Source organism: Adiantum capillus-veneris, chromosome 9 (assembly GCF_014529385.1).
Source record: "Adiantum capillus-veneris isolate H3 chromosome 9, ASM1452938v2, whole genome shotgun sequence".
Lineage (NCBI taxonomy): Eukaryota > Viridiplantae > Streptophyta > Polypodiopsida > Polypodiales > Pteridaceae > Adiantum > Adiantum capillus-veneris.
The window spans coordinates 146069919-146214097 of record NC_140939.1 but is presented as its reverse complement, the minus strand read 5'-3'; the positions used below and the strand labels follow the sequence as shown (position 1 = coordinate 146214097).

General features: G+C 42.9%; 2 protein-coding genes across 5 annotated transcripts; both read right to left on the bottom strand.

The window, feature by feature from the left end:
* Positions 1 to 37578: 37578 nt before the first annotated feature.
* LOC147451319 (ultraviolet-B receptor UVR8-like) lies at positions 37579 to 105167 on the bottom strand. Of its 4 annotated transcripts, none has more exons than XM_086520288.1 (12): positions 104644 to 105159; positions 103029 to 103173; positions 101672 to 101749; positions 101566 to 101598; positions 101429 to 101489; positions 101200 to 101315; positions 100820 to 100905; positions 100531 to 100732; positions 100381 to 100434; positions 38172 to 38282; positions 37975 to 38031; positions 37579 to 37885 (listed from the first exon to the last, which is right to left on the bottom strand). In XM_086520288.1, the coding sequence occupies exons 1-12, from the start codon at positions 104670 to 104672 to the stop codon at positions 37649 to 37651; spliced, it is 1209 nt and encodes a 402-aa protein (XP_086376414.1). In that variant the 5' UTR covers positions 104673 to 105159; the 3' UTR covers positions 37579 to 37648. The 4 variants fall into 4 exon arrangements, with proteins under 4 accessions (XP_086376414.1, XP_086376415.1, XP_086376416.1 ...); XM_086520292.1 differs by having other exon boundaries at positions 37780 to 37899; positions 104644 to 105163; XM_086520289.1 differs by lacking the exon at positions 103029 to 103173 and having other exon boundaries at positions 101677 to 101749; positions 104644 to 105167.
* LOC147451320 (uncharacterized) lies at positions 86020 to 88897 on the bottom strand. The gene is made up of 2 exons (XM_086520969.1): positions 88658 to 88897; positions 86020 to 88604 (listed from the first exon to the last, which is right to left on the bottom strand). Exons 1-2 carry the CDS (start codon positions 88895 to 88897, stop codon positions 86565 to 86567), a joined length of 2280 nt encoding a protein of 759 aa, XP_086377095.1. The 3' UTR covers positions 86020 to 86564.
* Positions 105168 to 144179: the final 39012 nt, after the last annotated feature.

Sequence of the window (144179 nt, the reverse complement as noted above, 5' to 3'; positions counted from 1 at the left end):
GATTTAAGCCTTTGTTTGAATGGAAGCCATAATGTTGGCTATCATATTGTAACCGAATTTGGCTTGAGACCTATTGATGATTAAACCAGTAATCAACTTTCTTGGCATTAATGGTCTCACATGTGCAATGTGTAGTGTCACGTGCGCAATGTTTTTAAAGTTCTTCAAGTTGAAGTTTTAAAGTATTTCAAGTTAGATCGCTCAATTCTTTAAACCATCTCTCTTTTTCAAGTGCTAAAACTTGTCTCACTAAAGTTTATTATTTTTCATTTCAGTTATGGAAGATATTGCTCCCAACCAGAACGCACAACAGCCTAATGATCCTTTGCTTAATCATGCATTGGATCAACAAATTTACAAAGAGGAAGAGATTTGGGTGGCTCAAGGCGATCTCAGTGCTTTGGCTGCAACCCAACAAGACGAATTAGAGCTTCAAGGGGAGCCACTGAATTACAGGCAATGCAGACAGTTATGCCCGAATCACTTCGTATGCAACACATTATTCCGAGTCAGTGGAAATGCTAAGGCTACTGCTCCCTTGAAGGTTTCAGATATGCAACACACTGTCCTCACACGGAATATCCTTGTAAGATTTATCCAAGTGTATAGATCGCCACCAAAAAAATAATCAAGTGGCAATTTAATTTGTGCAACAATGTTATTGCTACTATGTATTGCTGCTCAAAGTTGATTGGAACGATCATCCCACTACAGGAGGTGTTGGGAAAGGGCGCCCAGCTGAGAAGATTCATGCACGGGAAGCTAATCAAGAAGACCCTCCTCGCAAGAGAGGTTACACATATTTTCCCGAAGAAACTGCAGTTATCGAGCAGCTTGCAACCCAAGGCGTGGATTTGGCAAGTCAAGGAGAGACCCCAGCCATGTTGCGCGCTCGTATAGCTGAGCTAGAAAGAAAGTTGGCATGGTACGAGGCAAGGTATGGGCCTGTGCCCAAAGAAGAGATGAGTAGTGCCGACGCAAGTGATAATTGTAAGTTGTGCAATTGTGTTGTTACAATGAGAGAGAGAGAGAGAGAGAGAGAGAAGGTATGGATTGTAAAGCTAAACTCCACATAATTTCCTCATTGCAAAATTAATTGAGAATATAGTACAAACTTTACAGCTCATCCGTCCCCTCAATCACAGGCACCATGTCATCAATTTCTTCGACATCTGAACATTCCAGATCAATATCTTCCGGGTTCCATTCCATTTCATCATCAAAGTTGAGCTCATTTGCAACTACTTCGTGTGTTTGGAAGCGCCCAAAACTTTATTCTGTGGCACCTGTGGCTAACTTCGCAGGCTTATCCATAAGTCACATGTTACAAAAGACATACACCAAGTCCAGAGCTTGTTTAGGACTTAATCGATTTCATTTTTTAGTATGCACGAAATCAAATGAAGACCAATTTCTTTCACAGATACCACTTGAGGCGGCAACTGACAGTACTCTCACAGCCACATGTTGAAGTTCCACTTTTTCTCCACCGTACTCTTTCCACCAAACTCATCATCTTGATAGCATCTATATGCCAAGGATCCCCAAACGTTCCCTCTCTACTAGTGTATGCCGTCTTCTGTGTGTATGCCACTTGTCCATCCACATTGCCTAATAGTTGAGCACACACTTTCTTGAAATCACTGATCACTTCATTGTTTGGAGATTGCTCATGCATCTGGAACTTGGGATCCAAGACAAAACCTGCTCCATGTAAAGGAGTATGCAACTGCTCCCAGCATCTTTTGACAAATGTCATCATCAGGGCTTTCTCTTTTCCTGCATAAGATGTACTATCTTTTAACTTGCGAGTGGCTTCATGCATGTATCAGTAAACCCGTCCAAAGATAGAGGCTTCTTTGTCCACTAATCGTATCAGATGAGTGAAAGGTTCTGTGACAGTAAATATTTTGTCTACATTTCTCCAAAAAACATGAGAGTTTACAAGCTGATAGCATTTGGAAGTAGCAGGTTCATACTTGGGATATTTATCAAGCCAAATGTCCCATCTTCTATCTGCCACTGCTTCAACAAGGGCTGCTTTTACCTGCTGCGGTGTGGAGAGAACGTAATATGCTGTCGCAAAGCGGGTCACACAAAAAATCTGTAAAGTTTTTGTTGGCGACTTTGTTCTAAACAAAGCGTAAGAAAATGAATGCTCTCTGATAAACTTCACCAAGTGGTTTGCATCTAGAAGAGTTTGCTTAATAGAAGGAACTTTTCCAAAGTCATTTAAGAGAAAATTCAAAGTGTGAGCATCACATGGAACCCATGTAATCTCTGGATACTTTGCTTCAATTGCTTTTCCAACTGCTTTGTAGTTAGATGCATTATCTGTGACAATAGCTGTTACATATTTAGGTCCCCCTGCTCTTCTAATCGAACGCTCATAAACACCAGGAAGATATCCACTAGTTTTTTCTTTTAGGGATGTATCGATCGCTTCAAGAAATATGGCACCTCTTGGACAAATCAACATCACATTAATCAATGGTTTTTTCTGGCAATTTTTCCAACCATCTAGAGCAATTGTGCATCCATACGCCAGCACAAAATCAAGAGTTATGCGCTGTAAAATATTCTCTGATGTTTTTTTTACTTTATCTAAATATTCTGTACGCATCTTATTATAATCAGGAACCACAAAACCCTTCTTCGTCGTGCTCATTAAAGCATCTTGAAGATAGGATTTTGAATGACATTAGAAGGAATTCCACATGCAACAAATGCTTGAGTCCACTTAAGATGGAGTTCAAGCAGCCATTGTTTCCCAAATGCTTGTTGCAAAGTAGGATCACTTGGTGCAAATTCTCCTCCAGTCCATGCTTCACTTTGGCTTATGTTAGGAGTTGAGCTTCCGGTAGGATTAGAGCTACAATTCCCAGCAAAGGATGAATGGCACCCTCCTTGACTTGTTCCTTGACCTGTAGTAGGGGTCGAGTGAGGGTTTTGATCATTCTCGAGCGTCATCTCGATGTCCCTAGCCATAGATGGAGCCATCATTTTGGGAACTCTCTTTTTTTTGCCCTCAAGAATTCTCTTTGCCTTGAGTGCCCACTCGGGAAATTTTTCAGCAATACCTTTTGGGAGGTATTTGCAAGCTAACACGTTTCCAGGGATTTTGAAAACATGTTTAGTTGATGAATGGCAGGAGCAGAGAGAACTAGTGGCTAAAATCACAGCACATTTAGCCAAGAAGTTGTCAGAGCAGCTAGAAAGTTCTAATGTTCGGGTCATTCAGAAGATACCAGCCCAGTCTTCGGCACAACCAGATCAGTTGGGGTCTGGGATTCCTGAGACCATGTTGGCTGCAGTTCAAGGACTAGGGAATGATAAATCAAAAATAGCGGCAACCGAAAACACTGAAGGAAGCGCTATAGGTACCAAAGCAGAGGAATGGCACTGTGCAGATAAAGATGATCAAGTGCCGGTGATCCAGGTGGACTAGAAGATTAGGAAACATTGGGAGCCACTATCTGGTGTCATACTGGATAGGGGAGTAGGAGTAAATATCCTGGGGGCACACCTTCAGCAAAGAATGGATCTTACAAACCTAAAACCAACACCTTTCAAAGTGCGAATGGTGGATCATCAAGCTGTGCAGGCAATTGGGATGCTAGAGGGTATGCAGATAATAGTAGGCAAGGAAAATTTCAAGGCTAGTTTCCTAGTACTGGATGTACAAGGCACATATGGGATGCTACTGGGGCGCCCATGGTTGCGAACGGCACAAGCTATTCACAACTATGCCAATCAGACTCTGACTATACAAGGTGCCAACAGCAAAATTCAGATTCAAACGAACAACACTAGGAGCTGGAGGAAGGAACTACGACCAGAAGAGCTTTGCCAGAAGTATAAGGTGAAGAAAATTGAGAGGATGCTGGTGGCAATGAATATTTTTCCGTTAGCTGAAATAGATCTCAATGTGGTATTATTGGACAAAGATAAGACTGAAAAGCAAAAGAAGCAGTTTTCAGATCAGTTCACTGAACTGGATTCTGGGGAACGATTAGTTCAGTTAACTGGAAGGTCGGAAATCAGCGGATTCTCGTATGTCTGCAATTTCTAAAGAAGTTACTGGGAGTCAGAATAGCAATTTAGAATCCAGAGGACCGTCTTGGGATTACGCTGAGGAATCAACCAAACAAAAGGGTGGTGGGCCTAATAGGTTGCTTCCAGATGATCAAGAAATAGAGGAATGAAATCTAGGCTCTGAGGAGAATCCTAGGATGATCAAAGTCAACAAACATCTGAGTCCAATCATGAAAGAGAAAGCCCGACACATATTCAGCAGTATGAATATGTGTTCTCATGGGAACATACTGATCTCAAGGGAGTGGATCCAAAGGTATGTCAACATTGAATACCATTAAAACCAGATGCCAGACCTGTGAGGTTGCAAAGATACAAAATTTATCCTAATTATGCTAAGAAGGTTAAGGAAGAGATCGATAACCTTCTGAAAGTTGGGTTCATTACTGAGGTTGACAGTAGTGACTGGTTATTTCCTATTGTGGTGGTGCCCAAGAAGAATGGAAAGTTTAGAGTCATATTTATGGATGACTTCACCATATATTCAATAGAGGATAAGCATTTACTTTTTTTGAAAATGGTTTTCTAGCACTATCAGGAAAAGAGGATTTTTTTTAATCCATTCAAATCTATTTTCTTGGTCTGGAAAGGACAACTTCTGGGACATGGAGTGTCCAGAAATGGTATTGAAATGGCCAATGAGAAGATTCAATGTGTCCAATAGGCCAAAGCGCCACACAATGCATCTGAATTAAGTTCTTTCTTGGGATATTCTAACTTTTATAGAAGGTTTGTGCATCAGTTTGCCTCTCATGCATTACCTTTGTACGAGCTCACAAAGAAGAACAACAAGTTTATTTGGACTACTGAATGTGATGAGAGCTTTCAAAGTTTGAAGAATGCCATTATCAATAAACTAGTACTTCGACAACCAAATTGGGATGTCACTTTTCATGTACATGTAGATGCCTCAGGACTAGCGATGGGGGCAATCTTAGCTTAGCATGATGGGAAGACTGATTATCCAGTCTATTTTTCCAGTTGAAGATTCAGTCAGGCAGAACAAGGGTATACCACTACTAAAAGAGAAGCCTTGGGAATGGTTTTCAATGCTACTGAGTTTTGACACTATTTGTTGGGCAAGATTTTTTGTTTTTATGTAGATCATCAGGCATTATTATTCCTAATTAACAAGGTCACTATTCAAGGGAGATTGATAAGATGGATGATGTTCCTGATGGAATTTGAGTTTCTATTTTCCATAAGACCGATAAAACCCACTGTGGTGTTGATTTCTTGTCTAGAAGTATGGATGGCTACTTTGAGAGATGAGCCAGTGGATGCATAACTATTTCAGATGACAGCTGAGGAAATGACTGATCCAGAATTAATGATGTGTATCAGTTCCCTTCTAAAGGAGGATTTCCAGATAACTGGACTCAGAATCAGAAGAATTCCTTGATCATTAAGAGTCTGAAGTTCACCATCATTGGAGAGTCACTCTATAGACTGGGAGTGGATGGGGTTCTTTGCAAATGTGTGCCTATGGAAGGCAGAATGCAAGTTATTTCAGAAGCACATAATGGGGATTATGGAGGAAATTTCTCCCTGATATTACGTATAAGAAGATTCTACAGGCTAGTTTATAGTGGCAAACTTTAATAGTTGATGTCAGAAGCTTTTGTAAAACGTGTGATATATGCCAGAGCATGGGTAGACCCACAGCAGCAGATATGACTCCTCTAACTCCAGTCCAGCCCACTGGGAGTGTTTATGAAATGAGGTCTGGATTTCATGGGTCCACTCAAGAAAATTACACCAAGGAAGAATAGGTATATAGTGATGGCCACCTATCATGTCACCAAATGGGTGGAAGTCAAGGCTCTTCTAGACAACACAGCAAAGTCCACTGTTGTATTCTTATTTGAAAATATTATATGCCGTTATGGATGTCCTGTGGAGATTGTATTTGATCGAGAAACACACTTCATAAATGATACTATGGACTTTCTAATGGAAATCTCTCAGTAAAGCATCGGAAATCAACTCCGTATTATCCCTGACGCAATGGGAAAACAGAGAGTAGTAACAAAATTGTGAAGACCATTCTCACCAAAATTGTGCAATAGGAACCACACCAGTGGGATTTGAAACTCCAGACTGCTCTCTGGGCATATAGGACAGCCTATAAGGTCACCACTAGACTAACACCATTTAGAATGGTGTACATCACTGAAGCTATAGTGCCTATGGAATTTGTTATTGCCAGTCTCAGAATGGCAGTAGAATATGGATTGGATTTTAATCACAATCTTAAACAGAGACTAGAGGAGTTAACGTAGCTGGATGAGTTGAGACAGAGGGCTATGATGGAACAAGAAATTGTTCAGTAAACAAGGAAACATTGGCACAATCAAGATCCAGGAATTCCAGAAAGGAGATTTGGTTCTTCTCCGTCAATCTAAAATGGGTCCTAAGAAACCAAACTTAAAAATAGCTTGGGCAAGTCCATACGAGGTGGATTGGGTGTTTTCTAATGGCACAGTAAGACTGAAAGACTTATCTGGAATACTTCTGCCAGGGAGGGGTATATGATGGGGCCAAAATCAAGCTCTATTATTCAGAAGACAGAGAGACTTCCAGGGATAAGGATACTGGGAGTCAGAGAATTGAAGACCAGGAAATTCCAAAATCAACTATTTTAAGCCTTTTTCATGTACAGCCAGTTCCAGAGCTAGTCAAAAGGTCAGAAAAGTCTCAGTACGACAAAAACATGTCAGTACCAGAATCAGTAAAGTGTTAGAACCAGTATCATTTTTTATGGGAAAAAGGGTGAGTCAGACTATCTGTGATAATCATTTCAAAGAAGATGGAGAGTATTAGCCAATGCATGTATGCCATGTCATTAGCAGTGCACAAAACTCTAGGAACGGTAAGTAGTGGAACTTTTATGGCTGGTAAGGGTATAACAGTAAGGCGAGTAGGCATTTTTTCTCGTAAATCTCCTGCGGACGCCTGCCTACTATTATCCATTCGCCATTGTCGAGCTCTGAAGTTTCATCACTGCAACCACAAACTTCTTCGTCTGAGCAAACTGTATTGCTGTCTATCTTTACCAGCCAAACCAGGATATCGGTTTGAAGATTCAAGTAAGTCCTCTTCTTCTTCTACTACTGATTCAAGTAAGTCCTCTTCTTCGTCTACTACTGATTCATCGTCTTCACGGTGTATGGGTAGGAAGAAAATGTCGAAAAAGATGCAAGAAACTATAGAGGAAACCCAAGCACTTATTATTGCTGCAAAAGCCTCTCTTCCACTTATTTTTCACAATAAGATACAGAGGTATGTGTTTACTGAGCAAGCCGAGGCATTACTCCGACTGTTGGATTTGCATGTGGTTGTGCAAGCCACAAGAATTGAGTTTGACACAGCTATCATTAGATAGGTTCTTGATTCCTTCAATGTTGATAAAGGAAGTGCTATGGTATACGGTAGGAAAGTGTCGATAACTCCGGAAATATTACTTTTGCATTCAAGATGCCAAATGAGCCAAAGCCAACTGTGGCAACAACAGAACAGATTAGTGCAGCTCTGAAAGAAGATGATGCTGCCAAGAAGAAACACAAAGCCAGTGTGCAAGGGGTTCCAGTAGCAGGTCTGGACATTCCCGCTACTTACTGCTTTGTGGTCGAAGCTGTGAGTCTCAAAAACAACCCGACTTATGTGTCAGAAAAGTTGTTTGCTATGCTACTGGCAAATAGATTAGATGCCACAGTTTCAATTAATCTATGTCATATTCTGTCACATAATGTGCTTCAATTAATCTATGTCATATTCTGTCACATAATGTGCTTCAATAGACTGCTAAGTTGAAGTCCTAGACTGTTTTCAAAGCCTGGTATGCTTGGCAGTTCCTTTACTAGGAAACTTCTCCGGAAACTCATGACTAGGTAAGGATGGCTTGGAGCCAGAAGCCCTTCCCAAAAACTAACAATGTGGATTTATCATCAGATGAAGAAGCCCCAAATAACCAGTTAGCTCTCACTGGACAGAAGAGGAAGGCCACGCAAAAGGAAGCTGGTAGTTCTAAGAGGCAGAAGACTACATTAGCCAAGAGCAATGCTTTCCTAAAGCAGCTCAAAAGTCAATTCAAAACTGCGTCTACTGAAAAATCTCCAGTAGACCAAGCTTCATCTAGCCAGACAGACCAGCCTCCAGTCCAGACCACTGGTGGAACCAGCTAGCAAGCAGGGCAAAGATCAATGACCACCAGTGCAGGAAAAGACCAGCTAGACAGGACCATTGCTTAGCAGCAGGTGGTGCAGACTGATAAGGGAAAAGGACCAGCACCTTCAAGTCCAATTGGTAAAGTTTCCATCCCTTATAGTGAATTGGCCTTGACTTTAACCAAGAAGGACCGGTTATAACAGCTACAGACTCATCCGCTCAGAGGACGATTAGTCCTGCATAAACTTGATTCTACCACATTACCCTATGCGGCTCCTATCACAGTTTATGAGCCAGTTTCTTGTGACCCAGCAACAGTGAATGATGGTTGTTCAGTACTTATTCGATCGTCCTGGAACACAATTGTTAATGTTGTAGGACAAATTTTGGATGCTTAGTGCCTAATGACGAATTGACCACGTTAAAGGCCGAACTGAGGGATACTAAGCAGCAAGCTGAGAAGTTGGAGCAGGATAGAGGAGCACAGTCCTTGTGGCACAGTATCCTTGAAAATCAGTCAGCTAGGACCATTCAGACTTTATAAGTTGTCAAAGATGGATTCTAAGATGAGGGTGCTACAAGAAGAAGAGGCAGAGGCTCAGAGAGCTGCTGATAGATTTGAAACCATGCTGCAAATGAAGAGAGTTGATTTCAATTCATTGCTAACTAGCCACACTGCATTGAAAGCCACTTTAACTAAAAGATATATTTATAACAATTTGGCTGATATATTGAATCCAGAGGGAAATGTTGTTTTCATGAGGGCGCTCATGGAAACAATGCAGAGTGATTTACATGATAACTTTTTGAATACAATAGTACTTTGGCAAATCAGGCCATCCTAGACTATATTGAGCAGCAAAATAACCTTGACGAGGATGATGATAAAGCAGCAGAGAAGGAAGAGAAGGAGGATGAACCAGCAGAAAGCCATGATGATGACGACTCTCTTCCATCTCTGTCTTCAGGATCTAGTGATGGTGGATCAATTGCAATAGGGGGCAATCAGTACAATACAGACGAGCCAGACCAGTATAGGGGTCAGCAGTCGAGAGATCAGCAGGTTGGAGATCAACAACCCAACAACACTGGAGATTCACCAGTACACCACAGCACAGTTTGGATGTGAAGGGGAAAGGTAAAGCTGTGACTAAGATTCTGAAAGGTGATGAGAAACATTCGTTACAGCTTATCACACTGAACAAGAGGCTAATACATCAGCAAGCTCCTATAACTAGGATATATCTGGAGGATGATGTTCTTCTTTTTTATCTTAAATGATTTCAGCGACTATATGTCAGTGCCAGAGAAATGATCCAGCATTGGAAATCAACCGCTTTTCATGATTAGGAATTGTGCCAGTTACCTGAACAACCTAGCAAAATTCAGCTGCTAGAGAGAGTACCTGAATGGCCACTACCTCTGCTGATGATAAACTGGCTAATCCACACTAGTAGCGGCAGTCTACTGTAGACTGTCGTTCCCTATCCATCGAATCATTAGGAAGGGAATGGGGTCTAGGAGGGCCTTTTAAATTTCCACAAGGTTATAAAAAGGATTAGGGAATGTACAAATGGAAGGTTGACATGTGTCCCAAAATAGTGGGTATGGCAGAGGGTTTAAAAAGACTCCAAGAGGAGTTTTTTCTGGAAAGATATGGACATCCATTTTATTTATGGAGTGGGGAAACCACTGGATGTTTTGAAGGGCCATCATAGCTTTATTAAAGTGAGTGTGAATGTAGTTCAAATTTGGCCATTGGATGGTGATGGGATCAAGGGTTGAGGTCCAAGATCCTCAATCCAAGAGAGGGGACAATCTGCACCCTTGGATCTTTGCCTAGATCAAGGGACCTTGTGAAAAGGTTCTTTTCTCTTGAAGGGTTTACTCCCAGCCCTTGGATCTTTGCCTAGATCAAGGGCTCTCAATCACAGGCGCCCTCCCACATGCCCCCACTTGCTTCCAGATCCCCCCAATATCTATATTTTATTCAAAAGTCCATCATGGCTTGTTAGTATTCCCCTCTACCTTTCCATGTAATGATTGATGTCCCCCTCAAATTTCCACATCTCGTGCAGCTCTCCAAGAAATTCTTGTAAGAGCCCTCATTTAAAAATACTTTCCATTTGAACCTTTAAAGAGGAAAACCATCCTTTTTTAATATATCAAGTTTAAAACCACTCAAACTACAACATTGACTTGTAGAAAACCATGGAAAGGCCCTTATTTTTCTTTTTATTCTCACCTCTTGGTTTTAAAGAGGTATTTCAAATTACTATTAAGAAAAAATTAGCCATTCCTTAAACTGCCAAATAAAGAGGCCCTCCTAGACCCCATTCTCTTCCTAATGTAGAGCTCCTGCTGGGGAACAGGCCAACATATAAATGTATGAAAGAGGTCAAAAGTCAATTGAAAGAAGTCTTACTACAAAAGCAAATTGCCATGGGAGTTCTGGATCAGAGGGTACAAGCTACTATTGAAGATCAGACTTCCACCAGTAAGGGGCCTCCAACTCAAATGACAGTAGGAGAATAGGCAATTGCTCTCCGAAGACTGTTTCAGTTGGAGAACCAGGCTATCCTCAACTTTCTAGAGTTTGTACCCGATTCCCCAGTCCTCTTGTATGCTTTACCAGCTAGAGAAACTGAGCTGCCTAGGTTTTTCCCAGCACTGTATCCTCCACATCCAGAACCAGTAGATCGGCTCACATACTATAATATCATTGATGATCTTCAGGATTGGTATGAGCGATCCACTGTAGAATGGAAAACCTGGCAGAGACTGATTGATGATGCTCTGCAAACTGGATGATGTATTGGAACTGTAAGAAGAAATGCAGAGAATCAAGTTATGTACGGACCAATGGAAGATCTAGCTCATAGGACTCACCAAGATCACAAATCAACTGCTTCAACTTATTGTGGAGTCCTCTAAGATCCCTGAAAAGGATATTACGGCTAAACCAGGTTTAGGCCCACAGTACAGGGAAATGACTGAAATACTCTTTGAAGCTAGGATTAAAACAAATCAGCCTCTCCCTGAAGGATAGCTCCATACGGCTTTGCATTGTCATAAGTTGGTGAGATGCCATCTGACAAAGAGAAGATGTACACTGTATGATCCCGACACTAAAACATATAATCCTCTCACGCCTTATGAATTGGAGATGTCCACGGCAAGGCGGGATCACCTAGAGTAGGAGGCCATTTATCGACTTATCCAGAAGGACAATGTTGGCACTGGAACTTCTAAAGCAACAGCACCAAAGAAGGGCAAGCGGAAGCGAGTTCAGTGGAAGGATACTAGGTAGTTCCATCTCAGAACCAGACGGTGGATTTTCTTAGTAAGGCGCTCGAATTTCTTTGGCAGAACACCCTTGGAATTACGATTATAGGGGTGTCAAGCACTCAACAAGCATGAAATATGGCATAAAGCTAGCAATACCAGGAGAGCTAGTGACTCCAGAGAAGTACTATCATGACGAACATAGGCCAACTCAAGAGGAACATCGGCCGACTCAGGAAACAGACATATGGGTTTAGGGTTTAGGGTTTGGACCTCAACCACAAATCCAGACGAGTTCCTCAACACTAATTCAAAATCAGCTCGTGAATTTTTCAAAAAATTTGGAGTCATACCAAAATTCAAGAAAGGAGGGAAGGATGTAGAAGGCGAAGACAGTCTCAGCATGTGGGAACTGTCTCCTGGAAACCGAACAGTGGATCAGTCAGTAATTACCACGGTAGTTACCACAGTAACTTCAAGAAGCCTATAAATAGGACCCGTTACATTGTAATTGGGCTACTTAATTCTTTCTTCTTACTTCAGAGTTCTATTGGCTTAACCTTTGAGCAATTTCCTAGCAGCAAACTATTCGTCTGTAATCCTGTTATCCTTAGCACTGTAATTATTCAAGCTTCAAACCATTCCATCTTGTACTGATTATCCTGAATATGAATCTGAAACTACAATCACTTTTCTAGTTGTCCAGTCTGTCTATCCTTTTAGTTGGCTAATTCAGTTCAGATAACCATTACAGTTTAGTTCCGGTCTCTATTCCAGTTTTACTGACTGAACTAACGACTTACCATTAGCTCTAAATCCTAACACTGGAATTAGCTATCTGAAAAGATCAACTCCAATTCCAATGACTAATTCAATTTCACATATGATGAATAAGGTTTTAGGTGACCATATGTCAAATCACAATGCCATTTGTTGATGTGCCTATCAAAGGATGTGAAGAAAAAAACAAAGATGAAGCTATGGATTTGAGGGGGTTTTGTAAGTTTTTTTCAAACCATATTGAAGATGAGTTGAAGATTGTGAGAAGATTTTTTTAGCGTTGGAAGAAGTCTATCTTACTTATCATGACAAAAGCCTATATTTGCATTCAATGAAGTGTTGATTTTGGGTCATATGTGTAATCCTTATGGTAGAAGGCATTGTCCAAAAAGGTGGGAAAACATGAAAGAAACATGTACAACAATAACTAAAGTGCAAAGATTTTTGGTTGCACGTGTCTTTTTTCTTATTTGGATACCACATTATGCACATGCAAAAAAATCCTCTTTATCGGTTATTGAGAAAGAATCAAAAGTTTCGATGGGAAGAAGAGCATACAAATCCTTGAGAAAGTGAAAGAATTTACTCCTTTCATCACCAACCTTGAGGAAGGTATACTATTCATGTTAAAGACTTGTGATTGTTATAGTGGATGCAATTCGCATAGGGATGGGATGGGCAATAGGACAAGATGATGAAGAAGAAAATAGATATGTGGTGAGATTTGGGGATAAGGTTATGTTTTCTTGCCAACACAATTATTCATAGGTAAAGAGGAAATTGTGGGGACTTGTTACAACATTGAAGTGTGACAAGGAGTACTTGATAGGTGTAATGTCATTAAAAAATTTTATTATTTACCTCTTTTGAGACTACTTATTTACAACTTATTGGGTGTTACTTGGGTACTTTAGAAAGACAAGAAGATTTTTTTGAACATGAATTTAAAGGGATAAGAAGAAAGTCATATGGGTACTTTTTAAAGAATGGATACTTATGGAAGCATCCAAAAAAAGGGGTGGATTTCCATAGAGGGTACTATGTGAGAAGGACACTCGAATGGATCTTATCAAGGAGTTTGTAAGAGTGTATGGGCTGGTCACCGAGGTATATGAGCTACCTTTGCCAAACTTAAAGAAAGTTATTGGTGGAAAGGAACAAAGATGTATCTCAATAAGAGGAGTCTTGTGTCACATGTCAAATGTATTCAAATGTAAGGCATCATGATGTTTGCAACTACTTACCCATTAACCATGCATTACAAATAGGTGGAAGATGTGGTAACTATGCCTTTCATATCATGTAGAATGAGATATATAATTATTGCCAAAAAAAATCTATCCAAGTGGAGGTCATGCATTAAAAACAAAAACTATAAAATCATTATGCGAGTACCTTTTTTGGAAGATGTAATCTACTGCCATTAGGGTTGTACTATGAAAAAGGAGCATATGGGGTGGATGTTGACAAAGCCACCAGTTTTTGTCCATGTTGGGTATCAAACTTTCTCTCACTATTGCTAACAATCCTGAAGGGAATGATACATTTGATCATTGGCATTCACCTATCATCAAAGCTTTGGTGAAGTCTTGCAAAGGTAAATTTGGAGAGTGTCTAAGGTTATTGCCTTATGCTTTATGGGCTGACAGAGATCGTTACCAAGACGTTCACAACACTGCGCTAGGAAACTGTTGCACCTCTTATTGTGAGAGCTCGCATGCAAATCAAGAAAATTTTAGATGATGAAAAAATTACAATCATAAAAGGTTCAATTTTAAAAAAAGAAAACTAAGATCAACTCAGAACTCTTGTGTGTATGGTGTTTTCATGTAGCCTCAACCCCAACAGCACAAATACAGTGCTCATTTGCCCTGTAAAAAGCCCTAATTTTCCACTTTGTTGAACACTTCATTAAAAAATACTACATGCTTATTTGATGAGAGAAAACCCTAATTGGTGGCCTTTTTATGGTGAAGAAACATCATTTTTTAGCTAAAAATGGTTAAAAATGACCCAACGTAGTAAAAATGGCCCAAATGCTACATCAACAATGGTGCCATCATTTCTGAAGGTGGGAGAGGGGGGGGGCGGGGGGGGGGGGGTGCTTGCAGAGCCAAAAACCTGCACTTTTGACAATCTAAGGCATCATATATATTCTCTCATCAAGAAAAAAATCCACTTGAGAATTGACTTGAAGGGACTTGTGTGTGTTTGGGAGAAAGAGTTTTAAAGAACCCTTAAAGAACAAGTGTAGATTGTGCAGCTTAAGAAATAATAAAGACCTAATAGAAAAAATTGTCCTAGAATTTCTAGATCTAGAGCTTTAACACAAAAAAAAAGTAGTGGATATATTAGAGGAGCCACTGACAGAGGCTGAAGCTAGTACCATGGCCATGATTACTACCTTGAGAATTGTGTTTGAAAAGGAATCACAACAAGCAATACTAAAGAAAGAACATGGGCAATGGATGGAAGCAATGGAATGGGAGTATAGAGTGTCACATTCCATCAATGTCACATTGATTACTCCTAAATAGATAGAACACTCTTGGCACCAAATCTTGCTTCCCTTTTGAGTAATAATTTTTTAGTACCTTGAAGTGAAGGAGAAGGTATTGAAGGATCTACAAGAGTAGAAAATGAAGCATGAAGATCCTACAGAAGACATAAGAATCCAGATGGAGAGAGAGATGAATTCAGAAGTATCCAAGATACTATATCTTGCTTACAAATGCTTCTAAAGAGATCAAACATGATCCACTCTTTTGTCCAACCCCAAGAGTTTGAAACTAGGCTTCACACCCAAGATTGATCAATACACGAACCCCCTGATTGAATCACCCTTGATTGCAGAAACCTAAAGATGGGGCCTTGTGATTATATGGTGAAAACCCTAGTTGACGCCATACAAACCTACAAAAGGATCACTAATTTTGGTTGCACCATGTTCGTAAAAATAGCATGAAATCCCATATCCTTGGCCACTGGCTCACCATTTGAGCACATGTCAAGGGATGACATGACCTAGGAGGGGAGGCATGTTGGAAGCAAGCTAACAAGTACATCCTAGCAGATTATCAAGAGGCATGTAACATTCCATGTATTTTTCACATTATTTTATGATGCCAATAGTTGTTCATTTTTCCACCATTTGACTTATGTAATTCTTATTATTGTGTATGTAATCACAAACCATTAAAAATCAAGGTCGGGGCTACAAGCTTCTAGATTGTTATTCTCACCTCTAATGTTTGAGTCATTTGTAAGCCCTTTTGGCCATGGACCAAATTCTTAAACTTTGACCCAAGTACAAAGTAACCATTTTGGATAATCTTTTATTGATGAGAAAATTGTGTTGAGCACACAATGCTTGTTTTTGTGTATCTACAAACTCTATTTTCTCCTTACTCCATCATTGGTTGCCGCATTTCAATTCTGATTACTTGTACATGTTGAGCAAGATGGAAACACACAGAATGCCTCTATAATGACCTGACACACACTCTTGGGATGATATACACACACTCTATGGGGCACCACTCGGCTTATACGACCCACCTGGCCGAGACAGGGAACACACCGATGGAGTGAGAGGAGAGAGACTACCCTTTTACCCACTCCACATAGAGAGAGAGAGAGAGAGACACACACACACACACACACCCAAAAACACAGCTCAAAAGAGGATAACTTTTTATGTCTAGATACAAATGAGCTTGGGCCAACACCAATGGAGCAAACAGCTCACATAATATGGGTAAAATATGCCAGATACAATCGCAAACTACAACAGAAGCTTCGCTCATAGGAGAAACTTACACAGCCAAAACAGTAGAAAAATGGTGAGGAATTTGGCCAAATGGACAGTGCCATCGCGTCTGGAATGGCCCAAAACCCCAATCTACAATGTCAAAGTGCTCAAATTCGAGCTCAGATGAGCAGTTTACGGCCAAAACAGGCTCCAAAATGGGCAAAAACACAGTTGCAGTTGTTCCTCCTCTTCTCTCCACGTTTTCTCTAGTCTTCTCTCAGTTTTTTCCCTTCCCACACTTATCTTTATTACTTGGGCACCCTTGGCCTTTTAGACGACTTCAAACAGACCCCGAACAGGCCAAAAACTGACCTCGCAGTGCATAGTTGTCACCCTGCTGCATCCATCCGCACACCTGGCACTCAGCTTTTTCCAATAATTCATTCTGCCACCACGTGAAGTGGCCCCAAAATATGTTCCTCATGATGACCTTTCTGCATAATTATCGCAAGAAAACACCCACGTTGTGTCCTTACGTATCCACGTGCAACTATTGACCCCATTCGACATCCTGACGCCACTAGATGCCATCTTACGCACCTGCTTACCTCATGCAATCGGCCCATGGATAGCTTCCTCGAGAATTTTTACGCGCTACTAACTCCTCATTATTATAGAGAAAACACATTGGTACTGGTAATAGTGAAAATGGATGCACTATGTACACCCTGTCCTACCTGTACACATGTGGGCCCCACGTAACCACCTGGCTCTGGAAAATGGGAAATCCTTTATTCGATGCACCATGCATGTGTATGTACATATGCACAATCCCTTGCTCCAAAAAACTCCTGACATAATTTGCCCATCCCCTAGCTTGCTAGATCATTCATGATCAGCAGCAGCAAAAAGAGATATGAGACTCGCCGCATCACAAGTCTCCTCATCCTTCACCAAAATTGCTTGATCCACAGACACCTCATCTTGCTCCACCATCATCAATCAAGCATGATACAATTTAAGACGCAATCCATTTACCCTTGACTTATGTAGAATCCCATCCAAGTTAGCCAACTGATATGTACCATTCGGAAAACACTCCACTACCTTGAAAGGGCCTTCCCACTTAACTTGAAACTTCTTTTGGAAGGTGTTGTCCAGCTTACTGTTGTAGCACAAAACCAGGTCATGCTTCTTGATACCCTTACTTTTGACCTTTTCATTTATCTTTGCCAAATCCCTATCCTGTATCTGCCCATAATGTTCCAATGCACTCATCCTATCCAGTTGAACCTCTTGTAATTGTAAGAGCCTCTCTTTGAATGCATCACTAGACTGCCCAAGCAACTTCTCTAGCATCTTTACTGCATGCAACTCTACCTCCACAGGCAATAGTGCTTCCTTTCCATATACCAAATGAAATGGAGTAAACCCTGTATTTGTCTTCACCGAAGTACGGTAAGCCCATAATGCACTAGGCAATTCCAAATCCCAATTCTTTCCTTGGTGCTCTGTCACTTTTGAAAGAATTTGTACCAACTCACCATTGAATCTTTCATTTAAGCCATTACATTGCGGGTAATAAGGAGTAGTATACTGGTGCCTAATCTTCATCTTTGCGCATAAAAAGTCTAGCAGTTTAGCTCTAAATCCTGGCCCCTTATCTGAAAGTAGCTCTAATGGCACCCCAAACTTGCAACATATTTCATCATACACAAATTTTGCCACATCCTTTGCAGTGATCTGTTTTACTGCTATAGCCTCTGCCCATCTAGAGAGATAGTCCACGGTAGTCAAAATATAGCTTTTGCCCCTGCTTGTGATAGGTAACGGGCCTATTGCATCAATCCCCCACTTTTCAAACACATCAAATGCCATAATGGTCTCTGGCTTCAACACTCTCTTCCCAAATCTTGACACCTATTGCATGAACTACACCAATGGTGAACATCCTTGTGCAAACTAGGCCATACATACCCCTCTTGCAAGGTTATGCAAGGTGATCTTTAGAGCAAAATGGCCGCCACATGCGCCTTCATGATTCTCTTCCAACACTCTGTAAAGCTCCTCCCGCCAAGGTACACATCTCAACACAAGATCAGCCCCTTTCATGTATAAGACATCACCAATCAATTTGTACATGTATGCTCTACGAACAAAGCCACTTCTTAGACTTCTGCATGTCCTTTGGAATGATTCCTGTTAGCAAAAACTCCTCTTCTTGAGCCAAACTTTCCTAGCAATGATAAAGAGGTAAATTGGTCCTCAACACAAATAGCTCCCCAATCATGCTTTGAGCTGCTTCATGTGCCTGTCCATTTAGAGAATGTTCAATGTGTCGGATGCTCCATGCTTCAAACTTTTTTAACAGGCCTTTAATTCTGAAGCACATTTCCTTCAATGAGGTGTTCTTGCTCTTCCACACACCCAACACTTGCTTCACCACTAACAAGGCATCACCTTTTATGCTCAGCCTTCTAACCCCATGCTTCAAACAAATATGTAATCCAGCTTCCAATGTAGCATATTCAGCCTCATTGTTACTATGTGCATCCAATTTGAACCCTCTCTTGCATACTAGCTTCCCCTCTGGATCATAAAGTGCTATACCCCCTGAAGCTGCATCATGGCTCTTTCTGTATGAGCCATCAAAGAACAAAACATGTACATTGCTGATCTGTGGCACTTCTTCAACTACCTTCCTCACCGCCTCTTCCTTAACAAGGAGGGGATTCTCCTTATAAGTCAACAAATCAGCTAGGGTAGCCCTTGTAATGTCTTCCACTAGAAAAGAGAACTCAAACTCTTGCAGCTCAATTACCCATTTCTTCACCACATTTGACATGTTAGTGCCATTAATTAGCTGTGGCAAAAAAGCATAGCTCGTCAATAAAAAAAAAGGTCTTGGTAGCAAGTAATGACGAAATCGGCAAGCAAATATTACACTAGCCATCACTAGCTCTACTTCTGAGAATTTTCTCTCTGCTACCAACTTCACTCGGCTTGCACAATACACTGGCCGCATATAATGGCTGCCCTTCCCCTTCTGCAATAGCATGACTCCAATGGCATCATCCCCTACTGATGGATTTACATAAAAAATTTGCTCCCAATCAGGAGTCTACATGGCTGACAGACCCCCTAACACCTCTTTCACCTCTTGAAACACTTCTTCACACTTTTCATCCCATTGCAATGGATCATGCTTTGCCACTTGTTGTAATGGATAAAGGAGCTGTAAAGACAATGGAATAAACCACGCCATATACTTCACTTTGTGTATAAAGGTTGCCAATTGCTTAGTACTCGTAGGTGATTGAAGGAGAATAATAGACTTCACCTTGTTTGGATCAGCCTCAATGCCGTTTTCTGACACGATGTGGCCCAATAACTTCACCCTTGGTTGTGCTAGATGACATTTCTTTGGATTTAGTTGTCCTCCACATTCATCATATCGAGCCAATACCATCTGCAACTTCTCATGGTGTTCAGCCCTACTGCTGTAGACATAGAAGTCGTCCATAAAAGCTTTAACACAAGTACCAATGAATGGTTCCAACACCCAATTTTCTCTCTCTTGATAGAAAGATGGTCCATTTGACAATCCAAATGGCAATACCGTGTAGCAATAGCAGCCCCATGGCATAATAAAAGTTGTCTTTGTACGGTCTTTAAGAGCAATCTTCAATTGAAAATAGCCTGAAAACCATCACACACACTGTACCTCTCATAACCTGCAATTGAATCCAAGATCTGATCGATGAATGGAATAGGATATGGGTTCTTCTTAGTGACTGTGTTTAACACTAGGTTGGTAACCTAACAGGACATAAAAGTGTCCTTTCAGGGTTTTGAAAAAAACCTCCAAAACCATAGTAGATCCACTCATTTTGTAAAATCCTTTCATGAGGTTATAGTTCAAGGCCTACTACACATGGAAAAAATAAGAAACTTGTAAAATTTCTCATCTTTTGGTCACATCAAGCCTCCAAAGTTGATGGACCAGTACATTTTCATCAAAACAGTCATTTCTTACGTTTTGTTGCATAAAAATAAGATTAGGGATTTTTGTAGGGCTTGAGATAAATTCCCTAGTTAACTTCAATGGGTTGGTGATCAGAACATATGATTCCTTCTCACTCACTATTTTTTTTTTTGCCAAAAGAAATAGGTACAAAAAAGTTGAATTTTTACCATTCTGCAAAACTATCATCAAAGTTTCTATAGCCACACTCAATACAAATAATATATGCATGTTTTCTTAGTTCCGTATTGTCCTTTAGGTTCATAAGGAGCCATGGAGCATGTCAAAAGAATAATACATCTCTTACCAAGGGGAATCTTGGGGACAAAGATGAAGTGCTAAATATAGCAAACATGAAAAAACTGGGTTGAACATTATGAGTTGTAGAATCCCATAGAAAGTATTCAGTATCTAGCCAAATTTGATCCTTATGAGTAGATATGGTTACTAACTACAAAATGCATGTAGTTGTCACAAGAAACTAACAATATTGAAAAAGCTATACTTGATATACTAGAATGTTTCGTTTTCTTCTATAATTGGAAAAATCAGCCATCGTTGTCTACTATGCAAAATAGGGTATTAGGTGCCCCAAAACTCAAGGAATATTAGCTTTATGTTACAATATGCGACATAGAAAATCAAAACTGCATTTGGATATCATGAAAGCCACCAAAAAAATCATAGAAGAGCTAAAATTGGCTAAGAAACAAGATTTGACAATTTTTGTAATTTGGTCATAACTTACAACTTTAACATTTATTTCTCCCTAGAAGCATCAGGACATGTTGAGGACTACTAAAGATAGTTCTCTAGCATTATAGACCTCACAAACATGAATTATAGAGTGGTATAGTTGCAAAAAGTTGAAAAAAGCAAAAAACAGGACCCGTTTTTTCACACAGTTTAGGTTGTGAAATGTTGTGCAAGGACAAGGTTGAAGATGGAATTGATATTCCAAAAAAATGTCGAGTTTTTTTCAGCTCATGAGACAACTTTCTAGACAGATATATAGCACCTCAAAATCCATTTTGAAACTCTTGACATAATTCAAGGAAAATGGTCACTTAACAGGACATAAAAGTGTCCCAGGACATAAAAGTGTCCCATTACCAACCTAGTGTTAATTAAGGGTTTAAAATCTACACAAATCCTCCACTTCCCATCCTTCTTTGGACTGACTACTACTGGACTCACCCATTCTGTGGTCTCCACAGGGACTATGAACCCTGCCTTCAATAACTTGTCCACCTCTTCCCGCAAGGCTTCCATTTTCTCTTGACCCATCCTTATTAGCCTTTGTCGCACTGGCTTAGCACCTTCTTTCAGCTCTATATGCATCTCTTCGCCCTTGAACCCTCTGATCTCTTCATATGAAGTAATGAACAAATCAGGAAAAACTAGCCAGCATGTGCAAATATATCTCCTTCTCCAGAGCTGAGAGGTCTTCACTGATCATTTGTGTCATCAACTCTTGCTTCTTTGACAATTCAACCTTGGTTTGCATCAGCCCTTCAATCACTTCATAAGGCCCTTCACTTTCATCTTCAACCTCATTTGCAAACGCAACTAAACCAGACTCCTGGGTTTCTTTGTCCATCAAGAGAAATGCAACATCGGCATCCTCATCGTTGCTGGTAGTACTATCACTGTTCCCGTCAGTCATCACTGTGGAATAGTTTTCATCACTAGACTCATCCTCATCTTCATAAAGCTCCTCCAATCGTTTCCTTGTGTCCATATTGTATAGCTTCTTGGTACATGTCTTTCCATAGAGGCTAATCGTAGCACGTCTCCAATCTTGAACAGCTCCCACTGCACGTAACCATGGTCTGCCTAGTATAATAGGATAAGCTCCTAACCCCGCTGGCATCGCATAAAAATCAACCACTGCCTTTGCATCATATGCCTCCACTTCTAAGCTCTTTACAACACCCAAACATTTTACTTTTTGATGGTTGGCCAATCTGATCCGGAAGCCTGACACCCCAGTCACTGTAAGACCCATCTTCTCAATGCATGAGTGTGTTATGACACATATTTGGGCTCCGCCATCAACATAGCTTTGTCCCAAATTTTTTCTTTTGTGCCACACATCTACTATTGGACAAATTTCTGGTAGCTCATCCATCTCCAACACCTTTACTGAACCTCTCTCTGGATCTTTCTCCATTGGGTTAACCATCCTCTTCCATCGTCTCTTTAGCTTAGGCACCATCTCTATAAGCTGTCCAAAAGTAACATCTGCCTTCCTGCTTGTCAGATCCTCCTTCAAGTCATAGCTTAATTGCCCATCCCCTAGTGGAAAATCTGAAACCTGAAACTTGCGACGAGCCCTCCTTTTCCTTTTGGCCTTGACATCCTAGCTTCATGGCTCTTTCCCTTCTTCTTACTAGGACCTCGGTACTTCTTCCTTCCTTGTCCTCTGTGGTCCTCTTCCCAATAGGCATCACTAATGTATCCCCTAGCTTTGATGCCTTCTCCAAGGTGACTACACTTATCACTTTTGTCTTTCCCTTTTCCTCCTGGGTTAATTCCCTGGTTCCTTCTTCTCCTTTAATTTCGATGCCATAATCATTTGACCTAGTTAGCACCTTTCTTGGCAATGGATACATGTCGCCCCCCATCCTTGGTGGCTTATCACATTGCGGGCTGATGTGACCCAACTGTCCGCAATTATAACATGTGGGTGTCTGCCTCCAGAACCTACCATTACTTTGTCCAGCACCATTCTTGGGTCTTTCTTCACCTCCTGGATGATTTGCAAACCTCCCTCCACCTCGATTATTTTCCACTTGACCTAGCATGTTTAGGCTGAGATTCTTGCCTTAGCCCCTCATGTCTTGCCTTAGCCCATCATCTTGCACTGTTGTAGTGACTACTGCTGGCATAACCTGAGGAGTAACAGGAACCACTCGTTCATGACAAACCCTTGGCATGTGACCTTGCAAAGAATCCCTAGGCTGAAATTCAGACCTCATGGGCAAATACACTACTCCTAGCTGGCTCATTTTCCTCAGCTTCCACTCTTTGTTCTTTAGCTCCACTCTCCAACGTATATTCTCCCAAAGACCAGCCAAGAACCTGTCCTTCTTCATCATGTCAGGCGGGGGTACTTGTGGTGCTAAGGCCTTGCACATCCTCTCCCATGCCAATGAAAACTTTCGTATGTACGCATCTACTGGCTCACCTTCCTTTTGCACTAAAGCCTGTACTTCTTGCCACACTTTGTCGGGATCTTCCGTCTTCACAAAATCCACTTCCAATCCATTCCTTAGATTGTTCCAACTCAATCTTACAAGTCGATCAGCCGTACGCAACTCCTCTTCAAATGCTTTGGACCAAACTCGTGCATCACTCTTCAAACAAATCTAGAGAAGACGTAACATCTGCGTCGGGTCATGAATCTGGTTGCTAATGTAGGCAACCTCCATCTTTTCCAAAAAGTCTTCCACATCTTCATCACTTATTCCATGAAACTCCGGATAAGAGAAAGCCATGGCTACCCAAGCTACGATGCTTTGAGAACCCCTTCGAACACACGTGCAAGAACCCAAAACTTTTGACTGACTTAATCCCTAGAAACTTCAATGGAGCTTCTCTTTAGCTGAGGAAAGCCAACCATGAAGCTCCCAAGAAGGCACACCTGACTTATCCTCTGCTTTTGCCAGAATTTCAGAAGCATAATAGCATAAATGGCTTAAAAGACAAAAAAACCAGCCATCATAACTTGAAAAATTTCTGACAGAGTTTTCCCAGAAGTAGAGTAGTGTGAACCCAAAATATAGACTATATATGTATGCATAAACTGCCAACAATAGAACCCGAGCATCAATTAGGAATCACTAGTACATAGCCTATGGCAAGGTCACGAAAAGGGTGCTCCAGCTACCTATATCCACATTTGAGAATCCCCTAGCTCAATAAAATCTCACGCTATTGACCCTCTCATGAAGGCTTATGCAAATCTCGTATAGTCAAGCTCAGAAATGACTATCTTCCAGACCAAGTCTCAAAAATGACTGGGACTTCCAAATAAAACCAAGTATGGCTCCACAAAGGCGTACAATGGCAGTTTCCACAAGTAATGTACAGTACCAACAGACAATGCGCTCAAAAAGGCGCCAAATGATGCATACCCACGGCAACTGCAAGTGACACCACTGCTAGTATATCACTGTACTCTAGCTACCTGTACCTGTGTGAATCACCTATACCTATACTTGTCCCTGTAACCTGTAACCTGTAGTCTCCAATTTGAAATCTCTACTCTCGAAGCTGAAGATACTCGCAGAAGATCCTCCGTGGGATGCCAAAAGAATGTAAGCGGGATGGAAACACACAGAACGCCTCTATAATGACCCGACACACACTCTTGGGATGATATGCACACACACTATGGGGCACCACTCAGCTTATACAACCCACCTGGCCGAGACAGGGAACACACTCATGGAGTGAGAGGAGAGAGACTACCCTTCTACCCACTCCACATAGAGAGAGAGAGAGACACACACACACACCCAAAAACACAGCTCAAAAGAGGAGAATTTCTGATGTTTATATACAAATGAGCTTGGGCCAACACCAATGGGGCAAACAGCTCACACAATATGGGTAAAATATGCCAGATACAATCACAAACTACAGCAGAAGCTTCGCTCATAGGAGAAACTTACACAGCCAAAACAGCAAAAAAACGGTGAGGAATTTTGTGAAATGGACAGCTCCATCGCGGCCGAATTGGCCCAAAACCATAGTCTACAATGTCAAAGTGCTCAAATCCGACCTCGGATGAGCAGTTTACGGCCAAAACAGGCTCCAAAATGGGCAAAAACACAGTTGCGGATGTTCCTCCTCTTCTCTCCACGTTTTTTCTAGTCTTCTCTTAGTTTTTTCAGTTCCCACACTTAGCTTTATTACTTGGACACCCTTGGTCTTTTAGATGACTTCAAATGGACCCCGAACAGGCCAAAAACTGACCTCGCAGTGCATAGTTGTCACCCTGCTGCATCCATCTGCACACCTGGCACTCAGCTTTTTCCAATAATGCATCCCGCCACCACGTGAAGTGACCCCAAAAGATGGTCCTCATGATGACCGTTCTGCATAATTATCGCAAGAAAACACCCACGTTGTGTCCGTACGTATCCACATGCAACTATTGACCCCATTCGACATCCTTACGCCACTAGATGTCATCTTACGCACCTGTTTGTCATAATAATCAATATCTAATTCTCCTAAATGATTTTCTCATATTAAACTGATCATTTAATGTGGGAAAGTGCCAAGGGAGAAAAAGCTAGAATATTGGTTAAGTTAAGCAGACCGGCCACAGTAGGGATCCAAAGGAGGGAAAATAGGGATCCAAAGGGGGGGCCATCTGCAAAAGAGCCATGTGAAACAACGGGCTAAAAAGACCCTAAGGTTCAGCCCATTAAGACTTCCAAAATTCTAAGGTTCCAAAATTCAAAGGTTGTGTCCAAAGGTCAACCTTAGGGAAAATTGGATGCTTAGTGTGTGCCCAAAAAGTCTTTCTACATCCCTACATGGGAGGGGGCGAGCCCCAAAGCTAGAGGATGAGAGAGAAAGCCACACACACACACACAGGCTCCCTTTACACAAAGGGAATGAGGGACACATGTCAGCTCCCTAGGCCAGATGCCCACAAGGTATGCCCAATTCCTATTGGAAGACCCTTGAAGTGGACCAATGAGAATTAGGCTAGAGTAAATCTAGTTTAATTAATTTAAAAACATTTAATAAAAGAAACCAATAAGAATTAAGTGTCCTAGAAGACTATTGGGCAGTCTCCCAAGGGGTCCAATGAGCATTCAGGAGCCCCATGGCTTGCCTGATTCCTATTGGCCAGGAGGCAAAGGGGTCCAATGAGAGTTTAGTTTAATTATTTAATTATCTAAAGCTCTCACAAAAGGGGAAAGGGGGACACATGTCAGAAGGCTATCACTTATGCTGCTTAATCCCTATTGGCTTGACCTTGGGAGGTCCAATGAGGCAAAAGCCAGACTAACTTAGCAGCTAGGGCTCGCCCAAGAGAGAGAGGGGGCTGATTTTTGCTTGGCATTGACACACACACTCTCACACTTGACCATGTGTGAAGGGAAAATACTCTATCTCCTCCCAAGCTTTAATGGAGAGCTCATCACCTACTCCAAGCTTGTGAGATAGAAGCCTACATCAACACTCTCTTGGCATGTGGATGCAAATCCAACCAAGAGCCAAGCTTCAATGCATGTTCATCTTCTCTACCAAGCTAATTACTAAGCTAAGCTATGCTAATATGAGTGATTATGTGAGGAGATGTACTTCTTTCTCGTAAGATACTTCTTTTTCCTCTCAATCTACTCTCATACCCTGCTAGCTCTCACCATCTTCGAAGGTGTGTGAGGTCTTGGGTCTGAGAACGGGGATAATTCAAGTTGTGTTTGATTAAGTGTTTTGCTTGGTGTATGAAGCTTCCATCTTCATTGCACTAGCTCGTCTTGAAGGAACACAAAGAATTGTATTGTACAATGTCTCTCTTGATGGGAGAAACCATAATACAAAGCCTTTTGGAGGGGGGACCGGCTCCATGCAAATCCGGTCCTCAACTGTTGTCAATAGCTTAATTGATCTCTCTTTTGAAAGTATTGTCGATGCTATCTAACTAGGTGTTATGCTTTTTGTTGCTCTCTCCACCCAAGCACTCTTGTAATTCTCATTAGGAATCAACTCTAATGAAATGCTCACTATGTTCATGCTAATTTCCGCTACACATGAGATTTTAGGCCATTAAATGTTACATTGGTATCAGAGCTCAAGGTTTCTCTTTTCTTGCTCAAGAAGGGAGGTCCTCAAGCTAGCTACAAATGGTTGGTATTATTAATTGCCTGTGAGTAAGTAGAATAGGGATTTTTCAGCCTTGCAGTGCGCCTGCCTTTGTGCAGTTAACGGGGCATCACCGTCGAGAGCTATGGTCTTAATAGTGGAGTCCTACGGGGCTTGCCTACGGCTTAACCACTATTGAGCTATTAGAAGCTTGACAGGAGCCGGTGTTGTTTTGGTGGCGAAAGACCCTCTCTTCTATTCCTTGCAATTAATGGTATTCGAGCCGCGGGTACAGTAGCTTGAGTGCTTTTTCTAAAGGGGTAAAGAGGAGTAGCAACTAGGGCTTGAAGTGCCAAAGTACACCTAAAAAGTTTACACCTAAAAGTTGTTAGAATGGCTGACAATATTAAAGAGAGTGAAATTAATGTTGATAACTTTGATTTTGCTCATGAGCAAGCTACTAATGATGCTTCAATGCTTGTTAATTATCTTGTTTCTAGGCTTCAACAAGCCATGGGCAATCCATCTCTCCAAAGTGAAGTGCAACGGCAGCTCTGTGCTCACGGGATTCTCCAAGCTCATCACCATGACGAGAGAACACCTAGGAAGCCTCCTTGTGAGACTACCAAAAGAGGTCTCTCTCCGATTCGGGAAGAAGAAGAGAATCCATATGAAGGGCTCAAGAACTTACTTCTTGATGATGCATCTCCTTCCCAAAGGAGAACTCAAGAGCCTCCACCGAAGGAACGAGAAAGAAGCGAGTCTCCCGCCACCTCGGCGGAGATGGCTCCACGAAGACGGCGGGCTAAACGCTCTCCATCACCACCAAAGCGGAGAAGACCATCACACTCTTCTCCACGCCACAATTCAAAGAGGGATGATAAAAAGCAAGAGAAGAAAAAGGCGAGAAAGAGGACACCCTCTTCTCCATCTTCTTTATCCTCTTCCTCTTATGAAAGCTATGGTGAAGACGACAAAGATCAAGACAAGAAAAAGGCGAGAAAGAGGTCACCCTCTTCTCCACCTTCTTCAAATTCTTCATCTTCTGAAGAAAGTGATGGTGCAACTTTTGAACCATCAAAAAGAAGAGGCCATAGGAAATCCTATGCCGCATGGAAGAGGTCGTCCAAGCTGAAGAAATTCAAAGAGGGAGGGAAGAGCATCTCTTTCCTCACCTATGATGGCACCTTCGGTGCTAAAGACAAAGTTTTGGCCTTTATCCAGCAATTCGATGCGGCGTTTGGAGATGAGGGCTTCACGGAGTCCTCTAAGCTACGCCATGTAGCTATGCACTTTCAAAAGTCCGCCAGACAATGGTGGTCTAGCCTACGAGCCAACGGTGAAGCTCCACGAACATGGAAGGCTTTAAGAGCTTCCATTATGAAGCAGTTTTTGGCCACCGATGCCAAAGACAAAGTACTCACCGAATGGCGAAGCTTAAAGCTCTCTCCCAATGAATCCATCCACAAATATGTAGACAAGTTTTGGGACCTACAACTCAAAGCCACTGTCTTCAAAAAGTTGGATTTTGGAGAGCAAAAGCAACAATTTTGTGCGGGCTTAACCGAAGAAATGGCGGAGTATGTCAACTCCCAAAGGCCACGTACCATATCGGCAGTAATACACCATACTATGGTGGCCTCGCGAATCAATTTCCAAACGGGGGGTAAAAGAAATAATAAGCCCCCGGAAAACAAAGGTTCCACTGAGCCTAAGGGGAAGGACAATGTCCAAAAGTCTCCTAAGGGCAATTCCAACAAAGCTAAAGAGAAGGGAGTTTACAAAGGAAAGAATAAACTCTCTCCTGAAGAGCTTGAGCGTTATCGTAAAGATAACCGGTGTTTCAAGTGCGGCGAACAAGGGCATGCGTACCGCGCTTGTCCCCAAAAGAACAACCGCCAAGATCCTCCTAGAGCTTCTTTGGTTGAAATCCAAGAGGAGGAGATTCACCAAACTCACCACAAAGGATCTCCTCTATGCCATGCTTGGGGAAAGGTAAGAGAACATGATGCTTTTATTCTCTTTGACCCTGGTTCTACTCACAATTTCATATCTATGGAGTTAGCCACCAAGCTAGGCATACAATCCTACGAGATGGGAGATATCCTACCCGCAGACAGTGCCTTCAAGGGGCAAGAAGCTTCAGTCACTCCCTTAATCGGGAAATTGAGGCTTCATGTCCAAGGCTATGTGGACAAAGAGGATTTCTTTATCTCTCCTCTCAAGCATGAGGATGTAATCCTAGGGGCACCATGGTTTGACCGTCTGGCTGCCCATGTTAAATTTCCTGAAAGGAGAATCTCCTTTAAGTTCAGGGAAAAGGACATGTATATAGATGCTAGGGAGATGGGTAACACCATCCCCATTGTACATACACCAGCTTTCAACAAGTCAATAAAGAGCTCTATTTCCGTGTACATGATTTTTGTTAAAGATTCTCAAAATGAACCTAATGCTTTAGCAAAAGAAAATAAAAGCAACCAAAAGGAATTAGAGTTATCCAATTTTCTCAAGGGGTTTCAAGATGTCTTTATTGACGACATCCCTTCTGAGCTACCTCCTAAACGAGGTAATGACGACCATGCAATTGAACTTCTTCCAGGAAGTTCACCGCCTAACAAACCTCCTTATAGAGTTTCTCAAGCTCAACAAGAGGAGATTATGCGGCAAGTGCATGAGTTAATTGAGAAGGGCATGGTTAGGCCTAGCTCATCTCCATTTTGCTCACCTGTGCTATTAGTGCAAAAGAAAGACGGCACATATCGTATGTGTGTCGACTATAGAGCACTAAATAGGATCACTATCAAGAATAGGTTTCCCGTTCCACGGGTAGAAGACCTATTTGATAAGCTACAAGGATCGACCTACTTCAGTAGGATTGACCTAAAAAGTGGCTATCATCAAATAAGGATAGTTGATCAAGACATTGTAAAGACCGCATTTCGTACTACATTTGGTCTTTACGAATACATTGTCATGCCTTTTGGCTTGACTAATGCACCAGCCACATTTAACCGCTTGATGGAGAAGCTGTTCAGACCTCATCGAACCTTCACTGGAGTGTTCTTTGATGATATTATCATCTACTCTAATTCATTAGAGGAACATAAGCAACACCTCCAGGTAATATTTCAAGTTTTAAGAGAGAATAAACTTTATGTTAATCGAAAGAAAAGTGAATTTTTCTTGCAAGAGATTCAATATTTAGGTCACATTATCTCTCAAGATGGAATCCAAATGGATCCATCCAAGTTAGAGGTAATAAAAGGATGGCCTAAACCAGAAATCTTCATGAACTAAGAAGCTTTATAGGTATGTGTGCATACTATAGACGCTTCATAGAAAAGTTCTCACAAATTGCGGGACCATTACATGACCTAACAAAGAAAAATGTTAGGTATACGTGGTCTGCTAAGGAGAACAATGCTTTCGAAAAGCTTAAAGAAAAGCTTATCTCTCAACCTGTGCTTACACTACCGGATCTCTCAAAACCATTTGAGGTCCAATGTGATGCTTGTGGTGATTGCCTTGGGGCTGTTTTGCTCCAAGAAGGGCACGCCATAGGCTATGAGAGTCGAAGGCTCGACCCTGTTGAGCAAGCTCTAGGCATATACGAAAAAGAACTCCTTGCAGTTCTACATGCCTTAGACTCATGGAAGCACTATTTATTGGGGACTCCTTTCATTCTGCGAACGGATCACCAAAGTCTTAAGTACTTCATGACGCAGACCAAGCTCTCCGACAAACAAATGAGGTGGGCAAATTTCCTTTCGCAATTTCATTTTCATATTGCTCACATTGCTGGCAAGCATAATCAAGTAGCCGATGCACTCTCAAGACGACCGAGAGTGAATGCGGTTTCCATAGCAACTCACAATGATCTATCTTTAATGATAGATGAGTATGCTATTGATCCCGATTTTAGAGATGTGATTTCAGCCCTTGCCTTAGGGAAGAAAGAAGAACCATTTACTTTACAAGATGGTTATCTTCTCTATGGCAATAGACTATGCGTTACTAACTCACTACGTGAGAAAGTAATGTATGAATCTCATGCTCCCCCATGTGCGGGGCATAGAGGGATTCAGTCTACCCTAAAGGGAATTGAAACATATTTCTATTGGCCTACCATGAAAGTGAACATACATGAGTATGTTTCCAAATGTGTGGTATGTCAAAAGACAAAATTTGATAGAGGGAAGCACTTGGATTGCTTCAACCCTTGCCAATCCCTAATTCACCATGGGAGAGCATATCCATGGATTTTATCTTTGGATTGCCTAAGTCTATCCATGGGAATACGGGAATATGGACGATAGTAGACAGGTTCAGTAAACAAGCTCATTTTATACCTGTCAAAAAGACTATCAAAGCCCATCAAATGGCAACCCTCTTCATTTCACAAATTTTCAAGTACCATGGCTTGCCAATGTCCATAGTGTCAGATAGAGATCCTAGAATGACCAGTAATTTCTGGAAGGGTCTCTTTGAGAATTTAGGAACAAGGCTAAACTTCTCTTCGGCCTATCATCCACAAACTGATGCCAAAGTGAAATAGCTAACCTAACTATTCTCGATCTACTAAAAGCTTATGTAACGGAAGTAGATCAAAGATCCCAATGGGAGAAGTACTTACCCTTAGTAGAGTATGCTTACAATAACACTGTACATACTTCTACAGGAAAAGCACCTTTCGAGGTAATTGAGGGAAGATCAAAAAGTCCCTTGCTACTTAAGGTACATGGGAAGATCTTCGCTGCAGATGAGTATAGCCGAGACCTACAAGAATCTTTCCAAAAGATTAAGGATGCTATCTCTATCTCACAGCAAAGGCAAAAGGCTACTGCTGACAAGCACAGAAGAGCCCAAGCCTTTAAAGAAAACGATTGGGTCTTGTTAAAGTTTCCCAAGGCTCGATTAAGGCACACGACGGGCAAGAATCCTACGGGCCACCAAAAGTACTATGCTAAACTAGCAAAAAGGTACTATGGTCCCTTCCAGATTCTTAGGCCAATCAATGAGATGGCCTATCAACTTAAGTTGCCCAATCATTGGCTCATACACAATGCTTTTCATGTGAGCCTCTTAAAGCCTTACAAAGGAGAGCCACCTCAAGAACCAACTATTGAAGACCCACCGGAGATCGAGGACCACGAGGAGGTGCTGCAGCCCGAGTCCATTCTCCGACATGAAGACAAGGTATTAAGAGGCGGTAAGACTATCCGACGATATCTTATTAAGTTTAAGAATTATCCTTTTGAAGATGCTAGATGGATGCAAGGCATACAATTAAAGGATAACCTAAACCTTGTCAATGCTTACAATGCTTCCCAAGAGTAAGCAAATGTACAAAATGTTAAAAATGAACAAAATTTTTTGTCTTATAAGACTCTCTTTTTCTTTATTTGTGCACAAAAATGAAGTAGTATGCATGCTTAGATCAAGTTTGCGGAGACGACGTCTCCCGAACACCAAGTAGAGCTTGTCACTCTACTATGGAAGACTGATAGGACTAATGTGCAGACATGCTTGCGGCAGCCTCAGGCTCTCAAGCGCCAAATGGACTAGTCATCCATTATGGAATGATGTCGTAGGGTAACATAGGGATCCTCTACCCGCTAAGAAAAGGACTCATGCATATGCTTTATCTTCTCTACACCATAGTCGAGGACGACTATGATTTCAAGAGAGAGGTAATGTCATAATAATCAATATCTAATTCTCCTAAATGATTTTCTCATATTAAACTGATCATTTAATGTGGGGAAGTGCCAAGGGAGAAAAAGCTAGAATATTGGTTAAGTTAAGCAGACCGGCCACAGTAGGGATCCAAAGGAGGGAAAATAGGGATCCAAAGGGGAGGCCATCTGCAAAAGAGCCATGTGAAACAACGGGCTAAAAAGACCCTAAGGTTCAGCCCATTAAGACTTCCAAAATGCTAAGGTTCCAAAATTCAAAGGTTGTGTCCAAAGGTCAACCTTAGGGAAAATTGGATGCTTAGTGTGTGCCCAAAAAGTCTTTCTACATCCCTACATGGGAGGGGGCGAGCCCCAAAGCTAGGGGATGAGAGAGAAAGCCACACACACACACATAGGCTCCCTTTACACAAAGGGAATGAGGGACACATGTCAGCTCCCTAGGCCAGATGCCCACAAGGTATGCCCAATTCCTATTGGAAGACCCTTGAAGTGGACCAATGAGAATTAGGCTAGAGTAAATCTAGTTTAATTAATTTAAAAACATTTAATAAAAGAAACCAATAAGAATTAAGTGTCCTAGAAGACTATTGGGCAGTCTCCCAAGGGGTCCAATGAGCATTCAGGAGCCCCATGGCTTGCCTGATTCCTATTGGCCAGGAGGCAAAGGGGTCCAATGAGAGTTTAGTTTAATTATTTAATTATCTAAAGCTCTCACAAAAGGGGAAAGGGGGACACATGTCAGAAGGCTATCACTTATGCTGCTTAATCCCTATTGGCTTGACCTGGGGAGGTCCAATGAGGCAAAAGCCAGACTAACTTAGCAGCTAGGGCTCGCCCAAGAGAGAGAGGGGGCTGGTTTTTGCTTGGCATTGACACACACACTCTCACACTTGACCATGTGTGAAGGGAAAATACTCTATCTCCTCCCAAGCTTTAATGGAGAGCTCATCACCTACTCCAAGCTTGTGAGATAGAAGCCTACATCAACACTCTCTTGGCATGTGGATGCAAATCCAACCAAGAGCCAAGCTTCAATGCATGCTCATCTTCTCTACCAAGCTAATTACTAAGCTAAGCTATGCTAATATGAGTGATTATGTGAGGAGATGTACTTCTTTCTCGTAAGATACTTCTTTTTCCTCTCAATCTACTCTCATACCCTACTAGCTCTCACCATCTTCGAAGGTGTGTGAGGTCTTGGGTCTGAGAACGGGGATAATTCAAGTTGTGTTTGATTAAGTGTTTTGCTTGGTGTATGAAGCTTCCATCTTCATTGCACTAGCTCGTCTTGAAGGAACACAAAGAATTGTATTGTACAATGTCTCTCTTGATGGGAGAAACCATAATACAAAGCCTTTTGGAGGGGGGACCGGCTCCATGCAAATCCGGTCCTCAACTGTTGTCAATAGCTTAATTGATCTCTCTTTTGAAAGTATTGTCAATGCTATCTAACTAGGTGTTATGCTTTTTGTTGCTCTCTCCACCCAAGCACTCTTGTAATTCTCATTAGGAATCAACTCTAATGAAATGCTCACTATGTTCATGCTAATTTCCGCTACACATGAGATTTTAGGCCATTAAATGTTACATGTTTACCTTATGTTGTCGGCCCGTGGATAGCTTCCTCAAGAAGTTTTACGCGCTATCAACTACTCATTATTATAGAGAAAACACACTGGTACTGGTAATAGTGAAAATCGATGCACTATGTACACCCTGTCCTACCTGGACACATGTGGGCCCCACGTAACCACCTGGCTCTGGAAAATGGGCAATCCTTTATTCGATGCACCATGCTTGTGTATGCACATATGCACAATCCCTTGCTCCAAAAAACTCCTGACAACGTTGTCGGTGAATGCTCTTTGTTTTAATGTAAGTCGCCTTGAGTCAAATCAATGAGTTCGTAGTTGTAAGGAAGATGACCCACCGTACTTAGAACACAATGTCTGCTCCTTCCTAGAATGGAATATTGTCAATGCAAATCTTAACTTGATGCAACAAGAAGGTACATTCTTGTGTGCAAGAGGAGACAATGTGTGTGCACAATCTATGGCACACTTGTTATTATGCACAACAACCTACTTAGCAAGCAAGATTCATAAGGAAACTTGATTAACTACTTCAAAAATACACTACACAATGCAAAATAAAGGAAAAATTATTAGCATTATTACATAAGTCCAATTACCATGCAAAAGGGAGCATACAGGAGTCGAGAAGTACAAATAGAGTGAAGCCAATGAGAGGATGTGGAAGCTATGAGTTCCTTGGTGTTAATAAAGCTCTCAAGCTCTTAATGTGATTAGCTTTCCAAAATTAGGAATCTTCAAAACGACTCAAAAAGAGCTATTCATGATGGGCTTATAAGCAGGGGTCCATACATGACGGCCAAATGTACTTTAAAATGGTTTGGCTTCCTAGTTTAGGATTCTATGAACACCACATATTTACATCAAAAGATTCTTGATCCTCTTTCAGGTCCAAAAAAAAAATAGACATGGGATGCCATTATAAAGAGCTCAAGTTGTCACAACCTTGGGAAAAGTAGTCGGTTTATTTTCTATGCTTAGAATTCAATTACAATTTCTATTCAATCCTTGAATGGCATTATATCTTCTTACCCAAGAGAGGTGATAATGGGGTACAAATTCGCTCCAAACTAGATCGATAAATAGATCCCTTTTTTTAAAAAAAAAATCGAGCTCGCTTCCCAACACAAGAAGATTTAGAAATTTTCTCATGTAGTTTTCTAGTGTTTTCCATACAATGAATAACATCATGAGCTTCTGCTCGAGAGGCATCGCATACCTAGCTAGGTACGATTGGGGGCAAGGGACCCCGCCCCCACCCCCCCCCCCCCACCACCACCGGGCCGACGGTCCCCTGCCCCCAATCGTACCTAGCTAGGTATGCGGCGCCTCCCTCAGAGAAGCTCATGATGTTGAGGTAAGTGGCAATGTGGGAATTATTGTGAGAATTTGTCCAAAACTTCTTGTGCATTAAGTCTTCAATTATGCCCCCATTGATTGACATTCTTTTGACTTCGTTTAAGTTCTACTAAAATTTGAGTTTTTCACCCCCAAAATAAAGCAAGTGAAAATTAGTTTATATCACCATACCAGATGATTGGCTTTTGTCTATGCTTCTTGGTCAATATATTTGGGGATCTAGCATACCTATCATGGATGAAATTTTAAACAAGGTTGTGGAGAATGTGGTATTATATATTTGGATATTTAAACTTAAAATTGCAGAGGATCATGATGCTATAGGTCATCTTTCCAATTGTTGAACAATATCAAGCTCCAAAGTTGGAGATATAAGGTATTGGAACCACAAAATTGCAAAGGATCACAAAACCATCGTCATCACGTGGTGCTATAGGTCATATTTTCAATTGTTGAACAATATCAACCACCATTTGTTAACAAGTCTATGTATAGAGAGAGTTCCACAACCGTTTAAAAAGCTTAGATACTTGGCAGAGATTCTATGCTAGCTTAGTATATGCGTTATTTGCTAAAAGCTAAAACAATAAGAGTTCCATCCCCTTACACAAGGATTGGGCAAGATGTACATGGGAACATCGACGGGAACCTATCCATGTTAGATAAGTGATCATGATATTGGTGTGATGACAAAAGGAGCAATCATGTATGAGACAAGCACATTTTGTGAACAAACAAATGACATACGAAGCTAGGGTGCATCGCGAAGCAATATTGTGTAAACAAAGGAATGACTTACAAGGGAAACTTTGGTTGAAGTTAAGAAGCATTATCTAATGTTTGAGCCATTTTTGGTTTTGGTACCATGTAGCTTGTTGCCTCGAACTTTGATATATCCTAGCTTTACAATATTTCCATATGAGCCTCGAAGAGAGAGAGAGAGAGAGAGAGAGAGAGAGAGAGAGATATTAAACGTCTTCAAAAGGCTAAAATGACCCATGAGACCAAAAGTTGCATCCCAATAGAATCCAAGACTCTGTCAAGAAAGCTATGAAAATAGAAAATGAACAAAAAATCCAAAATCTACATTGATGGGTAGGCATGAGGGGTAACAGAGTAAACATGGTGATTAGGGTTTGGCTGATATGTTCAATAATGACATGAATTTATTAAAAAAAAGGGACAAAAGATACAAAACCAACGTCAACAAATGATAGTGCTCTCATATGTAGGAAGATTCAAGTCATACATTAATAGATAAAATCTGTAGAGGAACATTGTTCCAAGCCTCCCTATGCATGATGAGCTTTGGGATGTCGAGAGCATCCGCTATTTGCACGAGGCCTTTCAAGAGGAGCATCAGTGAAGGAACAATGGGTTATGTCTCTCTGAATGTTTTAACCATGGAAAAGGTGGTTTGGAAGACAAGAAGTGGATTTGAATACAAAGTAATGAAGCCTAGTATGCAAGGTTGTATATGGGGCTTGAAGAATGTAATGAAGGCAATTGAATAAGCATATGATCAAAGGCGATGTTATATTGATAATGAGTAAGTGCAAGGCAAATGGAAGGTCGATAAGAGAAGATGAGATGAATAAGGTGCAGATGGGGTGAAGTGTAAACCACAATGTACATGGTTAACAAACAATGACCTCCCCTTTTTCCTCTCCACTCACCGAGTGAAGGATACTTTGGCAATCAACAAACGGTCCACATATCGTCTACTAACCCCTTGTTAATTCCTGGCTATGATGTCTTGGAATATAGTTATGTTCATCAAACGATTGGGACAAGATGATTGGCATTAGGCTAGTCTCTATTGCATTCATCAAATCAGCCATCTCATAGACCAGCTTTTCTGAGCCTTATTTATCTTCCAGCTTTGCTACTGTAGGGTGGGTCTCTGTGTGTTTGTGTGTGTGTGTGTGTGTGTGTGTGTGTGTGTGTGTGTGTGTGTGTGTGAGAGAGAGAGAGAGAGAGAGAGAGAGAGTTGGGTGGTCCAAATTTGTTGTGGATTAGGTTAAACACACAATATTATTTGTAATGGATTACAAAGGCCTGTCTCTTATGTTGCAGTATTGATTTCATGCAGCCGGGAAGTAGCCAGAGCCAATGTATGGCGGCCACCACAAGCGATGTACTTTACTGACCATGAATTGAGCTCCTCGTCACTCAAAGAGGAGTCTCCATTGGCAGCATGTGCCCTGTTCTCCTTGTGCGGGAGAATGATAGGCAATTCCACTGCATCTCCGGTTGTGACAGCATTAGGATAGCCTAGGCGGCCATGGTCAGCTCTACCAAACTGTATCACAGAGTCTCACGACTCAGTAGACTTAGGCCACTCTCAAAAGACAGGAAAATATCACATACGAAAACATTATGCAAACTTACAGAGAACATGCGGCCATCAGCTGTGAGCGCAACGGAATGTGTCCCCCCACACGAGACCTGCTACATCAAAATGTCGGTGAATGAAGCGCTACAGCCGTTTTCCTTCACCTTGCTCAAGCCAAGCCTTTCACGATCGGAGTGTACAACACCTTGATTGATCAACAGCCAAAAAGTATACCTTCAAAAACAAGTTATACCTGGATGATGGTCTCTCCTGCAAGCTGCTCAATCTTTTGAGGGACCATCTTGCTGGCCTTGTCATCACCAAAGCCAAGTCTACCATGTTCCCCCCTCCCCCAAGCATACACCTGTGACCCCCACCATTAGCATGATTGTTGTTGCAAATAAAAATAAAGCGTGCTATGAGTGCACCGCACATACTGCTAAACAGCCAACCCCCAAAAGTGAATGCGACAGTTTTACTGACTGCAAAATCTCTTGTCCACCTGGTCAATGCCAATTAGTTTGTCTATGGAAGACTAAGGTAATGAGTCCTCATTGACTATCCTTGTATCAAACATAGCATACAGCGCAGCACAAGAACAGGTAGCCGACTGACAGGGAATCAGAACTTTTCTATGAGAAATGCCAAATGAGTACTAGGGAGTTGGATAACATGCAACTGAAGGAAGAGAAACAGACATGGTCAAGACTAACAGTAAGCGATGATAAAGCACGTGAAGCTTATGTCAAACAAAGGTAAGAGACAAAAACAGGAGGCTACGACGAGTTGTGAGCCTCAAACACTCTCAGCAGCAGGCAGAGGCCCGAATGTGGCTAGATGTGTAACTGTTCAAGTAAACACTCCCACTTTGCCACTTTGGTTGGAGCTAGTCTAGAATCAAAGTCATGACTAGTTTGACCTCCATTGAAAGTACCTGCAAAATTACACAAGGTTTATTACGCACGCACATGCTCACACACATCATGCTCTGTGATTCAAGCTGTTTATGCGACAGCAACCACATTACTACCAGTTCTAGGCTACTTGTCAACGTTCATCGGGTGCCGGCAAACTGCTCAGTCAACAGATTACACAAATCATGTATGAAAAGAGAACTAGTTAGGAAGGGGTTAACCAAATTAATGGAATTGCAAGTCCTATGAATAAGCTCACAAAATTGCCAATGCACCCTCCCCTATCTTTTTTCTTTGGGAAAATTACCAAAATACCCCTCTAATTTGTTGAAATTCCCAAAATACCCCTCAAATTTCAAAAATTTCCCAAACTATTTCGGTTGGATTGTTCAAGATTTTCTAATCTTTATTCCTTTTTTACAATTGAGATCCGTTTTGCGTGCTTACATAACCAACTCAAATTCTAGATTTGGCATCTTGTATTCATAGACAATCAGTCTTCTTATGAAGAGCTACAAATTTATTTATCTTTGGAGAAATTTAATCTCACAACCAGGGGTATTTTGGGAAATTTGGAAAATTTGAAGGACATTTGGGGAATTTCTGACAAAATATTGGGGGTACTTTGGGAATTTCCACAAATTAGAGGGGTATTTTGGTAATTTTCCCTTTTTTCTTTTTGCAATAGAACAGGGCCATATGACTAAGTATTGATGGTCCCAAAGGATGCTCAAGTCAGCCTCTCCCCAAGAACCTGTAAATAATAGGGTGGATGTTTGCATCACTAGGAAAAAAAAATTTCCCAGTCTTTTTGTTTGGCGTTGAGAGGCTAAGAGAGATACTTACATCCCCTGGTCCCATCATACTCCCTATATTGGACTACACTATATCCTTTAATGTGAACATATTCATCCTATTGTGAGTTCCTTTCATGAATCATAGGGACTTCTATGGGTCAATCCGCCCACTTGCTAAGCAATCGGTGCACATCATAGCTATAGCACAAAGATAAGATTCCAAAGCATCATCAGGGAGCTACTAGAACCTTGTCGCCTTGTTGAAATCAATGCTTCTGTGAACCCATCCACTGCATGCTCAGAAGCATTGATTTCAACAAGGCGATGAGGTCCTAATAGCTCTTTGATGATGCTTTGGAACCTTATTTTTGTGCTAGCTATGATGTGCACCTATTGCCTAACGAGTGGGCGGATTACCCATACAAGTCCCTATGATTCATGAAAGGAACTCACAATACGATGAGTATGTGCACATTAAAGAATATGTTTAGTCCAATAGGATGGGCCCAATCATTTTTAATGTGTAAATAGACAGAATCTTGAGAAGATGCCAGAGAAGTTTCAGAGGGGAGTGAGAAAGGGGCAAGGCGATCCACGTGGAGGCCATGCTTGGGCATCTCTCTCTCTCTCTCTCTCTCTCTCTCTCTCTCTCTCTCTCTCTCCCCAATTTGGGATCTCTCGCCCCCCCAAGGCAGCAGAGGCCTCTCTCTCTCTCTCTCTCTCTCTCTCTCTCTCTCTCTCTCTCTCTCTCTCTCTCTCTCTCTCTCTCTCTCTCTCTCTCTCTCATATACACACACCAGCGGTACTCTCATTGACCGAACTATAGAGTTGGGGAGACCGAGACGACCACAACCGAAGAGGGGAGCCACGCAGCACCGACGGAGATTGCAGAAGAGGATCCACAGGATTCTAGCACGACACCCAGAGTGTCGATCAAGATAGGCTTCATGCTACTGCTCGGTTCCCACCCATACGCACACCAGCGGTGTCGGAATGTGTGCGGTCTAGCTGGGAAGGTGCAAAACCTCTGGCTGTGAGAGTTCGTGATGAGAGTCACAAACACTTTGTGAAAAAGCGTTTGTGGAGAATCACCAACCCTCTTTCTAAGGGTGACAGAAAGTCTAAGAGCGTTCGTGAAGTCACAAACCCTCTTTCCTATCGTGCTTGGGGTCTACTTGTTTTCATAGTCGAGATTATGATGAGAGGATCACCAAATCACATTCAATTTCACTTTACAGGACCATTTAAAAACACTAAAGTTTCGGCTATGAAACCTCAATGCTCATACAAGCACAGTTCTCAATCAAAACCCAAACCTCTTTCATGGTATCATGTAGCCTCGCCCCCAATTACATAGTCGTAACATCAAACAGTTGAAAGGAATGCTCGAGCTTCCACCTTCACGACGACAATTTTCTAATTTTGCAGAGATTTAAAAGCTTCTAAAGTGAAGCCCACACACTATTTTGATAAGGGGAAACCCTAATTCACTCCCTCACTAGCTCAGTTACAAGATTTCGAAGAGACGGGATTGCCCTACACATAGATTGAGCAACCATGGAAGCAATTACAGAGTAAAGTAAAATTGCTGGTTTTTTCTGTAAAAAGCCCCCTTCTCTCTCTTCCCCACGGCAATATGAGCTGATATATCAATTTTTGGGCCATTTTTCCACTTCGACCAAAACTAGGCCATTTTCAGGTCATTTTTGACCCAAAAAATGTCATTTTTGATACGAAAAATCCCAAACGGAGTCAAGAAAATCCCTAAATTTGTGGGAGCACTCGCATATGCATAAAAAGCATAGATAAGCATCATTTTTCATCAATATACCATTTTGGGTCACTTTCCATGCAATTCTGCAACGGTGCCTGTTAGCTGCTATTTATGGCAGTTTTTGCCCGCATCAGTCTTTGTAGGCGAGGCGAGATGAGTGTGCCATCATGAAACACTTGGACTATGTACATTGTCAAACCAAATTAGGCATCTTATTAAGTGAAAAAGCACACAAATGAGCCACATCCAAGGCCACGACTCCCCGGATAGGTATGTACATGCTAGCGACCGCAGTAGCCGCTTTAGCATATATCACGATATGTACATTATTGCTTTTCTTTCCATGCATTGATAAGTGTCAAAAGTGAGGTGAATGTTTTTATTTCACACTATGTACGTGCCACGGCACGACATCGACCCCCTCTGAACATGCACATCCTCCGACATGAATCAACATTTTCCCTATATAGGTTTAATCTTCATTAAGATCCACAAATATTTGGATGTCATTTTCATCTTCTGCAAAGTTTAGAAAATCATCCTCTACTTCTTCATCCTCATATGTAGCAATGTCATTAGGTTCTTCATCACCATCTTGTTGTGAATCAAAAGGATCATTATCATGTCTCCTCTTGAACATCTTGATTCTTTTGTCCGCTATGGGAATTTTAAGCTCTATTCCATCGAGCTCCCTCAAAGTATATGTAGCATTTCCATGCACATGTTTGACAACATAGGGACCAAACCACCTTTTTGCAAGTTTTCTTTGTGTGGTGTGTTGGTTGTCAAGGCTACTGTCGTACATTAGGACCCAATCACCCTCTTCAATAGGCTTTGGTCAAAGCCTATGTCTTTTATCAAACCTATCTTTATTCTTTAGTCTTGCATCTTCAATCGAGCTTTAGCAATGTCTATGTCTTCTTGTCTTCTTTCCAATTGCCTTATGCGCAAAGCAAGTAGATTTTTCCTACTTACACCATCTTCCCAAGGTAACATGTTCCAAGTAGAAACTACATCCTCAATTGGCATGACTGACTTCTGACCATACATCAATTGAGTAGGCATGTAACCACTCACTGAGCTATGAGTTGTACCATCATCCCACAAAGCATATGGTAGCAACCTTGGCCACTCACGCATTCTACCTTTGCATGCCTTAGCCAAAGCTTTGACAATAGGAGGACGTCCTCTTTCACTTTTCCCATTTCCCTCTGGATTATAAGCACAAGTCAGGGCTAGCTTGATACCAATTCTCGTAAAGAAATCCCTTGCTTCATCTGCATCTAACTCACCTCTATCAGTAACTATCTTTCCCACACAACCATAGCGGCAAATTATATCTTCAAGAAAAAAATTACAAACAACTTCTGTAGTTTTTGTCCTCAATGCACGCCCTTCCACTTGGTTTGTCAAGTCTTCTCGTACAAGTACCAAGTATCTCATTTGCCAAAGCCCTAAAGGCATTGTGACTAGATCAACAACCCATTTATAGTGCATGGCTAATAGGTATGTAGGATGCAATCCATCACGGTAACGTACATTGGAATACATTTGGCATGTGACACAAGACTCCACAAAATCCGCTACATCCTTATACATGCCTTTCCACCAATATCTCTCTTTCACTTTGAAAAAAGTAGCCCATACACCTCGATGTCCAGCATATAGGCTTTCATGAAGCTCTTTGATAACTTTGAGCTGAGTAGGCTTATCACATACTACTCGTAATGGAGTCCCATCTCTTCTTTTGGGATGTTTGCATAAGTAGCCATCCCTCAAGAAGAATCCATATGCTTTCTTTCTGATCCTTTTGAATTCTGATTCACTTCAATCATCTTGCTTTTGTAAAGTACTCAAGTAGCGACCTATGAGCAACCATTCATCCTCATAGAACTCCTCTGAAAAAGACTCAAGTGAAGATACAATGCATATATCATCACACTTTGCATGAGAAACTGTGTAGAATTTTGTGCCCACATCTCTTTCCTCATCAATCATATCATCCTCATCTTCATACCTTGCCCTTGAAAGCATATCTGCCATTGCATTATCTTTTCCTGCAATGTGATTCAATTCCGGGTTCAAGGACTTTATATAAGAAATCCACCTAAGCATAGCAATATCAGGAGTAGAGCAGCTTGCAATCATCCCTAGAAGTGGTAAACAATCAGTCTCCACAACTACAGATGCTCCAATGAAGTACTCTTTGTCACACTTGAATGATGTAACCACCCCCCATAACTCCCTTTTTACCTGTGGATATGTTCTTTGGCGAGAGCTTAGAACCTTGGCCCCAAACCTCACCACATACATGTGTTTCTCTTCATCGTCTTGTCCTACTGTCCATCCAATTTCTGTTGGACTAGTATCCACTGTCACAATCACCGTTCTTCCACACTCATAGTCAATCTTCGTCAAAGTTGGTGAAGACAGCAACAATTGCTTCAACTTCCTCATAGCTTTTACATGTACATCATTCTTCCTTAGCAATTGATAAAGAGGATCTGCAACATGTGCATAATGTGGAATCCATATGAGATAGAAGACACATGCACCTCGAAACCTTCTCACCTCCGTGATATTTACGCATACTTCCTTCAGATAATGTAAGGTTCACTTCTTCTAGCCTTGTTAAAATTCTATCACAATCATTGATGTGGTTTGCTACATATTTACGGCACCCCCTCGAATCCAGAGCCTCATCTTTTTTAGCTAAGTCGCATCCTTTGATTGGAACGTCATCAAGAAAAGGCATTGTAATTTGAGGTATGAAGTCACGAAGGACTTTGTTCATACCGCTCATCATGTGCGCAACCGAGTTGGTTGCTCCCTGCGGTAAGGTGCACATCCTTACCAAACCCAAGGGTGTTCTCATGGTAGTCAAGTCCCTGCTTTCCATTGCTAGTTGGAACTGATCATACCCTGAGTACAAATCCCCCATAGAATATATTGCCCTTCCTACAAATGCTTCTGCAAACTCATCTACAATTGGCCCTTTACCCATATTCTTGATTGTGACTTTGTTGACACGCTGCATGTCTTGAATGAAGCGTAGAGCTCCATTTTTCTTTGGTACTGTGAACCATCTGCTTGAGTAGGGGGCACATGAAGGTTCCAAAATCCCCATCTTTATCTTTTCATTGAGTAAATCTATAAGCTTTGGCAAGAGTGCTTTTGGCATTGGAATTGGTCGTAGATTCCAAGGCACATGAGATATAGTGAATATTACCATTGGCTCGACTATAGATGGATCCACACACCCTATCTCATGCGGCTCAAATGCAAAAGCTTTTCCATGTTTGGAGAGTGTCTGTTCAAAGCATTTTCTTTCAATATCTGTCAAGGAGTAATTGCCTCCAACTTTTAACATCTTCAATGACTCTTTCGTAAACTTGTGTCCAATTCTTTTTGGATCTTGGAGACTAGGTTGCAAAGAAGCTTGATCCATCGTTTCCTTGCAATCTGTAGGCAAAGGCAATGCCACTGGTTTCACCTTCTTTGCTATAGTTTTGTACTTCGTCTCCACTCGCACTTCTAGATCTTTTTGCACATTGAAGAACTCCTCGTCTTTGAAAGACTCAATGATTCTATACATGTCCATAGAAGCTACTTTTACAAGTTCATTTCCTTGTTGAAAACTAGAACTTGTTATAGCATTGAGATCACCCATAGCATCTACAAAAGAAACCTCCTCAAAAACACCTGAAATGTACTCGTCTTCGTCTAACAAATTATGGTTTTTGTATTTTCTCTGTACACTATTTACATATTGTTTTTGTCCTTTCTTTAAATCTCCAAGCGTTGTGAAAGATACTAATCCATCCTTTGCTACTAGGGCACCTGTAGAAAAAGCTTCGTCTCCCTTCGGATCAAGCGAGAACCTTTTTCTTTCTGTACCACTACACTCCCGCTTTACAATGGTACTCGGCCAAAACCCCTCATCTCCCTTTGATCTCGAAACTCCTTGCTTGGTTTTGGTAGAGAATGGTCCCTTAAGCTGTCACGATTTCGCTCATGATCAACGCAGACTGTCAAGAATTGAACAGCTCGTTTTCCATCTTTGCTTTTGACCCTGGCATAGGCAGATCCATCATCCAACACTTTTGTCTCCATTCGCACTGCGGTGATGTATTGGTTGTCCAAGGATTAGAGGATAGCTTGACATCTCTTGAACAAAGAAATTTTGCTCACCTTTCACATCCCCTATGGTTACATTAACATTTGGACAAGCACCATAGAGATCCCCGGATGAGTTGTTTGCAACCCTAATCATCAACCCATGGTCAGTATCAATTGGCCACTTTCCCTTCATATAGAGACTCTTGGACATGAGGTTAATCTCCGAACCATGGTCTATCAAGGCCACATAAGGCTCCTCAAGATCTCCCACCTTAACCAAGGTTTCTTTTGTAGCCCTTACCCAATGGTTTCTTGAATAGTGGCTCTTATGAGTGGCTTCGTCTTCATCTTCATCTTCAAATTTAACATGCCTATTTCTACCGCTCGAAGACTGGTAGCAGCTTACAAAATTCTCATCTTCATCTATTTGTTGTATTTGTATCACATGTGTCTTTGAAGCACTCTCTTCGGCCTCTGATTGGATAGACACCGTTAAAGCTTGTCGCTTCCTTCTTATGATATCAATGATTTCCTCGTGGAACTCTCTTTTTGCAATGCCAAGGACTCCTCCCAATGTAAACTTCACCTTGCTATTTAAGATCCTTTCCTCTAAAACTTTTTTAAATCTGTAAAGCTTCAATATCTGATTGTAGCTTGTATGATGGGCTTTTTCCCTTGCTCTTTTCTTTATCTTGCTTCTCCTTTGATGCAGCATCTCTCATTGGTACTTCTCGTGATGAAGGCTCCCTTGCCATGGGCTCTTGAGATGGACTCGGATCCTTTCTCCCTCCACCTCTAGTAGCCCTCTTTGAGGGGCCTTCATCCCCATTTTCTCTCTTGCGTTTTTCTTCAACAAGTGCCTTGTTTCTTCCACACTTTGTAATGTAGGCATGCACTGACAAGGCATCTACAGGTTCATTCCACCCAGTCTCAAGACGGATACAATCTCCTGCTTCATGTAAGACTTCTTTAGTCAACTTTCCCTTCATAGCTAACTCCATCGCAGATGGCCAGACATCTTCACCATCCTCACTCACGTCTTCAATAGATTTTGACCCTTTGAGCATGACTTGACCAACCTTTAAGCCAAATGCTGCTGCTTTAACCATTGAGATAGCATGACTGGTTTCCATGTCCTCAACTAGCTTTTTCATCCCTCCTTTGCCAAAGTTGGTCGCCAAGGGCTTCCCTGTTTCACTAAGATGTATCTTCCCTTCTTTAAAGAAGACAAGATCTTTACCCAAGGCATCTTTGAAGCTTTCACAGTCCCTTCTTGGATGGTCTGGGCTATCACACCAGATGCACCTATTTACAAATCCCTCTCTGTTCTGAGGTCTTTGACTTGATGACTGTCCAGATGTTTGCCCCTTTTCTTCAAGCCTTGCTAGCTTTAATTTCAGCTCGCGTATGCCCTTCACAAGTTCTTCAAGCATAGACCCATCATCCTTAGAAGCTACAATAGCAAGTTTTGGCTGCTTCTCAGTAATAACAGGAACCAGAGCACCATTATTCACCACCATCTTGTCTCTTCTGCGTTGTCTTTTTGCCAACAGGGAGACTGTACATCATTCCACCTTGTCTTCAAACCTTGCTCTGTATCTTTGTCTTCCAAGAGAAGTTCTAACTTTTCTTCAATTTCTTTGCCCGCTGCTTGTAGGAAAAGTTCTACCTTCTCCCTATCCAAGGAAGCTTGTTCAGTTTGTGATAGTTGAGCATAGCATCGCTCAAACTCTCTGAGAAGCTCTATAGAAGAAATCCCTTCTTTAGGCTTTGCAACCCAATCTAAGAAAGTTCTTTTGGTCACCCTCTCAGAGTCCTCCATAAAGTAGTCTTCTTTTATAGCAAGCTTGAATTCCTCCCAATTTCTTCCATGAGCATTTTGAATTGCCCTAATACGATCTCTGATCTCTGGGACACAAACTAGCTCAAAACTTCGAACCATGTCTTCCTCACACACTCGGTTCAACTCCATTTCCTTCATATAATCTCGTAGATACTTTGTGATGTCCTTGCCATCAAACTGGTCAATTCTCTTCACAATGGACTGTAGTGCTTTTGTGGTTGAAATCTGGCTTCTTTCCGCTGCTTGTTGTTGCTGCATGTACATGGCAAACGCTTGAAACATCTGCATGACTGCAGGATCAAAGTGCATCCCATGTGTCTCTTGATTTTCATCCATGGCTAACAAAGTGTCTAGATGAATTCACAAACTCCCACCCCAGCAATTTCGCATCGGGTTCACCAAAAATGTCGGAATGTGTGCGGTTTAGCTGGGAAGGTGCAAAACCTTTGGCTATGAGAGTTAGTGATGAGAGTCACAAACACTTTGTGAAAAAGCGTTTGTGGAAAATCACCAACCCTCTTTCTAAGGGCGACAAAAAGTCTAAGAGCGTTCGTGACAGCAAAGTCACAAACCCTCTTTCCTATCGTGCTTGGAGTCTGCTTGTTTTCGTAGTCGAGATTATGATGAGAGGATCATCAAATCACATTCAATTTCACTTTACAGGACCGTTTAAAAACACTAAAGTTTCGGCCATGAAACTTCAATGCTCATACACAGTAGAGCAAAATTGCTGGTTTTTTTTGTAAAAAGCCCCCTTCTCTCCCTTCCCCACGGCAATACGACCTGATGTGTCAATTTTTGGGCCATTTTGCCACTTTGGACAAAAACTAGGCCATTTTCAGGTCATTTTTGACCCAAAAAATGTCATTTTTTATATGAAAAATCCTAAACGGAGTCGGGAAAAATCCCTAAATTTGTGGGATCACTCGCATAAGCATAAAAAGCATAGATAAGCATCATTTTTCATCAATATACCATTTTGGGTCACTTTCGATGCAATTCTGCAACGATGTCTGTTAGCTGCTATTTATGGCAGTTTTTGCCCGCATGAGTCTTTGTAGGCGAAATGAGTGTGCCACCATGAAACACTTGGACTATGTACATTATCAAACCAAATTAGCCATCTTATTAAGTGAAAAAGCACGCAAATGAGCCACATCCAGAGCCACGACTCCCGGGATAGGTATGTACATGATAGCGACCGCAGTAGCCGCTTTAGCATATATCACGATATGTACATTATTGCTTTTCTTTCCATGCATTGATAGGTGTCAAAAGTGAGGTGAATGTTTTTATTTCACACTATGTACGTGCCACGGCACGACAACGGTACTTTCATTGACCGAACTATAGAGTTGGGAAGATCTAGACGACCACGACTGAGGAGGGGAGCCACGCAGCACCGACGGAGATTGCAGCAGAGGATCCACAGGATTCTAGCACGACACCCAGAGTGTCGATCAGGATAGGCTTCATGCTACTTCTATATTGTATCATGGTGACACTTAACCCCACTTTGTACCTTTGTGACATTATACCATTGCTCAGCTTACCAGCCACCCACAAGAGTCGATAGCACTCCTATCTCAGTTTCTAGTTTGTAGTTTTCTTTGTTTGTACCCAGACTTGGTACTAGACTCACCATTGTAATCAGTTTGGTCTCATAGGTCATTTTGGCCTTTTGTAGACGTTAATATATCATTTCATTTCATCTCTCTCTCTCTCTCTCTCTCTCTCTCTCTCTCTCTCTCTCTCTCTCTCTCTCTCTCTCTCTCTCTCTCTCTCTCTCTCTCTCTCTCTCTCTCTCTCTCTCTCTCTCTCTGTGTGTGTGTGTGTGTGTGTGTGTGTGTGTGTGTGTGTGTGTGTGTGTGTGTGTGTGTGTGTGGACACACGCTGAAGGGCCGAAGGCTCTGAAAGTGCGCGTCTGTGAGTGGTAGGAGGAAGTGTAGCTATAGGCGGAGGTTTGTGAGCAGTAGGGGAGGCAGAGGTGCAGCCTGTAGGCTGGCAGGGAAGGATCGCAAGGACGTGCGAAGGGAGAGAGACGCCATTCATGCTCGTTGTCATTAATCTAGACATGGAGGTGATGAATCCGTTGGCAGCCTCATACTCACCACAACCATTAGTGGCCGCCAATGTATGTGTCCGAATCATTGATGTCAAACATCGCAAGCATGATCGTCCTCTGTGATCGCCACAACTTGGTTTGCAAGCTCTTTAAACCTATTACTTACTCAGAAACGACAAGGAATATTCCAGCTTATTGATACATTTTAATTGTTGTGAAGCCAGTAGGCACGTGCAATAAGTATGATGGGATCAAGGGATGTAAGTATCTCTCTTAACCTCTCAACACCAAACAGAAGGACTAATCCCTATCAGAAAAAAATCTTCCTACCGACACAAACATCCACTCTAATGTTTTGAAAAAACTCGAAATTGTAGAAGTTGTGGTTATTCATGGATAGAAGCATTACATATACCAATTACAAAACCTCATGAGGCATGTTGTTGAAGTGTACTCACCAATCATTAGACTTTGGTGGAGCCATCGTCAGCCTTATATAGCTTATAAGCTTGCATAGCGACCTTGCTCACCACTTTGAGTCTTTTAGCCAAATAGCACCTGGAGATATTCGCCGTATATGCCCTTGTGGAGGTATTGCACACTGCTGACGTGGAGCTCTCCTTCTTCAAATTTGTTGATCCCTGACTTTGATAGTGCTTTGACCACCCGTAATAGAGGAGGCTCCTTTGGTGGTGCCTTTACACTTGAGACAAAGCACTCAGCACAATGGTGTGATCTAGGAACTTGATGGTAACAAGATTTCTCCTTGACTAAGGAGGGATGAGCAAAATTGACACGTTTTACCCCCATGCATGCCGTTTGTCGATAGGCTTGCTTCCTTCTGCGAGCTTCAATTGATGGCTATAGAGGGAGCCTTGGGGCTAGGTTACCTTGAAAAACGTTTGATGAGGACTCCCCAAAGGTTTGAAGAACCACTCTTGTTGGTTAAATCTTGCTTCATAGAAGAGATAGAGCTTTCTTTAAGATCTCCTCAATGGGGGCACCATTCAATGAGGGGCAATTTTCAAGCAAGGTCGTCTCTACACGATGCTTGCCTTGCTCCTTTGTGCAAAAGTCGGGGTGAACACTCAACCTAAAAGGAAAGTGACAAGATGGAAGGTGCAAGTGATGCAACTCCTTGTATAAAGAGAGGCTTGAAAGGGTGCCTATTCAACACCTCTCTTGACTAACTCCCCTTATGGTTGCACGGGGGTGCACGAGAGAGAACATTTGTGTGTGTGTGTGTGTGTGTGTGTGTGTGTGTGTGTGAGAGAGAGAGAGAGAGAGAGAGAGAGAGAGAGAGAGAGAGAGAGAGAGTTTTAGACAAGAAGAGGGGAAGAAGGAGAAGCAAGGGGAAATTGCAAGAGGCAAAGAGCACCTTGAATCAAGCTCAATACTCACAAAACTCAATGCACTCACCCATTGCTTGTAGGACAACTAGGCAAGCACTCGAGCGACTTAAACGTAACTACGAGCTTCTCAAAATGAAGAGGAAGAGAATATCTATCCCACTCCAAAGAAAAGGCACATTGCATTCATAGAAAATACACATCCATAACTGAAATTAACCTAGCAACAAAATGTAGAGCATAACCTTTCTTCACGAAATACAAACTAGTGGTAGTCTAATGTTGCACCAAGTGCATGATTGGGGCAAGCTACAACGTGGAGGTGAGGGAGTGAGTTGCATCCATGGGCTGAGCTTGAGGCTCTTTATATAGCCCTCCATATATGGTTAGAATTAGGAAACCTTGTGATTAGGGAAGCTAATACAGGGAGACAAATGAAGATGCTTTGGAAGCCACCACCTTGACCATTGGAATGCTCATCTTCCTCTTCACCTACCCTAGTGATGTAGGAAATCCACCTCTTTGGTTGCTTGAGATGGCCTTTTAGCTTGCCTTCATCCTAACGATTTGTCCTTGTTTTGCACCATTGGTGGGTGAAAGATATAGAGAATGTAAAGGGAAGTAGAAATTTATATGGAGAAAGTGTGAAAGAGAGTGAGTGAGGCTGTTTGTGGGGGATGGAAAAACTATAGAATTACTGATTTTTTGAAGGATTTTAGTGATATGGATGACATATGGGTGGTATTGGATGGAATTGAGGGAAAGATTATAGAACTTCAAACTTTTTGAAGGATTTTAGTGATATGGATGACATATAAGTGGTATTGGATGGAATTGAGGGGAAACCCTTATTAATGTAGGGATTTCCATGATCATATACCCTCAAATGTGGGTGTATTTGTGAAAAGATTCTAAGTGGAGAGGATGAAGTGCAGCCATGGAAGCTTTCGATATCTGATTAGGAGAGGGAAATAGAGGAGAATTCATTGAGAAAGTGTGTGTGTGCGTGTGTGTGTGTGTGTGTGTGTGTGTGTGTGTGTGTGTGTGTCAATGAGGATGGTGAATAGGGTTGATGGATGAAGGCGGAGAGAGAGAGAGAGAGAGAGAGAGAGAGAGAGAGAGGGACCAAACAAGGCAATTTTGCTCTCAAAACACTCTAAAGTGGGCCCCAATGAGTTCTCTACGACTTTGGTTGATCAAGGACAAAGGAAAGTCATGGAAAGAGGTTTAAAAGGACCTATGGGTGATGGGATACTCATTTCCCTTCAAAGAATGGAGAAAAATTATGAAAAGTGAGTTGCTCTTTTCTCTTTTCCTTATGAGTCAAAAGGAGGATGTCCAACATCACATGCACCTTTAGCAAGGTATAGCACCCCTCCCCATGTGGAGGTCACATATGTATCGGAAGTTGTAACAAAATCAACCCACATCCCTTGGAGAAAACCAACACCCAAGTCTTATTGTTTTTCCTGAACTTTGTTGGGCAGTTGATCCTCGTACTCCAAATGCATGACCAAAACTGCCGCTAAAAAGCTGGAGATATAAGTTGATCTCACCATACCTCTACGTGGACGGTGAGGAGGCCGTCGTGTCCTCGGGATGATCCTCCTCCCAAGGGATACAATGTACTCAAAAAAGGAGCCCATCAGTCTCTAAAGAAGGCCACTACCACTCACCTAGATCCCAATCTAACTTAGCCAGTGGTCTCCCCTGCCAGATCCACAACCTCCAAAGCGGTGCCTCCTTTGCTATGATAACGAGGTCAACACAAGAGTGCCTTCCCAAAGAGCCCACCACCTGAACACGGTGCCAATGAGCATACAGGCGACGAGCGCTCATCAAGAACCACCTTACTACCCTAAGAAACAAATCTGATGTGATAACCATGATTGGTCAGTCTCTACAATGCCAAACACTTGTGTTTCATGCATAGTAGCCATGAAGTTTCAAAACATTTTGTATGAAACGAGTTCCAACAGTTTTGAAACGGTTTCGTTAGACTATGAAACACCACTTTATAAGTTTCACCACGAACCATAAGTAACAAAACCATGAACATATAAGTATAGAGCTTACACATACTCCCCATAGGCACACAAACCCATCATGAAGGACTAATTGTCAGGTGCAGCAGAAGAGTTTAAGAATTTAGCTCGGCTCTAGTACTCCGCACAAACACAAGGTTACTTTACTTCACTTGAAAGAGAGAAACTGAACTGAAGACAATAAAGGAGAGAGACGCAAAAAGAGAGAAAAGAGAGAGGACACGGCATATCAAGTCCCAACCACCCTCAAGGGCCCCCTTAATCTGTTGCCAGAGCAAGTACTTTCTTTATTCCTTGCACAAATGCGGATACAATGATCCTAGTTGCTGAGATGCTGATGGGAACTTGATGCATGTGCTTGGTACTGATGGTACTAGATACTAATGCTTGGTACTTGCTGCGGGTACTTGGTACTGCTGAGGTGCTGATGGGTACTGCTAGACATGCTTGGTACTGCGATGACGATGAGGTGTACTTCGATGACAATACTTGGTAGAGATGCTTGTACTACCAGGCTATGGGCTGAATGCTGAAAACGCTTAGGGTTCTAACGGAGATCTGCAAAACTCGGAGACTGCCACGTAAGCCTTTCTCCGCAATTTTCGGATCCTGCCAACCGGGGTGTGTGTGTATATATGGGTTGCCACGTCACTGGTTTTTGACATACCTCCCTCTTGAAAGCATTGTAATTGCCCTCGATTATGCCTGCAAAACAGACAGAGGCCATAAACTGTCTTAGCAGACACTGATTGTTAGTATCGACGCACTAGGAACACACATCTAAAACATGTACCAATCGACAGTCACATCACAGGACATCGCAAGACGTCACTTGACATCACAGGACATCACATGACAAATCACATTCAAAATTCATTTGGATCTCAGACCATGATTAATCGGCAACGTATTTAGCAATCGCATCTAGATCCAGTCGGGACCTCATAGATGCCTGATTAACTAATCTTTATTGCAATCACGTCTATCGAGATCTTTCAGACCGAAATGTTGCAGTCATTTCGTCTATCAGTTCCTACACTTAAACAAGTGAAGAACAAGTCAGTATCATATTATCGGGAATTCCAATTCATAAAGTCATTACAGCAGAATACTATCAGCTCACAGTATCCCTGAAACTCAAAGAGTCATCAGTGACTTTAGTATCAAAAATCGAGGCAATCTGTTGACAAAGGAGCAGAGCAACTCCCCTCTTATGCATACCCGCTGCACCAGATTCCGCCTAAGCTGAGTTCGGGGTTCCATTTAGAATAGACTATGCTAAACCAAATGCTTCAAGGTAAAGATTCACAGTCTGAGGAGTATTTGCTAGGTCCTCCTCCTCCATTCACTTCGCATCCAATGCGGAGTAGGTCTTGAATTTAACCAAGAACCATCTTATCGCTATACCTTCTATCTTTCTGTGCCAATATCTGTTCTGGAAAGAGTATCTGCTCATTTTCCTCCACTTTGGGTTGCTCACCTGGCTCCCTATCATCGGGCACATAGCCTTCAAAAGGCTTCAAGAGACTCACATGAAAAACATTGTGAATTCTCCAAGTATCGGGCAGCTTCAGTCCAAAGGAGACATCATATATCTTTTCAAAAAATCTGGAAAGGTCCATAGTATCTCATGCTAAGCTTTCGAAAAAGCCGCTCCTTTCCCTTTTTCTTTTTCAAGCGTGCCTTCTCAGAATGTAAGAGCACCCAATCATTCTCCTTCAATTTCAAATCGTGAGGATGTCGATCTGCTGCCTTTTTTTGAGATTTCTCCAAAGCCTTCCGGACCAAAGTCCAAGTCCCTCGTGAACTGGTCGGCTTCAAAGAAAAATCTCATCTTTCATGCTAAGGAAGGGTGGAACCTTCGTAGCAAATTCAATAATCTCAAATGGCACCTTCCCCATCAAAGAGTTAATCGTGTTTCTGTAGGCATATTCCACCAAAGGTAAAAACCTTTTCCCATGAAGTCTTCAGATTCAAAGAAGAAGACTTCAACAAATCCAATACCACTGAATTAGCAATTTTTGATTACCCGTTAGTCTGCGGGTGGAACGATGATGAGAATTGCAACCGCGTGCCAATGTTCTCCCAAATAGCCTTCCAAAACAAACTCGTGAATCTGGGGTCTCTGTAGCAGACAATCGTCTCAGGCGTGCCATGTAATTTGAAGATCTGGGCAATAAACAATCATGCCCACGCTGTGTTTTTGGGAGATCAAAAATGAAATCCATTGCAATACTTTTCTGAAGGCGGGTGGGTATGGAAGGCTATAACAATCACTGTGCTTTATGCTTGTCAAAACTTGACCTCTGGCATACCAAGCAATTGTGTACAAAATCGTCCACGTCCCTCTTAAGTCTCGGCCAAAAAGTATCACTCACCTTTCAAGGTGGTAACAATGAGCGATAACCCGTAAAAGGTGGACAGTAGCATTTAGTTAGAACCTTTTTCCCTCAACGGCTGTGTAACGCACAACATCGTTTTCTTCATCAAGTAGCCATCCCGAATGGAATATCCCGCTACTACCTCCCCATTTCATATCCGAGTGAAAATATCTGCAAAATCTGTATCTGTGGCATACTGATTGACCATATCCTCAAAGCTCCTATGATGTATCGCGGAAAATAGCCAAAACCAACGGCTTTCGGGACAACGCATCTGCCACCAATTGCTTTTGTCCCTGTACATGGATAATCCGGAAGTAAAACTGTGACAAGATGTTTGCCCATCGCATCTGCTTTTCCGATAGTTGCCTCTGTGACAAGAAGTAGCGTAAACTCTAACGGTCTGTGAAGACAGTAAAATCCGCTCCCAATAGGTAATGTCGCCACTGAGTAAGAGCATGGATAACCGCCAAAAGCTCTCTCTCATAAGTCAGTGTTGTCAATTCTGGCCTTGAAAACAATCGGCTCTCATAGGCAATGACGTGGCCTTCTTGCATTAAGACCGCACCCAAACTACGACCACAAGCATCACAATATACTTCAAATGACTTCTGCAAGTCCGGGAAAGTCAAAATTGATCCTGTCGTCAACATATGCAAAGGGGAAGCAACCTCTGCAAACTTTCCAATGAACCGCTTGTAGTACGAACACAATCCCAAGAAGCTTCTAACTTCATGGACGTTCTTCAAATTGGGCCAATCACGAATAGTCTCTATCTTGGCCGGGTCCATCTGCACTCTTGTTGCTGAGACAGTGTCCCAAAAAGTGTATCTCTAGTAGGAAAAATTCACTTTTCTTCGCATTAATCACCAATTTGTGATCTCGTAATGCTTGAAAGACCTGTAGCAGATGTTCTCTATGTTCTACCTCATCCCTGGAGAAAACAATGATGTCGTCAAAGAAAGTGCCAACAAATAGTCTTTACTCTCGAAAAATCATGTCCATCATCCGGTTAAATGTCGCAGGAGCATTAGTTAGGCCAAAAGGCATCACCATAAACTCAAATAACCCAAAAGTCGTCTGAAAAGCTGTCTTGTAGACATCTCCCGGCGCGATTCGGATCTGATGATATCCGCTCTTCAAATCGATCCTGCTGAAACAAGAGGATCCCTGTAGTCGGTCTAGAATATCATCGATCCTAAGAATCGAAAATCTGTTCTTGATGGTGATTTTGTTGAGAGCTATGTAGTCAATGCACATTCTCCAAGATCCCTCTTTCTTCAAAACCAACAACACCGGAGAGCAATAAGGTGAAGTACTCGGCTGGAAAAGACCCTTTTTCAAGAGGTCTTTCACTTGGTTCATAATTTCTTCATTCTGAGTTCGGCTCACACGATAAGGTGGCCGGTTCGGTGGTCTGCTTCTAGCTATCAGATCAATGGTATGATTGTCACAAGACGGGCACCACGTGCCAATAGAAAAGAACAAACTTTTAGCACTTCATTAGCAATTGATCTGAGAGAGAGAGAGAGAGAGAGACGACACGCGACACGGAGTGGCGGGATTCCACCCCAGAGAGTATTGGCCCCAAACCTTGGCGCCCCTTTCGGTATTTCTTTATATTGCATCAACAGAGTACAAGCCGATACTCCAGACTCTGCACCTTCTTCAAGAAGCATGCCAGAGAATGAGCCCTAACCTCATATTTAAAGGCCCTTGGCCTATAAAGCAATTACAATGAAAAGCCTTCAAACTCAAAAGCATCTGGTCCAAAAGCAAAGCCAAAAAGCTGCCAGCGCAATTTACAAAAATCCGTACAACCTGCCACATCATCAGTCAACGCAAAATGCGGAAATCCGTACAACTTGCCACATCATCATGCTATCACAATTTTTGAAAATCTGCCACATCATTAGTTTTTGCGTGTGTGCGGGTCTTGCTTTATTTTCATCCTTTATGTCACTTGGGCCCCATCGGACGGGGTCCCCATAAGTTGGTAGGACTTCTTCTTCTGTTACTTGTTCTTCTTAGGGTTCAGCCCCTCGGCCGACATCTATAAGTTGGCTCCATTCTTCACGGCTTTGACACGTCATCAATTTGTGACATCTCCCCTTCTTGAAATAGACTAATCGTCCGCGATTACAGCATATCTGCAAAACAACTCAAGTTAGCTCAAAAAATTCCGAGGGTCATTCGGAGGGACAATCAGTTTTCTCTTTTTGTTAAGGAGCTAGCTTCTCCTTTCGGCTCTTATGATCAAGGAGTTAGCTTCTCCTCTCGTCCAGATCGGAACTCTTGATATTCCCACATAGTAAAATTAGCCATCACACCTAGACCGTACTGATCTGCCACGCGTGTCTTGATGCCGTAAGATTACATACCCAAGCAATCTCATCCAATTAGGAATATTCAGTGGTTGGCACATCACAATGCAGCACAAATGCTCACATATGCATGTTATAAGACATAGAAACATAAAGCCCCCGATGAACACTCCCCCCACATAACCTAACAAGGTCCGGGCCGGGAGATATTCAACGACTGCCTCATCACTCCTCCCGCATAACCTAAAAAGGTCCAGGCCGGGAGATATAGAGGCCTTTAACAACCAAACGTCCCCCAGACCGCAGCTTGCGTCTTTTGGAGGTGTTGAGAGTAACCACTGCTCAGACTTCTTAATACTCCTCCCGCGTAGCCATCCAAGTCCGGGCCGGGAGTCACAACAACAATTATTTTACAAGCATACAACCAGACCCTCCCCAGACATCCGGTCTGCGTCGTTCGGAGGTTCAAACAATAGCAAAACAACATTTCTCACTGCTCCACCCGGGAGTAAAATCACCAATCATTGAAACCAGTATTAAAACAAGAGTCAAACAATTCAAATCGGCACCAAGACAGGTTCAAAACAGATACCGTCCATTTCAAACAAATTCCAAACAGGATCACCAAACAAGTTCTCAAACAGATTTCAAACTTAAAAAGCAACCTTGACATCAATCGAGCTCGAAAAGTCGATTGACTTTCCATCCTGAAACCTGCACCAAAAAAATTAGGGCTAGGTTCATTCCATAGGGTCGTAGCCGAGCACAGCATGGTCTATCAGCTCTTGGACAAACAGTGTTTCTTTGGCGGCGATGGTAGTCCCAAGATAGCAATCGCACTCGACCTCCAAGGTCATCTGATCGTGAAGAGACATCTACTGGGAGATGTCGAGAAACTTCAAGTTATAATCTGCTAGGGTTTCCATGGCAAGCATTTCAGGATACCCCACTCTACCAGAAGTTGCACTCCGAAGGAAGATGTCAGAAACCATATAACTTCGGGCAAAAAAAATTCTTGAAAGCTTGCCAAGTCCTTGGAAGTGTGCGGCTTGGTAGCTATAGCCATCTGCATGGTACTGTCTAAGAAAAACAACAGCTCGAAACAAATCTTGGATCCTTCTCTTGCAAGTGATCTTGATGGCTTATGCCCTGTAAGACATGAGCGGTAAAGACGATGAAGTAAGGGTGGGAGTGGCTAATAAGTCCGGGTTGGAGGGCGACGATACCTCAAATAAAATTCCAATAGCTCTGTCTGCTCTTTTGTAGGACCGGTATGCTTTCAGAAAAGCACACGCCTGATGCTCTGATACCATTGTCACAAGACGGGCACCACGTACAAACTGAACAGACTTTTAGCACTTCATTAACAATTAATCTGAGAGAGAGAGAGAGAGAGAGAGAGACGACACGCGACACGGAGTGGCGGAATTCCACCCCAAAGAGTATTGGCCCCAAACCTTGGCGCCCCTTTCGGTATTTCTTTATATTGCATCAACAGAGTACAAGCCGGTACTCCAGACTCTGCACCTTCTCCAGGAAGCATGCCAGAGAATGAGCCCTAACCTCATATTTAAAGGCCCTTGGCCTAAAAAGCAATTACAGTGAAAAGCCTTCAAACTCAAAAGCATCTGGTCCAAAAGCAAAGCCGAAAAGCTGCCACGACATCATGCCAACGCAATTTTCAAAAATCTGCCACGTCATCAGTTTTTGCATGTGTGCGGGTCCAGCTTTATTTTCATCCTTTACGTCACTTGGGGCCCCATTGGACAGGGTCCCCATAAGTTGGTAGGAATTCTTCTACTCTTACTTGTTCTTCTTAGGGTTTAGGCCCCTTGGCCGGCATCTATAAGTTGGTTCCATTCTTCAGGGCTTTGATACATCAACAGTTTGTGACAATGATCCTCAGAACGAGCTGGTGGCAACTTGCCTGGCAAGCCCTCTGAAAAGTAATCGACATGAGTGTGGAGAAAATCTTGGCGTTCTTTTTCTATGTCAAAACATATTCGACCTTCAAGCATCATTCAGTCCTCTCCAGAAAATCGAGGAAAGATGTTGAATTTCATCAAGTACAATCTCTGTGCCCTATATTTGTCAAAGTCGCTTTCTCAGTCCAAGAGTCAACCACGGCATTATTCGTACGGTACCAAGGGTACCACGGCATTATTCGTATGGTACCGGAGCTTCCTTTTTCAATAGAAGAGTGTTCACCATCATGTTCGAGCATCACGGAACCCAGAAAAGGATTCAAATTGACTGTCCACCTTCTTTAAATTCTTTGACCTTCTTGCTTTTATCTTCGAGGAAGTGATATTGGTTGGCTTTATAAAAAATGTTTCTTCTTTGCATAATACATGTGATCGTCGGAGTCCTAAGTATCTGAGAATGAGTCCTCGGTAGAACTGGCAAAAACTGGGCGCAATCTAGGCTTCTTTGCCTTTTCTTGCCCTTTCTGAAGCTTTGCTTGTCCATGTCTTTCTGCGAGTATAGGTTCTGCTTTTCTACACTCGTCTGTCTTTTCGGCTTTACTCCCTTCCTGAGAGTAAAAGCAATGGCCACACGCCATCTCGAGTAAATCGTATCAATCGGGTAATTCTTCAGGTGTATTACCAATCTCGGGTTCCTAGAATACTTAATCAATATGTTCACACATATGCCAATCTGCAGTTGAGGTTTGTACTCCTTTTTTGGCAAACTTGTCCGAAATATTTTTTTTGCCCAAATCTTCATTCTTTTCTTCAATTCCCGCGCCGGATCTTCAACTTTTCTTTGCCTTCCCACTGAGAGGTGTCATCTCTGTCAGATTCTTCACCAAAACCCATGTGTAATCTGGGATTTTTAATGGCTTTATGCCCTGTAAGATAGAGCGATGAAGACAGGAGCACCTGATGCGCGACGTATGAAGGGTGGGAGTGGCTAAAACGTTCGGGGTCGGGACACGAAGATTCTTTCCCAAAAGCTGTCTGCGCTTTAAAAAGGATCGGATCCTCCGTAGAAGAAGAATCTTTTTGCGCTCTGATACCACTGTAGAAAACTTGGACATTCCAAGTCAAGATTCTTCCGTGACACAACAGAGATTCACTTCAAAACAGTTCACAATTTTTGATTCGACACGGCTTGGTGGAGTTCCGTGCCTAGAGATATTGGCCCCAAAGACTGGCGCCCCTTTCGGTATTTCTTTTTATATTAATCTCAGTTCTAAGTACAAGGGAGTGGGAGGGGTCTCACTCTCAAACTCTGCGTCCAAATGCTCTGCAGAGTGGGAGCCCTGCCCACTTATTTATAAGTTTACAAGGGTTGCCAAAAGCAGAGTCCCCCAAAAGCAATCAATTTTAAAAGCCTTTTTAAATAAAGCAAATAGCCCAAAGCTTCAAAACTGCCAAATTCAGCATTGCGTAGAAAAAGCATTGCATAGAAAAATCAGCCCACGCAAAAGCAGCTTCCGTGCAGCCTACCGCTTTTCCCGCCGCAATTTACGGGTCCGTACACTGCTACCACGTCGGTAGTTCCGCGTGAAATCCGAGAGACTGCCACGTCAGTCTTTCTCCGCAATTTTTGGATCCTGCCAGCCGGGGTGTAAGTGTGTGTATACGGGCTGCCACGTCACTGGTTTGTGACAACGACCTTATAAAATTATGCTAAATGTCATTTATTATTAATGCTTAAGAGGCGGTTCACACGCTCACATGCATAAATGCCGACCGATTGTACTGTGCAAGAGAGGGTATGCAACTATGACATGCCTGATCATGCACGCCTGCTAGAGGCTCACAAAGTGCCAGGCTAGATCCGAAGCTAAACTAAGACTGACCAAGAGCTGTAGCAGAAGCTTGTCCACGTGGCTCAACTGCAGTGCGCACGTGACATCCCCCTGTAGCAGGGCTACAGTGTCACTTCACAAGGCAGACAGTTGGACAGTTGGCTACACTGGGTCTGGTTCACACTGGACGGACCTCTGGTCTAGGGAGTGACACGTGGCAGGGTACCTACTGACGGTGGTCTAGTGGACCTCGTGGCAGGTCACCACATGGCTGACATTATGAGCCGTTGGTGGTTCTTTATGGTGGTACATATGAGTAGTAGCGGTTGGTGATGTGATTATCTTCTTCACCTTTGATCTTGTACGTAGTCGTCTAGAGTGAGTCTTACACAGAGCACTGTTTCACCATCCCTGCACATCTGAGCCTCGACACCCCATTTGTACCTGTGAGTCCTGGGCTGGAGCTGAGTGCGCTGCCATGCCAGAGTCTGTACATGGTTCTTTGAGCTAGTCGAGTCCACTTGTTCTGGTCCACTGTTGTGTCTCTGTTGTTATCCATTGTTTCTATGTTCCATTTTGTTTGAGAGAGTTTCCATTTGTTTGAGTGAGATTGTCACGCACATTGCACTAAGGGGCACCCACACTGTAGAGAGCACGACACATTATCCGCGCTATAGGTGCTCTCATTTTGGCGATCACGGTGGGACCTTGTAACAGACTTGGACACTCCAAGTCAAGAATCAACCGCGACAGCACCAAATAACCACTTCAAAACAAATCACAGATCACAATAGATTTGCACTGGCCCGGAGAAGTTCCGTGCCTAGAGATATTGGCCCCAAAGACTGGCGTCCCTTTCGGTATTTCTTTTTATATTAATCAATCATCAAAGTACAAAAAAGCGGTTAGGGTTTCACTCTCAGACTCTGCGTCCAGATGCCCTGAGAAGTGAGGCCCTCACCACTAATTTAAAGGTTACAAGGGATGCCCAAAAGCAAAGCCCCAAAAGCTTTTAAAATCAAAAGCATCAGTTCTCTCTCTCTCTTGAGAGTCTTTTCTCTTTTTTTTATTAAAAAAAGCAAAAGCAAAATTCGCGTCGCTCATCATTTTCCAAAAAATGAAAAAATAATAATAATAATAATAATAATAATCCGCCTCCGCGATTTCCGGAATTTAGGGTTTTTGGCAAAAATTAGGGTTTACAGGAATTTTAGGGTTTCTGGCAGAAATTAGGGTTTCTGTTGTCCGCCACGTCATCACTTTGTGACATACCCCCCTCTTGAAAGCATTGTAATCGACCGCGATTACGCCTGCAAAACCGACAAAAGCCATAAACCGTCTTAGCAGACACTGACTGTTAGTACCTACGTACTAGGAACACACATCTAGCACATGTACAAAATCGACAGTCACATCACATGACATCACAGGACATCACCAGACATCACAGGACATCACATGACATTCAACATTCATTCGAATCTTAGACCATGATTTATCGGCAATGTAGCTAGCAATCACATCTAGGTCCAATCGGGACCTCATCGATGTCCGATTGACTAACCCCTATTGCAACCATGTCTATTCAAGATCAATCAGACCAAAATGCTGCAGTCATTTCGGCTATCAGTTCCTGCACTCACAAGAAGTCAAGAACAAATCAATATCATAATCAGGAATTCCATTTCATAAAGTCATCCAGCAGAATACTGTCAGCTCTCAGTATCCCTGAAGCTCAAAGAGACATCAGTGACTTTAGTATCAAAATCGAGGCATCTGTTGACAAAGGAGTGGAGTGACTCCCCTCTTGTGCATCCCACTGCACCAAATCTCCGGCCAAGCTGAATTCTGGGTTCCGTTTGGAGTAGAGTATGCTAAACCAAAACATCGAGGTAAAGTTTCACAATCCGAGGAGTATCTGCTAGGTCCTCCTCCTCCATCCACTTCGCATCAAATGCAGGAAAGTTCTTGAACTTAACCAAGAACCGCCTTCGGACTTTACCTTTCTTCGTATCATTATGTGCCAAAATCTGTTCAGGAACAAGGATCTCCTCGTTTTCTTCCACTTTGGGTTGCTCATCAGGCTCCCCATCATCAGGCACATCACCCTTAACAGGTTTCAAGAGACTCACATGCAATGCATTATGAATCCTCCAAGTATCGGGCAGTTCCAATCGGAAGGAGACATCATTTATCTTGTCAGTAATCTAGAAAGGTCCGTAGTATCACATACTAAGCTTTGGAAAAAGCCTCTCCTTTCCCTTTTTCTTTCTTAGGCGTGCCTTCTCAAAAGTAAGAGCACCCAATCATCCTCCTTCAGTTTCCAGTCGCGACGATGGCGATCCACTGCCTTTTTCTGTCTTTCTTGAGACTTCTGTAAAGTCTCGCGAACCTTGGCAAAAGCCGTATCTAAATCTCGCGAATATTCATCCGCTTCAAATTTCTAATCTTTCGTGCTCAGGAAGGATGGAACCTTCGCAGCAGTTTCAACAATCTCTCATGGCGTCTTCCCCATCGAAGAGTGTATCATGTTATTGTAGGCAAATTCCACCAAAGGTAAGTTCTTTTCCCATTGAGTCTTCTGATGCGAGATACAAGACTTCAATAAATCTAAAATCACTGAATTGGCAATCTCAAATTGCCCGTCAGTCTGCAAGTGGAACGATGACGAGAACTGCAACTACGTGCCAATGTTCTCCCAAATTGCCGTCCAAAACCAACTCATAAATCTGGGGTCTATGTCGGAGAGAATCGTCTCAGACGTGCCATGTAATCGGAAAATCATCGTGATCATTCTGTATTCTCGGGAGATCAAAAAAAATGAAATCCATTTCAATATTTTCCCAGGGGCGGGTGGGTATGGGTAAAGGCTGTAACAATCCCTGTGCCTTATGCCTGTCAAACTTGACCTTCTAGCATACCAAGCAACTGCGCACAAACTCTTCCACATCCTTCTTCAGTCTCCGCCAAAAGAAATCTCTCTCTACCCCTTTCATGGTGGTAGCAATGCTGCGGTGACCCGTAAAAGGTGGACAGTGGCAATCAGTCATAACCTTTTCCCTCAACGGCTGTGTAACGCACAACATAGTCTTTTTCATCAAGTAGCCTTCCCGAAGGGAGTATCCAGCTACTGTCTCCCCATCCCGTATCCGTGTGAAAATATCTGCAAAATCTGTATCTGTGGCACACTGATCGACCATATCCTCGAAGCTCCTATGATGTATCGCGGAAATAGCCAGAACCAACGGTTTCCGAGACAAGCATCTGCCACCACATTCTTATGTCCCTGCACATGGACAATCTGGAAGTGGAACTGTGACAAGATGTTCGCCCACCGCATCTGCTTTTTCGAAAGCTGCTTCTGTGACAAGAAGTAGCGCAAACTCTGATGGTCTGTAAAGACAGTAAAATCCGCTCCGAGTAGGTAATGCCGCCACTGAGTAAGAGCATGGATAACCGCCAAAAGCTCTTTCTCATAGATCTGTGTTGTCATCTCTGGCCTAGAGAACAAACGGCTCTCGTAAGCTATGACATGGCCTTCTTGCAGCAAGACCGCACCCAGACTACGACCACAAGCATCACAATATACTTCAAATGACTTCTGCAATTCCGGCAAAGTCAAAATAGGTCTCGTAGTCAATTTCTCTTTCAATGTCCGAAAGGCAATCACCTCTGTGGGTCCCCACGAAAAAGGTACTCCTTTCTGTGTCAAGGTATGCAAAGGGGAAGCAACCTCTGCAAACTTTCGTATAAACCGCCTGTAGTACGAACACAGTCCCAAGAAGCTTCTAACTTCATGGACATTCCTCAAATCGGGCCAATCACGGATAGTCTCTATCTTGGCCGGGTTCATTTGCACTCCTGCTGTTGACACAATGTGTCCCAAAAAATGTATCTCTCGTAGGAAAAATTCACTTTTCGTAGCATTAATCACTAATGTGTGATCTCGTAATGCCTGAAAGACTTGAAGCAGATGATCTCTGTGTTCTGCCTCATTCTTGGAGAAAACAATGATGTCGTCAAAGAAAGTGCCAACAAATAGCCTGTACTCTCGAAAAATCCTGTCCATCATCCGGTTAAATGTCGCAGGAGCATTGGTTAAGCCAAAAGGCATCACCAAAAACTCAAATAACCCAAAAGTCGTCCGAAAAGCTGTCTTGTAGACATCTCCTGGTGCTATCCTAATCTGATGATATCCACTCTTCAAGTCAATCCTGCTAAAGCACGAGGATCCCTGTAACCTGTCGAGTATATCATCGATCCTAGGAATCGGAAATCTGTTCTTGATGGAGATTTCATTGAGAGTGCTATAATCGATGCACATTCTCCAAGATCCGTCTTTCTTCAAAACCAACAACACTGGAAAGCAATACGGTGAAGTACTAAGCTGAACAAGACCCTTTTCCAAGAGGTCTTTCACTGGGTTCATAATCTTTTCATTCTGTACTCGACTCACACGATAAGGTGGCCTATTCGGTGGCGTGCTTCCAAATATCAGATCAATGGTATGATCTTCAGGCCCTCTCAAAAGCAATGGGCATGAGCGTGGAGAAAAAAAAAATCTTAGCGTTCCTTTCTTCAGGTCAAAACATTTTCAACTTTTATTTATCGTTCAGTTCTCCCAAAAGAATGAGTAAGAAAACTGAAGTTCATCAAGTACAATCTCTAAGCCCTTCATTTATCAAAGTCGCTTTCTCGGCCCGGTAGTCAACCACGGCGTAGTTCTTGTGGTACCAAGGGATCCCGAGTAGAACGTCACTCACGTGCCCTGAACACCCCTGTTGCAAACGAAGTTTGCCAATGCTCGGTGTAATGGCAACATCCCATCCGGGTGCCAGTCGAACTACCTCCGCCTGTGGCCGCCTGTGGCGTCAGTCTGCCGGGCGTAGTTCCAAATCGAGCCGCCAATTCCAAGTGAAAAGAAGTTGGCCTTGGCTCCTTCAAAAGAGCTTCCTGATCCTTCGCTTTGCCCCGAAAGCGGCAAAGTTTGTACTTTCATTCATTAGATTCGGTGCAGGTCCCACGCCATGTGGTACCAGTTCTGCTTTTCTATCTGCCTTTTCTGCCACATTCCTCAGCTGCTCTCGAACTCTCAGACCTGTCGTCGTCTTTATCATTCTGTTCTTTCTGTGCCTTATCAGGGCACTTTGCGGAAATATGTCCATGTTCCCCGCATCCAAAGCACATCCCCTCTCTGATGAAGGGAGCTCTCTCCTCAGGATTAAGCTTGGGTCGTGCATCCTTTTTTTTCTCTGGGTTGCTCTTTTTCATTCTACTTTCATTCCCAGAAGGCTGTTCGGCTCGTTGTGTCATGGCCTCATCTGTGGGGTAGGTCAGACTGCCAGAGTGAATGGCAAAGCCCCGCTTCGCATGACTCATCAACTTCTGAATAGAAGCTGACTTCTGTTCCAAGCAGTGATCTCGGATCACTGTAGGCAGACCCAAGGTAAACCGCTCAATCTGTTCTCTGAACGAGATCTTCTTGAATGAAGAGGTGGGTAGAAAAGAGCTCCAGAATCTTTCACAATAAGAATTCACTATATCTTTCTTGGTCATCCGAAGATGGTTCCAAGCAGCTCGTACATCTCGTTCATATTCTTGCGTCAACCAAGAAGAAATAAAAAGCCTTTTAATTTCAGCCATGTAACTGGCACAGTCTTGCTTAATAGAAGCGTGGACCACCAAGTACGAGCATTCCCCTTAAAGTAAGAGGCAGCTCTCCGAATCTTGGAGTGCTCTGAATAGCGTCCTCCCGCGAAAGCGATGTCAAACTGCTGTATAAAAGACAAAGCCTTCGAAGCATCTGAGTATCCTGAAAAGTATCAAACTTGATCGAGTGGCCACCTTCCTTAAACTCTCGGACTTTCTTGCTTTTATCTTCGAGAAAGTCATAATGGTTGGCTTTGTAAAAATTCTTCTTGTTCGCATAAAACTTTCCGTCATCGGAATCTGAGCTGTCTGTAGACGAGTCCTCAGTAGAACTGTCAGTCTCTGGGCGAGATGTAGCCTTCTTTGCCTTTTTCTTACCCTTTTCGAAGCTTTGTTCCTTGCTTCGCTTTTTGTTTTTTCTGTCTTCTTCGCTCGAATCCGAGGAGCTAGAAGAACTGTCAGAAGAAGAAGAAGAAGAACTGGGTAGGTCTTCAAACTTGACGCGCTTCTTCAATTTCTTTGCCTTGTCAAATGTCGACCGGCGACCTAAATATCCCGGGAAGTCAGTGCCTTTCTTTTGCTTTTTGCCGTGCTTTTTGGCTTTCTTTTGCGTGTCAAAAAGCTGAGCAATCCGTGCATCAACTACATTCTCTAGTTCCTTCTCCGTATATTTCTTGGAGGCAGAAGGTTTTTTGAGAGCGGGTTTCGGGAGTGGTGTTGTGGTTCTCTGCCACTCCCTCTGTACCTCTTCCAAAGAGGTCTGGTTCATATATTTTGCCATCTTCGGGTCCTTGGCAAAATTGAGCATCATCTTTGTTGCATCGCCGATCAACTGGCGACGCTCTATCTCTCGCCGCTCCGCCTAAGTAGGCCAAGGCGGGCCATACTCTTTGCCTGAATCTTCGTTGTGATCCCAGCCCACATCTCCAGATGCAGAGGGAGTCGATTGATCATTGCCTGAAGCCATAGGTGCCGCGGAAAAAAATTCGGGGATCGGATTTCCCGTAGAAGAGAAATCGGCCGTGCTCTGATACCACTGTAACAGACTTGGACACTCCAAGTCAAGAATCAACCGCGACAGCACCAAATAACCACTTCAAAACAAATCACAGATCACAATAGATTTGCACTGGCCCGGCGAAGTTCCGTGCCTAGAGATATTGGCCCCAAAGACTGGCGCCCCTTTCGGTATTTCTTTTTATATTAATCAATCATCAAAGTACAAGAGAGCGGTTAGGGTTTCACTCTCAAACTCTGCGTCCAGATGCCCTGAGAAGTGAGGCCCTCACCACTAATTTAAAGGTTACAAGGGATGCCCAAAAGCAGAGCCCCAAAAGCTTTTAAAATCAAAAGCATCAGTTCTCTCTCTCTCTTGAGAGTCTTTTCTCTTTTTTTTTATAAAAAAAAGCAAAAGCAAAATTCGCGTCACTCATCATTTTCCAAAAAAAAAAAATTTAAAATAATCCGCCTCCGCGATTTCCGGAATTTAGGGTTTTTGGCAAAAATTAGGGTTTGCAGGAATTTTAGGGTTTCTGGCAGAAATTAGGGTTTCTGTTGTCCGCCACGTCATCACTTTGTGACAGACCTCAACTGAAGTCTCACTCTGTTGAATAGCTGGTTTCCTGTGCAGCCTGTTGGTTTGGTCCAGTTTCACCCTTGACAGCTTAATCTAGCTGGTCTAGTCTCTCGCCTGGTTGGTCTGGTCCTCTCTCGCCCTGGTCCACCGAGTCCTAGTCCTGGTCTAGTCCTTCTCGTCCCTAGTCTAGTCCCTCCTCGTCCTCGTCCAGGCCAGGTGGTCTAGTCACTCGCCCTGGTCTAGTAGAGTCTAGACCAATGTTCAGCCGAGTGAAGGTTGTCTTGCCCAAGTGAAGGTCTTCTTGCCCAAAGCTTGGTGGGGTTGGCGATTACTGCATGGCACATACAAGGAGGTCTTTGGAGCGTCAAAGTGCACTACTGAGTCCTCTGAAGTACTACCACAGACGGCATCAACCCTTGGTGCCCAGTAGAAGCATATTAACCCCATCACCCATACTTACTCATACGGATACCTCCTTTCCTTCAACCCGTTCTACATCCTCCAGGTCACCTTCTCCGGTAAGGCTCTCCCCCATTTTGTTACAGCAAGCTAGTGAGCAACAGACTCAGGAGCAAGAGGCCATGGAGGAGCGCACAATTGTTCTAGCAAAGGTGAACATCAAGTTCCCTACCTTTAAAGGTCTCTCCGCAGAAGATGCAGACGACCATGCTCGGAGGTTTCTCTCTCTTTGCAGAGGTCGTGGCCTCAACAGAGAAGACGCATACCTGGTGCTCTTCCCTTCCACCTTGGATGGTCTTGCAGATAAATGGTACAGTCGGTTTGCTGAAAACCACTTTACTACTTGGACCATGTTAAGACAACAATTCTGTGAAGCTTTCCGACCAGGGGATTATCAAGAGAAGATTCTAGATGAGTTGGCCAAGGGGATTATCAAGAGAAGATTCTAGATGAGTTGGCCAACCTGTTGCTCCAGCCCAAGGAGACATTTGCAGAGCTCATGACTAGAACAAAGTCCCCGGTCACCAAGCTGCCTCAGCAACCAGGGGAATTCATGGTGAAGAAGTGGGTAGAGAAGGCTCTGCCTAAGACTTCTCAACAAAAGCTCAGAGAAAGTCTCCGTCCTGAAGCCAGTCTGGAGGACTTTGTTGCTACTGCTACTAGAATAGAGGGAGCAAGAAGGCAATTCACTGACTCTCTTCAGTTAGATACTGCCCCTGTACTCATGGACAGTCCATCAGACCCCTTGACTGCTTTAAGAAGGGAACTGGAAGCCCTAAAGTTACAACGGGCCCTTCACGAAGAGAGATCCTTCTCTCTCAGACAGGAGAAGCCTCCACATCAAGAGGCTCATGATCAACTTAAAAGAGAGTTAGAAGAGCTCAGGTCTCAGCAAGAGACTAAGGCTATGGTATGGTGTAGTTCATGCCGCTCTCCAAGACACCCTCCACAAGACTGTCCCCTTTGCTCTTATTGCCACTTCTGCGAAAAATCGGGTCATGAAGATAAGGATTGCTACTATATAAAGGGATTGCACAAAATACAGCAAAGTCTTGGTCCTACTCTCCAACAGGGGTTAGCACCGGCATCCAACATGGCTTCCCACTACAACCATCCCAACTACATGCCACCTTTGCTCAATACCCTTGCTATCCAAGGTATGTCAAGTACTTTCCCGACTCAAAGTTTTTATAATGCTAATGCCACCTCAACCCCTCAGAGCTTCTACACTTCAGCCTCCAACTCCATGCAGCAACCACCTCGTCCCCCGTTTCGCCCTTTGAATCGGCCCATTTTGTGCTACAGATGCGGGGAATATGGGCATTATCAAAGCAAATGCCCCCTGCCAAAAGGGTCCTCTCCTTGCCGTCATTGCCCTAAAACGAAGGATCACTACAGTAAGGACTGCCCTAAACTTCGTGCATCCATGGCTTCGAACTCAAGTCAAAGCCAGAATGAGTTTGCCTTTCCCAAGCTCAATCTGATAGCAGTGAGCACCGTTTCTCAGCCGCCCCCTTCTACCCACGTGGTTACCCCTCAAAATAAGCCGTCGCAGTTGGCAAAGGAGCCATCAGGCGTCCTCACCCGGGCCCAGAGAGACGCTCTCGGTCTTAGCATTCCATCAAGTTCAACTCCCCTACACATCGTCACACCAGTGGATACCCTGCCTGCAGTTGTTAACAAGCCATCCCCTAGTGCCATGAAAGAATCCAAATCTTTGCTCTCAGATATTGATGAAGCTTTCTTGGAAGCAGTTTCCGATCTACACAAGATCAAAGTACCAGAGGAACAACAACAGGTAGAAAAAGCGAAGCATACAGCAGAGACAGTCTTGAAGAACACTTTCCAACAAGTGTCCCTTTATGACATGTTGCGGCTAGATGCGAGTTTCAGAAGTGACACCCTTGCAGTTATTCAGTCACTTTACCCTGGAGCAGATCCTAGTGGCGGGCACCTCCCAATGCGACCGTCAGAGTCCTATATGATATCCAATCCTGCTGCTCCACTCACTGATTATAGAAGCCCTCGCCTGACAGTGTCCATTTTGGGTCGACAATTCTCAGGAGTGATAGTGGATGGTGGATCTGGCATCAACCTGATGCCCGAGTTCACTATGTTAGCTCTAGGTCTACAACCTACTCGCCCTGCTCCCTTCACAGTTACATTGGCCGACCAGCGGACAGTCTACCCAGTGGGCATAGTGGACAATGTGCCTCTGCAGGTACAAGACTTTACTTTTAACTTGGATTTTGTTGTGGTTCGTCTTCCCCAGGTTGAGGGCGGATTTCCTTTGCTCATTGGAAGACCATGGCTGCGACACACTAAAGCACTTCATGATTGGGGAAACGACGCAATGTGGATACATACTTCTGGCTCCTCGATGCAACCCATTCTCTTAGAAGGTGGTATGGATCCCGTGGTGCAGCAAGTTTCTTTGTCAATGGAAACCAAACCTGAACAAGAACAGCCTACTACACCTGAAGAGTCAGATGAAGATCTGTTGGAGTGGTTAGAGGCTACCAAATCTATGCCTTGTTATGGAGTCTCTATTCATTCTTTGCATGAAGGTACACCCTCTTCAAATGGTGCCACAGTAACTACACCAAATGAGCCACCTGAGCCTATGAAGAAGTATAGAAGCAATAAGAAATCTCCTCTACAAAACACCTTTGGTGTCTGCTTCTCCGACCAGAACAAAGCTATCCTTTGTGTATAGCAAACTCCCTTCACAGAGCCCGTCCTGCAAGATGAATTCTAAGATCATGATCGCTGTATTGCTCATGGTAGCTGCGTGCTCATTATTTGCACCTATCTACCCTATCCCCCTCTTCCCCTCACTACCCCTCGCCTTACCCTCCCCCTCGCCCTAGTCCCTCACCCTCCCTCCCCCCTCTCCCCCTCGCCCTCGTCCTACCCTCCCCCTCGCCTAGTCCCCCTCACTACCCTCGCCCTAAGTCCCTCCCCCTCGCCCCTACCCCTCGCCCTAGTCCCTCACCCTCCCTCTCCCCCTCGCCCTCGCCCTCGCCCTACCCCTACCCCTACCCTCACCTCCTCGCCCTTCCCTCCCCTTGCCCCCTCGCCCCTAGCCCCTCACCCTCCCTTCCCCCTCTCTCCCTCGCCCTACCCTCCTTCTCACCCCCTCGCCCTCGCCCCTAGTCCCTCCCCCTCATCCCCTCACCCTCCCTTCCCCCTCTCGCCCTCGCCCTACCCTCCCCCTCACCCCCTCGCCCTCGCCCCTAGTCCCTCTCCCTCATCCCCTCACCCTCCCCCTACCCACCCCCTCTCGCCCCTAACCACTCACCCTCGCCCCTACCCACCCCAGCTCACCCTCTCCCCTACCCACCCCCTCACTCCCTCTCGCCCCTACCCGCCCCTACCCACCCCTTCCTACCCTCGCCCCTACCCACCCCCTCTCGCCCCTACCCACCCCTCCCTACCCTCGCCCCTACCCACCCCTCACTCCCTCTCGCCCCTACCCAGCCCCCCTCGCCCCTCGCCCCTACCTATCCCCTCTCCCTAATGGGATACTTTCTCCAAAATAATGCACAGCCCAAACAAGCAACCTAGAAGCAATGTATTTTGTGTTCATTCCCTGCATTGAGAGAGCACTTGTAGGTAGGTAGATAGGAGTGAAATTCACACCTACATATCTTCAGTCAGCGAGACTAGATGTAAAAGTTTTGGCAGTTCGTGCTCTACTTGCTTCCATCTGTTTTCATGCATATCAGCAGGTCTCATACATGATTTTGCAGAGGGTTTCACCTCAAACTCAATTAGTAGGCAATTGCGTGAAGCGACTGGTGGTCATTGTTACCTCTGTTCTCTTCTTCACGACCCCTGTTTCCCCATCAATGGCATAGGCACTGGTATTGCTTTGGCTGGAGTCTTTGCGTACTCACGGGTGAAGCAGCAAAGAAGACGCATGAAAAGTCTGAGTTGTCAAACAAAACTTGAAGTTGACTTAGGACAATGCTTAAGGCACACTTCATTTGTCAGAGCTAAGCATTTGATATCGATTGGTTACGATTGGTTGAAGAGCTACCGGTCACTTACTTCCTGCTGTGGAGCTTTATTATGTTTTGCCAATTGGGATTCTTGGATTATGAAATCATACTGTGTCCCGCTTCTCCAAAGGATTAAAAATTTGCAAGCAGTGCAGTGTGTTTAAACTCCATTTTTGGGCCTAGAACCTGCGTCAAGAAGGATGTACATATGCAGTACCTAATGGTTTTCTTTCACAGTTTTTTCAGTATTTCCTCTCACCGAGACGGTGAGCAGTCTTGTGGCGGGCAACCTGTAGCAAGGCTACAGTGTCACTTCACAAGGCAGACAGTTGGACAGTTGGCTACATTGGGTCTGGTTCACACTGGACGGACCCCCTGGACGGACCTCTGGTCTAGGGAGTGACACGTGGCAGGGTACCTACCGACGGTGGTCTAGTGGACCTCGTGGCCAGGTCACCACATGGCTGACATTATGAGCCGTTGGTGGTTCTTTATGGTGGTACATATGAGTAGTAGCGGTTGGTGATGTGATCATCTTCTTCACCTTTGATCTTGTACGTAGTCGTCTAGAGTGAGTCTTACACAGAGCACTGTTTCACCATCCCTGCACATCTGAGCCTCGACACCCCATTTGTACCTGTGAGTCCTGGGCTGGAGCTGAGTGCGCTGCCATGCCAGAGTCTGTACATGGTTCTTTGAGCTAGTCGAGTCCACTTGTTCTGGTCCACTGTTGTGTCTCTGTTGTTATCCATTGTTTCTGTGTTCCATTCTGTTTGAGAGAGTTTCCATTTGTTTGAGTGAGATTGTCACGCACATTGCACTGAGGGGCACCCACACTGTAGAGAGCACGACACATTATCCGCGCTATAGGTGCTCTATTAAAGGTGAGACACAACTGTTGAACTTCTACCTCTGGATACCTTCTGTACTTTTGATGTTGAATGCTTCTGCTTGTGGATGCATAAGCCAATGGAAACTCCTCCATACTCGTGGATACTGCGGAGGTAGGTACTGTTGCGATGTAACCACCGACCGTACGAGTTACTAGGTAGCCTTACTATTGTCGCAGAATACCAGCCTTGAAGCTGACTCTACCTTGCGAGCAAGTACTATGTAACTAGAACGGGCACTACATGCCAACAGAAAAGAGCAAACTAAACAACTTTAAGCACTTCAAAACAACTGGAAAAGAGAGAGAAGACTGCACGACGCGGCGGAGTCCCGAACCAAGACACGTTGGTCCCAAAGACTGGCCCACCTTTCGGTATTTCTTTATTATTACTGATTCACAAAGTACAACAGCCAAGGGGCACATCCTCTGCAATCTGCGTGCTGAAGAGTGCCAGAGAAGGCCCCCAAGGCTCATATTTAAAAGCCCAAAGCCTAAAAGCATCAAATACGAAAAGCTGACCTCAAAAAAACACTTTCCTAAAATTTTGGCATTTTCCTAAAGATCTGCCACGAATTCCGAGATGTCCGTACAGGTGCCACATCATCATAGTTTGAGGTTATAAACTTGTTTCACTTCATTTCGGCCACTTTCGAGTGCTTTAAACAAGTTTTCTTTGACTTTAGTGTTTTTAGGCTCCTCGGTGGTTGGTCAGGGATTCCTTCTTATTCTTCTTCTTCTTCTAGGTTTTAGGCCCCTCGGCCGAGATCTATTCTATTGGTCGAAACTTGGTGGAAACTCTTCCATAAAAATAGGTCACTCGGCAAGACTTTATAGGTTGGTAAAACATCTTTTGCTGCTTCTGCTGCTTCTTCTTAGGGTTTAGGCCCCTCATTCGGGATCTGTAGGTTGGCTCTGTTCTTCATCGGTGACTTGACACGTCAGCAATTTGTGACATCCCCCCTCCTTGAAAGAAAGTAATCGTCCACGATTACAGCATATCTACAAAACAACACAAGTTAGCTCAAAAAAATTTGAGGGACATTCTGAGGGACAATCAATTTTCTCATTCCAAATCGGAGTCCTCGGTCGTTGGCTTCCCAGAAGAATCTCATTTGAGGAGTATATCCTCATTCCAGGTTGGAGCTCTTGATTTCCCGGATGTTGGCTTCCCAGAGAACCTCATCCAATAAGGAATATATTCAGTGGTTCGATCGGACACGAAGCTGCTTTCATAAATTTTTTCGTAAAATCTGGAAGTGCCATCTTGCTCTGTTTGCTCTTTGATAGGGCCAGTATTCCACACGGCCGAAGCTCATAACGGGAACGGACACCACATGCCAAGAGAAAAGAACAGACTGAACAACTTTAAGCATTTCAAAACAACTGAAAAAGAGAGAGAAGAGGACACGGCGCGATGGAATTCTGAGCCAAGATGCAATGGCCCCAAAAACTGGTGCCCCTTTTCGTATTTCTTTATTATTGTTGATTCGCAAGTACAACAGCTGGGGACACCTCCTATGCAATCTGCGCGGTGAAGAGTGCTAGAGAGGGCTCCCAAGGCATTTTTCTCAAAGGTAGTGTCAGAAAGTGGTGGATATCTATAGCTGCCAAGCTGCACACTCCAAGGACTTGGCAAGCTTTTAAGAAATTTTTTGCCCGAAGTTATATGCCTTTAGAGATCTTTCTTCGGAGTGCAGCTTCTAGCAAAGTGGGGTATCCTGAAATGCTTGCCACGGAAACCCTAGCAGATTACAACTTGAAATTTCTTGACATCTCTCAGTAGGTGTCACTTCTCGAGCTGATAACTTTGGAGGTTCGGTGTGAGTGCTATGTCTTGGGACTACCATCGCCGCCAAAGGAACATTGTCTGTCCAAGAGCTTATGGACCGTGCAGCAGTGACGCGGTCGACTCTCGAGCTTGACTAATGTCGAGAATGCTTTATCAGTTTGATTTAGCAGTTATTTTGAATTTGTTTGAGAAATTGTTTGATTATCCTGTTTGGAATTTGTTTGAAATGGATGGTATCTGTTTTGAACCTGTCTTTGTGCCGATTTGAATTGTTTGAATCTAGTAAATACTAGTTTCAATGATTGGTGATTTACTCTTGGGTGGAGTAGTGAGAAATGATGTTTTTGTATTGTCTGAACCTCGGAACGACGCATACCGGATGTTTGGGGAGCGTTTCGTTGTATGCTTGAAAACCTCGAAACGACACAGATGAGATGTCTGGGGAGCGTTTCGTAGTATGCTGGAAAATCTCCGACTGACATAGACGGGATGCTTGGGGAGCGTTTGGTTGTATGCTTGAACCTCCAAGCGACACAGGCTGCGGTCTGCGGAGTGTTTGGTTGTATTAGTCCTTTGATCTCATGGCCCGTACTTTTTTAGGTTATTTGCGGGGGGAGTGACGAGGTAGTCGTTGAGTAGATTCATACCTCGTTGAGTAGATTCATACCGCAGACCGTTTGTTTCGAGGGAGTGTTTAGCGGCGCTGCTCGTTGTGTCTTGTAACATGCATATGTGAGCATTTGTGTTGCATTGTGATGTGCACCGGACTTACTCGCCACTCCCACCCTTACTCCATCGCGCATTGGGTGTGCTCCCATCTCCATCACTCTATCTTTCAGGGCATAAGTCATAAAGATCACTTGCAAGAGAAGGATCAAAGATCTTTTTCTAGTCGTCGACGCAATCGGATTCCCGGGTGGGCAGATGTGCAAGAGTTTCACCCGAAACTTAGCCCTTGGTCAAATTATTTAATAAATCATTTTTATGATTTATTTTGTTGGGTCTGGTGGGCAGTTTGCCTACCTAAGCCTTAGTAAATTTATAAGCCAAAACCTTGCCTATAAAGGAAGCCTGGCAGCCCATCGAGATTTGCGTAGCGCTAGCCAGAGGAAGCAAAGGAGCACAGCGTTTTTCAAGTCTTAGATCAGCCTAGCATTTTTTGGCAGAGATCCACCAGCGTTTTCAGATTTCAGCCCACCACCACTCTCAACCATTGCAGATCAGCCAATGTTTTCGGTTTTCAGCCCCTCCCTCGCCAAATCGGCTCGGATCTGCAATCGCTAGCCATCCTTGCAGTTCGGTACTTCGGCAGCCCATTGAACCTCATCTCGGCCATTCCCTCGCCGGCATTGACTGCTCCATTGTTGTCCACCATTGGCATCATCAAGATCTGTGTTTTTGCAGCCAGCTTTCAGCCCTTTATTCACATCGAAAGTGCAATTCAGCCCCAGATCTTCCCCTTGGTGGCCATCCGGAATCTCACATCAAGAAGAATCCAAAGGTCGGAGGTGCCTCGTCTTGAGGAGTTACCGCGGCGACAGTCATCATTCAAGTCAGTAGAGTCTACACTTGAGGTATTGCCCGTGTGTACATTCAATTACGCAATCAAAAGCAAATACCACATCGGCAAAGGTGTGGGGGCCCTTGAGAGGACCCCATCGGGTGTTCTTCTTCTCTTCCCTCTCTCTCTCTCTCTCCCTCTACACATCCCTACCGCACTCTCTCATTCCCTCTCTCAGGAAAGGTAAAAGGAACCATCGTTCAAGCTAAAAGGAATCACTAACGCAAGAAAAGAAGTAAAGGATTGTAGAAGTGTAAAACTAGATCTTCGCCGTTTCAATTCCGTTGCACCTGACAGTTTCGTTCATTCAATCAAGCAACCAAGAAAGTGTTCTAGTCTCTTGAGTCTAATTTCAACTTTCAGTCTTAATCACACAGATTAAGTAGTTTGAAACACTAAGTAGGACTAGAATCTTTACAGTGGTATCAAAGCAAACTTTTCCCATGTTTGTGGGGTTGTGAGCCTCTCACCCTTGCCACTACCCTCTCCCTTTCTTGAATTTGTATAAGAGCAGCAAAACAATGGTCATCAATGGCTATAAGTAATCCACTCCGTTGACACTTTTGTGTCCCTGTCCCGATGGTTCATAGAGAGAAGACAGGGTTTCCCCTACCTAGCAGGTGATGGAGCCACCATTGCAATTGCAGGTGTCCTCTCTCGTGACATGCCGTGGTAGCCTCTCTTTCATGCCTCCACACGCCCTAGTTCGCCTTGGCTCAATTCCCCTCTCCCAGCTGAATTTCGCGTAGCAAGGCCAGCAGCGCTGCCGCTTCTCCCTGGCAATGGCTGCCCGTGTTTGCAGTTTTACGCCACTGTATTATTCAACCTGGAATATTTTTATACAAGAGACTTATTAACCTTGGCCCAATTAAAAGAGCAATGTGGACATCCAAAGATTAATTTTCTGTAAAAAGAACACTAAGACAAAATGGAACTGCGTCGCAATTGGCAAGCAGCGTGTGGAAAAGTGAAGGCCCTTTTGCACTATGCTGGCACTCTCTGCGCCTCTCGCTGCCATGAACGAGAATGCCTTCGACATGTCCATGCCTTACCTATCCCATGTAAACGAAGGAATTTCTCTCGAAGAATCCTCTTCCCGCACGCCTGTAGAGAATTTTCCCCCCTATTCCAGCTCCAGAGTTGGCTCCCGCGAAGGACCACCCTGGACGAAAGCATCTGTTTCTTCTTTGTCGTTCACCGAAGCAACTGATGAATGTGTTGGAGAAGACTGACGTTGGGACAAGGAGGAAGTGTGTAATTGCATATGGTCCAAGCTAGATGTCATTGAGGCTAGGCTTGTCGAGAAGGCTTGTTGAAGAGCCTCCATCTCCTCCAGAGGATCTGCATTTTGTTTGTCGCCCTCTGGTGAGTTTGGCAAGATGGAAACTCAAACTGAGTAGCGAGGCAAAATTGGCAAGACTTTTGTAATTTTCTGGGACAAGTATTGGCTCGACGAGTTCTGGGACGGAGATAACAAATCTACTGCTTTCAAGCATGCAAATGCAAATTTCCATGCCCGGTCCTCTCTCCACCGCCTAAGCCAAACTGGCTCCTTGGTCACGTACATCTCTAAGTTCCAAGAATTGACTCTGCACATGGAGACTCTCAGCCGCTCCGATAAACTTCACACTTTCGTTGGCGAGCCGATAAACTTCACAATTTCGTTGGCGAGCTTGAGCCAAACCTAAGGGATGATGTTTATAAATGCGACCTTGCCACCTTGGATGATGCCATTGCCTATATCGGGCATCTTGGCGATAATCGACTTCTTGACAAGAACCTCATCTGGTGAGCATTATTCTAACAGTTCCCACTCTTCTCAGCATGATCGTAGAGGAAGATTTAAACAATCCTTTATATTAATCTTCTGAGCAATAAGCTTCGGGATAAAATTCCTTTCGGCCAAGCAACAACTTCTCACACAAGATCTTCTATCGGATAGTCCTCCAGCAATCATTAGAATCGAGAAAGGTCTCGACCAAATTGCCAAAGAAATGATTATCATGATTTCGGTGCAAATTGTAATGCTCCGTTTAGGCAACAAGCCTCTTCATCACCCCTCTCCACCCCCCAATCCAACCATCCTGGACTGTGTAGAATTTGTCCTTGCCCGCACAAAAGATCACTCTAATCGACTTTACCATGATCATCGTGAAGTAGAACTTTGTGGCATTTTCAATGCAAAGCCTATCACAGTGGTGTTTGCTTCACAAGTTAAGCGCTTAGTACATAAGACTAATTGTGCCACTGCATTGGTCATGTTGTGTGAAGTTGAAGCAAAAACAGAAGAGAACTACAGATCCTTGTCATCCACTACTACCTACTTGCAACAACCCTTCTTTCAATTCTTTCTAGACTTGTTTCCCAATGAACTTCCAACCACACTGCCTCCTCCTCGTCCCGTCGATCACCCCATTGATTTGATTTCAGTAAAACCTCCACCGGTTCGACGGTCTTATTTTGAATCTCAAGAATTACAATGCCAGTTGGAAGACATATTGGATAAGGGTCACATTCGTCTTAGCAAAAGTCTTTTTTAGGCTCCAATATTGCTGGTCAAATCGTGTTCTCAATAAGATGACAATGAAAAACAAGTTCGTTGATTAATCAATTATTGGGTGCTAAGATGTTTTCAAAGACTGATTTGAAGTCCGGATATCACTAAATTCACATTCGCCTTGGTGATAAGTACAAGGCAGCTTTTCGTACAAAATGCAGCCATTAGAAGTTTCTGATCATACCTTTTTGTGTTAACCAATGCCCCAACCACTCTAAATTTTTGGCCCTCATCTGGATAATTTGTAAACATCCTCGTCTTCAATAAAACTATTGCAGATCACAAAGAACATTCGTAGATTGTCTTTGAAATTTTGCGTACCAATGTGTTTTACATCAACTAAAAGAAAAGCTAATTTTTCCAAGGCCCTTGTGGAGTACCTTGGTCATGTGATTTTTGCTATAGAAATTGCAATGGATCCCACAACGATTCAGGTCATTGTGGATTGGCCTTCACCTCTCACCATTTCAAAAGTGCACTCTTTCTTGGCACTTGTAATGGAATTGGCCTATTTAACTTGAGAGTAGCGGAAATTAATGAGAGTACTTTTGAGAAATAACTTTGTGGACATAACGGGTGAACATAATTGAAGATATCAACATAATCATAGCAATTAGTTAACTTGGCATGAACAATACTTTTGCAAGAGAGAGAATTTAGAGAACATGACAACAGTTGAGGACCGGATTTAGGTGGAGCCGGTCCCCCCTCCAATAGGCATTTGTATTATGATTTCTCCCATTAAGAGAGACTTGTTACAATACAGTCTTTGTGTTCCTTGTGACCTAGGTGATGCAATGAAGATGGAAAGCTTCATGCATCACAAACATTAACATAAACTTGAAGAAAGCTTTAACTATCCCAAGCCTCAGTCCCAAGACCTCAAACACCTTCGAAGGTGGAGAGAGCTAGCAGGGAATGAGGGTAGGGAAGAGGAAGAAGAAACATTTCGTAGGAGAAAGAATTAGTTCCTCACTTATCATACTCTTGTTGCTAGCATACATAATAGCATAGTAATGAAGAAGAAGGAGATGGCAAGCTTAAGCATTGAAGCATGGCTCTTGGTTGGATTTGCACTCCATAGCCAAGAGTGTTGGTGTAGGCTCTCAACCTCTACTTGCTTGAAGAGGGAGCTCTTGCACTTTGCATAGCACACACTGAGAGTGTTTGTGAGTGTGTGTGGGTGACTATACCCCCTAAGCAACCCCCTAGCTTGCTTGGGTCGACCCCCCCTTGTAGCTCATGCTTGAAGCTCATTGGACCCCTCCAGGCCTAGCCAATCATGAGCAGGAGGCATTACAAGCAGTAGGGGTAGCCTTGAGACAAGTGTCCCCCTTTCCCCTTTGAGAGAGAGGGCTAGATAAATGCTAAATCAATTAATTAAATCTCCTAAATTACTATTGGACCCCTTGGGTGGCCAACCAATAGGTTTCAGGCATCTCATGAAGGTAACATAGGTAGGGGCCTGACATGTGTCCTTGTTGCCTCTTCAAGCTTGGGCCTTCCTTGTGTGAGTGTGTGTTCTCTCTAGCCCCTAGGAAAAGGGCTCGCCCCCCTCTTTGTAGAGATCCTTTTGACTTTTGGTGCTCAAGCACCTTAGTCATCAAGCATGACTAAGCACTTGGACTAGGAGGTATTCCCACAAGCATCTCAGGCAAGCTTGTCAAAGCACCTCAAGTACCTTAATCATGTAGCAAGTCAAGCACCTCAAGCATGTAGCACATCAAGCACCTCAAGCACCTTAATCAAGCACCTCAAGCACGACAAGCACCTCGAGCTTGGGCCGGGTTCCCGCCTCAAGCTCATCCCTAGCTTACCTAAGGTCAAAGGACTTTTACACACATTATTGGAGGTCTTTAATGAAGCTAACCCTAAGGTCTTATGCTCCATTGGTTAGCCTTGCTCTTTGATAGACCATCTCTCATTTGGGCCCCTTTACCATTGGCCCCGTGTTGAGATAGATCTATAAGCACATATCTATATCTTAACACTTGTTCCCGTTTATTCTCCCACATTAAGTGATCAATTTAATATGAGAAAATCATTTGGGTTGGTTAGATATTAGATTTTATGACATTACCTCTCTCTTGAAATCATAGTCGTCCTCGACTATGAGGTAGAAGAGATAAAGCCTTAGTCATTAGTCAATCTTACTTAACGGGTAGAGGATCCCTTTTCACCCTACGACATCTTTCCAAGATGGATGACTAATCCATTTGGTGCTTGGTAGACATGGCTGCCGCAAGCATGTCTGCTATTTAGTCCATTTCATTTTCCCAAAGTAGAGTGACAAATTCTACTTGGTGTTTGAGAGACGTCGTCATCACAAACATGATTCCGCATGCATACTAGTTAAATTTGTGCACAATTAAAAAGAGGACTAGTCTTATAAGACAAAATCATGAGTCATTTAAAAGAAATTTGTACGTTTGCTTACTCTAATGTAGCATTGTAAGCATTGACAAAGTTCATACTATCCTTAAGTTGTACTCCTTGCATCCATCTAGCATCTTCAAAAGGATAATTTTTTAACTTAATAAGATACTGTCGGATAATCTTACCATGTCGTAGTACCTTGTCTGCATGCCGAAGGACAGCTTCGGGTTGTAGCACCTCTTCTTGGTCTTCAACTTCGGGAGGGTCTTCAATAATTGGTTCAGTTGGTGGCTCTCCTTTGTAGGGCTTAAGTAGGCTTACATGAAAGGCATTGTGTATGAGCCAATGGTTGGGCAACTTGAGTTGATAAGCCGTCTCATTGATAGGCTTCAAGATTTGGAAAGGACCATAGTATCTTTTTGCTAGTTTAGCATAATACTTTTGATGGCCCGTAGGATTTTTGCCCCTCGTTTGCCTTAATCGAGCCTTAGGAAACTTGAGTAAGACCCAATCATTTTCTTTGAACATTAAGGCTCTTCTGTGCTTATCAGCAGCAGCTTTTTGCCTTTGTTGAGAGATGGATATAGCCTCCCTAATCTTTTGAAAAGATTCTTGTAGGTCACGGCTATACTCATCGGCGGCGAAGATCTTCCCATGTACTTCGAGTAGCAAGGGACTTTTAGGTCTTCCCTCAATGATCTCAAAAGGTGCTTTTCCCGTAGAAGTATGTACAGTATTATTGTAGGCATACTCTACAAGAGGTAAGTACTTTTCCCATTGTGAGCGTTGATCTACTTCGGTAACATAAGTCTTGAGTAGATCGAGTATCGTAAGACTGGCTATCTCACTTTGGCCATCCGTTTGTGGGTGATAGGCCGAAGAGAAATTCAATCTTGTTTCTAGATTTTCGAAAATTCAATCTTGTTCCTAAATTTTCAAAGAGACCTTTCCAGAAATTACTGGTCATTCTAGGATCTCTATCTGACACGATGGATGTGGGTAATCCATGGTGCTTGAAAATCTGAGATATGAAGAGAGTTGCCATTTGATGTGCCTTAATAGTCTTTTTGACAGGAATAAAATGTGCTTGCTTGCTAAACCTGTCGACTATTGTCCATATTCTTGTATTCCCATGGATAGACTTGGGTAATCCAAAGATGAAATCCATGGATATACTCTCCCATGGTGAATTTGGAATAGGCAATGGCTGGAGTAATCCAGGTTGCTTCCCTCTATCATACTTGGTTTTTTGGCATACTACACATTTTGAAACATACTCTTGTATGTCCACTTTCATGGTAGGCCAATAGAAGTACGTCTCCACTCCTTGGAGAGTAGGTTGAATACCTCTATGCCCCGCATATGGAGGAGCATGGGATTCATACATAACTTTCTCACGAAGAGAATGGATAACACATAGCCTATTGCCGTGGAGAAGATAACCATCCTGCAAGGTGAATGGTTCCTCTTTCTTCCCCAAAGCAAGGGCTGACATTATGTCTCTAAAGTCAGGGTCAGTAGCATACTCATCTATCATAGAGGATAGATCATTGTGAGTAGCTATAGACACCGCATTAACTTGTGGTCGTCGTGAAAGTGCATCAGCAACTTGATTGTGCTTACCAGCTATGTGAGCAATATGGAAATTAAATTGCGAAAGAAAATTTGCCCACCTCATTTGTTTGTCGGAAAGCTTGGTTTGTGTAAGGATTCTAATCGCTAATCCTTAATTAAGTACTTAAACTCATGATTAAGACTTAAGAAACTAAAACTGAACTCAGAACAAGACTTAGAAGACTCTGTGTTTGATTGATTGAAAGTGTGATACAAGGGTTCCTTTTATAGGAATTGAGTAGTCATCAGTGAAGAGGCATGTCTCTTTGTGAAGAGACATGACTTTAGGCGAAAAGACACATCCTTTCGGCGAAGAGCTGCAACCATTGGGTGAAGAGTCGCATCCGTAAGGTGAAGGGATGTGACCAGTCGTCGAAGGAGTGTGGCTTTTGGCGAAGAGGTATGTCTTTTGGGCGAAGGGGTGTGACCATTCGAGAACAGGAGTCCTCCTTGGTTAGTCACACTTCGCATCTGCATCTGTAATGAATCAAGAAGAGTGTAACTAGTCACAATCGTGACATTCCCTCCCATTTACAATAAAACCCCGTGTTCAGATGAAAGTCTTCCGCTTTTCAAAGAATTCTTGAAGGAGGTTTGGGTACGGCTGCATATCTTCATCCGTCTGCCAAGTTGAGTCTGACTCATCAAGATCCATCCACTTGACAAGAAATTATGTTGTGATCTTTCTTCTTGTTTCTTTTTGTCTTACATAAAGAATCTTTTCTGGAACAAGAATTATATGTTCATCTTCAATTTCTGGCACATAAGAAGATAAGTCTAGAATTGGCGAATCTCCTTGTATATATTGTTTGAGCCAAGAAATGTGGAAAGTTGGATGAAGTTTTCCCCATGAGAGTGGAAGTTACAACTTGTAACTGACAACTGAGTACTTCTTGATTATTTTGAAAGGTCCATAGAAGCGAGGGCGCAACTTTGGAAAGACCGATTTCACCGTTTTGTAGTGATGAGGTGCTACATATAATAAAACCAAATCTCCCTCTTGGAAATCTGCATGTCGTCGATGCTTATTGGCTTGTTTCTGGTACTTTTGTTGGACATGAACCAACTTGTCACGTACTTGAATAAGTACATCTTGCATTTCTTGAACCAACTGATTTGCTAGAGCTACTTTGTATTGAAGAACAAAGTTTGTCGGTATAAGAGGAGTATGCCCATAAGCTGCTTGAAATGGAGTCATGCCAGTTACTGAATGGATAGAGTTATTGTATGCGAACTCTACAAGTGGCAAATACTCTTCCCATGATCCCAATCGAATTTGTGTGTAATGTCGAAGCATTTCTTCCAAAATTTGATTCACTCTTTCTGTCCGCCCATCAGTTTGAGGATGGTATGTTGAGCTGAATAACAAATTGGTACCAAGGGATTTGAAAAGGGATGTCCAAAAATGCCTTGTGAATTTTGGATCTTTGTCTGAAATAATAGACTTTGGTAATCCATGTAATCTGAAAATGTGTTGCACAAATAATTGCGCAACGTCGGGTGCCGAGGCAGCTTTCTTGCAAGGAATAAAGTGTGCCATCTTTGAAAACCGATCCACCACTACGAGAATCTGTGCATTGCCTTTTTGAGAACGAGGCAATGTAGTGATAAAATCCATGCTGATACTTTCCCATCTTTCTTGAGGTACGGGCAAAGGATGAAGTAACCCTTGAGGAAGTTGTCGAGAGGCCTTCATTGTTTGACAGGAATGATAAGCTTTGACAAACTTGATAACATCTTGCTGCATTTGTGGCCAAAAATATGTTGCAGATAACAATCTGTATGTCTTGTTGATGCCTGGATGAGCAGCAAAAGGGACTTCATGATGTTCTTGGATCAAAATTTTCCGCAATGGTGTATTGTGTGGAACACAAATGCGATCAATGTAATACAGCAAGTCATTGACAATGGTGTAAGCAGCGAACATATTCATCTCTGCAGGAGTCGGAGTAGAGAATTTAAGGGCTTGAAATGCATCCCCAAAATCTCGATCTGTCAAATACTCATGCTTGAAACAAGCAGGTATCTCCATCTGCACACCGAAAATGGCAAAATTGATGGCTCGAGGAAGACTGCTTAAGACATCTGCAACTGAATTTGCAAGGCCTGGCACGTATTGAATTTGCCAAGAACTCAACCCATCGTCCTTGACGAGGATTCATCACCGGTTGAGTAAAAATGTATGTCAATGATTGATGATCTGTCTATACCACGGAATCTGCGCCAAGAAGATAATGTTTCCAAGTGCGGTAAGCATGAACAATGGCTAAAAATTCCTTGTCATAAATTGGGTATCTCATTTGTATGGCTGAAAATTTGCGACTGTCAAAAGCAATGACACACTCATTCTGCATAAGAACGCCTCCAAAAGCACGATCTGATGCATCGGTCATGACCTGAAAAGGTTGGGTAGGATCTGCAATAGCCAAAACTAGAGTTGTCGTCGAGGCATGTTTAAGGGCTTTGAACGATTGTTCTGCTTCTTCAGTCCATTGAAGTTTATCCTACTTGGTAAGCTCAGTCAAAGGAGTTGCAATGTCGAAGAATTTGTGGACCTTGGTATGATAAAAGTTTGCAAGTCCCAAGAAGGAGCGCACATCTAAGATGGTGAGCGGTAAAGGCCAATCCACTATGACCTGTATTTTCTTGGGATCGACTGCAACGCCACTGGCAGAAATAATGTGACCAAGGTATTCCACCTGATTCTTGAAGAAATCACTTTTCTTCTTATTGATGTATAGCACATTGGTTCGCAAAACTTGGAAGACAAGCTTCAAATGTTCCTTGTGATCAGCCATCGTTCAACTGAAAACTACAATGTCATCCAAATACACAATCACAAACTTGTCCAAGTATGGTCCGAATATTTCGTTCATCAGCGTCATGAAAGAGGCCGGGGCATTGGTTAACCCGAATGGTAATACCAGAAATTCATAGTGACCGTACTTTGTGCGAAAAGTTGTTTTGTACTCATCACCAATGCGAATGCGAATTTGGTGATACCCTGATTTTAGATCAATTTTGGAGTAGATTTTTGCTCCCAATAACTGATCAAATAACTCGTCAATGCGAGGCAGGGGAAACTTGTTTTTTATCGTCAACTTATTCAAAGCACGATAGTCGATGCAAAGACGCATAGATCCATCCTTCTTTTTGACCAACAGAACAGGAGCTCCAAAGGGACTTTTGCTTGGGCGGATATGACCTTTATCCAACAAATCTTCTAGCTGCCGATGTATCTCTTGAGACTCTGAGTATGAAACTCGATAAGGGGCTTGAATTGGTGGAGGTTGGCCGGGGATCAAATCAATGGGATGATCCATGGGACGCCGAGGAGGCAAAGTTGTTGGTAGCTCGTCGGGAAACAAGTCCAAATGTGGTTGAAAGAAGGGTTGCTGCAAATAGGCAATTTTTGAGGAGGATTGAACTTCTGCTTCTTCTGCACCGGGTTTAACATCTCTTAACATGATTAAGGCAATAGCACAATCACGTTTTCGAACCAGCCGTTTGACTTGTAAAGCAGAAACCAATAGAATGGGTTTGGCACTGAAAAGACCACGAAGCTCTATTTCCTGTTGCTTGTGAAAGAGCCGAATTGAGTGATCTCTGAAACTGATTATTGGATCATACTGAAATAACCAAGATTGGCCAAGGATCAAGTCGTAATGTGACAAGGGCATAACTGAAAAACCAAGCTGATCTTGGTAATCCTGTATCTGAAAATCCAGCTTTTCAATCCTTTTGTTGCACTCGAGAAAAGAACCATCAGCAAGTTCTACTTGGTAACCTGCCTCACTAGGTTGAGTTTGAAGGCACAATTTAGTAATCAAAGATGTGCTGACGAAATTAGTAGAACACCCACTGTCCACAAGAACGTTGATTGGCTGCTTGCCAACAAAGCCAAGGAGGCTGAGAACCTGATTCGAAAGATCCACTGGAGCAGTAACGTGATTCCGAGCATTCATCATTAAGGCACTTACAACCTTGGAAACTCGAACACACCGTGCTGCCTGTTTGCCTTTGTCTGGGACAGGAGGTTGGCTATGGATAGGTTCTGCAATTGTGGTCTCCATGTGAGAATTCTGGCGAGGATTTGAAGGATTTGGTTTCTTGGGGCATTCATACCATCTGTGATCTCCATGACAAATTGTACATAATCCTGTACGGTTGGAGTTGGAGGTTGAAGGAGCTGATGAAGAGAATTGTTGTCCAGAGGACGTATTCGGCCGAAAATCACGACGACCATTCCTTCTCTGATTGGGACAATTGTTTCGTCGATTCTGATTGTTTGCCGAAGAGGAGGCTCTAGAAATGGCTGCTTGGCCAGAAGATTGGGGTCGGAAAGAAGTTTGTCCAACAGAGTAATGTCTCGAAGAGTGAGCTCCTGAGAAAGAACGCTGGTTCTGACCATCTTGTCCTTGGTAATTACGCTGTGAAGAGCTTGCAGAATTGGAAACTCGATCACCAGGAAGGAAACTTCTGAGTGGGCGTCGATTGTCACCAAGTCGCTCAACATAAGCGATTGCAGCATCCAGTGTGACAGGGTTAAATTTATGGACATCATCTCGCAGGGAAGGCTCAAGTCCGTCAACAAAACTGTGGAGTTTGTCGGAAGGACTGAGTGTCTCTATCTCAAGAGTTAATTTCTGAAACTCTGAGATGTACGCGGCCAAGGAGCCAGTTTGGCTCAGGCAGCGGAGAGAAGACCGGGCGTGGAAATCGGCATTTGCAGGCTCAAAAGCCTTGCAAAGAACGCGCCGGAATTTGTCCCAAGTAGCGGTGATTTTTCCATCTTTGATGCGGGACGCCACCAAAGGAATGCAGTATCCTTCAGTAGAGAGCTAGCCAAAGCAACTTTCTTGCTTTCAATGAGATCAGTATTTGAAAAGTAAACCTCCATTTTGAAAAGCCAATGGTCCAGCACACGCTTATCGCGGCGACCGTTGTATGGCTCGGGCAACTTTGCATCTATCTTCTTTTTTTGTGCTGTGTTTGTTATCTTAACAAGATATTTCAATTCAGGATTGTCTACCTCTGGTTCCGGAGTGTCGACTTGCTCAGGAACCGACTCTGCTACCGAAGAAACTGAATGGGTAGGGCTACGTCCTTGAAGAAGAAAAGGCTTGCAGGACATCCAAACGAGCGGTCATCGATGCAAGACCGGTGGAGAAGGCCTCCTGGAGGACGGACATTTGTTCTCTGAGTATGGCTATCGGATCGTCTGGTGCAGCACTGCCTGTCTCTGACATTCTGACGGCTCAGAGGGAGTATCTCGGAGAAGCTGCTGCTGATACTGCGTCCCACTCCTCTAAGAAATCTGGTCCAAGATCCGAATCCTCGATATCTTCCACCTCGTCGATAGGAGGTGTGTCGTCTGGTGTCAAAGGCGTGTAGTCCAGAAGCTGTAACTCGCTGTGAACCCGAACTAAAGGCTGTTGGGAAATGATGTTGTTTACTGAATCCACGTGACACTCCGTCAGAGAATAAGCCAAGTGGAGGTACCGGCTCAGTATGTGCTCATAGTGTGGCAAATGAAGAGGCTCGCATGTGACGATGATATGCCACACCACCCAGCCCTGTGAACGCGAGGCATGCCGATGAGTGACATAAACCAGGTAATTTTGGAGCAACACTGCCGGCTGTAATGCAGGTACAGGAGCAGGCTCGTGTGTCGGAATGAAGTCGGGAACCTGTCTTTCTTCTAGAACTGGAACTGGAGACGGGGAATCCGAAATGAGAATGACTTCCGGTTCGAATGCGAGTTCCGGTTCGGGTACGGGTTCTGCTTCGGGGGTATCTAGTATAATTATCACTTCGGGAGCCGGAAGAGGATTTTCTGGCAATATTTCTTCGGGTACCTCGTCTATGTACGAGAGGAAATTGACGGGAACATTGAAGGCATCATCGTCCATGACTCTGAACAAGCCCGCGTGCACGTCTGTTGATGGCCAGAATTGGTGGCGCGGGGAATTAGCAGAAGAGGGTGCGCTGATTTTCTCTTACGCTGGCTGTGATTTGTCATTGCGCTGGCTGCAGTTGGCTTCTTGTCCCTTTTTTTTTTTTTGTTTAATTATGGGGTGCCCAAAGGTGCCCACTTAAAAGTGAGGTTGGGCGGCCGGCCAAATCTTTTAATGTAAAAGGATGGCCTTGCTAAAAAAATAAAAATCCAGCGCTGGCTTTTATTGAAACGCTGCGTTGCTGATTTTTTAAACGCGTAAGCTGCTGCCTTTTCATAAACAGCTTGCGCTGCTAGCGTTTTCAGCCTGTGGGGAGGTGCTTGATGAAGGATTGGCCTGGAATCACCGGCGTGCGTCACTTGCACAAGAAGGAGAGGGTAGCACTCTTCCCATCCTCGCGAAGAGTTGTGAAGTGAAACCGGTATGCCGCCACAGCACTCTGTCTGCCATCTTCTGCTTAGCTTTGTGTATGTGTTTGAGAAAAAAGTCACCTCATGCTGACATGGGTCCTGACCATCTTTCTTCTGCTTCCATACAACTCCGGGAAGGGGGAGAGTAGCGGTGAGGGTGAGAGGCTCACAACCTTCGGGTCCCGGGAAAAATTTTCTCTGATACCACTGTAAGGATTCTAATCGCTAATCCTTAATTAAGTACTTAAACTCATGATTAAGACTTTAAAAACTGAAACTGAACTCAGAACAAGACTTAGATGACTCTGTGTTTGATTGATTGAAAGTGTGATACAAGGGTTCCTTTTATAGGAATTGAATAGTCATCAGTGAAGAGGCATGTCTCTTTGTGAAGAGACATGACTTTAGGCGAAAAGACACATCCTTTCGGCGAAGAGCTGCAACCATTGGGTGAAGAGTCACATCCGTAAGGTGAAGGGATGTGACCATGCGTCGAAGGAGTGTGGCTTTTGGCGAAGAGGTATGTCTTTTGGGCGAAGGGGTGTGACCATTCGAGAACAAGAGTCCTCCTTGGTTAGTCACACTTCGCATCTGCATCTGTAATGAATCAAGAAGAGTGTAACTAGTCACAATCGTGACAGTTTGCGTCATGAAATACTTGAGACTTTGGTGGTCGGTTCGTAGGATAAATGGAGTCCCCAATAGGTAGTGCTTCCATGTGTCTAGGGCATGTAGAACAGCTAAAAGCTCTTTCTCATAAATGTCCAAGACTCGTTCATCAATATTGAGCCTTCGGCTCTCATATGCTATGGCATGCCCTTCTTGAAGCAAAACTGCTCCAAAGCAATCACCACAAGCATCACATTGGACCTCAAATGGCTTTGAGAGATCCGGAAGCACGAGGACTGGTTGGGAAGTAAGTTTCTCTTTGAGCTTTTCAAAAGCATTTTGCTCCTTAGCAGTCCATACAAACTTACCGTTCTTCTTAGTTAAGTCGTGTAGTGGTCCTGCTACTTGAGAGAATTTTGCTATGAAGCGTCTATAGTATGCGCACATACCAATAAAGCTTCTTAGCTCATGTAGATTTCTTGGGTTAGGCCATGCTTTTATTACCTCTAACTTTGATGGATCCATTTGGATACCATCTTTAGAGATAATATGACCTAAGTATTGAATCTCTTGTAGGAAGAATTCGCTTTTCTTTTGGTTGAGAAAAAGCTTGTTCTCCCTCAATGCTTGAAAAATCATTTGGAGATGTTGCTTATGTTCCTCCAAAGACTTGGAGTAGATGATGATATCATCAAAGAACACTCCAGTGAATTTACGATATGGTCTAAAAATTTTCTCCATCAAACGATTGAACGTAGCTGGTGCATTAGTCAAGCCAAAAGGCATGACTAGATATTCATAAAGACCAAACGTTGTGCGAAACGCGGTCTTTAAGATATCTTCATCCACTATCCTTATTTGATGATAGCCACTCTTAAGGTCAATCCTACTGAAGTAGGTAGAGCCTTGTAGCTTATCAAACAGATCTTCTACCCGAGGTACGGGAAATCTGTTTTTGATAGTGATACGGTTTAGTGCTCGATAGTCCACACACATACAGTATGTACCATCTTTCTTTTGCACTAAAAGGACTGGAGAACAAAAGGGAGAGCAACTAGGCCTCACCATCCCTTTGTCTACCAGTTCTTGTACTTGCCTCATGATCTCCTCTTGTTGAGCTTGTGAGACTCGATAAGAAGGCTTGTTAGGTGGTGAGCTTCCAGGAAGGAGCTCAATGCGATGGTCATCATCCCCTCGTTTTGGAGGTAAGTCAATATCATCAATGAACACATCTTGGAATCCTTTTAAAAAATTAGACAAGTCTAACTCTTCTTGATTCCCATTATTTACATTTGATGAAACATTGGTAGCTTTTAGAGACGCTTTGACAAAAATCATGTACGCAGAAACTGAGCTCTTCATTGACTTATCAAAAGCAAGAGGATTTACAAGTGGAATAGTGCGACCACGCTCAATAGCATCTATATACATGTTCTTTCCCCTGTAGGTGAAGTAGATTCTCCTTTCAGGGAACTTCATGTTGGCAGCCATGCGATCAAACCATAGTGCCCCTAGAATAACATCCTGATGTTGGAGAGGAGAGATGAAGAAGTCTTCTTTGTCGACATAGCTTTGGACATGAAGCCTCAACTTCCCAATCAAGGGAGTAATGGAGGCTTGTTGTCCCTTGAAAGCTGCATCAGCCACAACTATATCTCCCATCTCAAAAGCTTGAATGCCCAACTTGGTGGCCAACTCTATTGATATGAAGTTGAGAGTAGAGCCAGGGTCAAACAAGATAAAGGCATCATGCTCTCTTACCTTTCCCCAAGCATAGGAAAGTGATGATCCTTTGCAATGAGCATCCTCTTTTGGAGCTTCGATGGTGGAAGCCCTAGGAGTCTCATTGCGAGTATTCTTCTTGGGGCAAGAACGATAGCCATGTCCTTGCTCCCCACACTTGAAACACTTATGGTCTTTGCGAAAAGCTTCAAGCTCTTCAGGAGAGAGTTTGTTTTTACCTTTGTAAACTCCCTTATCCTTGGACCGATTGTTGTTGTGGTGGTTGTTGTTGGAAGTGACTTGGGAATTATTTTGAGCATTGGTTTTTCCCTTTGCATCATTTTTGTCTTTGTTTTCCATGGGCTTGACATTACGTCTAGCCCCTTGATGGAAATTCATGCGTGAAGCAACCATGGTGTGATAGATTACTTCGGTAATCGTAGCAGGCCGTTGAGAGTTGATGTATTCGGCCATCTCTTCAGGTAATCCCGCACAGAATTGCTGCCTTTGCTCGGCAAAGTCTATCTTTTGAAAGACAGTAGCCTTGAGATGTAAATCCCAAAACTTGTCTACATATTTGTGGATAGACTCATGGGAGAGGAGCTTTAAGCTGCGCCATTCGGTAAGCACTTTGTCCTTTGCATCGCTTGCAAGGAATTGCTTCATGATGGAAACTCGTAGAGTTTTCCATGTCTTTGGGGCTTCACCATTTCCACGAAGGCTAGCCCACCATTGACGAGCTGATTTTTGGAAGTGCATAGCTACATGGCGTAGCTTAGAGGACTCTGTGAAGCCCTCATCTCCAAAGGCCGCATCAAATTGCTGGATGAAGGCCAATTCGAGAGGAGGAATCCAAAGAGCAAGAAAGCAATGAAAGTTTAAGTTCCTCTGAAGATGTGGCTCCACGAAGACGGCGGCCTAAACGATCGCCTACTCCTCCCAAGAGGAAAAGATCAACACATAGTCCTTCTCCTCATCATTCTGAAAGGCAAGAGAGGAAACAAAGGAAGAAAAGGGCTAGGAAGAGGTCACCCTCTTCTCCTTCTTCTTCACCTTCCTCCTCTTCCGATGAAAGTTATGGCTATTCACCTAGAGAATACAAGAGGGGAGGACATCGCAAATCATTTCCTGCATGGCGAAGGTCAAAAAAGCCAAAGAAGTTCAAGGAGGGAGGAAAGAATATCTCTTTTCTCACCTATGATGGCACCTTCTGTGCTACCGACGAGAGTCTTCTTTTGGGGGTCTCTTCAAGAGGCCTCCTAAGCTCTCTCTCCTCTTGGAGAGGAAGGGAAATTCCATAAGCACGAAGTTGTTGAGTAACTTCGGCTTGCAAAGCAGGGTTGCCCATAGCTTGCTGCAACCTAGTGACGAGATAATTCACAAACATGGGAGCATCATCACTAGCACCTTCATGTGCAAAATCAAAGCTATCAATGTTCATTCTACTCTCTTGATTATTGTCAGCCATGTTAACAAAATTTATGTATGTACTTAGTGTATGCTTTGGCAATTCAAAACCTTAGTTGCCACTCCTCTTAGCCTTTGAAAATCGGCTCTTAAGTATCTACACCCACGGCTCGAAGTGGTTAATTATAGAGAGTAGAGGAGTAGGTCTATCATAGCAGAGTTGCCAAGGGCTAGCTCCTTTCGGACTTCTTATGGCTCAATAATGGTAAAGCCGTAGGCAAATCTAAAAAGAATCCATCATTAAGTCCAAAGCTCCCGAGGTGTGCACCATCCCCCACATAGTGGGCTCAACAAAACCGATAATAGATCCCAGTTCCACTTACCCTAATATAATTAACAACATCAACCATTTATAGGCTACTTAAGGACCTCTCTTCTTAAGCAAGAAAAGAGAAACCAAATGCTCTGATACCAATGTAATGGAATTGGCCTATGTGACGCCCCAGTTTCTGGGCGCGTCGAGGAGGGGGCCCGGCGGGGATTTATACCCGCGCGCGGCGGTTGGGACTTCTGTCTTCAAGGGGCCCGACGGGGATTTATACCCGCGCGCGGCCGAGGGGACTTCTACCTTCAAGGGCCCGGCGGGGATTTATACCCGCGCGCGGCCGAGGGACAAGGTGTTGCTTCAAGGGGTCCTGGCGCGGACGGCACCGGCTCGGACGGGACCGAGCTCGGGCGTGGTTGCGTTCCATGGGTCGACGGCCGTTTGCATTTCGCAGGTCTTCGCGGGTCTTGCGTTTCGGGTCCCTAGCCCCACGTAGCCTCAGGCTCCGCCGCACCGCCGACGGGTCATAGCGTGCCCCGAGGAACCTTGCGTGGAGTCCCCACGGTGCGCGAGTGCGTGGAGTGAGGCTACAGTGTCTAGGTGGGGGGTCCCCTCCCGTGGCCGGTCTTCGGGAGGCTCATACCCCTTATATACACCCCCGTTTGAAGAGAGTTCGACGACCGCGTCGAACGTGGGAAGAGAGTGCTCGGCTATGCATGAGGCCGTGGGGACAAAGGGGTGCATATAAGTGCAAAGTGATCAAAACTGTTCCCAAATGCAAGTAAGTAGGCATGCTTTGTTTTTGTACTTTTGAGAATAAAGTGAGTGTGTGTATTTTTGGGGTTTTGGCAGAAGGCTGAAAATGTATGCTTTGAACACCCAAGTAGAATTCCCCGTACTTGAGCGTTCCCCGAATAGGTAACCCAGTGTGCGCGGAGCCACCTGCTGCGTTGGCCCACGCGGAGGCTTCTTGAAAGCCGAATCTGAAAGAGCGTTCCGTCGCAATGCAGCACTTGCGAGTTGGTCCCTGTTTGGACGTCGTTTGGAGGGCATAGCTCGGGGCCCTGTGGTCTCTTTGTAGACTTGAATGGGTCTTCAGCTCAGCATGGGCCACCTAAGTGGCCGGGGCGCGACGACCACCGTTGGCTTGGTTCGTCGCGTTTTTGGTCTTTCTCTGTTTTTGTCATAAAGAGCCCTGTCTGGCTCGCATCTGCCTTTTCTTCATGTAGGGAGCCCTGTCTGGCTCGAATCTTTGCTTTTTGTGTCATGGAGGTGCCCGGCTCGGATCGGGGCCGGCGCGGGTCACGAGTGACGGCCCGGTGTTCAGGGAACGCGTCACGGGGCGAAGGGCGTGTGGTTGCTTTCTGGAGCTCTCTTCACCAAGATTTTGACGACCCGGGCCATTGCGGTTGGAGTCGTCGTGAGGATCGTGCGCGTCGGGCACGTCGGTCTTCGGCTCGTTTCCAGGAGCTCGTTCTGGAGCTCTGATACCAAGTGTGACGCCCCAGTTTCTGGGTGCATCGGGGAGGGGGCCCGGCGGGGATTTATACCCGCGCGCGGCGGTTGGGACTTCTGTCTTCAAGGGGCCCGACGGGGATTTATACCCGCGCGCGGCCGAGGAGACTTCTACCTTCAAGGGCCCGGCGGGGATTTATACCCGCGCGCGGCCGAGGGACAAGGTGTTGCTTCAAGGGGTCCTGGCGCGGACGGCACCGGCTCAGGAGGGCCCGGCTCGGACGGGACCGGCTCGGGCGTGGTTGCGTTCCATGGGTCGACGGCCGTTTGCGTTTCGCGGGTCTTCGCGGGTCTTGCGTTTCGGGTCCCTAGCCCCACGTAGCCTCAGGCTCCGCCGCACCGCCGACGGGTCATAGCGTGCCCCGGGGAACCTTGCGTGGAGTCCCCACGGTGCGCAAGTGCGTGGAGTGAGGCTACAGTGTCTAGGTGGGGGGTCCCCTCCCGTGGCCGGTCTTCGGGAGGCTCATACCCCTTATAGCCTATTTAACTTGGGAGTAGCGGAAATTAATGAGTACTTTTGAGAAATAACTTTGTGAGCATAACGGGTGAACATAATTGAAGATATCAACATAATCATAGCAATTAGTTAACTTGGCATGAACAATACTTTTGCAAGAGAGAGAATTTAGAGAACATGACAACAGTTGAGGACCGGATTTAGGTGGAGCCGGTCCCCCCTCCAATAGGCATTTGTATTATGATTTCTCCCATTAAGAGAGACTTGTTACAATACAGTCTTTGTGTTCCTTGTGACCTAGGTGATGCAATGAAGATGGAAAGCTTCATGCATCACAAACATAACATAAACTTGAAGAAAGCTTTAACTATCCCAAGCCTCAGTCCCAAGACCTCAAACACCTTCGAAGGTGGAGAGAGCTAGCAGGGAATGAGGGTAGGGAAGAGGAAGAAGAAACATTTCGTAGGAGAAAGAATTAGTTCCTCACTTATCATACTCTTGTTGCTAGCATACATAATAGCATAGTAATGAAGAAGAAGGAGATGGCAAGAATTAGTTCCTCACTTATCATACTCTTGTTGCTAGCATACATAATAGCATAGTAATGAAGAAGAAGGAGATGGCAAGCTTAAGCATTGAAGCATGGCTCTTGGTTGAATTTGCACTCCATAGCCAAGAGTGTTGGTGTAGGCTCTCAACCTCTACTTGCTTGGAGAGGGAGCTCTTGCACTTTGCATAGCACACACTGAGAGTGTTTGTGAGTGTGTGTGGGTGACTATACCCCCTAAGCAACCCCCTAGCTTGCTTGGGTCGACCCCCCCTTGTAGCTCATGCTTGAAGCTCATTGGACCCCTCCAGGCCTAGCCAATCATGAGCAGGAGGCATTACAAGCAGTAGGGGTAGCCTTGAGACAAGTGTCCCCCTTTCCCCTTTGAGAGAGAGGGCTAGATAAATGCTAAATCAATTAATTAAATCTCCTAAATTACTATTGGACCCCTTGGGTGGCCAACCAATAGGTTTCAGGCATCTCATGAAGGTAACATAGGTAGGGGCCTGACATGTGTCCTTGTTGCCTCTTCAAGCTTGGGCCTTCCTTGTGTGAGTGTGTGTTCTCTCTCTAGCCCCTAGGAAAAGGGCTCGCCCCCCTCTTTGTAGAGATCCTTTTGACTTTTGGTGCTCATGCACCTTAGTCATCAAGCATGACTAAGCACTTGGACTAGGGGGTATTCCCACAAGCATCTCAGGCAAGCTTGTCAAAGCACCTCAAGTACCTTAATCATGTAGCAAGTCAAGCACCTCAAGCATGTAGCACATCAAGCACCTCAAGCACCTTAATCAAGCACCTCAAGCACGACAAGCACCTCGAGCTTGGGCCGGGTTCCCGCCTCAAGCTCATCCCTAGCTTACCTAAGGTCAAAGGACTTTTACACACATTATTGGAGGTCTTTAATGAAGCTAACCCTAAGGTCTTATGCTCCATTGGTTAGCCTTGCTCTTTGATAGACCATCTCTCATTTGGGCCCCTTTACCATTGGCCCCGTGTTGAGACAGATCTATAAGCACATATCTATATCTTAACACTTGTTCCCGTTTATTCTCCCACATTAAGTGATCAATTTAATATGAGAAAATCATTTGGGTTGGTTAGATATTAGATTTTATGACAGCACTTTCCAATTTTTACCATACCAATTGCACAATTTCTCGAACATTGCTATTCCTTTAACCGAATTGTTCAAAGATTTAAAGCATACCTTGACAACAACACCTATCTTGGCCATATATAATTGATCCCAATCAACCATTTGATGTGATGACAGAAACTCATGATCGTGCATGGGTGGCGTTCTCATGCAAAATGATCATGTCATTGCTTTTGACAATCACAAATTTTTAGGCATTCAAATGAGGTATCAAGTGTGTGACATAATTTTTGATCATTGTTCATGCTTAATGGACGAGGAAGCATTATCTCCTTGGAGCAAATTCAATGGTTTGAACAGATCATCAATCTCTAGCATATATTTTCACTCAACTAGTGATAAATCCTTGTCAAGGAAGATGGGTTGAGTTTTTGGCAAATTTTCACATGGTCATTCAATATGTGCCTAGTCTTGAAAATGTGATTGCATATGCTTTAAATCGCATGCCTCAAGCCCCAAATTCTGCCATGACTGATGTGCATATAGAAATTCTTGCATGTTTCAAGAATGAGTACTTCACAGATTGAGACTTAGAGATGCCTTTCAAGCTCTCAAGTCTTCTGACCCAACTCCTACAGAGATAGACATGTTTGCAGCTTGCACACTTGTAGATGAGTTGTTGTATTATGTTGATGGCATTCGTGTCCCTGACAATGCACCATTGAGAAAGTTTTTGATAGAGGAACATCATGCAATGCAGGATGTTATCAAGTTTGTAAAGGCTTGTCGCTCGTGTCAAATAATGAAAGCTTCTCGACAACTTCCTCGAGGTTTACTTTAATCTTTGCCAGTATCTCAAGAACGGTGGGAAAGAATCAACATGGATATATCACCACTTTGCCTCGTTCACCCAAAGGCAATGCTCAAATTCTAGTGGTGGTTGATCAATTTTCAAAAATGACACATTTTATTCCTTGCAAGAAAGAAGTTTCTACCCCGAATTTTGTGACATTGTTTATGCAACAATTTTCAAATTACATGGCTTGCCAAAGTCCATTGTTCAGACAAAGATCCAAAATTCCATGCCCGTTTTTGGATGTCTCGTTTCAAATCTCTCGGCACGAATCTATTGTTTAGTTCAGCCTATCATCCTCAAACAAATGGTCAAACAGAAAGAATTAATCAAATTTTGAAAGAGATGCTTCAACATTACATTCAAATTCGATTGACATCTTGGGTAGATTATTTGCAACTTGTGGAGTTTGCTTACAACAATTCTCCTCATGAAGTACTGGCATGACTCCATTTCAAGCAGCATATGGGCATCCTCCTCTTGTGCTTACCAACTTTGTTCTTCAACACAAAGAGGTGTTAGCACATCAATTGGTTTAGAAGATGCAAGCTATGCTTGTACAAGTTGGAGATAAATTGGTTCACATTCAACAGAAATATCAAAAGTAGTCCAACAAGTATCGTTATCATTACAGAATTTTGAGAAGGTAACATGGTACCGTTATATGTGGCACCTCATTGCTACAAAACTGTGAGATCAGTTTTTAAAAAGTTACGACTTTCCTTTTGTAAACCTTTCAAGATTGTCAAGAAAAATTCAGTTGTCGGGTAGAAGTTCTAACTTCCGCCTTCGTAGGGAAAATTTTCATGGCTCATACAATATGTCAAGGCAATTCGCATATCACAGACTCACCTTCTTATGTGCCAGAAATTGAAGATGAACACATCATTCTTGTTCAAAAAATGATTCTTGACATTCGTCACAAAGAAACAAGAAGAAAAATTACAATAGAAGTTCTTGTCAAGTGCATGGATCTCGATAAGTCAAATCCTACTTGGCAAACACATGAATACATGCAGCTATACCCCAACCTCCTTCAAGAGTTCTTCGACAAGCGGCTAACTTGGGAATGTCACAATTGTGACATGTTTGTATGTATGATCCTCTCTCCTTTTTGATTCCAATTGTAGATGCGAAGAGTGACCAGCCAAGGGGACCCGTGCCTTCAGCTGGTTGCGACTCTTCATCCTAAAGACGCACCTCTTCATCACAAACCACACCCTTCCGGTGACTAACCATGTCCCTTCAAAGTTCACCCAATGGTTGCAGTTGTTTGCATATACTTATGTCTATTCATCCAAAGAACGTGTCTGTTCATGATTAGTGATGACTCTTCATTCATGTCTCTTGATCTCCTATAAAAAGAACCTATTGTACCAATTTCATTGTTTCAATCAAGCAATCAAGCAACAATGTTTTAGTCTCGAGTCTAATTTCAACCTTCAATCTTAATCACACAGATTAAGAAGTATGAAACACTAAGTAAGACCAGAATCCTTACACTCTTGTACTCAGCACGCAAGTCCTTTTATAATACAAAAGGAACCACCACAAGCAAATTTCCAATCAAATATAAGCACCACCTTTATTGTACATAACCACTTGTATGCATCAAGCATACTAATGTGCTTTCATGACAAAAAATTCATGCACACCCAGTGAACCCTAGATACTAAAATATTATTTAGAGTACGAAGCAAAGTGTGAGGACAAAAATACCTCCCCATTTGGAGTCAACGCTGTGGAGTGCCACCCACCTGCTGCAATATCCATCTGCCATGCAAAAGGAGATCAGGCTGAGCCCCAGCAAACAATACAAAACCTGCAAATGGCAGTAAGCAGAGGAGGAAACCAGACAAAGGGCAATACCATTACTAATCCAGCGAGCCCCTTGACTGCAACTGGAAGAGCTCGTGGCTGTGTATCTCCGGTTCCTAATTGACCATATTCATTGTTTCCCCATGCCCAAACTTCACCATGCTCAAGAAGAGCCAGATTATGAAAGGCACCAACTGCAATGAGCTTCACCTTTTCCAAACCCTGTACACGCACAGGGGTAGAAATCTGCTTGCTGCATTGAGGTTTTAATTGAGGCGTAAGACCTACCAGGTTATGTACATTGTTTGAGTGATATATCAAAGAGACGTGAGAGATTTACATGTCCCCAGGTGGCCAAGGCTGCCCCCATGTCCAAACGCACCCATCATGAGTGCACACAACTGAGTGCGTCCCTCCAGCTGCGACCTGGAAAGTAACAAGCATAGGACGATTATAGAATGAAGGCTTGAGATAAAAGATAGAGCTTTAGTAAAAGAGAGCCCAATTTATAAAGAAGAAAATTTAATGGAGCATTTTCTGCAAGCAACATTGATTTGAATGGAAGACTGTTTGACTTCTTGTTATGAGCATTCACATAATTTTCAGATAGCTTTGAGCAATTGAAGTAGAAAGCTTCTACCATTGTGGTCAGGTATAAACAGCCCTTGATCGAGTTGCATGCATGAAGAAAGATGATAACCCTATAAGCTGCTTATGTACCTGGCGGACACAAAGATGCGACGCACATCTCCGAGGTATATCCACATCTCGTCGAAATACTTTGGTGTCTCCTCTTTGTTCAGGTGGTTCAGCACATTGCCCATACTCATTGCCACCTGCGTATTGAAGAGGTCTTCCAGTTACAGAGTGCCCACCCATCAGGATAGTATAAGAAACCGTTTCAACTCTGGTACCTGATCACAAATAAAAGCACTGGGTTGCAGCTTACCCCAAGCATACACACACCCATCTGCATCAACAGCTAAGCAGTGCCACCCACCAATGGCCGCCTAAAACAAAACATTGTCTTGCATTAGAGCTTTAAACAGCATGAAGAAAACTGAGGCTACTGAGATGCTTGCTCACCTGTACAATTTTCACATTCTCCAATGCTCTCACCTGCACCATGAGGAGAAATATTCCTTAAGTAATACATAACCTAATGACATCATAGAATATTAACTGGCTTAACCTGACTTGGAATACACTCGCACTTGCTCCCTGGTGCATGACCAAGAGTTCCACGTTGGTTCCAGCCCCAAGTAAAGAGCTAAAAACCAGAACATCAGATCAGAAAATGTATAAACAGAAGAGGTTCAAATAGAAGACAATAATCGAGCACAAGATGCTGGACTCTGGACAAAAGCATGGATTATGTGGCACAAAAACCCCATGATCACACTAAAACCCCATTATGTGGCACAAAAACCCCATGATCACACTAAATCAAATATAAGTGAAGCAGCCACTAACATAGCTGATGACTCCGAAGTGGAAACTTTTCACCCCACATCGACAACTGTGGGAAGAGAGTGTTCCAAAAACAATAAATTGTTATTGTCAAGCAATGAAAAATTGTCAATGGCTGCAAAGTTTAAAGCACACATTATGATGTATGGATATTCTTCTGACTGCAAAAACAAGCTGGAAAAGTACGTAGTGTTCCGTACTTGTTCAGAACATAGCGTAAGATACATAGTACTGAACTGTATAGTTTCAAGTTACGTCAAAATTCGTACCATTTAAACAAACAATCTAAATTAAAAAACAGTTTATGATAATCATAATATTTCTAGAAACATGAAGGATCACAAACTGTAACACAATTCTTGATGTGAGGGTATTATTACTCAAGAGTCAAATAAGACAAGTCTCATAACATTTGTTCTAGGGCACGAATCTATTATGAAACAAGTCTTTTAAGAAATTGGTCTCTATTATGGTTTTATGGGGATGTCGTAACTAGTTGGTAGAAATATTCCCTTCTGCTAAGATTCCAAAAGTGATTAATGGTCAAATACATACATGGTAGTGTGATGTAAATTTATGGACATGCCCACATATGGTACAATCCTTACGTGCTGATCCACATACAGTTCAGCTGTACTGTATGAATTGACCCATATGTTGTACATATCCTACCTTGAATGAAAATGATGAACAATGTCCAAGTAAAACCAAAGGTACAAACGTGAAGCACTTTCTGTGATATAGCTTAATGAAGTAAAATACGAATTCACAGCTGATTAAAACATAGTTACCCGGAACGGAAAATCAGAACAAGGAACCGCAATTGGCATGAAATGCCATTCCCTCTTACGGATACTCACATCTAAAACACAGAATGGGGATTCAGAACGGGAAGCTAGAATGGGAATGGGGAACGAAGAGCTGAATATGGCCATTCCCTGTAACTATGGATTAAACGCTTGAACTTCCAACATGCAACTGGTTTGGGCTTTTATGATTTTTCTTGGTAACCATCAATTTAAAATCACGCTAAAAATTGTTATTTTGATAATCCAAAAAGACATGTGATAAGCCATTACCTGGCCATCCTCACAAATTGCAAGAGAGTTTCTGCTACCAGAAATCACAGAAACAACGTTCTCGTTCTCAAGAGCTTCTATTGGGCAAGCCCGAGCTCTGTCCTCAAGGTCCCCAAGCCCGAGTTGCCCGTCTTCACCAGCTCCCCTAGCAAGACAGAAGGGCCAGTTCAGAGCTTGTGACTCGGGACTACACAAAACTGTATGAAGGCAATAAGCTGGTGGCTTGTAACACCCATAGAACCCCAAAAAACATGAAATGAGGTGTTTTAGAAAATAGTAGTAAAATATGAAACAGCATTACCAGAAAATTTTTGTAGCACAAACAAGTTCATACCACTTTCGTAACAAGCGTACAATCCAGGATAGGCCATCTTTTCGCATTGTGCACACTTGTCACTTTTTCACCACAAGTGACTTGATATGCTGGTGGTTCAGTTGGATTGTCTAGCCCATAGGTGAGGCAATTTTCATGCTTTGGTAATGCATGTATGCAAGGTCTTTGGAGGAGGCGCTCAAACCGCTCACATGTTCTTAATTGGGAATATGTGATAATTGAACCTTGAGATAATGTAGAAGTCGAGGATGATGAGGACATTAAAGACTTTGCATATGACGGCTCAGAACAAAAAGACTACCACCACAGTTACAGATGTTTGGGGAATGTCTGCTTTGATGCAAACCCAAGCTCTCCTTTTTTCTGTGAAATGACAGGCCATGAAAAAGTGAAGGCTCCTTTCCTCAGGCATCTTGGTGTATTAAGACGCTCTTATGTTTTAAAATTGAACTCCTCGTGTGCACTACTCTTCTTATTGCAAGGAGTAAGCCCAACTTTCAACTCAGCCACATTTACTCTTCCTGGTTGCTATGCAAAGGGCCCGAGGATTGAACTTAATGTGTTGCAGTAATAGCCTCCTCAGCTTATTTGAAATAGGCTAACCGTTCACTGACTTATCAACATGATGTGTGGCTCATATGCAGACATGTTTTCTAAATGAAAAGCCAAAAAAACCTGTAGGCTCTTGAAGACACAAATATACAGGATGAGCGAGGTCGTAAGTGTAAGCTCAATTTCATGAAGAAGGGGCTACTAGCGATAAAAAATAAACCGGAGACAAAAGCCATTGAGATCTCCATATAGGCAATGTCATACACCACAAAAACTGTCTTCCTATGCCAAAATAATGAAAGGATAAATTCTCATTGCTACCTAAGAGTGTTCACTGCCAAAAAAGTGCCAGTCTGGCCATCAGAAGCACGACTTCTCGAGAAAAAAAATAGTTTGCTGTAAATTTGTGACTGCATGGTGTGTGTGTGTGTGTGCACGCGCGCACATATCCATTCTATGTGTGCTGTGTCTCATGGAAGTTTATTGTGAGCCCATGTGCACACACAAGCAATACAGGTAAACCTTCTATAATTAGCATGATCACTTTGTAGGGGAGTGCATCACTTGATTAGAGCTTTGTGTGTTTGAGTATGTGTAGATATGTATTTGTCATTGTGTGCACACATGAGCATTCAAAGAGAGAACTATCCTACTGACAACATGACCAAGACCTCTGTTCAGAAAGGTAGGCCAAAAGGAACAAAAAAACAGATGGGTATGGAGCCTTACCAGGCTAAGACAGCAGTGCTTTGCTTCATATCCAATGCAGAAGGCCAAAGAAGTTCAACGAAGCGATGAGGTTGTGTGTGTGTGTATGTGTGCGTGCGTGCGCTCTCTCTCTCTCTCTCTCTCTCTCTCTCTCTCTCTCTCTCTCTCTCTCTCTCTCTCTCTCTCTCTGGGTGGATAAAATGCAATCACATTATTGAGCCTCCTTCCTCTGCGTGTGTAAAACGCAGGGTGCTTGACAGCATCACCGTAGTTGTTGCTGTTGTAGAGAAGGCCCCCCCGCCTCCTTTTCAAAAGTTGCTGAAGCTTTGGCTTTTTGCGGCCTCACAGTGAAATGCCAACCTTTGGGTTGCTGTTCAATGATTGCGTTCATGGCATAGTGGTGTTGCCGCGAGCTACTATTCTCTGTGTGCGCCGTGAGGATGGAGGAGAAAACTTGTGGGTGTCTGTGGGTAGAGCGTTGAGTGCTCGACCCTCGAGGGGTGTGCGTGCGCGGCGCGCGCGCGCGCGAGAGAGAGAGAGAGAGAGAGTGTGTGTGTGAAAAAAAGTGTGTGCGCGCGCGCGCGAGAGAGAGAGTGTGTGTGTAAAAAAAAGTGTGTGTGTGCGCGCGCGCGCGCGCCACTGTGGTGTATAGGGCTGGACAAAATATTTTGAAGCTTTTTATTAGTACCAAAATACCAATCTTTGGGATTCCTGGCCACGTGACTATTCTACCTCATGGTGTCCCATAGAGGATTATGGATCCCCTTGGAGGCAAAATTTGCGCCCTGAGCCTACCCCTAAATCATCTCCCTCGCATCGCACAAGGGTAAACCCGAGACCTCATGGTGCCCAAATGGACGTAGCCTTACCACCCCCCCCCCCCCCTGCCCCCTTTTTGTGCATCATATGTCTATGTGGGCATGGTAGGTGTTGGGTGTACACTTCCCTAATTTCCATCCTAGTTCACCCATAGTTTATTGACCCATAGTTTAACCTTAGTTAACCTTGCGATCCAAAGATAAATATGAAGCCCTTCCTAGATGAACCCATGTTCCATAGTGATGAGGCCATTGCCACATCACTAAAATCTCATGTTTTAACACTTTGAGGTGGTCACACCGCTAAGCTACACTTGCTAGACTAGACGATGGACGAGGAGAGCACAAGTTGGTGTGTCTATCTGGATCATAGAAACATAGTCATTGTCTAGGTTGTTGCATCTCAAGTCCAAGCAAAGTTTCTTCATGTCCATTAGAGCACATAGAAGCAGCTACAATAATGGCATTCATCTTGCTAGTCTTCACTTGTCTTGTGTAAGAGTCACCTCAAAGTAAGAGTCTCTTCATGCTGACTAAGCACAACGCTTGCAACATTCAACATGTTAGTCTTTGGCTTCCTTCTATGACAATTAACTCAGAGGGTATCTCTTGCCCAAGTAGCTACCTTTTAATGACATTCGTGTTGATTAGAGCATGCCACCTCAAACGGCCTTTAGTGTGCCCATCCTTTGCTCCCATATCACTCACCAAAGCACCTTCTCTTAATGTTGATTTGGAGCATAATACTTGCAACATCATTGAGCATGTTAGTCCTTGTTCATTAAATGCAATAATGTGTATGGTTGATAGGAGATAATGGAATCTAGGGTAGAGGAGTGAATCAAAGAACGGGATCCTCTATAATGGCAAATATTGCCCCATTTCGAATATCTAGGGAAGCATCTATTTCAACACTCAACAAATGGAGTTCTGGCATACAAAAAGAGAATTGAAATTTCCATTGGCAAGGGTTCGAGCCTTGTTTTTCACTCTCGCTTTAAACTCACCTCAAGTCTATGTCATGAATGACACCCTTTTTTGGTTACACGCAAAACCAAAGATTGTGATCTCATTCTCAGGACAAGGCATCAATCAATGGAAGGTCTTTTGCTTTGGAAATGTTAGTTGGAGAGCTACAAGATGCACTCTCCCCCGCTCAAATCGACCCTCCCTCACTCCTGGTAGAGTCACTCCAATCTCAATATCTCTAAACTAGCTCCTCTATCCTACCGTTTGATCATCACACTGAGATTAAACGTCTCACATTGGATGCACACCTGGATAGGATAAATTTATTATTCAAAATAGCATGGGCTCTAGTCTTGTGTCCTCTCAATCCCTCATCTCCACTTTCACATGCATGGGTAGCACTCTTATTAAGGAGGAGCACATGATTGTGTATCTCTGTGCTCTCTCCTTCTCTTACTCATCGTGTCTCAATGTACAACTCGACTTTGTAGGTATGCATGCTTGTATATATGTTGTTTTGTGTGTTTTGCAACAAGACCATCATGCCTTCATCATTTCATACTAAATCGGAGAGCTCTCTAGAACATAGGAAAACTTAGGGTTTGTAACTCTGCAAATGTTTTCTTTGTTGTCAAGAAAGCTTAGTGTTATTCTTGTTATTTACATTGTACACACATTTTGCATTTGCAGTGGTTCTTCACCCTAAGCCTTGACTCCCAAGATGTTGGAGAAAAGTATCTCTTAGCTTACAATCGTGTCGCTTTGCAAGATTGAGGACAAGAGGAAAAGGGAAAAAAACCACACCAAATTTTGAAGAAAATAATTGTAAAAATATGAAAAAGGTAGCCTAAATTTGTAACTTTTCCTTTCAGAAACCTCTCAGGATATGGAATTTTCCCCAACACACACACAAGCGCAAGTCCAAAAATGCAGCCGTTGTCGTTCTCTCCCTCCCACCATCGTTCAATTGACCAAATTCGAAAGGGGCTTCTCAAATCAACGCACAGCTTTCCCCAGGTGCTACTTTTTGTGATGGGTGGTTGTACAGAGTGTCGAGAGTGGTCAAGACATGAGAGTCGTCAAGATGATCCTCAACTGCATGGCACAATTATCGTGTGTTTTTGGGAGTCAATTGTCGAAATTGCCTATCCATCCAACGCATGACTCTCTCAAAGTGCACTCACACTCTAGCAGCCAGCTGACGGCCATTGCCATATAATTCTCTTTCACGAGGGTACCTATACCTATATATATACTCCTAATTAAAAACCATGGCTCTCATCCACATGGTTGCAAATCCTTGCAGCCACTCTGGATGGCTTGAAACCACCTTGCCATCTAACGCCCACATTGCAATTGATTCCTTGAGCAGTTCTCTAACTAGTAGTGCAAAAAGAAAAAGCATTGGCCTCTTTTTTAAAAGTCAAGTTTATATTACTAATTAAAAACCTTGGGCTCCCATCCACGTCGTTGCAAATCCTTGCAGCCACTGTGGATGGCTTGAAATCACTTTGCCATCTAGTGTCCACATGGCAATCGATTCCTTAAGCAATTCTCTAACTCATAGTGCAAAAAGAAAAAAGCATTGGCCTCTTTGTAAAGAGTCAAGCTTATACTACTAATTAAAAACCTTGGGCTCTTATCCACATGGCTGCAAATCCTTGTAGCCATTGTGGATGGCTTGAAACCACCTCGCCATCTAGCACCCATGGCAGTTGATTCCTTGAGCAGTCCTCGAACTAATAGTGCTGAAAAAAAAAGCATTGGTCTTTTTTTTAAAAGCGACACTAACAGTACGACCAAGATTTATGCCAAAGTTAATCGTATTTACCAAGATTTAAAACTAAAATGTCATGTTTTCAACCTTTGAAATTAGAGTTTCCTTGCACTGTGTACATTGTAAGGTAGTGAATCTATTTATTTTCAAGACATTAGGATACATATACATATACTAGAGAAAAAGAGAGTTTGGCATACATTTAATATTTTATTATTTCCAATTCTCACTTTTCATAAGAAGCATCGGAATCTTCATTTTTTTTGCTTGTAAAAGATTCCTTCATTTATAACCTCATATTACTTTACTTTTGTTTCATATTATTGGTCTGCTAAAGGTCTTAGTATTCAAATGGGTGAACGTCGTTCAATTCTAAGTGTTTGATAGAGCCTCAAAGTCTTGAACAAGAAGTCATGTCCTTTCAAATGCTATTTCTAAAGGTGTATTCATTTCTTAGCATGCTGAAAAAGGCTCTAGAGAACAAAGGAGTAAAGATTATATTCATAGAAGTTTGATCCATGATCTAAAGTATAGGTTCAATAATATTTTTGGACTACATAAGTAGTCCTTAGTAAAGGGTAGATTTTTGGGTGCAAATCTGGACCATTGAAAAAAGCTTGCCGATTAATGCCACATGGCAAGTTATTGATAATAAACTTTATTTTAAATTATTTCTTTCGAGCACTTGTGAGAGAGTGTTGACATTTGTGTACCTCTCTTTAAAAAGGGGCATTGAGTACTACGTTAAACATTATTTTCTATGCTTTTGTAATATACTATAAACTAAATAGTTTATTGTCACACCTTTTTTCGTCAAAAAACATAATCTTTTATTGTGATACCACATGTTTTTAAATACTAGTGTCGCTTTGTATTTCACAAAAGAAGCCTTTATTGTAAATCTATTCTCAATAGCTTTATGTAGGCCATAGTGAATTTTCACCTTGTTTTATATTCTGATTTATATAGAATCTTTTTATTTAAGGACTTCACAAAAGATTCATTTTATTAATTTTTTTAATTATTATTTATGCTTATTGAATTTATCTTCTTTTATGAAGGCATTAAAATATTCTTTTGTTTTAATTTTAATGTGTCTTTTTGGCTTTCTAAAAGAAGCCTTCGAGGAGAGTTGAGTTAGGCATACTTTCAATGTTTTTAGTGATGATTAAGACTTACCTTAAATGTTATTTTGTTTTTCAAATATCAAATGGATCTTTTTATTTACCTTTCATTTCGTATCCTTACATGGCTTGACTTCTCTTGCATTCTATTCTTTTAGAATGTTTTTTTTAGCGCACGCACACACACACACATATACATTAATGAGTTGTTTTATTGAGCAAACCATGGTAAAGGAAAGAAAAATCGATAAAATATTTGAGAACTTAGTTCAAAAAACTTGCAAATTTTAAAAAATTTGCTATTATTTTCGATTTGCTTCTTTGTGAGGAGAAAACTTGATCACTTAATAAAAGAGACATTTTTGAACAATGCTTCACCTTATATAATTATAGTTAAACTCAACCTAATAATTTTATCACTTTCTTATTGTTTTAGAAAGCCATCATGACACTTTCACTTGTTTTATTTTTATTCTATTTTTAATGACAATGTGCATCTTTCACCTTATTATTTAAGTAAAGTCTTTCTAATATGTAAATCATTCATGATTAATGGATATATAATGATTAATATATTGTATATTTTTATTTTTTTAATTTATTTTTGGACTACGTAAGGAGTCCTTAGTGAAGGGTTGATTTTTTGGTGCAATTGTAGACCATTGGATAAAACTTGTCGATTAGTGCCATATGGCAAAAAACTTGCTTTCTTAATAATTTTTATAGGTCTTTGTGAGAGGTGTTGACATTTGTGTACCTCTCTCTTTAAAGAGAGCCATTGAATATTGGGTCATACACAATCTTTCTTGTCCTCTTCCACCTTTTTGGCCTAAGAAGGCCATATAGAGGAGTCGGTCGAGAAAATGTGCAAATCTCTCACCATCAAAAGTTTCACTATCACATTAAATGTAATGTACCCTTTGTTTGCACTTCAGTCTTTTTCATCACCATTTGATTACACACAATATGATTTTTTTTCATTTTAGTGTTTTTAAAAGGTGTCTCTACATTGGTGTTGATGTGAGGCATTAAAAATGTATAAAGAAGATCCTCTCTCTCTCTCTCTAACTGATGAAAATAAGGGTAAACTTAAAATTCTATTGATTTTTAGGTCAAAATTTGAAAATTTTGCCGGTAATAACACTAAAACTTGTGTAAATTTCATGATTTTTTAAAAAGCAAACTCAAATATAACTGAGATTTTATTATTTTAGCCGATTAAAATACATTGGACCCCATTTTTTCCCAATACTACCTCCCTCCCTCTCTCTCTCACTCACTCACTCTCTCTCTCTCTCACTCTCTCTCTCTCACACACACACACACACCAATGTTCGATTTTTTTAAATAAAAATAGAGTAAAATTACAAAAAGAACCGATTATTTTGTAAAATTTCTTCTTTGAATCTACCCAAAGGAAATTTTGTATGTTTTTCAAAATGAATTTTCTCGAACTTTGATGTCACACACACACACACACACACACAATTTATTACAACTTAAAATATTGCCTTTTTGACGCCACCGTAAAAACTTTACCTTGTTTTTCTTCAATTTGTTACAATACTTCCAAGTGGTTTTTCATATATTTTTTAATGTTTTTGGAATATTAATCTAAATAATTTGTTGCTACATTTTTTCAAACAACATAATATTTAATTGTGATAAAAAATGTTATAAGAAGTTAGCGTCACTTTCTTCTTTCCTCTCACAAAGAAACCACAATCTTAACCTTATGTAGGCCATAGTAAACTTTCACCTTGTTTCAAATGATAATGTGCAATGTGCACCTTTCACCTTATTATTTAAGACGGGCCTTTTCTAATATATAAACCATTTGTGATTATATATGTATAATGAATAATATAATTTTATATTAAAACACACAAAATTTCCATGTGATTGTAAGGACTCATTTAAACTTACTTTCTATAAATCTCATCCTACGCCTTTGTGCTTCCTCGCCTTGTTTTGGTCATACTCACAATTATTACAAAACATTTTTCTAATGCTTCCCATGTAAGTAAGTTGACACAATTATGGACCATTTGTTCAATAAGAATCAAGGAAGATGCTCATGGTAGGTTCAAGTGAAAACTAAGGGAAATGAAAAGAGAGAAGGGGGGGGATTAGAGGTGTTGTAGAAGGGAGGACGAGACAAGTGGTGGCAAAAAAGTAGGAGGAAGAAGTCGTAAGGATGAAGCTGCTAGCACATAGGGACCACTCGTCGACAAGTTGCAAAAGGGATCACCATGGGAGTTGAGGCCGTCAAATAGCGACGCGAGAGGGACAATGAGCAAGGGTTTTTTTTTTTTTTTCATAGTTCCCTTCATAGAGCAATGCATCACTTGTGGTGCCATAGTTAGTGTTGGAATTTCACTATGAGCATAGCATCCCATGCTTGATTCCAAAATGGAGCATGGGTTGAACTTTTGAGATATGGTAGAGTGATTACACCATGGTTACGTAGCTCATGTTATAAGTAATTCTTCAACGAGGAGTTTTTTATGTTACAAATACACAAGATGGCTATCTCCTGAATTGCAAATGCATGTTTAGTTATTCACCAGCCAATGCTAGCCAAAAGCTATCGAAGAGAACAATTTATTCATTTCCATGCCCTTGGAACAAATATTATTGGATGAATTTTTTTTTCGACGCCTTGTTTTATGAATGAACCCATTCGATTTGGAAGTTTTTCTAAAGAAATTTAAGAAACAATAGGACAATGTCTTGACTCCAATTACCCAAAGAGCTAGTTTAGTAGAACACTCAAAGAGATGGTTCACTAGTAGGGCTAGCACTTTTAATATTATCTAAATGTGAGGCCAATGCAAAATTGCCACGTGTTTGGGCATTGATGGTTTTTCAACAAGTACCTAAAGGCACAAAGTTGGCACTCACCTTGCAACTAAGTCATGACAATTTGATGGTCTAGAAGTACTTACCTCACCCTCCTTATGGAAGATATGGATGTTGATTTTTTCTAGCACATGGGTGCCCTCTTAGTAAAATGGTTGTAGGAGGCTTTGAACCTTTCTCATAGTCTATACACCCCTCTAGTCTAACCAAGGTAGCCTATTATATATTGCATGTGCATAATATGTGTATATGTCCATGCTTGTGGAAACTATCTTTTTTTCTTTTTGCCAATCTCAGATTATGTGAGAGATTACACTAAAAGAAATTGGCACACATAACCCATGCAGAAACACTACCATGGGGTTCAATAGCAACGTTCATAGGCTACATAAGATGTCCATAGGGCTTTTACAAGGATGCCCAACCCGTACATAATGACAAACCAAAAAACAACAACCGTTCAGGAGCTTCATCGGGCTTTTACAGGGATGCACAAACCATACATAATAACAAAAGGAGACTAAAGAAGGTGTGTATGAGTGCCACCAACCAGGAGGGTATGCCACCCCACCCCTGACTGCTCGCAACACACCAATAGCAAACACTGATTACCAATGCAGACCATCACACACAACAGGCACCACCAACAATCAGAGGAATGCACACGAGCTGGAAAGTTTCTGAACAGGTCTCCAAAGTGCAGTATACAGAGATTTACTGTACAAGTATAGTGGTTGTATGTACGCTTGATTGTGGACACTCGTTGAGTGTAGAAAGCGTTACAGGTACCACGATAGCAGGTTCAGCAGATTTGCAGGTTTTTGCAGATTGCAACTATTTTGTCTTAGTGCTTTAAGATGTCTGACGATTTCAGTCAGATTGTTACTGAGAAGCTTGAGAAAAATAACTACCTTGCATGGAAGTTCAGAATAACAAATTTCCTAAAAGGAAAAGGTTATTGGGACTATGTAGAAGGAGACAATGAAAAGAAACCAGAGATTCCCGAGGCAAATGCTACAGCAGAATAAAGGAAAGCTTTGAGGGACTGGCAATATATTCTAAAATACAAGTTTTAGCACTTCTTAATTTTAGAATACAAGATTGTAACAATTTGTTATTTTAAAATACAAAATTACAACACAAGTGTATTCTAAAATACAAGTTTGTAACCCATGTGTATTCTAGAATACAAGTTTGTAGCACAAGTGTATTTTGGAATACAAGTTTGTAGTACAAGTGTATTTTGGAATACAAGTTTGTAGTACAAGTGTATTTTGGAATACAAGTTTGTAGCACGTGTATTTTGGAATATAAGTTTGTATCATAGATATATTCTAGAATACAATTATGCAATCTTGTATTCCAAAACACAACGAGAAGGTTTTGCTCTTTCCAGAATTTGTATTTAGGTATGTCTTTTTCATCTTCATGTTCTCCATCTCCTTGTTCTCTCTGTGAGTTTGCTTTATCTTCATGTATGTACTTTGCATGGTTGTGTGTAAATTGTTTTTGCGTTTTCGCGCGCGCGCAAGGTTTAAAGGAAATTTTTGGGTCCAAAACTTGAGACGAACATATTCAACACTCCGAGAAATTTCCAATAGGTGTCCTAGGGTTTTACCCCCCTTTCAGAGCTGTTTATGCCCTCAGAATTTTGTTTTGAGCATCACAGCAGAAGATAGTTTTCAACCATACAAAAAAGCTTCCTGTGTGTATCTTATAGAAAACATGTATTGGTGTGGAGGTTAAAATTACACATGCATGATGGAATAGATACAAAGAGAGTTATGTTTTGGCAATCTTGTGCAGAGGAATTTGCCATTGGTTGTTTGATACATTGGTTGTGTAGCTCATTGTACATATGCATAAGGACACAACAAGAAAGCAAGTGTGATTATTCTATTCTTGATGTACTTTTCAATGAGTATAGGTTGGATGGTATAAACTACTCTCTTTGGTCTTCCTTGGTCAAACAAGTACTTGTTATAAGAAAGTTGTGAGATAATGTGGTTGGCTTGGAGATTCAACCGTTGAGTGTTGCTCTAGAGTCTAGCCACTCCACAAAGAGATAGTGTGAGTACTATTGTAGCTACTATTGTTGTTGAGACACTAGAGCAAGGGAGATGGAACTAGCATGATGCACTTGCTTTTGGTATCGTTTGTTAACATATAAAAGATCTATTGTGCAATAAATAAAGACATACTTTGATTTTTTGGTTTAAATACACATAAATTCTTAATTTTCATCTTAAGAAAGCCTTGACATATGGGGGATTTTTAAATCATCTTTGTTTGATTTTTTGCAAATTTTATATCCTTCTTGTTGTTTTATAAGTATATATTTTGGATTTGTTATGCTTGATAGTGACGGGAGCAAAGCGAACCCCGAACCCCGACGGCCTCTAAAACACCGGGGACCGAATGGCGCGCCTCGAGCCTGTCATGGTAAAGCAAACAGGGGGGGCACCACCTAGCTTCAACGGCGAGGACGCAAACAACACACCACCATAACAAAGTTTTCATCCAAGAGAGATGGATGCTTGGGAGTAATGATGAATAGGAAAGGGAATGAGATCAAGTGAGAGAGAGAGAGAGAGAGTGAGGGAGGGGGTATAGCGGCTTAGTACTTAGGCACCACAAAAAGATGGCGAATCCGCACACCCTTCACACATACACAAGCTCACTCCAAAACACAAAACTAGGTGGCGATTCAGCACACCTCACATGGGCAAAACATTGCAAGAAAACATACTCACAAAACCTCAAGCTTTATTTAGAGAATAAGGCGATGAAATGGGGAGCATAGGGTAGGGGAATGAGAAGGGAGAGAGTGGTAGAGCACATGGCGGATAGGTGGGAGTTGACGGCGAAGACTCGCACGAGGATTATGGCCATCATCCTTCATTTAGTTGCCCTTCATCTTCCATAGCCAAGGGTGTAGAGGTCATGCTCAAGACAAGCATGGTGATTGCGGTGATGGTGATGGTGATGGTGTGGGTGTGTGTGTGTGTGTGTGTGCACTAGGCACACACAGTGCATAGTGTGTTCTTTGGTGATGTTGTGTGTTTCTGTGTGATGGTGACCCCTCTTTATATAGGGGAGGAGGGGGGGGGAGAAATTCTAGAATTTAGAAATGAAGAAATCATTATCTACATAGGCCATGTGACTGTGGGCCTCACTTGTCTGGCTGTGTGTATATGTGCCAGAACAGCAGTCTTATGAGAGAGAGACTAAGAGAGTGAGATGGGTTGATGAAAAAAAGTGAGAGGTGACATGGAGAATAAAGTAATTACAAGAGGGGAGAGAGAGGAGTGTGTTCAGAGGTGAACAGCAGATGTGTGTGAACACAAGAAAAATCAGATAACCACCGGGTGGGGATGGGTATGTGGGCACCTTTTTTAGTGAAACTGAGTGTGTGTGAGTGTGGGGGAGGTTATTTAGCTACAAGACAAGAGACATGGCGCCCTTTGGAGAGAGGGGGGGGGGGGGGGTATTTGGGTCATGGGATATGATAGGAGAGAGAAAGAGGGGGTGGGGTATACTATTTTGGAAGATAGGGTAAGTTGCATGTGAGTTAGGGTGCATTATTGGTGAGTTATAATGCATTATTGGTGAGAGGTGGGGTAGCTTGAGGGGAGAGAGAAAGGAGAAAGGACAAGGGGAAGAGAGAGGGGGTTGACCTTTTGAGTGGAGGAGAGGAAAAGGGACACACGGTGGGGCAACAGTGAAGAAAAAGGAGGCAAGGTGGGGATGGGCTACCCCGCAGGCATGAGGTGGCCTATTTTACCTTTCTTATATATTTACATAATCATACTTTATTTTTTTCTTACTTTTTCCAATGCTTTTTATCACTCCCTCCCTAAGAGGGGGTTTTCATGGGGTGGGGACGAGAGAAGAGGGGTATGGGAGCTTGGCTTGTGAAAAGCCCCCATCATTAGCCCTCCCCTTTTGGCTAGAGGCATTCATGTCTCTAGCTCATCTGTTTGATCATTATCGTCGGAGGTGGTGGCTGATGGTGTGTTCTCATCTGGAATGTCAATTGGTGGAGCCTGGTCAAATCGAAGAAAATAAGGTTTAAGTCGCCAACCATTTACCCTGGTTTTATGAAGTTTTCCATCAGCCTCCATAAGCTGGTAGCTTCCATTGGCATACTTTTTCCTGATGATGAAAGGGCCTTCCCATCGGAGCAGGAGTTTCTTATCCTTGCGCGTGTCGAAGCGATTGTCGTAGAGGAGCACCAACATTCCTTTCTTGAATTCTTTTTTCCGGAGATGCTCGTTAAAGCTAAGCCGTCTATGCTCTGCTTGTGCTGCATAATAATTTATTGCTTCTTCTCTGTCCAACTGCAGTCTTTCCAAGTTGATGATGTGATCTCTCAAATGCATGTTGGGTTGTTGAAGTTGGCTTTCCATTACTCTGAGACTTTGTAGTTGCACTTCAATGGGCAAGATTGCTTCCTTACCAAATACTAGATGATACGGTGTGAATCCCAAGGATGTACGAAATGAAGTTCTGTAGGCCCATAAAGCTGGTAGTAGATACTTATCCCAGTCTCCGGGATGATTGTTTACCTGCTTGGTAATAATTTTAGAAACCATTCCATTTACCTTTTCAACTACGCCATTACATTGAGGGTAATATGGTGAAGAGTGCCTCCTTGTAATGCCCAGTTTCTGCATTAATTCTCCTACCAAGTCTGCTCTGAAACCTGGCCCTCTATCAGAGATGATCTCTAAAGATGTGCCAAACCTACAGCATATGTGCTCGTAGATAAATTTAGCTACCTCTACCGCTGTGATTCTAGTGGTGGCTGTAGCCTCTGCCCATCTAGTCATGTAGTCGACCCCCATGATAATGTAGAATTTTCCTGAGTTGGCCCTAGGTAATGGCCCAATGGCATCGATACCCCATTTTTCAAATGGGCCATATGAGAGAATAGGTGTCTGTGGTTCAGGCATAAGTGACCTAGTGCCGGCCTTTTGACACAACTTACACGTTTTGCACCAATGGTGTACATCACGGTTGAGGCTAGGCCATATGAAGCCCGCCTGCAAGATTTTCCTACTTGTTATGTCTAGGGCAAAGTGACCACCACAAACCCCGTCGTGACAGCTAGCAATTACTCCCGTGATTTCGTGAGAGAGAGGGACCTTCCTGAGTATTTGGTCCTTACCCTTACAGTACAAACCATCATTGATGAGTCGATACCTTGTGGCCTTCCGCGTCAGCCATTGCTTCTGTCCCTTTGTTAAATCTGATGGGCATTCCCCTGTTTCCAAAAAATGCATGATGTCAGGCAAGGCATCACTGCCTTGAAATAGAGGGAGCTTTAGTTTTATTGCTCCAACCACCACTTCCTGTAGTCTTTCACTTGCTAGGGCATCTGCTTCTTGGTTTTGAGCCCTTGGGATATGGTGTATTTGAACTTCTTCAAACTTACCCAACAAGGTTTTTACACCACTTAAGTGAGTCCTTAAACTAGGATTCTTGCATGTCCATGCTCCATTTACTTGCTTTACCAGAAGTAGGGCATCCCCAAATACATTAAGGCGTTGTACACCTTGTGAGACGCACCATTGTAGACCCTTGGTTAGTGCTGCATACTCAGCTTCATTGTTAGAATGTGAATCTAACAATTGGCCCAACGAAAATATCTTTGTCCCTTTGTCATCAAAGACCACTATGCCTGCAGCTGCTTTGTCGGACGCTCGCTTGTAGGCTCCATCAAAGTAGAGAGAGTATGCTCCTTCTACCATCGGTGGTACTGGAGGTAATCGGACTTCTCCTTCCTTAGATTGCTCCTCCTTCCTTTCAAAGACTTGGTAGGTCATGAGTCCCCCCAAACTTGCCCTTGTCGTGCTTTCTACCTGTACCGTGTAGTCAAACTCTTGCAGACGAACTAGCCATTTAGTAATTCTAGCAGACACATCCATGTGTTGTACAACATAGGGAAATATTTCATCCGTGGTTAGAATCACAAATTGCTTAGGCAGCAAATATGACCTAAACTTTGTAGTTGCAAATCTAAGAGCTAGGACTAAGTGTTCCACATAGGTGAAACCTTTCTCTCCTGCTGTCATCATTCGACTAGAGAAGTAGATTGGCCTCATGAAAGATGTCGTCGTATCCTTTTGGAGTAGCACAGCCCCCAATGAGTCATCACCAACACTTGAGGTGACATAGAATTTTTCATCCCACTTAGGTGGTGAGATAGTTGGTAGAGTGGCTAAGACCTCCTTTACCTTGTTGTAGTGATGTTTGCTTTCCTCGTCCCAAGTGAAAGTTGATATTTGAGTGAGTTGTTGCAGTGGTAGAACAAGTTGTGATAATAGATGTATGAATCTACTTAAGTACCTCACCTTCTGTAGAAAAGAGACCAGTTGACGTGCGGTCGTTAGTGAAGGTAGGGCTATGAGTGCGGACACCTTACTTGGGTCGGCGTTGATACCTTTTGCTGAAATTTCATGGCCTAGTAGAATGACTTTACTCTCCCCAATGTGGCATTTATCCACATTTAATTGCCCACCTAGGCTCTGCAACCTGGCCAAACCTTCAGTTACCTTTTCTAAATGTGAAATACGGGAGCTATATATACAAAAATCATCAATGAACACTCTTATGGATGTTCCAAAGAACGGTTGAAAAACATATGTGACATATCTCTGGAATGTGGCAGGTGCATTTGTGAGACCAAATGGCATAACCCTGTATGCAAAACAACCCCATGGCGTGATAAAAGTGGTTTTTAGCTGATCTTCCAAGGCTATGCGTATTTGAAAGTATCCAGAATAACCATCACAGACGGTATAGCATTCAAAACCCGCTACTTCATTCAGAATTTCATCCAATAAAGGGAGAGGAAAGTGGTCTCTCTTTGTAGCTGCATTTAGTGGTTTGTAGTCAACACAGACCCTCCACTTACCATTCTTTTTAGGCGTCACCACTACGGGTGACACCCATTCTGAGTTTTCTACAGTATAGATGAATCCCGCCTCCAGCAGTTTCCTTACCTCGGCCAAGAGTGCCTTTTCTTGTATGACCCCCAGTCGTCGTAGCTTTTGCACAACTGGTTTTACCCCTTCCTTCAACTTAATATGATGTTCCACCACTGTAATGCCTGTGATTCTTTCATAGTTGTCAATGAACATGTTAGGAAATCCCATCAACATTTGCAAAAAACTATCTTTCTCCTCAAGTGTTAATTCCGTAGACAACATACCCTTCAGCCTATTTTCTCCTAGGCCAGGTGATTTTCTCTCCTCTTCATTGGGTTTCCCTTTTGGTGATGGATCACCAGTTGTGCTTACCCTTTGTGGATCCTTCATAATGATACCCATCACATCAATGGAACTTTCACTTTCATCGGTGGATGTGGTCTCCTCCTCAGAACTGGAAGATTCGCTAGTGGTTTCATTTGCCGATGTTTCCAGATTCATTTGCTTCTGCTTGCCAATCCTCATGTCGTAGTAGATTGTCTCCCCTTTCTTACCGGTCATGCGTAGAAGGCCAGTACCCCAATCCTGTTTTGCCTTCATGGCCATCAACCATGGCCTTCCCAAAATTAGTGGATAGCCCTCCCCCTTAGTAGGCATTACAAAAATATCTACCTCTACCTCAGTGTTGAAAGCTTTGATTTTCACGGCACTTACCACACCCACACACTTTACTTTTGCGTTGTTTGCCATCTTTGCCTTGCATGGAGAAGGCCTGCCAACCTCGAGCCCTAATCGAAGCATCATAGCTTCGCTCATTACACAGATTTGTGCACCTCCATCAATGTAGGTGTTTCCAACCCTCTTTCCTTTTATGTTTACGTCGACAATTGGAAGGATGTCATCCATGTTGCATCCCGAAATTGCTCCAACTACCTTTGTTTTGGAGCGTCTTGTACTTACCATTTTAGACCATTGTCGCCTTACTTTTGGTGCAAGATGTAGCAGCTGTGGCCATGTAATCTTCGGTCCTTGCTCTGCCACATCCAATGTTAGATCATAGGGCTTAGAACTTTCCCCTAGCTGGAAGTCGGTGATGCCCAATTTCCGTCGTGGCCTGGATGGCCTCTTGCTAGTTTCTCCTCTCATGCTTCTCTCATCATCTGATTGTGTAGCTTTCTCCCTCTAGCTGTTTTCACAGTCATGGCTTCAAGTGGTTCTAAAAAGGTTACCTTCTCCTTACCCTTGTCCCTCTCCTTTGCTCTGGGTGGATCCACTACTACGGCTTTTCCTTTCTCTTCTAGCCTTATGATGTTTACAGGGCAATCATGTGGTGGGGCTGGTGGAAGAGGTGGAATGGATGCTTGTAGTGGTGTTTGGGGTGGACGTAGAATTTGTGTTGGTGGGGTTGGTGCTCGGGGTGGGGGTGTTCTTTCTCTAGGGGGTGACAATTGGTTCCTCCTACCTCCTCTATTATAGTTTTGTCGTGGTTTGGGACAGTAGTACATACCGTGACCGTCTTCTCCGCAGTTGTAGCAATGATACTCCCTATTTTGTCGTCGTGCTCTTCCAGGGTCTTGATCTCTTTCTTGACTCCTCCCTTGTTGTATTAAGTGGACAGACAAATTCTGCAGTTGGTCAGTAATATGGGCCAACATATCTTGTTGGTCATCTCTTACCCCAAGAGCCGGTGGTGGTGGTGGAATGGTGGTTGTCGTAGTTGCTGGTTGACGTGATGTTGCTGTTTCTGTTGACTCGGTTTCTTTGGCTTTCATTCGCAGCTTCTTGTCCTTAAGACGAGCAGTCTCAACGGCTAACTCGTACGTAGCCGGGAATCTATCTTTCACCTTCTCCTTGAGAAGCGGCCATAAGCCATGCGTGAACCGATCTTTTTTTAGGAAATCGGGTGCAGCTTTCCCCCTTGCCAGTGACTCAACCCACCGTTCCCACAAATCCACAAATTTGGACTCATAGGTGGCATATTCTAAAAGACCCTCGTGCTTCAAGTCTCTCAACTTGTCCCACAAATTTTCTGAAGTGGTACCTCCCCCAAAGCGCCTCTTAAAAGCGGTTTTTAAGGGTTCCCAGTCATCCTTGGTTGCTTGTGGAAGTGCATTGTACCATGATCTAGCTTCTAGCTTCATGAGATGCTTAAAGATTCTAACCCGGGATTCATCCGTATCTTTGTTGCTCACTACACATGCTACTTCAAAGTCATCTAGGAAGTCTGTTACCAAATCCTCCCCCTTCTTTCCTTTAAATGTTGGAAATGCTACACTTGCCATGATTACTGAGAGAGAGCTAGAAAGACACACTGCTTAACTTGCAAAAGTTTTTTTCTTCTTTACAAGGAGGCGTGTATACCCTCTTATACTAGGACATAGATTAAAACTTCAAACGGTACATTGCCTTGTACCAAAGGTAAGACAAATGGTTGATCTGATGCCAGAACCTCCAAAAACCGCTCCCCACCCGGCATGGTGTCAATGACGTGCTGGTAGTGAGCCTTCAAATCCAGTATTACCTTGATTGAGCGTACACGTGTTGGTATGTGTGATCTGTCTTGAGGTAGGTTGTACTGATTCATGTGAAGCTTAGAGATGCTTAGTCACTGTCCAAGCTTGTGGGAGAGGGTGGTGTTCTTTCCTGAAACAAACTCAGTAGATCCCTAGTTTCTCTAGTGAGAGTGTGAGCCAATGATTCCGTTATCTGTGCTGCAGCATCAGGTGCGACTTGAAAACTGACTGTGATAATTACCTGGGTGACTTGAGTTACCCGATTCTCAAAGTAGAATAGTATTGATTCTCTATTTTGTAGAGCTTCTTCCATTTTGTTGTTGTGGGTTGGTTGTTGGTTGCGGACATGGTTTCGACCTTCTTCTTCTTCTTCTTGGCACTTGGCCTATGTATATCCACTGGGTTTGGCGTGTTGGTTGACTCTCCCACTGCAAATAAATTACCGTTACGTCTCGCACTCGAGCTTCGATGGAGATGCGGAGTTCGTCTAGTTGTGCTTGGAGCTCTTCTTCTTTTGTAGTCCAATTAGTAAATCCTGCTAGCCATTCATCCATTCACAATAGTTTAGGGGTTTCAGTCTTGTAAACTGAAGGGTTTCACGAAAAGATCCTCAGTGGGGGCACCAAATGACGGGAGCAAAGCGAACCCCGAACCCCGACGGCCTCTAAAACACCGAGGACCGAATGGCGCGCCTCGAGCCTGTCATGGTAAAGCAAATAGGGGGGGCACCACCTAGCTTCAACGGCTAGGACGCAAACAACACACCACCATAACAAAGTTTTCATCCAAGAGAGATGGATGCTTGGGAGTAATGATGAAGAGGAAATGGAATGAGATCGAGAGAGAGAGAGAGAGAGAGAGAGAGAGAGAGAGAGAGAGAGAGAGAGAGAGAGAGAGTGAGGGAGGGAGGGGGTATAGCGGCTTAGTACTTAGGCACCACAAAAGGATGGCGAATCCGCACACCCTTCACACATACACAAGCTCACTCCAAAACACAAGACTAGGTGGCGATTCAACACACCTCACATGGGCAAAACATTGCAAGAAAAAATACTCACAAAACCTCAAGCTTTATTTAGAGAATAAGGCGATGAAATGGGGAGCATAGGGTAGGGGAATGAGAAGGGAGAGAGTGGTAGAGCACATGGCGGATAGGTGGGAGTTGACGGCGAAGACTCGCACGAGGATTATGGCCATCATCCTTCATTTAGTTGCCCTTCATCTTCCATAGCCAAGGGTGTAGAGGTCATGCTCAAGACAAGCATGGTGATTGCGGTGATGGTGATGGTGATGGTGTGGGTGTGTGTGTGTGTGTGTGTGTGTGCACTAGGCACACACAGTGCATAGTGTGTTCTTTGGTGATGTTGTGTGTTTTTGTGTGATGGTGACCCCTCTTTATATAGGGGAGGAGGGGGGGAGAAATTCTAGAATTTAGAAATGAAGAAATCATTATCTACATAGGCCATGTGACTGTGGGCCCCACTTGTCTGGCTGTGTGTATATGTGCCAGAACAACAGTCTTATGAGAGAGAGACTAAGAGAGAGAGATGGGTTGATGAAAAAAAGTGAGAGGTGACATGGAGAATAAAGTAATTACAAGAGGGGAGAGAGAGGAGTGTGTTCAGAGGTGAATCTGTGTGCAGATGTGTGTGAACACAAGAAAAATCAGGTAACCACCGGGTGGGGATGGGTATGTGGGCACCTGTGTGTGAGTGTGGGGGAGGTTATTTAGCTACAAGACAAGAGACATGGCGCCCTTTGGAGAGAGTGGGGGGGGGGGGGGGGGGGGTATTTGGGTCATGGGATATGATAGGAGAGAGAAAGAGGGGGTGGGGTATACTATTTTGGAAGATAGGGTAAGTTGCATGTGAGTTAGGGTGCATTATTGGTGAGTTATAATGCATTATTGGTGAGAGGTGGGGTAGCTTGAGGGGAGAGAGAAAGGAGAAAGGACAAGGGGAAGAGAGAGGGGGTTGACCTTTTGAGTGGAGGAGAGGAAAAGGGACACACGGCGGGGCAACAGTGAAGAAAAAGGAGGCAAGGTGGGGATGGGCTACCACGCAGGCATGAGGTGGCCTATTTTACCTTTCTTATATATTTACATAATCATACTTTATTTTTTTCTTACTTTTTCCAATGCTTTTTATCACTCCCTCCCTAAGAGGGGGTTTTCATGGGGTGGGGACGAGAGAAGAGGGGTATGGGAGCTTGGCTTGTGAAAAGCCCCCATCATTAGCCCTCCCGTTTTGGCTAGAGGCATTCATGTCTCTAGCTCATCTGTTTGATCATTATCGTCGGAGGTGGTGGCTGATGGTGTGTTCTCATCTGGAATGTCAATTGGTGGAGCCTGGTCAAATCGAAGAAAATAAGGTTTAAGTCGCCAACCATTTACCCTGGTTTTATGAAGTTTTCCATCAGCCTCCATAAGCTAGTAGCTTCCATTGGCATACTTTTTCCTGATGATGAAAGGGCCTTCCCATCGGAGCAGGAGTTTCTTATCCTTGCGCGTGTCGAAGCGATTGTCGTAGCGGAGCACCAACATTCCTTTCTTCAATTCTTTTTTCCGGAGATGCTCGTTAAAGCTAAGCCGTCTATGCTCTGCTTGTGCTGCATAATAATTTATTGCTTCTTCTCTGTCCAGCTGCAGTCTTTCCAAGTTGATGATGTGATCTCTCAAATGCATGTTGGGTTGTTGAAGTTGGCTTGCCATTACTCTGAGACTTTGTAGTTGCACTTCAATGGGCAAGATTGCTTCCTTACCAAATACTAGATGATACGGTGTGAATCCCAAGGATGTACGAAATGAAGTTCTGTAGGCCCATAAAGCTGGTAGTAGATACTTATCCCAGTCTCCGGGATGATTGTTTACCTACTTGGTAATAATTTTAGAAACCATTCCATTTACCTTTTCAACTACGCCATTACATTGAGGGTAATATGGTGAAGAGTGCCTCCTTGTAATGCCCAGTTTCTGCATTAATTCTCCTACCAAGTCTGCTCTGAAACCTGGCCCTCTATCAGAGATGATCTCTAAAGGTGTGCCAAACCTACAGCATATGTGCTCGTAGATAAATTTAGCTACCTCTACCGCTGTGATTCTAGTGGTGGCTGTAGCCTCTGCCCATCTAGTCATGTAGTCGACCCCCATGATAATGTAGAATTTTCCTGAGTTGGCCCTAGGTAATGGCCCAATGGCATCGATACCCCATTTTTCAAATGGGCCATATGAGAGAATAGGTGTCTGTGGTTCAGGCATAAGTGACCTAGTGCCGGCCTTTTGACACAACTTACACGTTTTGCACCAATGGTGTACATCACGGTTGAGGCTAGGCCATATGAAGCCCGCCTGCAAGATTTTCCTACTTGTTATGTCTAGGGCAAAGTGACCACCACAAACCCCGTCGTGACAGCTAGCAATTACTCCCGTGATTTCGTGAGAGAGAGGGACCTTCCTGAGTATTTGGTCCTTACCCTTACAGTACAAACCATCATTGATGAGTCGATACCTTGTGGCCTTCCGCGTCAGCCATTGCTTCTGTCCGTTTGTTAAATCTGATGGGCATACCCCTGTTTCCAAAAAATGCATGATGTCAGGCAAGGCATCACTGCCTTGAAATAGAGGGAGCTTTAGTTTTATTGCTCCAACCACCACTTCCTGTAGTCTTTCACTTGCTAGGGCATCTGCTTCTTGGTTTTGAGCCCTTGGGATATGGTGTATTTGAACTTCTTCAAACTTACCCAGCAAGGTTTTTACACCACTTAAGTGAGTCCTTAAACTAGGATTCTTGCATGTCCATGCTCCATTTACTTGCTTTACCAGAAGTAGGGCATCCCCAAATACATTAAGGCGTTGTACACCTTGTGAGACGCACCATTGTAGACCCTTGGTTAGTGCTGCATACTCAGCTTCATTGTTAGAATGTGAATCTAACAATTGGCCCAACGAAAATATCTTTGTCCCTTTGTCATCAAAGACCACTATGCCTGCAGCTGCTTTGTCGGACGCTCGCTTGTAGGCTCCATCAAAGTAGAGAGAGTATGCTCCTTCTACCATCGGTGGTACTGGAGGTAATCGGACTTCTCCTTCCTTAGATTGCTCCTCCTTCCTTTCAAAGACTTGGTAGGTCATGAGTCCCCCCAAACTTGCCCTTGTCGTGCTTTCTACCTGTACCGTGTAGTCAAACTCTTGCAGACGAACTAGCCATTTAGTAATTCTAACAGACACATCCATGTGTTGTACAACATAGGGAAATATTTCATCCGTGGTTAGAATCACAAATTGCTTAGGCAGCAAATATGACCTAAACTTTGTAGTTGCAAATCTAAGAGCTAGGAATAAGTGTTCCACATAGGTGAAACCTTTCTCTCCTGCTGTCATCATTCGACTAGAGAAGTAGATTGGCCTCATGAAAGATGTCGTCGTATCCTTTTGGAGTAGCACAGCCCCCAATGAGTCATCACCAACACTTGAGGTGACATAGAATTTTTCATCCCACTTAGGTGGTGAGATAGTTGGCAGAGTGGCTAAGACCTCCTTTACCTTGTTGTAGTGATGTTTGCTTTCCTCGTCCCAAGTGAAAGTTGATCTTTGAGTGAGTTGTTGCAGTGGTAGAACAAGTTGTGATAGTAGATGTATGAATCTACTTAAGTACCTCACCTTCTGTAGAAAAGACACCAGTTGACGTGCGGTCGTTGGTGAAGGTAGGGCTATGAGTGCGGACACCTTACTTGGGTCGGCGTTGATACCTTTTGCTGAAATTTCATGGCCTAGTAGAATGACTTTACTCTCCCCAATGTGGCATTTATCCACATTTAATTGCCCACCTAGGCTCTGCAACCTGGCCAAACCTTCAGTTACCTTTTCTAAATGTGAAATACGGGAGCTATATATACAAAAATCATCAATGAACACTCTTATGGATGTTCCAAAGAACGGTTGAAAAACATATGTGACATATCTCTGGAATGTGGCAGGTGCATTTGTGAGACCAAATGGCATAACCCTGTATGCAAAACAACCCCATGGCGTGATAAAAGTGGTTTTTAGCTGATCTTCCAAGGCTATGCGTATTTGAAAGTATCCAGAATAACCATCACAGACGGTATAGCATTCAAAACCCGCTACTTCATTCAGAATTTCATCCAAGAAAGGGAGAGGAAAGTGGTCTCTCTTTGTAGCTACATTTAGTGGTTTGTAGTCAACACAGACCCTCCACTTACCATTCTTTTTAGGCGTCACCACTACGGGTGACACCCATTCTGAGTTTTCTACAGTATAGATGAATCCCGCCTCCAGCAGTTTCCTTACCTCGGCCAAGAGTGCCTTTTCTTGTATGACCCCCAGTCGTCGTAGCTTTTGCACAACTGGTTTTACCCCTTCCTTCAGCTTAATATGATGTTCCACCACTGTAATGCCTGTGATTCTTTCATAGTTGTCAATGAACATGTTAGGAAATCCCATCAACATTTGCAAAAAACTATCTTTCTCCTCAAGTGTTAATTCCGTAGACAACATACCCTTCAACCTACTTTCTCCTAGGCCAGGTGATTTTCTCTCCTCTTCATTGGGTTTCCCTTTTGGTGATGGATCACCAGTTGTGCTTACCCTTTGTGGATCCTTCATAATGATACCCATCACATCAATGGAACTTTCACTTTCATCGGTGGATGTGGTCTCCTCCTCAGAACTGGAAGATTCGCTAGTGGTTTCATTTGCCGATGTTTCCAGATTCATTTGCTTCTGCTTGCCAATCCTCATGTCGTAGTAGATTGTCTCCCCTTTCTTACCGGTCATGCGTAGAAGGCCAGTACCCCAATCCTGTTTTGCCTTCATGGCCATCAACCATGGCCTTCCCAAAATTAGTGGATAGCCCTCCCCCTTAGTAGGCATTACAAAAATATCTACCTCTACCTCAGTGTTGAAAGCTTTGATTTTCACGGCACTTACCACACCCACACACTTTACTTTTGCGTTGTTTGCCATCTTTGCCTTGCATGGAGAAGGCCTGCCAACCTCGAGCCCTAATCGAAGCATCATAGCTTCGCTCATTACACAGATTTGTGCACCTCCATCAATGTAGGTGTTTCCAACCCTCTTTCCTTTTATGTTTACGTCGACAATTGGAAGGATGTCATCCATGTTGCATCCCGAAATTGCTCCAGCTACCTTTGTTTTGGAGCGTCTTGTACTTACCATTTTAGACCATTGTCGCCTTACTTTTGGTGCAAGATGTAGCAGCTGTGGCCATGTAATCTTCGGTCCTTGCTCTGCCACATCCAATGTTAGATCATAGGGCTTAGAACTTTCCCCTAGCTGGAAGTCGGTGATGCCCAATTTCCGTCGTGGCCTGGATGGCCTCTTGCTAGTTTCTCCTCTCATGCTTCTCTCATCATCTGATTGTGTAGCTTTCTCCCTCCTAGCTCTTTTCATAGTCATGGCTTCAAGTGGTTCTAAAAAGGTTACCTTCTCCTTACCCTTGTCCCTCTCCTTTACTCTGGGTGGATCCACTACTAGGGCTTTTCCTTTCTCTTCTAGCCTTATGATGTTTACAGGGCAATCAGGTGGTGGGGCTGGTGGAAGAGGTGGAATGGATGCTTGTAGTGGTGTCTGGGGTGGACGTAGAATTTGTGTTGGTGGGGTTGGTGCTCGGGGTGGGGGTGTTCTTTCTCTAGGGGGTGACAATTGGTTCCTCCTACCTCCTCTATTATAGTTTTGTCGTGGTTTGGGACAGTAGTACATACCGTGACCGTCTTCTCCGCAGTTGTAGCAATGATACTCCCTATTTTGTCTTCGTGCTCTTCCAGGGTCTTGATCTCTTTCTTGACTCCTCCCTTGTTGTATTAAGTGGACAGACAAATTCTGCAGTTGGTCAGTAATATGGGCCAACATATCTTGTTGGTCATCTCTTACCCCAAGAGCCGGTGGTGGTGGTGGAATGGTGGTTGTCGTAGTTGCTGGTTGACGTGATGTTGTTGTTTCTGTTGACTCGGTTTCTTTGGCTTTCATTCGCAGCTTCTTGTCCTTAAGACGAGCAGTCTCAACGGCTAACTCGTACGTAGCCGGGAATCTATCTTTCACCTTCTCCTTGAGAAGCGGCCATAAGCCATGCGTGAACCGATCTTTTTTTAGGAAATCGGGTGCAGCTTTCCCCCTTGCCAGTGACTCAACCCACCGTTCCCACAAATCCACAAATTTGGACTCATAGGTGGCATATTCTAAAAGACCCTCGTGCTTCAAGTCTCTCAACTTGTCCCACAAATTTTCTGAAGTGGTACCTCCCCCAAAGCGCCTCTTAAAAGCGGTTTTTAAGGGTTCCCAGTCATCCTTGGTTGCTTGTGGAAGTGCATTGTACCATGATCTAGCTTCTAGCTTCATGAGATGCTTAAAGATTCTAACCCGGGATTCATCCGTATCTTTGTTGCTCACTACACATGCTACTTCAAAGTCATCTAGGAAGTCTGTTACCAAATCCTCCCCCTTCTTTCCTTTAAATGTTGGAAATGCTACACTTGCCATGATTACTGAGAGAGAGCTAGAAAGACACACTGCTTAACTTGCAAAAGTTTTTTTCTTCTTTACAAGGAGGCGTGTATACCCTCTTATACTAGGACATAGATTAAAACTTCAAACGATACATTGCCTTGTACCAAAGGTAAGACAAATGGTTGATCTGATGCCAGAACCTCCAAAAACCGCTCCCCACCCGGCATGGTGTCAATGACGTACTGGTAGTGAGCCTTCAAATCCAGTATTACCTTGATTGAGCGTACACGTGTTGGTATGTGTGATCTGTCTAGAGGTAGGTTGTACTGATTCATGTGAAGCTTAGAGATGCTTAGTCACTGTCCAAGCTTGTGGGAGAGGGTGGTGTTCTTTCCTGAAACAAACTCAGTAGATCCCTAGTTTCTCTAGTGAGAGTGTGAGCCAATGATTCCGTTATCTGTGCTGCAGCATCAGGTGCGACTTGAAAACTGACTGTGATAATTACCTGGGTGACTTGAGTTACCCGATTCTCAAAGTAGAATAGTATTGATTCTCTATTTTGTAGAGCTCCTTCCATTTTGTTGTTGTGGGTTGGTTGTTGGTTGCGGACATGGTTTCGACCTTCTCCTTCTTCTTCTTGGCACTTGGCCTATGTATATCCACTGGGTTTGGCGTGTTGGTTGACTCTCCCACTGCAAATAAATTACCGTTACGCTTCGCACTCGAGCTTCGATGGAGATGCGGAGTTTGTCTAGTTGTGCTTGGAGCTCTTCTTCTTTTGTAGTCCAATTAGTAAATCCTGCTAGCCATTCATCCATTCACAATAGTTTAGGGGTTTCAGTCTTGTAAACTGAAGGGTTTCATGAAAAGATCTTCAGTGGGGGCACCAAATGACGGGAGCAAAGCGAACCCCGAACCCCGACGGCCTCTAAAACACCGAGGACCGAATGGCGCGCCTCGAGCCTGTCATGGTAAAGCAAACAGGGGGGGCACCACCTAGCTTCAACGGCTAGGACGCAAACAACACACCACCATAACAAAGTTTTCATCCAAGAGAGATGGATGCTTGGGAGTAATGATGAAGAGGAAATGGAATGAGATCAAGAGAGAGAGAGAGAGAGAGAGAGAGAGTGAGGGAGGGAGGGGGTATAGCGGCTTAGTACTTAGGCACCACAAAAGGATGGCGAATCCGCACACCCTTCACACATACACAAGCTCACTCCAAAACACAAGACTAGGTGGCGATTCAACACACCTCACATGGGCAAAACATTGCAAGAAAAAATACTCACAAAACCTCAAGCTTTATTTAGAGAATAAGGCGATGAAATGGGGAGCATAGGGTAGGGGAATGAGAAGGGAGAGAGTGGTAGAGCACATGGCGGATAGGTGGGAGTTGACGGCGAAGACTCGCACGAGGATTATGGCCATCATCCTTCATTTAGTTGCCCTTCATCTTCCATAGCCAAGGGTGTAGAGGTCATGCTCAAGACAAGCATGGTGATTGCGGTGATGGTGATGGTGATGGTGTGGGTGTGTGTGTGTGTGTGTGTGTGTGCACTAGGCACACACAGTGCATAGTGTGTTCTTTGGTGATGTTGTGTGTTTTTGTGTGATGGTGACCCCTCTTTATATAGGGGAGGAGGGGGGGGAGAAATTCTAGAATTTAGAAATGAAGAAATCATTATCTACATAGGCCATGTGACTGTGGGCCCCACTTGTCTGGCTGTGTGTATATGTGCCAGAACAACAGTCTTATGAGAGAGAGACTAAGAGAGAGAGATGGGTTGATGAAAAAAAGTGAGAGGTGACATGGAGAATAAAGTAATTACAAGAGGGGAGAGAGAGGAGTGTGTTCAGAGGTGAATCTGTGTGCAGATGTGTGTGAACACAAGAAAAATCAGGTAACCACCGGGTGGGGATGGGTATGTGGGCACCTTTTTTAGTGAAACTGAGTGTGTGTGAGTGTGGGGGAAACTGAGTGTGTGTGAGTGTGGGGGAGGTTATTTAGCTACAAGACAAGAGACATGGCGCCCTTTGGAGAGAGGGGGGGGGTATTTGGGTCATGGGATATGATAGGAGAGAGAAAGAGGGGGTGGGGTATACTATTTTGGAAGATAGGGTAAGTTGCATGTGAGTTAGGGTGCATTATTGGTGAGAGGTGGGGTAGCTTGAGGGGAGAGAGAAAGGAGAAAGGACAAGGGGAAGAGAGAGGGGGTTGACCTTTTGAGTGGAGGAGAGGAAAAGGGACACACGGCGGGGCAACAGTGAAGAAAAAGGAGGCAAGGTGGGGATGGGCTACCCCGCAGGCATGAGGTGGCCTATTTTACCTTTCTTATATATTTACATAATCATACTTTATTTTTTTCTTACTTTTTCCAATGCTTTTTATCACTCCCTCCCTAAGAAGGGGTTTTCATGGGGTGGGGACGAGAGAAGAGGGGTATGGGAGCTTGGCTTGTGAAAAGCCCCCATCAATAGCAAGAATCATGGTTCTTTTGTCGATGTTTGCTTCTTCTTTGTAAAGGCTTCTCCTTTTGGAGATGCTCATGTTTTTCAGAAGCAAAGAAGGGGTCAACAATCTACTCTAATTTTCATCTTCTCTAATTGGTTCAGGTTGTATATGTTCACTCACTCCCTCACGTAGTAAACTTGCTTCCATCAGTCCTCACTTTCAATCACTTAGGATACGTCAGTCAATAGCTTCTAGAAGACAACTTTCTCCACCTCCTTTCGCTTTTGGAAGTGGTGCTCCTCGACGACATTTGTTAGTTTCTCATCAACTTCTAGAACAAGCTCAAGGTATTGATGAGACTTTATCGATGGTGCCTTTACAGAGAGTCATTGTTCCCCCTAGAGGTATGCTTGCTACCTTTCATAAACAAAAAAAAGCATCAACTCATGATGTTCAAATCCTTTGGGAGCATGCACGACACAAGAATCCTGAAGGTCAGGCTTGGTCAATTTGAATAGGTGTTTTTGGGCATAGTAAAACAATTATTGAACCTCTTATTTCTTTATGCGGTTGATGATAAAGGTCCCAACAATGAGGAAAACGTTTTCAAAGTGGTAGGTTATCTTGTTGATGTCAGAGAAAATACCTCGCAAGACATCTTATATTGTCTTCTAGAAGGGAAAGAAAAACAAATTGTGAATGACAAAGAGAATAAATATGCTTTCAAACTTGCTTTATAATTTTAGTTTTTAGTTTTGTTTATGAAGCTTTGTTGCAAAAGTAGAAATAATCTTGTTACTTAACTTTTTAAAAACTTAGATGTAAAATTTGGGGTTTGTAAATTATAAACCTATTTTTTATTTGCATTTTCATCACAATAGTGAAATCACAAAGTTTATGTTTTATTAATTGGTCAAAAACTGATGTGATTATGGGAATGAAACTATCTTCTTAGGGCTCTCTTTTTGGGGCCACCCAAAAAGAGAAACTAGCGCTCACACTCTCTATGGGTTTGAACGGTTATTAATGCATCCTAAGTAGGAGATAGCTTAAGGAAGACACTTTTTCTTTGATGACCGCTAGCCAATGGGAAAAACTCTATCGGTATTCTAAAAAGCATTACCTATAGCCTTTCCTACCATTTCTTCATAAATATATTAAAGCCCTTCTATAAGGAGTGCCAAAAATCGAATGGGATGGGTGTCTCTAGAAGAGAGAGAGGGTTAAGGATCGTGAACTTCTCTAGCCACTTTGATTATCAGCTAGCCTCTAAGTGGTTAGTCAATTCCCCTTTTTTACCATACTAACAATTGTGAGTGGTAGAGTGTAAGACAAAGAGGAGACATACCTGCAATTAACCACCTAACTATCCATATATAGGCCCCTGGCCCTCCGGCTCTTAACTATATATAGACCCCTATACTACAAGTGTGTACGGTACTTTGCTAGGGCCATGCCCTCCTAGTCCTACCCTTGGCATGACATTACTCCCCCCTTGGAGAAGAATTTTTGTCCTCAAAAACAAAAGTGATAAGGTCTTCTCAAGAACACTAATGTTTTCCACAGTGGCACCTCTCAGAGGTCCAGTTGTTCATGTGACAAGTACACACTTCAGTAGGAGGGTCAATGAAACCAAGAGAACCATCTTGATTTTCCACATTGTTTGGCTCGGTGCAATTGTTGGTGTAACCGGCTTAAATCCAACATAGTGTGTAGATTCTATTTATAACTCACTTAAGTATTGTAAACAAGTTAACACAACTAAGAGGTGTTTAAGTGAATGACCAAGGGTCAAACTTTTTGAAGATACTGGAACATTTGGGATTATCTCTTGTCACTTTCCATACAAGTGATCTACGAACAGAGCTCATCAAACTATATTAATTCCTTGACTTACTGTCATTTCTATCAGTAGACAACCCCATCAGAATTGATGATCAAGGTTGAAAACCTGACAAACTATATTAATTCCTTGACTTATTGTCATTTCTATCAGTAGACAACCCCATCAGAACTGATGATCAAGGTTGAAAACCTGACATAAACATGCAGGGACTAAATCTAGTTGCAACATGCTTTGCATCATGATAAACAAACTCCAAACCAAAAATATAATCTTTCCATTTCGGTTTCTTCTTGCTACTGTATGATCATAGCGTATCCTTTAGCACTAGATCAATACTTACCAATTGCCCATCCATCTTTGGAAGAGTGGTAGTATTGTAGTGAGTTGTGTCTCCCCAACTATTTACAGACAGTCTTCCGGGTGTCTTAATGATTGACAACCAGTTTGGTTAACTTTAGAGATTGAATAAGAAACTAAAAAAAGTTCATCAAGTCCAATCAGCTTATCTACAAGCACCCATACTGAGCCATCAACTCGTATGGTGGTTGGTAGATGCACAATAAATATCAAAGAGATACTGCACCGGTTGTGCAAAATGCTTTGTAAGCTATCATTTTCATGAATTTGCATGCTGCTCCAAGTAAGCCTTTGCTAAATACTAGCGCCCATAACACTTAGTGTGCATGCCTTTACCAAAAACGTTTTCGAACCTACATTTTCATGAAATTTATTGCCAATGCATATGGGAATGTTATTCTTATAGCATTCAGATAACAAGAGGAAAAACAATGGGTAAATAGGCCATTGTAATCACTTAAAAGCCTTGCTAAACCGCTGGACCATAATTGATCGCGAAAAATAATCACATCTAGGTACCAACCATGAAACATTTTCATTAACAGAGCATAGCCTTGCTATAAGTGTAAAGAACCATCCGTCAATGTTGTTTACAATAGTTATAACCTCAACAAGTATGTACTTAGTACCTGACAATTTTTTACCGCTAAAATTGCTCCTAATATTGTGTGCTCAAAATGGTCAAACAAACGGATGTGACCAGCATATAGGGACTCTGTTGTGACACATCATTAGGAAACAGGTGCTAGTGTCAGTCCCAAAGACTCACATTCTCCATATTTGGAGTATGTCATAGAAAACAATGTCAAAAAAAGTGACATCTAATAAGTACGAGGTGTAATTGTTTGTGGAGGTAATTGTAAACACTCAGTGATGTGAGCGAGAGGGACCCTCATATACTTTGCTCCATACTGTCTAAACCAAAATCCATGAGTTCCTGGACCATGTTGCACACCTTGTGACTAACAACATGTGCCAAACAAAATGCTACCATGTAGATCTGTAACTGTTTCAATAGGGAACGAACTCGTCATGGTATCTTGATGAACAGGTAAGAGAGAAAGTGACACTACTTTCCCAAAATGCTATGCTCGTACATGACCTTTTCATGTGACTGAAGAGAGAATTGGATAAAAGCATACTCGCAAATACATCCCACGTGTAGGGTGTAACCAAACTCATTTGAAAATAAAATGGAACCAAATCAGATGCTTATGATGAGGTTGAAAATACCTTACACTTACCAGATAACCAGTGCATCTTTCCACCTAGAAAGATACACTATCAAAATTCCTTTGACCTAGTAAACACTAAAAATAGAGATTAATGAAGAAAAAGAAATTTAAACTGTTAACCGTGGGTGTTGCCTCGGCAATCCGAACCCCTTGGTTTGATCTTGGCAATCCAAATCCTTGGGTGAGGGACTGGAAGGAACTTATGGACCACCCTTGGCAGATTTTAAACGCCTTTCCTAGAAATTACAACTATGAAGAGGCCAATAAATGACCAACAACACGTATAGAGTGATTTGTAAATCACAAGTGGGGTCGTACCCCTAGAAACTATGCTCACAAAGACACATCCAATTCCTAGAAACACGAGATCCATTCAAGTTGGAATTGTATTCACGATTGAATATGTGCTAGACATAAAAGTCTATACCCTTGGGTTCTTGTGGACAGTCGTGTTGTATGAAACACTTATCCCATCCATATACCATGGTATAAATAAGCATGTATGAATTTAAGATCACAAAAAATGTAGCTTATTTTTTGCATTAAAAGTAAGTGGTGCAAACGTGACACCCATACCATCATTGATGGCAAGACTCTTGCATATCCATTAGAAGCGATAGAAACTCAACTAGGTAGATATGTTCGATCTTCCCTAATTGATTGCAAGAAGATGGCTCTTAGCCATTCCAAAATAGATGGTTGTTAGCCCTTCCTTTTAAGATACCGACGTAGAAAGATTTTAGTAAAATCATGCCTAATTTCACTATCCTTGCAGAGAATAATGTGTGTGTGTGTGTGTGTGTGTGTGTGTGTGTGTGTGTGTGTGTGTGTGTGAGAGAGAGAGAGAGAGAGAGAGAGAGAGAGAGAGAGAGAGAGAGAGAGAGAGAGAGAGAGAGAGAGAAAGAGAGAGAGAGAGAATGTTGGGATGAGGAAATTCCCTTATTCTATTGTGGTGTATGCCCCCTACATATGCTTTTGTGCAAACGATGTCTGTGTCATAGCTTATCCTATAAGTGTACAACAATCTGCTTGTACAACGCTCTCTCATAGAGATGCAACAAAAACATAAGTCACAACTTGACCCACCTACCTTGGATGTGATCGTGACTGTATCAGATTGACTTACATCTGGCGCTTCACTCATCAATGAAGTTTGTTTGATCAAATGATTTTAAATGTTCAATAGTTGACTGTGTACTTGATAGAGTGGTTGGTGTTATAGCGAAAGCATAAATAATGGTGAGGTGGAATTAAGTCCACCATACTGGCACACCATGCATGCAAAGAAAAAAAGAAAATGATAAGCCCTTGGCTAGAGTGACTACAGAGTGAGCCGATACCATAAGTGTTGTACACAATGTGGAATGGCATGAATACATCACAGCTCATCATTGTCAAACATAAAATGTGAGCTTATATCCCTATACTACCAAATCTTCAAACTTGTGTGCCAATGCCCTTGATACCAAGGCAATGGGCAATACCTAGGCATGGGTTAGAAGCCTTGCTTCTCATGAATTCTATCAAATCTCTCCAAATTAAAATTTGAAACAAAGAAAAACAAGAAAAAATTTATATCTCACCTTGTCACCATGTGGCATGACTGTGCTTTTAATGCACTTTGCGTACTTATTTGCCTGCACTCTAGCAAGCTACAATTGCTTTGGAGCAATTAGTCGCCCAATGCATATATGTAGATATGAGGCCGTGCTCTTGGAAGCCTTGCTCCTAGAAGCCTTTCTTTTCCCCTCCTCTTGATAGCACAAAGAGGACATATCAAAGAGATACTGGCTGACGGAATACACAAGCCAGTTTCTTAAGTATCTTTATATGGAGCCTTGCTCCCATGATGCATCTTATAGCATTGTCATATTAAACAGAGTTAGAAGGAAATTAACCCTGTCGTTTGTCGACCTTGTCAAATAATACAATGGATTAAGAAGTAAATAACAACTACAGTAATTGTAGAAACAAAGCGTACCTAGATTGCCCAGTACTGATGGCATTTACCCATGAAATTCCATTGGATCTGTTGTGCTGACAATTAGTTGAGCATGATTGTTTCTAACGTCATTGAGGTTAGGCACCCAATGCATGTATGTAGATATGGATTCGTGCTCCTAGAAGCCTTTCTGTTCCCCTCCTCTTGATAGCACAAAGAGGACATATCAAAGAGAGACTGGCTGACGAGCTACACAAAACAGTTTCTTGAGTATCTTTATATGGAGCCTTGCTCCCGTGATGCATCTTATAACATTGTCATATTAAATAGATTTAGAAGGAAATTAACCCAGCCGACTGTCGACCTTGTCAACTAATATATTGGATTAATAACATCTACAGTAATTGCACAAATAAAGCATACCTGGGTTGCCCAATACTGATGGCATTTACCCATGAAATCCCATTGGATGTGTCGTGCCAACAATGAGTTGAGCATGACTGTTTTTGACATCATTGAGGTGGGATAATTTTCCTTTATCTTACAAGTCACTAGCCATGCCTAACTCGCTTTGACTTCTAGGAAACCTTGCCTTGTATGGGTTATGTTTGTTGGAGCCTTGCTCCTTAATCCATACATAATCACATGCCTTGCACGGATAAACTTTCTAGGGCAAAGTTATCATCGCCATACTACATACAAACTTATCACACGTGCTTGATCGTGTCAAGGATCAACAAACAATCGGCGAAAGCAATAAAGAAGCTATAATATTTTCTTTAATTACACTAACAAAGCGTACCTCTAATTTCGACAATGCACAAAGCCCTCTCCTGGAAGTCCCTTTGTGAGTAGATCAACAGGATTGTCCTTGGTGTGGATCTTCATCGGTTGTATCTGCTTGTCTTCAAGTACTTCCCTAATGAAGTGATATTTCACATCAATATGCTTAGTCTTCGAATGGAACACTGGATTCTTTGCCAGTTGTATAGCACTTTGACTATCACAATATAACTCTGGCATATCTGCTTTGATTCCCAAGTCTGCTACCAATCTACCAAGCCAAATAGCTTCTTTGCATGCCTCATTTGCTGCAACATACTCAGCTTCTGTAGTAGACTGCGTAACACAATCTTGTAATCGAGATCGCCATGATATGGCACCTCCAGCCTATGTAAAGACATAGCCTGATGTAGATCTCCTCTTATCCAAGTCTCCTGCATAATCTGAGTCAGTGTATCCTCTGACACTCAAATCCTGACTACCATAGCAGATGCGCATACTCTTTGTATGTTTTAAGTATCTCATGATACCTTTCACTGCCTCCCAATGCTTCTTGCCCGGATTTGACATATATCTGCTAACCACTCCCACTGCAGATGCAATATCCGGACGTGTAGCAATCATTGCATACATCAAACTACCCACTGCAGACGCATATGGAATCTTATCCATTTCAGCCTTTTCTTCCTCAGACAGAGGACAATCTTGTTTGCTAAGTTTCATATATGGTGGCAATGGAACACTCAATGCCTTTCCCTTCTCCATATTGAAACGTTGCAAAACCTTGTCAATATACTCTGTTTGAGATAACCAAACCAACTTCTTTGATCTGTCTCTCTTTATGCGCATACCAAGTATATGACTTGCTGCCATTCATGTCAAACGATTTTGCCATCTTTGACTTCAAAGCTGAAATTTCTTCCAAGTGTTTGCCAGCAATCAACATGTCATCCACATACAAAATAAGGATCAACCAACTACCATCCTTAGCCTTCTTTGTATATAGACAGTGATCGAACTCACTACGTTTGTAGCCTTGAGAAAGCATAAACTGGTGGAACTTATGGTACCATGCCCTCGGTGATTGTTTTAAGCCATAAAGAATCTTTAACAACTGGCATACCAAATCTTCCTTGCCTTTCTCAACAAACCCTTCTGGCTGCTGCATGTAAATTTCCACATCTAAATCACCATTGCAAGAACACTGTCTTGACATCCATTTGGTGCAACACCAAATCCAATATAGCAACCAATGCAAGAAAGAATCTCAATGTAGTCATCTTGACCACTGGAGAGAAGACTTCATCAAAGTCAATGCCTTGTTCTTGCTTGAAGCCCTTGGCAACAAGCCTTGCTTTGTACTTTGGCTGACTATCATGAGCGGTGATCTTATACCTATAAACCCATTTACAAGGTAGAGCCTTTTTGCCCTATGGTAATTTAACTAGCTTCCATGTCTGGTTTTTATGCAGAGCTGTCATCTCTGACTGCATGGCCAATTGCCGTTTTTTTGAGTCAACCACTTGTAATGCTTCCTTGTAACAAGATGGTTCTCCGCAATCTGTGAGCATGACATAATTTAGAGAAGGCACATAACAATTAGGTGGTTTGGAGACACGCTCAGAACGTCTCACCACAACTGATTCTACCTCTCTAGCCACTATAGGCTATTCTTGAGCCTGACCATGCTATCTTGATGTGCTAGCACTAGGTCCATCTTCCCTGAAGACAACTCTTCTGATCTCCTCTGTTTTCTCTGGCTTAGCGTGAAACTTGGCTTCATTGAAATGCACATCATTGCTACGAATAACTTTTTTGGACTCAGGATCCCAAAGCCGGTAACCCATCTCGCCCGATTCTCTGTAGCCAAGAAATATACACTTCTTGCTCTTTGGTTCTAACTTATTCCTGAACTCCTTAGGAATATGGCTATAAGCTTCACAACCAAAGACTTTGAGATGCTTATACGAAGGTGCCTTGCCTGTCCATAGCATCTCGGCCACTTCACTCTTATCCAAAACCCTACTAGGAGACCTGTTGATCAAATGGACTGCTGTAGCAACTGCTTCCGCCCAAAATCCATCAGGCAATTCAGCATTTGATAACATGCTTTTGACCTTCTCTTGTATGGTCCTATTCATATGTTCTGCAACTCCATTTTGTGAAGGATTGTATGGTGCAGTAAGTTCCCGCTTTATCCCTTTAGCTTCACAAAAGTCTTGGAAAGCCTTGGAAACGTACTCTCCACCATTGTCAGTTCTCAAGCACTTCAGCTTCTAACCACTTTGATTCTCCACAAGCTGCAAGAATGTCTTAAAGACCTTGAGCACCTCATCCTTGTGCTTCAAGAAGTAAACCCATACTTTGCGAGAATAGTCATCTATGAATGTACAAAAGTACGCTGCTCCCCCTAGTGACAAACTAGGCATTGGTCCGCATAGATCACTATGCACAAGAGCTAACCGTTCATCCCTACGATTCCTCTTTGACCTGTGCGGTTCCTGTGTTTGCTTACCATAAACACAATGCTCACAAAACTCAAAATCTTGAAATGAAAATCCAGGCAAATAACCAGAATGAGAAAGTATTTCCTTTCCTCTTTTTGACATATGTCCCAGCCTACGATGCCACAGTGACACACTTGGCTGCTCAATCACATTAATTACATGGTTTTTAACCTCTAAAACATGTAAAGTGTACAGAGTTCCTGACTTGCTGCCATGTGCTATAGTCATCAAACCTTTGGAGATCTTCCAAGCGATGTTCCCAAAAACTGTCACATAACCCGCATCATCCAACTTCCCTGTATTGATCAAGCTCTTTCGGATTGTTGGAACATGTCTGACATTCTTGAGCCATAAAGAAGAGCCATTCTAAAACTTCAACTACACATCTCCCACTCCAAGTATGTCACAAACCTGCTCATTGCCAAGTCTGACATAATCTTTAGTAGCCACATATGATGTAAACCACTCTTTGTGCGGAGAAACATGTAAAGATGCCCGTGAGTCGATAATCCAATCACTCATAGCATGTCCATCCTCTGCAGTCAAGAAAACAGAATCAAGATTGCTTGTGAGGAAGATGTCACCAGCTGCTATACCAGAATCACTGTCTGAACCAGATCCTGTGACATTCACCTCTTCAATCTTCACCGAACTCTTCTTTGCATCTTGCTCAGAACTCTTTGTTTTGCCTTTTTCTTGTTTCCACTTCGTACAGTCTCTCTTCACGTGACCCTTCTTGCCACAATGGTAGCATTCTATGTCATCCTTTGACTTTGAGTCACGAGACTTACTTCGGTTTTGTGCCTTCTTACCATTCTTCTCTTTAGACTGTTGTCTCCCTTGAACGACCAAAGCACTATTGCCTTTGCCTTTGTCAATGTTCTTCGTGTTCACTTCCTCTGTGAGCAAACTGCCTTCTACATTGGCACTTGTAAGACCTTCTGGCGCGACATACTTACTTAACGCTATGCAAAAAGTATCCCAACTGTCTGGAAAAGTGATTAAGAGAAACATAGCCTTCACTGAATCTGGAAAGACTATCTCCTGTACTGTTAACTGGCTAAAAATTGTGAGAAATTCATTGAGATGATTCGACATGGCTGTCCCTTCCTTCATCTTCAAATCCACCAATTTCTTGAGCCAGTAAATCTGAGAAGCAGCACTTTGTTTCTCGTACATACCACATAGCTTTTGCCATACGCCATATGCTGTAGTCTCTTCTGCTACGTTGAAGTAAACATTTTCTGCCAGTGTCAGCATGATTGTCGAACAAGCTAACTCGTCAAGCTCTTCCCACTTATCTTCAACCATACCTTCTGGTCTCTCCCCTTTGAGCTTCAGTGGCTTCACTTGTTTTTTATGCACCAAAACCTGCCAAATTTGCTTCTTCCAGAATGGAAAGTTTTTGCCATCAAGCTTCTTTATGTTGTAAAGAGTCTCACTTTGAGAAGATGCCATATCTGCCAAACTGTTTACTTCTGGGAAAAATCTGGCAGAGTTTCCCCTGTAAACTGGCCTCTGTACATAGTAAACAAGCTGTAAACAACAAGTCGAACACCTTTCCTCAGGAACTGTCAGTATTTTGAAAAATTTTGACATAGTCTCCCCTGTAAACTGAGCTCTGGGAACCAAAAGATAGCTCAAAAACAATCATAAATAGCTGACCAGTGAAAAATCTAAAAATCTCTGTAATATGCTGTCATGTAAGCATACATTGTCTCCTGTCTGGGCGATGACAGAACTTGTATCTGTCTCAAGACTGAACCTTGAACAATGCCTCAACGGTGTGACGCATAAGATGCAATCCAGTGTCTACACAAAGTCATACATCCTATGGGATAAAGTCGCTGAAAAGGATGCGTGTAGAGGGGAACTCCAGCAACCTAATCCACCTCACACTGGGTAACCCAGCTCCCAGTGCTTGGCTTCAAAAAACCTCACACACAACCCTCACAGATGGCTCAGCAAACTGCCCAGAACTAGCATACATCCTACAATAGACCAATTACTGTCCTATGACCACTGCGATGGTCTGTCTGCTAGCGTGACTCACAACTAGCAGACCCACAACTAGCAGACCCACAATCACAATACATCAATCTGCAATACATGCCAGTGGTGTCAAGCTGTCATATCGCCACACCTCCCCTGGAACCTGGCAAGCACAAGAAGTAGCAATGCAGACTGCAATATATATATCTGATGATATATATGTGTACCTGGTCTATAGATGATGCTTTGAAGACGAATGAGTGATGTATGTCGATGCCGATATTGATGCCGATCACCTCCTGCTTGCCAATCTACACAAGACGGGTTTCTTTGCGGCTGAAACCTATCTACTGATGTAGTGCTTGAAATGAAATTCTGAGGGCATAAACGGCTTCGAAAGGGGGGTAAAACCCCAGGTCACCCGTTGGAAATGCTCCCGGAATGCCGAGTGTGAATTTCCAAGCTCCGAATCCAGAATCTGCCTGAAAAGTGCGCGCGCGCACGATTACGCAAATACGCACTGAACCAAGCTCTGATACCAATTGAAGTCGCGGAGCAGAGCATGGATTGACTCACACACACACACAAAGATACACAGAGAGCTTACATAGTACGCAGAGAATCGTTTTGAAGGGTTATCTACCAAAACCCTATTATCCACAAAAGTATATGTGAGTATATACAAAGAGTTAGAGGAAAGTGAGTTAGGCAGGCGGGCGGCCATATCCGTATAAGAGGCCACTTGGGCTTTAATCCCAACACTAAGCATGGTAGCTAGGGGATGAGAGCTAATTGCAAATTAAGTGGCCAGAGGGTAGCGTTTTTTGATTGACATTTTGGCTTCAAAGGCACCCACATCTTGGTGTTAAAGAGAAATTAGAGGAGCTGTCTGCTCGTAAGGTGTGCACCACTTGGCACATACAATGTCCAAATCCCAGATCCTTCATGATGTCTCCTAAGTACGGCTAGGAAATACAATCAAACACTTTGTTGGAGAAGGATATGTTCTTGTTTGGTGAAGTTTGCATACTCTATGCCAACTATCATTGCATGGATGTTGTCATATATTAACCTTTCTTTAATAAAGCCATGATGGTGGGGGGTAGTCACCTTCTCCAACATTGGAGACAACCTAAGGGCAATCTAAGCCCCCACAAACATTGGGCTCCTCTTTTACATATTCATATAGTCTCATGAAGGTAGTTGCCTCTACTAATGCTTTTTGCAAGTCCTCTTGTACATAATGCTTAAAGCTCTTAGCTAGTCACGATTCTTTGGGCCAATTGAAATCGATGAAAATAAGAATTCGCATTGACACCTTATAAAGAAGCACTTGGAACTTGGTTAATTTGGCTCCATGTGGTGGCCAACGTTTTAGTTTTATATTTTCAAAGATTCTCAATTGGTTGCTCAACAAACCCTTCTCTTTCAAAAGGGAGACAACTAAAAAATAGAGGTAAAAGTCACCATGTCTTATGTACCTCATATGGAAATGCCATTCTCCTTTAGCCAAAGTTCCCCATCTAGACCACCCACTCGTACCTCCTCACTTCTATTAAGGTGATATTTTGGTACGGGGTTCTTCAAATTTGCTAATCTTATTGTAGGGTTAGCGAGAACCTCATACAAACTTATCAATACGAAGAAGTAGTTGAACCGACTAGTGCATGGAGGCTTTGAGAGGGTGCTAGGCTCTTGCAAAACCTCGTTACAACTTGCTACAATCCAATGCCGATCTTAGGTGAACACAAATGATTGAAAGCTAGTCTACAATCACAAAGTCAAATGCAAGCAATTCACCAAGATCAAGTGATCCACTTAGAAAAAACCTTGCTACAATGATAGACAAGACCTACTAAAACAAGTTCCAATTGTCTTATTCTAGACCTCGTTAGTGTTGGGGTTAGGTGAAATGTAGGCTTCCTAGTACACAAATTGTCAGGCATACCACCACTTGAACAC

Bases quoted from the DNA above. Each gene is read 5' to 3' on its own strand.
- LOC147451319 (XM_086520288.1), bottom strand. From the start codon at position 104,672: ATGAAGCAAAGCACTGCTGTCTTAGCCTG. The intron at 38,283-100,380 runs GTATTTTTGTCC...TGGGGGTCACAG, and splicing joins CGTTGACTCCAAATGGGGAG to GTGTATGCTTGGGGGAGGGG. The intron at 38,032-38,171 runs GTATAACTTGTT...TTGATGTAGCAG, and splicing joins CAGGAGAGACCATCATCCAG to GTCTCGTGTGGGGGGACACA.
- LOC147451320 (XM_086520969.1), bottom strand. From the start codon at position 88,897: ATGTCCTGCAAGCCTTTTCTTCTTCAAGGACGTAGCCCTACCCATTCA. The intron at 88,605-88,657 runs GTTTACTTTTCA...TGCTTTGGCTAG, and splicing joins ATTGGCTTTTCAAAATGGAG to CTCTCTACTGAAGGATACTG.